At 52.0% G+C, this 104,570-nt stretch overlaps 2 protein-coding genes across 6 annotated transcripts; both read left to right on the top strand.

Annotated features, from left to right (window-relative positions):
• Positions 1-5,227: 5,227 nt before the first annotated feature.
• Positions 5,228-66,883, top strand: KIAA0100 (KIAA0100 ortholog). 5 transcript variants are annotated; one of them, XM_038759038.1, is made up of 40 exons: positions 5,228-5,295; positions 7,266-7,395; positions 10,435-10,484; positions 12,454-12,601; positions 12,803-12,921; positions 14,334-14,394; positions 14,594-14,777; positions 15,966-16,089; positions 16,893-17,017; positions 17,297-17,364; positions 17,484-17,629; positions 17,763-17,881; positions 20,091-20,254; positions 24,103-24,364; positions 27,424-27,629; positions 31,252-31,428; positions 31,528-32,299; positions 36,033-36,224; positions 36,322-36,524; positions 36,640-36,758; positions 36,865-37,085; positions 37,169-37,359; positions 37,530-37,629; positions 37,725-37,927; positions 40,538-40,832; positions 42,539-42,696; positions 44,385-44,591; positions 45,763-45,862; positions 48,410-48,592; positions 52,081-52,202; positions 54,570-54,725; positions 54,822-54,943; positions 56,735-56,915; positions 57,075-57,161; positions 59,443-59,553; positions 61,422-61,557; positions 61,650-61,780; positions 63,237-63,338; positions 65,984-66,118; positions 66,360-66,883. In XM_038759038.1, the coding sequence occupies exons 1-40, from the start codon at positions 5,228-5,230 to the stop codon at positions 66,546-66,548; spliced, it is 6,567 nt and encodes a 2,188-aa protein (XP_038614966.1). In that variant the 3' UTR covers positions 66,549-66,883. The 5 variants fall into 5 exon arrangements, with proteins under 5 accessions (XP_038614966.1, XP_038614965.1, XP_038614967.1 ...); XM_038759037.1 differs by having other exon boundaries at positions 31,252-32,299; XM_038759039.1 differs by lacking the exons at positions 65,984-66,118; positions 66,360-66,883 and having other exon boundaries at positions 31,252-32,299; positions 61,472-61,557; positions 63,237-63,333.
• A 295-nt stretch (positions 66,884-67,178) lies between these two features.
• Positions 67,179-100,737, top strand: SPAG5 (sperm associated antigen 5). Its single transcript, XM_038758845.1, has 27 exons — positions 67,179-67,334; positions 67,577-67,660; positions 68,947-69,037; positions 69,523-69,677; positions 76,023-76,148; positions 77,980-78,977; positions 79,086-79,272; positions 81,037-81,144; positions 81,535-81,627; positions 81,710-81,844; positions 83,053-83,172; positions 83,289-83,381; positions 83,939-84,073; positions 85,204-85,297; positions 86,242-86,389; positions 86,547-86,649; positions 87,677-87,810; positions 90,087-90,240; positions 91,110-91,221; positions 93,042-93,140; positions 95,641-95,776; positions 95,886-95,997; positions 97,417-97,497; positions 98,269-98,424; positions 99,804-99,878; positions 100,128-100,208; positions 100,621-100,737. The coding sequence occupies exons 1-27, from the start codon at positions 67,179-67,181 to the stop codon at positions 100,690-100,692; spliced, it is 4,038 nt and encodes a 1,345-aa protein (XP_038614773.1). The 3' UTR covers positions 100,693-100,737.
• Positions 100,738-104,570: the final 3,833 nt, after the last annotated feature.

The raw sequence follows: 104,570 nt of genomic DNA, 5'->3' as shown, positions 1-104,570 counted from the left end.
GAGATTAGGTTGTCCCACGGGGGCTCACAGTCTTCATCCCCATTTTCCAGATAAGGTAACTGAGGCACAGAGAAGTTAAGTGACTTGCCCAAAGTCACAAGGCTGACAAGCGGCAGAGCTGGGATTTGAACCCATGACCTCTGACTCCCAAGCCCGGGCTCTTTCCACTGAGCCACGCTGCTTCTCCTGAGGATTATAATGGGTGACTCCCTGAGATTGAGATAAGAGGTTGTCAGTTCCGGTTTGCTTAATCCTGAGAAACACAGCAAAGGAACCCATACATACATGTTGCCAACTTGTATTTCCCAAGCGCTTAGTACAGTGCTCTGCACACAGTAAGCGCTCAACAAATACGATTGAATGAATACATACCCCTGCCCTCCAGGAGCCTACAATAAAACATTTAACCCTATTCTCAGCCTTCCTCCTCACATTCTGGTCTAATTTAGGAGGGGGCCGAGCAGTGCTGAAGAAGAGGAGTCTGGGGGTAGAGTCATTCATTCATTCATTCAGTCGTATTTATTGAGCGCTTACTGTGTGCAGAGCACTGTACTAAGCGCTGGGGAAGTACAAGTTGGCAACATATAGAGACGGTCTCTCCCCAACAGTGGGCTCACAGTCTAGAAGTCCCGCACAGGGATGTCTACGTCAGTACTCCCGAGTCCTCAGCCCCTTTCAGTCATTCAGTCGTATTTACTGAGCGCTTACTGTGTGCAGAGCACTGTACTATGCCCCTTATCTTGTATCTTCTGCTCCCCCATTGAGGGGTAACACTGCTTTCTCCCTTCATTGTGATGCCCCCATGCCGGCCCTTGGCTACTCTTTCTCCTAAGTGTCCCCCGTCCTGCTGTCCTCCGGGATCAGTTGTGGAAAAGGGTGTGGACACTGGGGAGGAAGTGTCCCTTTCCTTTTAACTCCCCCCAGCCTTCCTCTGCAGCCTCTATTTTTATGGTTTTCTGTTTTTTCCTTCCTAAGTCTACCTGGATTGGGGAAACGGTTTTCCGGAGGCCTCCGCCTCCTCTCTACAGGGTGGCTCCTGCCTTTCCTGGCTCTGGGGCCTTCCGGCTTCTTGGCAATTTTCCTCAAGGAATGTCAGTCTAGCTAACGAGATACTGGAAGAGCTGTCTGGTTCTGCCTAATCATTCCCACCCCTCCTTTCATTCATTCATCCATTCATTCATGCATTCAATCGTATTTATTGAGCGCTTACTGTGTGCAAAGCACTATACTAAGCGCTTGGGAAGTACAAGTTGGCAACATCTAGAGACGGTCCTACCCAACAGCGGGCTCATAGTCTAGAAGGGGGAGACGGACAACAAAACATATTAACAAAATAAAATAAATAGAATAAATAGAATTAAGCGCTATGTGCAAAGCACTGTTCTAAGCACTGATAATAATAATAGCATTTATTTATTCAATCATATTTATTGAGTGCTTACTGTGTGCAGAGCACTGTACTAAGCGCTTGGGAAGTACAAGTTGGCAACATCTAGAGACGGTCCTCCCCAACAGCGGGCTCACAGTCTAGAAGGGGGAGACAGACAACAAAACATATCAACAAAATAAAATAAATAGAATAAATAGAATTAAGCGCTATGTGCAAAGCACTTTTCTAAGCACTGATAATAATAATAGCATTTATTCATTCAATCGTATTTATTGAGCGCTTACTGTGTGCAGAGCACTGTACTAAGCGCCTGGGAAGTACAAGTTGGCAACATCTAGAGACGGTCCCTACCCAACAGCGGGCTCACAGTCTAGAAGGGGGAGACGGACAACAAAACATATCAACAAAATAAAATAAATAGAATAAATAGAATTAAGCGCTATGTGCAAAGCACTTTTCTAAGCACTGATAATAATAATAGCATTTATTCATTCAATCGTATTTATTGAGCGCTTACTGTGTGCAGAGCACTGTACTAAGCGCCTGGGAAGTACAAGTTGGCAACATCTAGAGACGGTCCCTACCCAACAGCGGGCTCACAGTCTAGAAGGGGGAGACGGACAACAAAACACATCAACAAAATAAAATAGAATAAATAGAATTAAGCGCTTACTATGTGCAAAGCACTGTTCTAAGCACTGATAATAATAACAGCATTTAGTCATTCAATCGTATTTATTGAGCGCTTACTGTGTGCACAGCACTGTACTAAGCGCTTGGGAAGTCCAAGTTGGCAACATATAGAGACGGTCCCTACCCAACAGCGGGCTCACAATCTAGAAGGGGGAGACGGACAACAAAACATATTAACAAAATAAAATAAATAGAATTAAGCGCTTACTATGTGCAAAGCGCTGTTCTACGCACTGATAATAATAACAGCATTTAGTCATTCAATCGTATTTATTGAGCGCTTACTGTGTGCAGAGCACTGGACTAAGCGCTTGGGAAGTCCAAGTTGGCAACATATAGAGACGGTCCCTACCCAACAGCGGGCTCCCAGTCTAGAAGATATAAGCTAACCGGGTTGGACGCAATCCGCGTCCCACATGGGGCTCCCAGTTTTAATCCCCATTTTACAGATGAGGTCTCTGAGGCTCAGTGAAGTGACTTACCCAAGGTCACACAGCAGACAAGTGGCGGAGCCGGGATTAGAATCCATGTCCTTCTCACTCCCAGCCCATGCTAGAAATGGACTAGGGGATGTCCAGCCCCGGGTTCTGGAAGCAGGCTGGAGGGTGGTGGACCCAATCCTTGTGGAAGGGGAGGAATTGCTGAGGAGGAGGAGGAGGACTGAGGAAGAGGGGTGGGAAGGAGGGCTGAGGAGGAAGAGGGCTGAAGGGGAGGAGGAGGAAGGGCTGAGGAGGAGGAGGGCTGAGGGCGAGGATGGGGGTTGAGAGGGAGGAGGGCTGAGGAGGAGAAAGGGCTGAGGGGGAGGAGGAGGAGGAGGACTGAGGAGAAGAAAGGGCTGAGGTGGAGAGGGAGGAGGAGAATAAAAATAATAATGATGGCATTTATTAAGCGCTTACTATGTGCAGAGCACTGTTCTAAGCGCTGGGGAGGTTACAAGGCAATCAGGTTGCCCCACAGGGGGCTCACAGTCTTCATCCCCATTTCACAGATGAGGTAACTGAGGCCCAGAGAAGTTAAGTGACTTGCCCAAGGTCACACAGCTGACAATTGGCAGAGCTGGGATTTGAACCCATGACCTCTGACTCCAAAGCCCGGGCTCTTTCCACTGCGCCACGCTGCTTCTCTAAGAAGAAAGGGCTGAGGTGTAGGGGGAGGAGGAGAAGAAAGGGGGAGGAGGGCTGAGGAGGAGGAGGGCTGAGGAGGAGGAAGGGTGAGGAGGAGGGCTGAGGAGGAGGAAGGGGGAGGAGGAGAAAAGGCTGAAGAGGAAGGCTGAGGAGAAGAAAGGGTGGAGGGGGAGGAGGAGGAAGGGGGAGGAGAAGAAGGGCTGAGGTGGAGGAGGAGGGCTGAGAGGGAGGAAGGATGAGGAGGAGGAGGGCTGAGGAGAAGTAAGGGCTGAGGTGGAGGGGGAGGAAGGCTGAGGAGGAGGATGGGGGTTGAGAGGGAGGAGGGCTGAGGAGGAAGAAATGAAGTGGAGGAGGAAGAGGGCTGAGGGGGAGGAGGAGGAAGGGTGGGGAGGAGGAGGGCTGAGGAGGAGGAAGGATGAAAGGATGAGGAGGAGGAGGAAGGGTGGGGAGGAAGAGGGCTGAGGAGAAGTAAGGGCTGAGGTGGAGGGGGAGGAAGGCTGAGGAGGAGGATGGGGGTTGAGAGGGAGGAGGGCTGAGGAGGAAGAAATGAAGTGGAGGAGGAAGAGGGCTGAGGGGGAGGAGGAGGAAGGGTGGGGAGGAGGAGGGCTGAGAAGGAGGAAGGATGAAAGGATGAGGAGGAGGAGGAAGGGTGGGGAGGAGGAGGGCTGAGAAGGAGGAAGGATGAAAGGATGAGGAGGAGGGCTGAGGAGATGAAAGGGCTGAGGTGGATGGGGAGGAGGAGGGCTGAGGAGAAGGAGGAAGGCAGGCTCCGGCTCAGTGGAAAGAGCCCGGGCTTTGGAGTCAGAGGTCATGGGTTCAAATCCCTGCTCTGCCAATTGTCAGCTGGGTGACTTTGGGCAAGTCACTTCACTTCCCTGTGCCTCAGTTCCCTCATCTGGAAAATGGGGATGAAGACTGTGAGCCCCCCGTGGGACAACCTGATCACCTTGTAACCTCCCCAGCGCTTAGAACAGGGCTTTGCACATAGTAAGCGCCTAATAAATGCCATTATTATTATTATTATTATTAAGGCTGAGGAGGAGGATGGGGGTTGAGAGGGAGGAGGGCTGAGGAGGGAGAAGGGCTGAGGAGGACGGGGAAGGGTGAGGAGGAGGAGGAGGAGGGATGAGGAGGAGGACGGCTGAGGGGGGCTGAGTGGGAGGAGGAAGAGGGAGGAGGGCAACTGAGGAGGTTGCGGGATGCAGGGGAGGAGGGAGGGCTGAGGGGGAGGAGGAGGAGGGCTGGGCGGGAGGAGAACTGAGGAGAAGGGCTGAGGAGGAAGTGGCGGGCTGAAGGGGAGGAGGAAGAGGGCTGAGGGAGAGAAGGAGGAGGTGGGCTGAGGGGGAGGAGGAAGAGGGCTGAGGAGGAAGAAAACTGAGGAGGCGAGGGAGGGCTGAGGAGGAGGACCGCTGAGGAGGAGGACCGCGGAGGAGAAAAACTGAGGAGGAAGAGGCGGGCTGAGGGGGAGGAGGCGGGCTGAGGGAGGGCTTAGGGGGAGGAGGAAGAGGGGGAGGAGGGGGGCTGAGGGGGAGGATGGAGGGCTGAGGAGGAAGCGGTCTGAAGGGGAGGGAGGAGGAGGAGGCGGGGCGAGGGAGGGCTGAGGCGGGGCGAGGGAGGGCTGAGGGGGAGAAAACCTGAGGGGGAGGAGGAAGGGCTGAGGAGGAGGCGGGCTGAGGGAGGGCTGACGGCGAGGAGGAGGAGGCGGGCTGAGGGAGGGCTGAGGGGGAGGAGGAGGAGGCGGGCTGAGGGAGGGCTGACGGGGAGGAGGAGGAGGCGGGCTGAGGGAGGGCTGACGGGGAGGAGGAGGAGGAGGAGGCGGGCTGATGGCGGGCTGAGGGGGCGGAGCGAGGAGAACCGTCTTCACTCCGCGCAAGCGACTGTTCGGCCCGGGCGGGGCGGGGCGGGGCGCGCGCTGTCTTCCGCGCCCACGGCTGGTCGGCCCCCGGAGGCGGCGCACCGGGCCTGGGGAGGGGCCGGGCCTGGCCGGGAGAAGGGCCGGGGGCCGGTCCGGGGGCCCGCGATGCCGCTGCTGGTGGGCGCGCTGGGGGCCCTGTTGCTGGCCGCCCTCGGCGCTCTCTTCCTGGGCCGGTGAGAGGCCGGGCGGGCGGGCGGGCCGCGGGCCAAGGGCGGGGGGGGGGGGGGGGGGGGGGGCTGAGGAGGGGGAGGACGGGGAGCGGAGGGGGAGGGGCCGAGGGGCGGGCGCGCGCGGGGGGCTGAGGGGGAGGAGGAGGGGGCGCGCGCGGAAGGGAGGGGGAGGACGGGGAGCTGAGGGGAAGGGGAGGGGCTGAGGGGGAGGAGGAGGGGGCGCGCGGAAGGGGGAGGAGGAGGAGCTGAGGAGAAGGGGGAGCTGAGGAGAAGGGGCTGAGGAGGAGGGGGAGCTGAGGAGAAGAGGGGCTGAGGAGAAGGGGGAGCTGAGGAGAAGGGGGAGCTGAGGAGAAGGGGCTGAGGAGGAGGGGCTGTGAGGGGCTGAGGAGGAGGGGGAGCTGAGGAGAGAAGGGGGAGGGAGGAGAAGGGGCTAAGGAGGAGGGGGAGCTGAGGAGAAGGGGCTGAGGAGAAGGGGGAGCTGAGGAGAAGGGGCTGAGGGGCTGAGGAGGAGGGGGAGCTGAGGAGAAGGGGGAGCTGAGGAGAAGGGGCTGAGGCGGGGGCGCGCGGCGGAAGGGGGGAGGTGGTGGAGGAGGGGGCGGCCCCCCCCCATCCCCATCCCCATCCCCCGTTCCCCCCCCGGGCCCCGCGGGCTAACGGCCCCCAGCGCCTCCCTGGGCCGGGGCCTGCCCAGCCCAGCCCAGCCCAGCCCAGCCGGGGCCTGACAGGCAGGCACCGAGACCTGCGCCCGCCCACCGGGGACGGACACACACACCCGGGCTGGGGGGGCGGGGGGGGGGCAGGCGGGACCCCCAGCGGGCCCGGGGAGGCCGCTGCGCCCCGAATCCCTCCCTCCTCTCTTTTTTTTGTCTTTTTCAATGGCATCTGTGAAGCGCTTGCTCTGTGCCAAGCGCCGTTCTAAGCGCTGCGGGGGCCACAGGGTGATGGGGTTGTCCCGCTTGGGGCTCACGGTCTTCATCCCCATTTGACGGATGAGGGAACCGAGGCCCGGAGAAGCGAAGTGGCTCGCCCAAGGTCACCCGGCTGACAAGTGGCGGGGCCGGGATTCGAACCCGTGACCTCTGACCCCCAAGCCCGCGCTCTTTCCACTTGAGCCACGCTGATGGCCATTTGTTAAGCGCTTACTATGTGCAAAGCACTGTACTGAGCGCTGGGGGGGGGGATACAACGTGATCAGGTCCCACGTGGGGCCCACAGTCAATCCCCATTTTACAGATGAGGGAACCGAGGCTCAGAGAAGTGAAGTGGCTTGCCCAAGGTCACACAGCAGACGTGTGGCGGAGCCGGGATTCGAACCCGTGACCTCTGCCTCCAAAGCCCGCACTCTTTCCACTGAGCCACGCTGATTGATGTGTACACTGATTGATAAATACGATTGATGGTGATGACTGATGGCATTTAAGCGCTTACTATGTGCAAAGCACTGTACTGAGCGCTGGGGGGGGAATACAGCATGATCGGGTTGTCCCACATGGGGCTCACAGTCAATCCCCAGTTTACAGATGAGGGAACCGAGGCCCAGAGAAGTGAAGTGGCTTGCCCGAGTTCACCCGGCTGACAAGTGGCAGAGCCGGGATTCGAACCCGTGACCCCTGACTCCCAAGCCCGGGCTCTTTCCACTGAGCCACGCTGGCCCGGAGGTCATCTAGACTGTGAGCCCACTGTTGGGTAGGGACCGTCTCTATATGTTGCCGACTTGGACTTCCCAAGCGCTTAGTACAGTGCTCTGCACACAGTAGGCGCTCAATAAATCCGATTGATCTTTGCCACAGAGTGGTTTTGATGTCGGTGACCGGGGGCGAGAGTTGAGGCCGGTCGTTGAGGAAAGAGCGGGGTGAGGGTTCTCCCAAAGAGCGCTCGGCCCCGGCCCCCACCCCGCCCTGCCCTCCGGTGCCCTTCGGGGACCGTTGTGGGCGTCCGCCGGGCAGTGCCCGCTCACCGGGATCTCTCGGCAGGTGGCTGGTGGTCCGCTTGGCTACCAGGTGGTGCCAGCGGAGGCTGCGGGCCGAACTGAAGATCGGCTCCTTCGGCTTTTTCTGGATCCAGAACGTCAGCCTCAAGTTCCAGCAGCACCCGCAGACGGTGGTGGGTCCTAGGGTCACCCCCCCCATCCTCGAAAAACTGGGCACCCTCGCCCCTGATCCCTCCAAGGAGGCCCTGGAGCCATTCCGGTAGCCCTTGGCTAGGGGAAGTCTCCTTATTGCTGAATCGTGCTTTCCAAGCACTTAGTACAGTGCTCTGCGTGCAGTACGTGCTCAGTAAATACGGTTGAATGACTAATAATAATAATGATGGCATTTATTAAGCACTTACTATGTACAAAGCAATGAATTTCCCACAGCTGGATCCTGCTCCAAGGAGGCCCTTGAGCCATTCCGGTAGCCCTTGGCTAGGGGAAGTCTCCTTATTGCTGAATCGTGCTTTCCAAGCATTTAGTACAGTGCCCTGCGTGCAGTACATGCTCAGTAAATACGATCGAATGAATAATAATAATGGCACTTATTAAAGCGCTTACTATGTACAAGGAGGCCCTTGAGCCATTCCGGTAGCCCTTGGCTAGGGGACGTCTCCTTATTGCTGAATCGTACTTTCCAAGCACTTAGTACAGTGCCCTGCGTGCAGTACGTGCTCAGTAAATACGGTTGAATGACTAATAATAATAATGATGGCATTTATTAAGCACTTACTATGTACAGAGCAATGAATTTCCCACAGCTGGATCCTGCTCCAAGGAGGCCCTTGAGCCATTCCGGTAGCCCTTGGTTAGGGGAAGTCTCCTTATTGCTGAATCGTACTTTCCAAGCACTTAGTACAGTGCCCTGCGTGCAGTACGCGCTCAGTAAATACGATCGAATGAATAATAATAATGGCATTTATTAAAGCGCTTACTATGTACAAGGAGGTCCTTGAGCCATTCCGGTAGCCCTTGGCTAGGGGAAGTCTCCTTATTGCTGAATCGTACTTTCCAAGCACTTAGTACAGTGCCCTGCGTGCAGTACGCGCTCAGTAAATACGATCGAATGAATAATAATAATGGCATTTATTAAAGCGCTTACTATGTACAAGGAGGTCCTTGAGCCATTCCGGTAGCCCTTGGCTGGGGGAAGTCTCCTTATTGCTGAATCGTGCTTTCCAAGCATTTAGTACAGTGCCCTGCGTGCAGTACATGCTCAGTAAATACGATCGAATGAATAATAATAATGGCATTTATTAAAGCGCTTACTATGTACAAGGAGGTCCTTGAGCCATTCCGGTAGCCCTTGGCTGGGGGAAGTCTCCTTATTGCTGAATCGTACTTTCCAAGCACTTAGTACAGTGCCCTGCGTGCAGTACGCGCTCAGTAAATACGGTTGAATGACTAATAATAATAATGATGGCATTTATTAAGCACTTACTATGTACAGAGCAATGAATTTCCCTCAGCTGGATCCTGCTCCAAGGAGGCCCTTGAGCCATTCCGGTAGCCCTTGGCTAGGGGAAGTCTCCTTATTGCTGAATCGTACTTTCCAAGCACTTAGTACAGTGCCCTGCATGCAGTACGCGCTCAGTAAATACGGTTGAATGACTAATAATAATAATGATGGCATTTATTAAGCGCTTACTATGTACAAAGCAATGAATTTCCCACAGCTGGATCCTGCTCCAAGGAGGCCCTTGAGCCATTCCGGTAGCCCTTGGCTAGGGGAAGTCTCCTTATTGCTGAATCGTACTTTCCAAGCACTTAGTACAGTGCCCTGCGTGCAGTACGCGCTCAGTAAATATGATCGAATGAATAATAATAATGGCACTTATTAAAGCGCTTACTATGTACAAGGAGGCCCTTGAGCCATTCCGGTAGCCCTTGGCTAGGGAAAGTCTCCTTATTGCTGAATCGTACTTTCCAAGCACTTAGGACAGTGCCCTGCGTGCAGTACGCGCTCAGTAAATGCAATTGAATGAATAATAATAATAATGATGGCATGTGCTTACTATGTACAAAGCAATGAATTTCCCACAGCTGGATCCTGCTCCAAGGAGGCCCTTGAGCCATTCCGGTAGCCCTTGGCTAGGGGAAGTCTCCTTATTGCTGAATCGTACTTTCCAAGCACTTAGTACAGTGCCCTGCGTGCAGTACGCGCTCAGTAAATATGATCGAATGAATAATAATAATGGCACTTATTAAAGCGCTTACTATGTACAAGGAGGCCCTTGAGCCATTCCGGTAGCCCTTGGCTAGGGGAAGTCTCCTTATTGCTGAATCGTACTTTCCAAGCACTTAGTACAGTGCCCTGCGTGCAGTACGTGCTCAGTAAATACGGTTGAATGACTAATAATAATAATGATGGCATTTATTAAGCGCTTACTATGTACAAAGCAATGAATTTCCCACAGCTGGATCCTGCTCCAAGGAGGCCCTTGAGCCATTCCGGTAGCCCTTGGCTAGGGGAAGTCTCCTTATTGCTGAATCGTACTTTCCAAGCACTTAGTACAGTGCCCTGCGTGCAGTACGCGCTCAGTAAATATGATTGAATGAATAATAATAATGGCACTTATTAAAGCGCTTACTATGTACAAGGAGGCCCTTGAGCCATTCCGGTAGCCCTTGGCTAGGGGAAGTCTCCTTATTGCTGAATCGTACTTTCCAAGCACTTAGTACAGTGCCCTGCATGCAGTAAGTGCTCAGTAAATACGATTGAATGAATAGTAATAATGATAATGATGGCATTTATTAAGTGCTTACTATGTACAAAGGAGTCAATTTCCCACAGCTGGATCCTGCTCCAAGGAGGCCCTTGAGCCATTCCAGTGGCCCCTAGCCAAGAGGCCTAGGGGAAGTCTCCTTATTGCTGAGTTGTACTTTCCAAGCACTTAGTACAGTGCTCTGCCTGCAGTAAGTGCTCAGTAAATACGATTGAATGAAAATAATAATGATGGCATTTATTAAGCGCTTATTATGTGCAAAGCAATGAATTTCCCATCCTGTCTCCCACCCTGAGGTGCCCACGTAACCCTGTCGTGCACCTGGCAGATCTGGGCCCCCCCTGAAAGTCACTTGAGCACTTAGAACAGTGCTTGGCACGTAGTAAGCGCTTAACAAATACCATTATTCTTCTTCTTCACAAAGCCCCTCTTGTGCCCTTCTAGGAGGTTGACAGCGTGTGGATTTCCAGCAAGCTCTTAAGCCATGAGTTGCCGTGAGTACCTCACTCCCACCCCTTTTCTCTGCTTTTACTCTATTTATTATTACTCTATTTGTTACTCTATTACTTTATTTATTCATTTTATTTGTACACATTTATTCTAATTATTTTATTTTGTTAATATGTTTTGTTGTCTGTCTCCCCCTTCTAGACTGTGAGCCTGCTGTTGGGTAGGGACCACTATTTATTTATTTTATTTGTACATATTCTATTTTATTTTGTTAATATGTTTTGTTTTGTTGTCTGTCTCCCCCTTCTAGACTGTGAGCCCACTGTTGAGTAGGGACCGTCTCTATATGTTGCCAACTTGTACTTCCCAAGTGCTTAGTACGGTGCTCTGCACACAGCGCTCAATAAATACGATCGAATGAATGAATGAATGAATGCTTAAGAGGGTCTGGAGGTGGGAGGGTGTGAAGCAGACTCTCTTCACTCTTTGCTTCACACCCCTCCCCATCCCCCTGCCTTACCTCCTTCCCCTCCCCACAGCACCTGTATATATGTATATATGTTTGTACGCATTTATTACTCTATTTTATTTGTACACATTTATTCTAATTATTTTATTTTGTTAATATGCTTTGTTTTGTTCTCTGTCTCCCCCCTTCTAGACTGTGAGCCCACTGTTGGGTAGGGACCGTCTCTATATGTTGCCAACTTGGATTTCCCAAGTGATTAGTCCGGTGCTCTGCACACAGTAAGCGCTCAATAAATACGGTTGAATGAATGAGTGAATGTTTGTACGTATTTATTACTCTATTGATCTTCTAGACTGTGAGCCCACTGTTGGGTAGGGACCATCTCTATAAGTTGCCAACTTGGACTTCCCAAGCGCTTAGTCCGGTGCTGTGCACTCAGTAAGCGCTCAATAAATACGGTTGAATGAATGAATGAATGTTTGTATGTATTTATTACTCTATTGATTTTCTAGACTGTGAGCCCACTGTTGGGTAGGGACCATCTCTATATGTTGCCAACTTGGGCTTCCCAAGCGCTTAGTCCGGTGCTCTGCACTCAGTAAGTGCTCAATAAATGCGGTTGAATGAATGAATGAATGTTTGTACGTATTTATTACTCTATTGATCTTCTAGACTGTGAGCTCCCTGTTGGGTAGGGACCGTCTCTATAAGTTGCCGACTTGGGCTTCCCAAGCGCTTAGTCCGGTGCTCTGCACTCAGTAAGCGCTCAATAAATACGATTGAATGAATGAATGAATGCTTCAAGTTGCCAACTTGGACTTCCCAAGCGCTTAGTCCGGTGCTCTGCACACAGTAAGCGCTCAATCAATCAATCAATCAATCAATTGTATTTATTGAGCGCTTACTATGTGCAGAGCACTGTACTAAGCGCTTGGGAAGTACAAATTGGCAACACATAGAGACAGTCCCTACCCAACAGTGCGCTCACAGTCTAAAAGGGGGAGACAGAGAACAGAACCAAACATACCAACAAAATAAGATAAATAGGATAGAAATGTACAAGTAAAATAAATAAATAAATAAATAGAGTAATAAATATGTACAACCATATATACATATATACAGGTGCTGTGGGGAAGGGAAGGAGGTAAGATGGGGGGATGGAGAGGGGGACGAGGGGGAGAGGAAGGAAGGGGCTCAGTCTGGGAAGGCCTAAATAAATATGATTGAATGAATGAATGAATGCTTCAAGTTGCCAACTTGGACTTCCCAAGCGCTTAGTCCGGTGCTCTGCACTCAGTAAGCGCTCAATAAATATGATTGAGTGAATGAATGAATGCTTCTCTCCCCTCTGGCGGGAGCTGGGGCTGGCGCTTGGCCGTTTGGCCGCCCTGGGTGAGACCAAAGGTGGCAGCCGTCGGCAGACCCAACTTGGCGGGCTCAGCCTTGCCCCCAGGGGTGAAGAGGGCACGGGTGGGGGGGGTTCATCGTCCAGGATAGGGGAGCGGAACCAGTGACGGCGGTCTCTGTCCCTCTGTGGGCAGGCACTACGTGGCCCTGTGCTTCGGAGAAGTGCGAATCCGAACCGACCTACGCAACGTCCCCCGTCTGCCCGCCCCCTTCGCCCGGGGCAGCGGCCGGGCTCCCCAGGACCTACCTCTCAGCCCGACCCTGCTGAGGATCGCCTGCCAGGTGAGGATACCCCCGCCCGCGTTCGCCGTCCGTTTCCCTTCCCCGACGACCCCCCCGACGTTTCCGTTGCTGGCCGTGCCCCCCTCCGCGTGCTAGGTGAGGGGTGCCTGGCATCTCCCTATCCTCTCCCACCCAGTCCGAAAGGAAGAAAGGAATTGCGTCCTGCCATTGGCGGCCGCTCATGTTCGCTCCTCCCTCCAGCTGTTCTCCGTCCACGTGGACTCTGTCAACATCATGGTCCTCAACGTGGCCACTTCAGAGTCCCTGTGGCACATCCAAATCAGCCGGAGCCGCTTTCTGCTGGATAGCGATGGGAAGAGGTGAGCGTCGGGCGGGGGGGTGGTGGTGGTGTGCGGATCCCCGTTGAATCGGGGCGCAGAGACCACCTCCGGCTGCCCGGCAGAAAGTCCCCAAGCCCTCCGCTCTGCGGAGGGACGGGAGAGCTTGAGTTCAGTACCGTTTACCGGGCTGTAATCAATCAATCGTATTTATTGAGCGCTTACTGTGTGCAGAGCACTGGACTAAGCGCTTGGGAAGTCCAAGTTGGCAACGTATAGCGACGGTCCCTACCCACTGGTGGGCTCACGGTCTAGAAGGCGCTATAAATTATTATATTATTATCATGTAGTATGTTATTATTTAAGAAGATGGCATTAGAAGCAGCGTGGCTCAGTGGAAAGAGCCCGGGTTTGGGAGTCAGAGGTCGTGGGTTCTAATGCCGGCTCCGCCACTTGTCAGCTGGGTGACTTTGGGCCAGTCACTTCACTTCTCTGGGCCTCAGTTCCCTCATCTGGAAAATGGGGATTAAGACCGTGAGCCTCACGTGGGACAACCTGATCACCTTGTATCCCCCCCAGCGCTTAGAACGGTGCTCTGCACATAGTAAGCGTTTAATAAATGCCATTATTATTATTATTATTATCATTATTATTCTCTGGGCCTCAGTTCCCTCATCTGTAAAATGGGGATTAAGACTGTGAGCCCCACGTGGGACAACCTCATCACCTTGTATCCCCCCCCAGCGCTTAGAACAGTGCTTTGCACATAGTAAGCGCTTAATAAATGCCGTTATTATTATTATTATTAATCAATTGTATTTAAGCTTTGCTTAAATCATATTTTTGCTTTGTACTAAGCAAGTGCTTAGTACAGTGCTCTGCACACAGTAAGCGCTCAATAAATACGATTGATTATTATTATTCTCTGGGCCTCAGTTCCCTCATCTGTAAAATGGGGATTAAGACCGTGAGCCCCACGTGGGACAACCTGATCACCTTGTATCCCCCCCCAGCGCTTAGAACAGCGCTAGGCACATAGTAAGCGCTTAACAAATACAAACATTATTATTATTTAAATGTATTATAAATTATTATTTACTTGTATTAAATAATAAAATCTCCCCCTCTGAGTAGTAAACCCGCCGTGGGCTGGGACGGTGTCTACCACCTCTGTTGTCACGTTGTCTCCCAAGCGCTTAGTACGGAGCTTAGCGCCCGGCAAGCGGTCCGTAAATACCTTCGATGACAATATGTACGGAGCTCAGGGCCCGGTAAGCGCTCCGTAAATCCCGTCGACGACGATACGTCAGACCTCGGTGCGGCCTGATCCCAGTTCGGGGGGGGGGATCTGTGTCCGGAGCGTGCTTGCTCCAAGGCATTCTGTTCTGCCTCTCTGGAAAGCGGGGATTGGGGCGGGGGGCAGCAAGTGGTCTGACCCCCCCGCCCCTCCTCAGGCTGGACTGCGAGGTGAGCCTAAGCCAGGTCAACAGCAAAGTGCTGAAGAGCGGCCAGTCGGTAAGTGGCCGGACCCCTCCGCGGCGGCCGCCTCTGTGTCCTTCGGGGGCTCGGACCGGACCCCTTCCGAGCGAGTCGCCGAAACGGTCCCCGGACGTCTGGCTTACTGGCTCGTGATGCCATGCCAACCGGGCCTTTGGGGCGGGCCCGGGTGTTTCCGCTCCTCCCTGCCCGGGTTACCACCCGCCCTGTCTGGCAGGAGGACACCTGCCTGGCGGAGCTGTCGCTGGCCCTGGACCTCTGCGTGGAGCTGGGCTTCAGCTCCCGGCGGTTGAAAGCCATCACCCTGGGTGTGTGGGCCCTCCACGCCGAACTGCACGAAGGCCTCTTCCACAGCCAGCTGTTGCGCCAGCAGCTGGCCCTGGCCGCCTCCCCGAGACGCGGTAAGGTCCCTTCGAGAAAATGAAGTTTACCCGCCATATCCCCGGGCGTTTTCTAACCTTACCGTTTCCCCAGAACCACCAGAACCACTGCGTCAGGCAGTGGGATTTATTGAGTGCTTCCTGCGTGCGGAGCACTCGCGCTAAGCGAGCGTGTACAGTGAATGTAAGCTCACTGTGGGCAGGGAACCTCACTACCAACAGCGTGGCTCGGCGGAAAGAGCCCGGGCTTGGGAGTCAGAGGTCATGGGTTCCAATCCAGGCTCCGCCAGTTGTCAGCTGTGTGACCTTGGGCAAGTCACTTCACTTCTCTGTGCCTCAGTTACCTCATCTGTAAAATGGGGATTAAAACTGTGAGCCCCCCGTGGGACAACCTGATCACCTTGTAACCTCTCCAGCGCTTAGAACAGTGCTTTGCACATAGTAAGCGCATAATAAATGCTATCATTATTATTAGTATTATTACTAACTCTGTTAATTTGTTCAGTCGTATTTGTTGACTGAGCCCCCTCCTTCCTCTCCCCCTCCCCCCATCCCCCATCTTACCTCCTTCCCCTCCCCACAGCACCTGTATATACGTATATATCTTTGTACGTATTTATTACTCTATTTTATTTGTACATATTTATTCTATTCATTTTATTTTGTTAATATGTTTTGTTTTGTTCTCTGTCTCCCCCTTCTAGACTGTGAGCCCGCTGTTGGGTAGGGACCGTCTCTATATGTTGCCGACTTGGACTTCCCAAGCGCTTAGCACAGTGCTCCGCCCACAGTAAGCGCTCAGTAAATACAATTGAATGAATGAATGTTGAGCGCTTACTTTCATTCATTCATTCAGTCGTGTTTATTGAGCGCTTACAGTGTGCAGAGCACCGTACTAAACTCTTGGGAACGTGCAGGACAATAATAAACGGTGACATTCCTTGCCCACAGCGAGCTCCTGTTGTATTGCCCCAAGTGCTTGCTCGATAAATACGGTTGAGTGATCGCTAATAGCGTTGGCAGATACAACGCCCACCCTCAAGGAGCTTCCAGTTTAGCGGAAGAATTGGGGTCTAGTGGGAACTCGGCCGCCCTCCCCATTCATCCGAAAGAAACATCCCGGGGTTTGAGGGGAGGCAGAACACGGACGGGCCGGGGTGGCTGGGGTTGCCCGGCGGGGAGGGCCACCGGCCGTCCTTTCTGTTCCAGAGGTGGCCGAGGACCGGGCCGAACCGACTCTGCCCGGCCTGGACCTCCTGACTCAGCTGCCGGGGCGGGTGAAGGTGGAGATGGAGAACACAAGCGTGGTGCTGTCCATGAACAGCCAGAAAAGGTGAGGGGGCCGGAGCCGGGTTGCTTCCCGGGGCCTCTGTGGTTGCCAAGCAGCTGGGATGCAGCCAGCATACATACGGACCTTTAACTTACATATTTACCCTATTTATATTAACTTCTAACGCCAGTCTCCCCCTCTAGACCGCAGGATGAACAAGACCAAACATACTAACAAAATAAATAGAATAGATATGTACAAGTAAAATAAATAAATAAGAGTAATAAATATGTACAAACACATTTGACTTTGAGCCCCACATGGGACAACCTGATTACCTTGTAACCTCCCCAGCGCTTGGAACAGCGCTTTGCACACAGGAAGCGCTTAATAAATGCCATCATCCTGATTATTATCGGGGAGCCCAGAAGGGAAGGAGGGAGGGTCGTCCTGACCCCTGCCTCCTGCAGTTCTAGACTGTGAGCCCGCTGTTGGGTAGGGACCGTCTCTATATGTTGCGAACTTGTACTTCCCAAGCGCTTAGTACAGTGCTCCGCACACAGTAAGCACTCAATAAATGCGATTGAATGAATGGGGACTGTATATGTCTCTAGCCAAGCGCTTAGTCCGGTGCTCTGTACGCGGTGAGCGCTCAATAAATACGAACGAGTGTACAACTTGTACTTCCCAAGCGCTTAGTACAAGCGCTCAGATAATACCCAGACTGAGTGTATCTGCCAGCTGGGTTGTACTGTCCCCGCCCGAGCGCTCGGTACGGTGTTCGCTGGCTCAGTGAATAGCGCCGATTAGCAGGATCAGCCGTGCGGTCGCTGGCTCCTCTGAGCCCAGCTCTGTCTCCGGCCCAGGCATCTCAACTGGTCCCTGAGAACGCTGCAGTTCGTGTTCCAGCGGGACGAGGAGCAGCTGCCCCTCCGCAGCTTCACGCCGAACACCGACATGGCGCAGATGAGCACTGAGCTGCTCCTGGAAGGTCGGGGCCCCGGGGAGAGCCCGGGTGCGGAGGCGGGCCTACCTGGGGAGCGGAGCCTGTGTTCGTTAGGCGAGCAGCTAAGGGGAAGGGCCTCTACCCTCACCCTCGGGGGAAGCCCGCTTAGTACAGTGCTCTGCACACAGTAAGCGCTCAATAAATCCGATTGAATGAAGCCTGCAGTGGAGTCGGGGAGGATTGTTAGCCCTCTTGCCTCAGCTGCCCCCGCCCTAGCTCCCCATCCTGTTCCTTTTCGCCAACCGGTCCCGCTGTCTCCCTCAGAGGGGCTTCTGCTGTCTCAGAGCCGTCAGCGCATCGTCTGCCTCAGCTCCCTGAAGGCCAGCGTGCAGGTGAGTTCATTCAGTCGTACTTATCAAGCGCCTCCCGGGTGCTCAGTCGTTTCGGTCCGGGCCCCGGGATCGCCTCCGTTCTCCTCCCCCGTCCCCTTCCCTCCTCTTCCCTCCTCCAGGTGACCACCATTGACCTCTCAGCTGCCGTGGTTCTCAATACGTGCATCGTCCACTACCGGCACCAGGAATTCTCCCACTGGCTGAACATGCTGGCGGTGGAGAGCCGGCGGCCCGGCCCGCCGTCCCCTCGCCGGGCCGGGGCCAGGTGAGACCGTCGGGGTTTCACACCTCCTTCTTGAGGCGTCCCACACCCCCTTCTTGAGGGTTGCAGCAGAACGTAGCCTTTTGGGGGGCGGGAGTCGGTCCCTAGGATACAAGTTGGTCTTCTCCCTCGGCAGGAGCTTCCCCCAGATCCTGGCTCCCGTCATCCTCAGCACCTCCATCTCCAACGTGAACATATCTGTGCAGCTTGGGGACACGCCGCCCTTCGCCTTAGGTTTCAATTCCATCTCCCTGGGTAAGACCCTGCAGGGAGAAGGGGGTGGGGGCCCCGCTCTTCCCACCTTCTGAGTGAGCCCGCTTGGCAGCTTGCGGGGGCGGAGGATGGGACGAAGGAAGTCGAAGCCCACTGCCCTGAGACCCCCCCACCTTTCCCCTCTTCCATTCGCTGAATTGTATTTATCAAGCATTTACTGTGTGCGGAACCCTGTACCGAGTGTTCTGGGAGAGTACAGGATAATAATAATGATAGCATTTATTAAGCGCTTACTATGTGCAAAGCACTGTTCTAAGCCCTGGAGAGGTTACAAGGTGATCAGGATGACAATAAGCCGACACATTCCCCGCCCACAACGAGCTTACGGTCTAGAGGGGGAGACGGACGTTAAAGAAATAAATTACAGATGTGGACGTAAAGGCTGTGGGGCTGGGGGAGGGCGGTGAATAAAGACAGCAAGGCAGGGCGACGCAGAAGGGAGTGGGAGAAGAAATAAATAAATTACAGATGTGGACGTAAGGGCTGTGGGGCTGGGGGAGGGCGGGGAATAAAGAGCGAGGCAGGGTGACGCAGAAGGGAGTGGGAGAAGAAATAAATTACAGATGTGGACGTAAGGACTGTGGGGCTGGGGGAGGGTGGGGAATAAAGAGAGCAAGGCAGGGTGACGCAGAAGGGAGTGGGAGAAGAGGAAACGGGGGCTTAATCGGGGAAGGCCTCTTGGAGGAGATGGGCCTTCAATAAGGCTTCGAAGGCGGGGAGAGTCATTGTCGGATTTAAGGAGGGAGGGCATTCTGGGCTAGAACCGGGATGTGCGCGAGGGTAGGGGGTGAGATAGATTCATTCGTTCGTTCATTCAGTCATATTTATTGAGCGCTTACTGTGTGCAGAGCACTGGACTAAGCGCTTGGGAAGTCCAAGTTGGCAACATCTAGAGACGGTCCGTACCCGACAGCGGGCTCACAGTCTAGAAGGGGGAGACAGATGGCAAAATAAAACATATTAACAAAATAAAATAAATAGAATAAATGTGTACAAGTAGAGTAATAAATACGTACAAACATGTTCATTCAGTCGTATTTATTGAGTGCTTACTGTGTGCAGAGCACTGGACTAAGCGTTTGGGAAGCACAAGTTGGCAACATCTAGAGACGGTCCCTACCCAACAGCGGGCTCACTGTCTAGAAGGGGAAGACAGACGACAAAACAAAACACATTAACAAAATAAAATAAATAGAATAAATATGTACAAGTAAAATAGAGTAATATACATATATACAGAGTGACTTGAATATAAATAGCCCCCTCCTTCCTCTCCCCCTTCTCTCTCCATCTCCCCGCCTTACCTCCTTCGCCTCCCTACAGCACCTGTATATATGTTTGTGCATATTTATTATGCTATCTATTTATTTTACTTGTACATATTTATTCTATTTTGTTTTGTTAATATGTTTTGTTTTGTTGTCTGTCTCCCCCTTCTACACTGTGAGCCCGCTGTTGGGTAGGGACTGTCTCTATATGTTGCCAACTTGTACTTCTCAAGTGCTTAGTCCAGTGCTCTGCACACAGTAAGCGCTCAATAAATACAATTGATTGATTGTCCTTCCCAAGCGCTTAGTCCAGTGCTCTGCACACAGTAAGCGCTCAATAAATGCAATTGATTGATTGATTGGTTGTCCTTCCCAAGCGCTTAGTCCAGTTCTCTGCACACAGTAAGTGCTCAATAAATACGATTGAATGAATGAATAAATAGCACACCCCGTAAATGTTTAGCACAACCAAAAATTTGGTAACCCAGTTTTCGGGTATCTAAGCGTGGAAGACTGTGAGCCCCCCTTGGGACAACCTTGTATCCTCCCCAGCGCTTAGAACAGTGCTTTGCACAGAGTAAGCGCTTAATAAATGCCATTATTATTATTATTATCTAGCTTTATTTCTGTTTGTTCTGACGACGTGACGCCTGTCCGCATGTTTTGTTTTACTGTCTGAGATGAAACAGTGAGAAGACTGGCGTTAGAGGAGCCAAGTAGTAGATTAGTAGCAGTAGGAACGATGAAGGGTTGTAGTAGAAGATTAGCGAGTCGAGGTCGGAGGGGGCGAGGTGATTGAGCGCCTTGAAGCCAACGGTGAGGACTTTCGGTTCGATGGGCGACGGCGGGCGGCCCTTGAGGAGTAGGGCGACGTGGCCCGAACGTTTCTGTTGAAAGATTCTCCCTGTTCCTCTGCCCCGCAGATTACCAGCATCTGCGGCCCCAGAGCATCCATCAGCGGGGCGTGCTGGCCGTGGATCACCTGTGCTGGCGTGTGGGCAACGACTCTCACATCCAGCGGGCACCGCACCCCCCCAACATGCACGTCTGGGGCGAGGCCCTCATCCTGGACTCCTTCACCCTGCAGGTAGGCGAGCGGGCCCCGCTGGGAACTGGCCTCGCGGGACCGCGCCTCGGGCCACCTGGCATCAGTCATTCATTCATTCAATCGTATTTATTCATTCAGTCGTATTTATTGAGCGCTTACTGTGTGCAGAGCACTGGACTAAGCGCTTGGGAAGTACAATTTGGCAACATAGAGAGACGGTCCCTACCCAACCGCGGGCTCACAGTCTAGAAGGGGGAGACAGACAACAAAACAAAACGTATTAACAGAATCAAATAGATCGAATAGATACGTACAAGTAAAATAAATAGAGTAATAAATATCATCATCAATCGTATTTATTGAGCGCTTACTATGTGCAGAGCACTGTACTAAGCGCTTGGGAAGTACAAATTGGCAACATATAGAGACAGTCCCTACCCAACAGTGGGCTCACAGTCTAAAAGGGGGAGACAGAGAACAAAACCAAACATACTAACAAAATAAAATCAATAGAATAGATATGTACAAGTAAAATAAATAAATAAATAGAGTAAAAAAATATGTACAAACATATATACATATATATAGGTGGTGTGGGGAAGGGAAGGAGGTAAGATGGGGGGGATGGAGAGGGGGACGAGGGGGAGAGGAAGGAAGGGGCTCAGTCTGGGAAGGCCTCCTGGAGGAGGTGAGCTCTCAGTAGGGCTTTGAAGGGAGGAAGAGAGCCAGCTTGGCGGAAAGTACGGAAAGCTGTATATATGTTTGTATATATGTACAAACATATATACAGATGGAGGGGGGAGGAGGGGGAGAGGAACGAGGGGGCTCAGTGTGGGAAGGCCTCCTGAAGGAGGTGAGCTCTCAGTAGGGCTTTGAAGGGAGGAAGAGAGCCAGCTTGGCGGGAAATACGGAACGCTCCACGAATTTGCGTGTCATCCTTGCGCATCTTCTTTCGCGAGCGGCTGGTCGATGGGGAGGAGGAGAGGAAAAAGGGGGCTCTTACTGTGTGCAGAGCACTGGACTAAGCGCTTGGGAAGTACTGGTTGGTGACATATAGAGACGGTCCCTACCCAACAGCGGGCTCACAGTCTAGAAGGGGGAGACAGACAACAAAACAAACCGTATCAACCAAATAAAATAATTAGAATAAATATGTGCAAATAAAATAAATAAAGAGTGGTCCCTACCCAACAGCGGGCTCACAGTCTAGAAGGGGGAGACAGACAACAAAGCAAAACATATTAACAGAATAAAATAATTGGAATAAATATGTACAAATAAAATGAATAAATAAATAGAGTAATAAATAGAGTAATAATAAGTAAATAGAGTAAAAGCAGAGAAAAGGGGTGGGAGTGAGGTACTCATGGCAACTCATGGCTCAGGAGCTTGCTGGAAATCCACACACTGTCAACCTCCTAGAACGGCACAAGATCGCCTGGGAGGTTGCCGCGCGGGTCTGACGGTTATCCAGCTTGCACATAGTAAGCGCTTAACAAATAAAGTTAAATAAATATCCCACTCCGCCAACTGTCAGCTGTGTGACTCTGGGCAAGTCACTTCACTTCTCTGGGCCTCAGTTGCCTCGTCTGTAAAATGGGGATTAAGACTGTGAGCCCCCTTTGGGACAACCCGATCACCTTGGAACCTCCCCAGCGCTTAGAACAATCAATCAATCAATCAATCAGTTGTATTTATTGAGCGCTTACTGTGTGCAGAGCACTGTACTAAGCGCTTGGGAAGTACAAGTTGGCAACATATAGAGATGGTCCCTACCCAACAGTGGGCTCACAGTCTAGAAGGGGGAGAACAGTGCTTTGCACATAGTAAGCACCTAATAAATGCCATTATTATTATTATTATAACGTGATTATTATTGAGCACTTTCGGGGTATTGCCGGGCGTATCTGACGGTTATCCCGCTGAGCCGGCTTGCACATAGTAAGCGCTTAACAAATAACGCTAAATAAATACCCCACTCCGCCAACTGTCAGCTGTGTAACTCTGGGCAAGTCACTTCACTTCTCTGGGCCTCAGTTGCCTCGTCTGTAAAATGGGGATTAAGACTGTGAGCCCCCTTTGGGACAACCTAATCACCCTGGAACTTCCCCAGCACTTAGAAGAGTGCTTTGCACATAGTAAGCACCTAATAAATGCCATTATTATTATTATTACGTGATTATTATTGAGCACTCTCTGGGTACAGAGCACTGGACTAAACACTTGGATGTGGCCTAATGGAACGAGCCTGGGGCTGGGAGTCTGAAGAAGTGGGTTCTAATCCCAGCCCCGCTACCTACTTGTCTTGCCACGTGACCTTGGGTCAGTCGCTTAACTTCCCCGTGCCTCAGTTTCCTTTTCTATAAAATGGAGATTAAGACTGTGAGTCCCACGTGGGACAGGGACTGCGTCCAACGCAATTATCTGGCGTCTACCCCAGCGCTTAGGATGCTGCTTGGCACATAGTAAGCGCTTAACTTCTAGACTGTGAGCCCACTGTTGCGTAGGGACCGTCTCTATATGTTGCCAACTTGTACTTCCCAAGCGCTTAGTCCAGTGCTCTGCACACAGTAAGCGCTCAATAAATATGATTGATTGATTGATTAATGAATACCACAATTCTTAACAAATCAGTCAGACGTATTTGAGCGCTTGGGAGGGTACAGCGTAACAACATTCCTGGCCACAGTGAGTTCGCAATCTAAAGAGGGCGACAGACGTTAATATAAATAAGTAGATAAATAAATTGCATGTGTATTCAGATAGTAATAACGATAGTATTTATTAAGCGCTTACTGTGTGCCAAGCACTGTTCTAAGCGCTGGGGGGATACAAGGTAATCAGTTTGCCCCACGTGAGTCTCACAGTCTTAATCCCCATTTTCCAGATGAGGGAACTGAGGCCCAGAGAATAATAATAATAATGATGGCGTTTATTAAGCGCTTACTATGTGCAAAGCACTGTTCTAAGCGCTGGGGAGGTTACAAGGTGATCAGGTTGTCCAACGTGGGGCTCACAGTCTTAATCCCCATTTTCCAGATGAGGGCATTGAGGCCCAGAGAAGAATAATAATAATAATAATGATGGCATTTATTGAGTGCTTACTATGTGCAAAGCACTGTTCTAAGCGCTGGGGAGGTTACAAGGTGATCAGGTTGTCCCACGGGGGGCTCACAGTCTTAATCCCCATTTTCCAGGTGAGGGAACTGAGGCCCAGAGAATAATAATAATAATAATAATAATGATGGCATTTCTTAAGCGCTTATTATGTGCAAAGCACTGTTCTAAGCACTGGGGAGGTTACAAGGTGATCAGGTTGTCCCACGGGGGGCTCACAGTCTTAATCCCCATTTTCCAGATGAGGGAACTGAGGCCCAGAGAATAATAATAATAATAACGATAGCGCTTATTAAGCGCTTACTATGTGCCAAGCACTGTTCTAAGCACTGGGGAGGTTACAGGGTGATCAGATTGTTCCCTGGGGGGCTCCCAGTCATAATCCCCATTTTCCAGATGAGGGAACTGAGGCCCAGAGAAGTGAAGTGACTTGCCCAAAGTCACACAGCGGACAATCGGCAGAGCCGGGATTTGAACCTATGACCTTTGACTCATTCATTCAATCGTATTTATTGAGCGCTGACTGTGTGCAGAGCACCGGACTAAGCGCTTGGGAAGTCCAAGTCGGCGACATCTAGAGACGGTCCCTACCCGACAGCGGGCTAAGCCCGGGCCCTTTCCACTGAGCCACGCCGCTTCTCAGATTGTATTTGTTTGAGATAGAAAACAAACGTCCCAGTCGTCAGTCCCGGCCGGCGGGACTCGTTCGCGGGACCGTGGCTGTGCGCCGGGGTCTGAGCGATTCGCCACGGGGTCCTCTCCCTCCGCAGGGCAGCTACAACCAACCCCTGGGCTTGTCCAGCACGCAGGCGGACACCCTCTTCCTGGACTGCACCATCCGCGGGTTGCAGGTGGAGGCCTCGGACACTTGCGCCGAGTGTCTGTCCCGCATCCTGGCGGTCGCGGGCCCGCGGCCTGGGGAGCCGCCGCCTCTCCCCGCGGGACCCTCGCCCGCGGAAGGCCAGGCCCTGCTCTGGAAGGTGGACCTCAAGGTGGAGGACGTGAATCTGTTCACCCTCTCGAGCCTGGTGGGTAAGTGGGCGCCGGGGGCCCCGTGCCGGGCGTGACGCCGGTCGGGGAGCGGCCGCGTCCAGGCCGCGTAAGCGTAGCTCTCATTCATTCAATTGTATTGAGTGCTTAGTGTGTGCAGAGCACTGTACTAAGCGCTGGGGATGTCCCTCTGGAAGGTGGACCCGAAGGCGGAGGACGTGAATCTGTTCACCCTCTCGAGCCTGGTGGGTAAGTGGGCACCGGGGGCCCCGTGCGGGGCGTGACGCCAGTCGGGGAGCGGCCGCGTCCAGGCCGCGTAAGCGTAGCTCTCATTCGTTCAATCGTATTTATTGAGCGCTGACTGTGTGCAGAACACTGTACTAAGCGCTGAGGAAGTCCTTCTGGAAGATGGACCTGAAGGCGGAGGATGTGAATCTGTTCACGGTCTCGAGCCCGGTGGGTAAGTGGGCGCCGGGGGCCCCGTGCGGGGCGTGACGCCAGTCGGGGAGCAGCTGCGACCAGACCATGTAAGCTGTTGGGTGGGGACCGTCTCTATCTGTTGCCAACTTGTACTTCCCAACCTGCACGCAGTAAGTGCTCAATAAATACGATTGATTGAATGAATGAATGAGGCAACACTGACCGAGGGGGCCTGGGTGCTAATCCTGACCCCTTCGCTTGTCTGCTGAGTGACCTTGGGTAAGTCACTTCAGTCCTCTGTAATGATAATACAGTAATAGCGATGATGATGATAAATACCGTAAAAAAAGGTAGGCGGTCGTCTAATGGAAGAAAGCCCCTCTTGTCAAGGGGGAGTAATATTCCCTCTCCGTCTGTGGAACTGGACCCACCCACTGCCATGACCCCTCCATTCATTCATTCATTCATTCAGTCGTATTTATTGAGCGCTGACTGTGTGCAGAGCACTGTACTAAGAGCTTGGGAAGTCCCTCTGGAAGGTGGATGTGAATCTGTTCACCCTCTTGAGCCTGGTGGGTAAGTGGGCGCCGGGGGCCCCGTGCGGGGCGTGACGCCAGTTGGGGAGCAGCAGACGGCTTCCAGGCCGCGTAAGCGTAGCTCTCATTCAGTCAATCGTATTTGTTGAGTGCTGACTGTGTGCAGAGCACTGTACTAAGCGCTGGGCACGTCCCTCTGGAAGGTGGACCTGAAGGCGGAGGACGTGAATCTGTTCACTCTCTTGAGCCTGGTGGGTAAGTGGGCACCGGGGGCCCCGTGCGGGGCGTGATGCCAGTCGGGGAGTGGCCGTGTCCAGGCCGCGTAAGCGTAGCTCTCATTCAGTCAATCGTATTGAGCGCTGACTGTGTGCAGAGCACTGTACTAAGCGCTGGGGACGTCCCTCTGGAAGGTGGACCTGAAGGCGGAGGATGTGAATCTGTTCACGGTCTCGAGCCCGGTGGGTAAGTGGGCGCCGGGGGCCCCGTGTGGGGCGTGACGCCAGTCGGGGAGCGGCCGCGACCAGGCCATGTAAGCTGTTGGGTGGGGACCGTCTCTATCTGTTGCCAACTTGTACGGTCCCAAGCTGCACACAGTAAGTGCTCAATAAATGCAATTGATTGAGTGAATGAATGAGGCAACACTGACCGAGGGGGCCTGGGTGCTAATCCTGACCCCTCCGCTTGTCTGCTGAGTGACCTTGGGTAAGTCACTTCAGTCTTCTGTAATGATAATACAGTAATAGCGATGATGATGATAAATACCGTAAAAAAAGGTAGGCGGTCGTCTAATGGAAGAAAGCCCCTCTTGTCAAGGGGGAGTAATATTCCCTCTCCGTCTGTGGAACGGGACCCACCCACCGCCATGACCCCTCCATTCATTCATTCATTCAATCGTATTTATTGAGCGCTGACTGTGTGCAGAGCACTGTACTAAGCGCTGGGGAAGTCCCTCTGGAAGGTGGACCTGAAGGTGGAGGACGTGAATCTGTTCACCCTCTTGAGCCTGGTGGGTGAGTGGGTGCCAGGGGCTCCATGTGGGGCGTGACGCCAGTCAGGGAGCGGCCGCGTCTAGGCCGCGTAAGCGTAGCTCTCATTCATTCAATCGTATTTATTGAGCGCTTAGTGTGTGCAGAGCACCGGACTAAGCGCTTAGGAAGTCCAAGTCGGCAACATATAGAGACGGTCCCTACCCGACGAGGGGCTCACAGTTTAGAAGGGGGAGACAGACAACGAAACAAAACACATGGACAGGTGTCAAGTCATTAGAATAAATAGAAATAAAGCTAGATGCGCATCACCACTTAGCTGTGTGACTTTGGGCAAGTCACTTCACCTCTCTGGGCCTCGGTCCCCTCATCTGCAAATGGGGATCGGCAAAACGTGAGCCCCACGTGGGACAGGGACTGGAGCAGCGCGGCTCAGTGGGAAGAGCCCGGGCTTGAGACTGAGTCTTTTAGACTGTGAGCCCACTGTTGGGTAGGGACTGTTTCTATATGTTGCCAACTTGTACTTCCCAAGCGCTTAGTACAGTGCTCTGCACACAGTAAGTGCTCAATAAATACGATTGATTGATTGATTGATTGAGCTCTCCCTCCCTCAGCTGGCCGGCTCCAAATGGGCTGCCAGAGGCGGGGTTGGAAGTCATGCCCGTAAAGCGGCCATTTGGTATGGGTCGAACGCTCGTCAGGCCCTAATAATAATAATAATAATAATGATGATGGCATTGGTTAAGCGCTTACTATGTGTAAAGCACTGTTCTAAGCGCTGGGGAGGTTACAAGGTGATCAGGTTGTCCCTCGTGGGGCTCACAGTCTTAATCCCCATTATACATTCATTCATTCATTCATTCAATCATATTTATTGAGCGCTTTCTGTGTGTGGATAGGAAGATCGGGAAGTGCCGGACCAGCCCAGCCATCAGGAGAGGAGTTAGGGGGAGGAACTGAGGGACGGGAACTTGAGAGAAGGGGACGCGAAGGGATGGGATGGGGAAGACCACAGTGTCCGCCGGGACTGAGAGGGGATGTGGGCCACCAATCAATCAATCGATCGCATTTATTGAGCGCTTACGGTGTGCAGAGCGCTGCACTAAGCGCTTGGGAAGTCCAAGTTGGCGACATAGAGAGACGGCCCCTACCCTACCAGGTGCCTCGGAGGTGAGACTGGACACGCTGACGGTCCTGGGCAGCGCCGAGAGCTCCACGGTGGGCGTCCAGGGCCTGGTCCTGGCCCTGGTCAAGTCAGTCACCGAGAAGATGCAGCCCTGCTGCAAGGCTCCCGACATCCCGACGCCGGTGCTCAGCCTCTCCATGCTCTCCGTCACCTACCACAGCAGCATCCGCTCCCTGGAGGTGAGGACCGGGGGCCGGGGGAGCCGGGGGCCGGTCGAGATCTCCCCCTCTTCAGCCTGGCACGTCAGCGCGGTTGGGGGGCCGCGCGCCAACCGAGCGAAGGTCACGTGGGTCATCCCTCCCTCCCTCCAGCTCCCTGCGCCATCTTTGTGCGGGGCAAGAAACGATAATAATAATAATAAAATGGTATTTGTTAAGCGCTTACTATGTGCCAAGCACTGCTCTAAGCTCTGGGGTGGATACACATCATCCTCCTGGCCTGTAATGCCCTCCCTCCCTACATCCGCCAAGCTAGCCCTCCTTCCTCTCCCTCTCGTCCCCCTCTCCATCCCCCCGTCTTACCTCCTTCCCTTCCCCACAGCACCTGTATATATGTTTGTACATATTTATTACTCTATTTATTTATTTTACTTATACATATCTGTTCTATTTATTTTATTTTGTTAATATGTTTGGTTTTGTTCTCTGTCTCCCCCTTCTAGACTGTGAGCCCACTGTTGGGTAGGGCCTGTGACTTTGGGCAAGTCATTTCACTTGTATATATGTATACATATACATATATATGTTTGTACATATTTATTACTCTACTTGTACATATCTGTTCTATTTATTTTATTTTGTTAATCTGTTTGGTTTGGTTCTCTGTCTCCCCCTTCTAGACTGTGAGCCCACTGTTGGGTAGGGACCGTCTCTCTATGTTGCCAACTTGGACTTCCCAAGCGCTTAGTACAGTGCTCTGCACACAGTAAGCGCTCAATAAATACGACTGATTGATTGATTGGCAGAGGCTGGCGAGGAGAGCCGCCACCCCCAGGCCCTCGGGTTTGGCTGGCAGGGCGGGGAAGTCGTGTGAGTCGTCTGCGAAACAGGATTTTCATCTCCCTTCCAAGGGCGTTGTTCTGAACGAGGCCTGCACTCATTCATCCATCCATTCAGTCGTATTTACTGAGCGCTTACTGCGTGCGGAGCACTGGACTAAGCGCTTGGGAAGTACAGTACAGCAATTGAGAGTGTGCTCTGTACACAGTAAGCGCTCAATAAATACGATTGAATGACTGAATGCACTTGGGAACCAAAGGGCTTGGCCTAGTGCCGACTTGTACTTCCCAAGCGCTTAGTACAGTGCTCTGCACACGGTGAGTGCTCAATAAATACGATTGATTGAGTGGTATCTCCTCAGCGGACTTTGCCTTCCCGCGGGAAAACCCTGGCAGGATTTCCTCTCCAGCCTTCAAATCAATCAGTCGATCAATCAATCGTATCTATTGAGCGCTTACTGTGTGCAGAGCACTGTACTAAGCGCTTGGGAAGTCCAAGTTGGCAACATATAGAGACAGTCCCTACCCAACAGTGGGCTCACAGTCTAAAAGGGGTAGACAGAGAACAAAACCAAACATACTAACAAAATAAAATAAATAGAATAGATATGTACAAGTAAAATAAATAAATAAGCTCGTTATGGCCAGGGAACGTGTCCACCGGCTCTGTTGTACTCTCCCAAGTGCTTAGTACAGTGAGAAGCAGCGTGGCTCAGTGGAAAAGAGCCCGGGCTTTGGAGTCAGAGGTCATGGGTTCCAATCCCGGCTCCTACTAAGCGCTTGGGAAGTACAATACAGCAGTTGAGAGTGTGTTCTACACACAGTAAGCGCTCAATAAATACAATTGAATGACTGCATGCACTCGGGAACCAAAGAGCTTGGCCGAGTGCCGACTTGTACTTCCCAAGCGCTTAGTACAGTGCTCTGCACACAGTAAGCGCTCAATAAATACGATTGATTGATTGCGTGGTATCTCTCGGCAGACTTTGCCTTCCCGCGGGAAAACCCTGACAGGATTTCCTCTCCAGCCTCAAAGGTGAACGTGTCCACCGGCTCTGTTGTCTTGTACTCTCCCAGGTGCTTAGTACAGTGAGAAGCAGCGTGGCTCAGTGGAAAAGAGCCCGGGCTTTGGAGTCAGAGGTCATGGGTTCCAATCCCGGCTCCGCCACATGTCTGCCGTGTGACTTTGCAAGTCACTTCACTTCTCTAGGCCTCAGTTCCCTCATCTGGAAAATGGGGATGAAGACCGTGAGCCCCCCGTGGGACAACCTGATTACCTTGTAACCTCCCCAGGGATTAGAACAGTGCTTTGCACTTAGTAAGCGCTTGATAAATGCCGTTATTATTATTATTATTATTCATTCATTCATTCAATCGTATTTATTGAGCGCTTACTGTGTGCAGAGCACTGTACTAAGCACTTGGGAAGTCCAAGTTGGCAACATATAGAGATGGTTCCGACCCAACAACGGGCTCACAGTCTAGAAGGGGGAGACAGACAGACAACAAAACAAAACATATTAACCTGATCACCTTGTAACCCCTCCAGGGCTTAGAACAGTGCTTTGCACATAATAAGTGCTTAATAAATGTCATTATTATTATTCATTCATTTATTCATTCAATCGTATTTATTGAGCGCTTCCTGTGTGCAAAGCACTGGACTAAGCGCTTGGGAAGTCCAAGTTGGCAACATCTAGAGCCGGTCCCTACCCAACGACGGGCTCACAGTCTAGAAGGGGGAGACAGACGACAAAACAAAACATATTAACCTGATCACCTTGTAACCCCCCCAGGGATTAGAACAGTGCTTTGCACATAATAAGTGCTTAATAAATGTCATTATTATTATTATTCATTCATTCATTTATTCAATCGTACTTATTGAGCGCTTCCTGTGTGCAGAGCACTGGACTAAGCGCTTGGGAAGTCCAAGTTGGCAACGTCTGGAGCCGGTCCCTACCCTACAGCGGGCTCACAGTCTAAAAGGGGGAGACAGAACAAAACAAATATTAACAAAATAAAATAAATACAGTAATAAACTCATTCATTCAATCATATTTATTGAGCGCTTCCTGTGTGCAGAGCACTGTACTAAGCGCTTGGGAAGTCCAACTCGACAACACCTAGAGCCGGTCCCTACCCACCAGCGGGCTCACGGTCTAGAAGGGGGAGGCGGACAACAAAACAAAACATGTTAACCTGATCGCCTTGTAACCTCCCCAGGGCTTAGAACAGTGCTTTGCACATAATAAGTGCTTAATAAATGCCATTATTCATTCATTCAGTCGTATTTATTGAGCGCTACCCGTGTGCGGACTAAGCGCTTGGGAAGTCCAAGTCGGCAACATCTAGAGCCGGTCCCTACCCAACGGCGGGCTCACAGTCTAGAAGGGGGAGGCAGACAACAAAACATATTAACCTGATCGCCTTGTAACCTCCCCAGGGCTTAGAACAGTGCTTTGCACATAATAAGTGCTTAATAAATGCCATTATTCATTCATTCAATCGTATTTATTGAGCGCTTCCCGTGTGCGGACTAAGCGCTTGGGAAGTCCAAGTCGGCAACATCTCGAGCCGGTCCCTACCCAACAGCGGGCTCCCGGTCTCGAAGGGGGAGACAGAGAACGAAAGGAGACGTATTGACCAAGTCAGATCGGTGGAATAAATGTGCACCGGTAAAATAGAGTAGTAAATTCGTACTCTGTCCACTCCTACTCTATCCACCGCGCCCGCGGTCGCGGGGCCGGAGGTCGCCGGGCGGGAAGGAGCCCGTCATCCTTTCGGCTCTGTCCGTCCCGCAGGTGCAGTGCGGGGCCGGGCTGACCCTGCTCTGGAGCCCCCCGGACCACATGTATCTGTACCAGCACGCGCTGGCCACCCTGCAGTGCCGCGACCTGCTGAGAGGCTCCTGCCCGTCGGGGCCCGAGACCCCCGCCGGGGCGCCCGCCCCGAAGCGGCTGCTGAGCCTGACCCTGGAGGTGAGCGCGGCCAAGCTGACGGCCTTCGTGGCGGAGGAGCGGTTCGTCACCCTGGCGGCGGAGAGCGTGTCCCTGAGCCGGCACGGGGGCTCGCTGCAGGCCTACTGCCCCGAGGTGGCCGCCGGCTTCGACGGCCACGCCATCTTCAGCTTCAAGGAGGTGGAGGTGCAGCTGCTGAGCGAGCTGGAGGAGATGATCCTGCACCGGACCCCCTTCCCCTCCCTGGAGACGCTCCGCAACCGCGTCTGGCTCCTGGCCCTGGGCGCCGTGTCGGTGGAGTTCCCCTACCAGTACGACTTCTCCCGCACCCTGGACGAGGCGGTCGGGGTGCAGAAGTGGCTCCGGGGGCTCCACCGGGCGGGGGCCGCCCCCGGGGGCCCGGCCGCCCCCGCCCCGCTCCCGCCCGACCTCCTGGTCAAGGTGCAGCACTTCTCCTGGGTCTTCCTGGACGACGTCTTCGAGGTGAAGCTGCGGGACAACTACGAGCTCATGAAGGACGAGAGCAAGGAGAGCGCCAAGCGGCTGCAGCTCCTGGACGCCAAGGTGGCGGCCCTGCGCAAGCAGCACGGGGAGCTGCTGCCGGCCCGCAAGATCGAGGAGCTGTACGCCTCCCTGGAGCGCAAGAACATCGAGATCTACATCCAGCGCTCCCGGCGCCTCTACGGCACCACCCCCATGCGCCGGGCCCTGCTCACCTGGAGCCTGGCCGGCCTGGAGCTGGTGGCCCTGGCGGACGCCTCCTTCCACGGCCCCGACCGGGTGGTCCGCCAGCTGCGGGAGCTGGACCCCGGGAGCCCCTTCCCCGCCGACGGGCTGGACCTGGTCGTCCACTGGTGCCGCGTCATCAGGGCCAACGTCAAGACCTTCCTGGGTGAGTCCGGCCCGCGGGGCCCGTCGCCGGGCGGAGGAACGGCGGGCGGGCGGGCGGGCGGTCGCCGGCGCGCGGCGGACGCCTCCCCGGGGGCCGAGCGCCCGGCGGGGACGTGACAGAAGCCGGAGCCGCCATCCCTGCCCTCACGGGAGCTCCCGCTCTGCCGATCCATTCGTTCGTTCATTCGGTCGTATTTATTAAGCGCTTGCTGTGTGCTGGACGTCCAAGTTGGCAACGTATAGAGACGGTCCTGGCCCAACGGCGGGCTCACAGTCTAGAAGGGGGAGACAATCAATCCATCAATCGTATTTATTGAGCGCTTACTGTGTGCAGAGCGCCGGACTGAGCGCCTGGGAAGTCCAAGTTGGCAACGTATAGAGACGGTCCCTGCCAAACAGTGGGCTCACATCTAGAAGGGGGAGACAATCAATCCATCAATCGTATTTATTGAGCGCTTCCTGTGTGCAGAGCGCCGGACTGAGCGCCTGGGAAGTCCAAGTTGGCAACGTATAGAGACAGTCCCTGCCAAACAGTGGGCTCACATCTAGAAGGGGGAGACAATCAATCAGTCGTATTTATTGAGCACTTACTGTGTGCAGAGCGCCGGACTAATCGCTTGGGAAGTCCACGTTGGCAACGTATAGAGACGGTCCCTACCCAACAGCGGGCTCACAGTCTAGAAGGGGGAGACAATCAATCAATCAATCAATCAATCGTATTTATTGAGCGCTTACTGTGTGCAGAGCGCCGGACTGAGCGCCTGGGAAGTCCAAGTTGGCAATGTATAGGGACGGTTCCTACCCAACAGCGGGCTCACAGTCTAGAAGGGGGAGACAATCAATCAATCAATCGTATTTATTGAGTGCTTACTGTGTGCAGAGCACTGTATTAAGCGCTTGGGAAGTACAAGTTGGCAACGTATAGAGACGGTCCCTACCCAATAGTGGGCTCACAGTCTAGACAATCAATTAATCAGTCAATCAGTCGTATTTATTTTGCACTTACTGTGTGCAGAGCACCGGACTGAGCGCTTAGGAAGTCCAAGTTGGCAACATCTAGAGACAGTCCCTACCCAACAGTGGGCTCACAGTCTAGAAGGGGGAGACAATCAATCAATCAATCATATTTATTGAACGCTTTCTGTGTACAGAGCGCCGGACTGAGCGCTTGGGAAGTCCAAGTTGGCAACGTATAGAGACGGTCCCTACCCAACAGCGGGCTCACAGTCTAGAAGGGGGAGACAGAGAACAAAACAAAACATATTAACAAAATCAAATAAATAGAATATAGACAAGTAAAATAGAGTAATAAATACGTACAAACATATATACATCTATACAGTGTCAGATCGATTCTGACACTGCTGCTGCCGGTCCGCTCGTTCAGTTCTGTGGGCTGGCTCCCCCTCCTAGACTGTCGTTGGGGAGGGATTGTCTCTATCTGTTGCCGAGTTGTACTTTCCGGGCGCTTAGTACAGTGCTCTGCACACAGGAAGCGCTCAGTAAACACCACGGGAACTTTGTCCCACCTGATTAACTTGTACCTATCCCAGTGCTTAAAAGAGTGCTTAATAGTAATAATAATAATTATGGTACTTGTTAAGGGCTTACTGTGTGCCAAGCACTGTACTAAGCACTGGAGTGGATACTCCAGCAAATTGGGTTGGACACAGTCCCTGTCCCTTGTGGGGCTCACAGTCTCGATCGCCGTAGAGAAACAGCGTGGCTCAGTGGAAAGAGCCCGGGCTTTGGAGTCAGAGGTCATGGGTTCGAATTCCGGCTCCACCGCTTGTCAGCTGTGTGACTTTGGGCAAGTCACTTCTCTGGGCCTCAGTGACCTCATCTGTCAAATGGGGATGAAGACTGTGAGCCCCCCGAGGGACAACCTGATCACCTTGTAACCTCCCCAGCGCTTAGAACAGTGCTTTGCACATAGTAAGCACTTAATAAATGCCATTATTATTATTATTATTATCTGTTGCCAAGTGGTACTTTCCGAGTGCACACAGGAAGTGCTCAGTAAACACCACCGAAGGAATAATCGAGGAGACAAACCCAGACTTAAATTTAGAAAGGAGGGCGGGTCCTGGGATGGGCTCTCTACGTGACTGTAGAATACTAGTCATCCAGTAATCCATCATACTTCTTGAGCGCTTACTATAATAATAATAATACTAATGATGGTATTTGTTAAGCGCTTACTATGTGCAAAGCAGTGTTCTAAGTGCTGGACGGGATACAAGGCGATCAGGTTGCCCCTTGTGGGGCTCATGGTCTTCATCCCCATTTTACGGATGAGGTAACTGAGGCAAAGAGACTTGCCCAAGGTCACCCAGCAGACGTGGCGGAGTCGGGATTAGAACCCACAACCTCTGACTCCCAAGCCCAGGCTCTTTCCACTGAGCCATGCTGCAGAGCACTGTACTAAGTGCTTGAGAGAGGACAGTCCAGCAGAATTAGCGAGCCCGTTGTTGGGTAGGGACCGTCTCCATATGTTGCCGACTTGTACTTCCCAAGCGCTTAGTCCAGTGCTCCGCACACAGTAAGCGCTCAATACGATTGAATGAATGACTGTGAGCCCGCTGTTGGGTAGGGACCGTCTCCATATGTTGCCGACTTGTACTTCCCAAGCGCTTAGTCCAGTGCTCCGCACACAGTAAGCGCTCAATAAATACGAATGAATGAATGAATGAATTAGCAGACGTGTTCCCTGAACACACAGTAAGCGCTCAATAAATTCGAATGAATGAATGAATGAATTAGCAGACTGGGCTAGATTCCAACTAATCGTTCATTCATTCGATTGTATTTATTGAGTGCTTAGCACTGTACTAAGCGCTTGGGAAGTACAAGTCGGCAACATAGAGGGACGGACGGTCCCTACCCAACAAATCAGGCTGGGCCGAGTGCTGCTCAGCCCAGTATGGGAAGCAGCGTGGCTCCGTGGAAGGAGCCCGGGCTTTGGAGTCAGAGGTCATGAGTTTGAATCCTGGCTCTGCCAGCTGTCAGCTGTGTGACTTTGGGCGAGTCACTTCACTTCTCTGGGCCTCGGTTCCCTCATCTGTCAAATGGGGATGAAGACTGGGAGCCCCCCGTGGGACAACCTGGTCACCTTGTAATTTCCCCGGCGCTTAGAACGGTGCTTTGCACGTAGTAAGCGCTTAATAAGTGCCATCGTTATTATTATTTACCGAGGGGGCCCAGTTTGAAGGGGGGCCTGGGGGCTCCCGGGAGCCCCGTCTTCTCCCTCCTACGGGTGAAGCCAGGCAGCCGGGCCTCCTCGCACCCCTCAACTCCGCCCTCGCCCCTTGGTTCCAGGGATGGCCCTCCGGTCCCGTCCCCCGCCGCGGCCGGCCGGCCCCGACAATCCCAGGTGGCCGGATCCTAGTCGGAGCGCGGGGGGGACGACGGGAAGGACGGGGCAAGTCCCCCGAGCAGCCGCGCTCGCCTCGCCTCACCTGCAGCGTGGCTCGGTGGAAAGAGCCCGGGCTTTGGAGTCAGAGGTCGTGGGTTCGAATCCGGGCTCCACCCCAAGTCTGCTGTGTGACCTTGGGCAAGTCACTTAACTTCTCTGAGCCTCAGTTCCCTCATCTGTAAAAATGGGGATGAAGACTGGGAGCCCCACGCGGGACAACTTGATCACCTTGTATCCCCCCCAGCGCTGTGCTTTGCACAGAGTAAGCGCTTAACAAATGCCATCGTTATTATTCTTGTTCCCCCCTCCCGGCCCCCAGTGCGGATCCGTGACTACCCCCGCTACCTGTTCGAGATCTGGGACTGGCGCCTCGTGGGCCGGCTGGTGGGCACCGAGCAGGGCGGGCAGCCCTGCTCCCGCCGGCGTCAGACCCTGCGCCTGGGGCCGCCTTGGGGCGACGTGGCCGTGGAGAGGAACATGCCGCCGCTCAAGTTCTACCACGACTTCCGCTGTGAGTGGGGCGGGCCCGGGGGGGTGGGTGGCGGCAGACGGGTGCCCGCGGGGACGGGCTCCGTCGGACCGACCGGGCTCCTGCCCGCCGCTCCCAGCGGAGGTGTTTCAGTACACCGTGGTGTGGGGCCCGTGCTGGGACCCGGCCTGGACGCTCGTCGGCCAGTCGGTGGACCTGCTGACCAAGGCCTCGGCCGACCCCAGCCCGCCCCTGCCCTGGTGGGACAAGAGCCGCCTCCTGCTCCACGGGGACTGGCGCATGGATATCGAGCAGGCCAACCTGCACCAGCTGGCCACCGAGGTGAGGCCCCGGGGGCGCCCCTCGGCCCCGTCCCCGGCGGGGTGTCCGAAGCCGGGGCGGCCGGGGCGGCGGGGGCGGCCGGACCCCCGTCCCTGAGGCGCCGGGCTGGTTGCAGGACCCGTACAATACCACCGAGAATATGCACTGGGAGTGGAGTCACCTGGCGTTTCACTGGAAGCCTGGCCAGTTTGTCTTTAAGGGCGACCTGGATGTCAACGTGAGGACGGCCTCCAAGTGAGTGCCGTCGGGGCGGGCGAGGAGGAGAGCGGGGAGGGGGCTGGGGGCGGCGGGGGCTGCCCGGCGGCGGGCTCTGAGGCCCGGGGTCTCCCCGGCGAGGCAGGTACGACGACTGCTGTTTCCTGCACCTGCCTGATTTGTGCATGACCCTGGACCTCCAGTGGCTGTGCCACGGGAACCCCCACGACCACCACGGCGTCACCCTGCGGGCCCCCGGCTTCCTGCCCGAGGTGCCCCTGGGCCAGCTCCACGACTCCTACCGGGCCTTCCGCTCGGAGAACCTCAACCTCTCCATCAAGATGGACCTGACGCGGCACAGCGGGAGTGAGGCCGGGGATCGGCGGGGCGGTTGCGGGGGTCTCGGGGCGGGGGCCCGGGCCCGGCGCTGAGCCGCTCTCCGCCCGCAGCCGCGTCCCAGCCGCGGGTCCTGCTGTACAGCAGCACGCTTCGCTGGATGCAGAACTTCTGGGCCACCTGGACCGGCGTCACCCGGCCCATCTGCCGAGGGAAGCTGTTCAGCAACATGAAGCCGAGCAAGAAGAAACTGGGCCAGCACTACAAACAGCTCTCGTACACCGCCCTCTTCCCTCAGCTGCAGGTCCGTGGCTCAGCCCTCGCCCTCCGCCTCCGTCCTCTCTCCTCCCTCCCCACGTCCCGGGCCCGCGGCTCCCCGGCGCTTCCGCCCGCCCCCTTTCCGTCACCGTCCGATGCCCCTCTGCCTCCGGACCCTCCCGTCGCAGTCTCCCGGGTTGCCTGTCTCCCCTCCAGGTTCATTACTGGGCCTCCTTTGCCCAGCAGCGGGGCATCCAGGTGGAATGCAGCCAGGGCCACGTCTTCACCCGGGGAACCCAGCGGCTCATCCCTCAAGGTGAGGGCCTCCCCCCCGGGCCGCGAGTCGCCCTCCCGCTGCCCGCCTCTTCCCGCCCATCCCCAATCCTTCCCCCCGTCCTCCCCCCCCCTCAGCGGGCACGGTGATGCGGCGCCTGATCTCGGAGTGGAGCGTGACCCAGATGGTGAGTGACCTGAGCCAGGTGACGGTGCACCTGATGGCCTCGCCAAGTGACGAGAGCAGTGACCACCGCCTCGACCTCCTGGTGACCAAGACCCACCTCCTGAGCCTGTCCTCGCTCACCTACAAGCGGCACAGCAACCGGACGACGGAGGAGGTACTCTCGCCCTGATCCTCCCCGCCACCACCCCCCCAGCCCGGGCACCCGATGCCCGATGCCCGCTCCTGACGGCACGGTGCGGGGCGGACCCCGCCGCTGAAACCCAGGCCCCCCCAAACCTGGTGGAGAAGGGCAGTTCCTCCTGCACCAGAACCCAAATCAGGTGCCCTCCAAGGAATGGTTTGAGACTCTTTCTTTCCATTCATTCATTCATTCATTCATTCAATCGTATTCATTCATTCAGTCATATTCATTGAGCGCCTACTGTGTGCAGAGCACTGGACTAAGCGCTTGGGAGGTACAACTCGGCAACATCTAGAGCCGGTCCCTACCCAACAGCGGGCTCACGGTCTAGAAGGGGGAGACGGACAACAAAACATTAAAATAAAATAAACAGAATAAATAGAATTAAGCGCTTACTATGTGCAAAGCACTGATAATAATAACAGCATTTAGTCATTCAATCGTATTTATTGAGCGCTTACTGTGTGCAGAGCACTGGACTAAGTGCTTGGGAAGTCAAAGTTGGCAACACATAGAGATGGTCCCTACCCAACAGCGGGCTCACAGTCTAGGAGGGGGAGACAGACAACAAAACATATTAAAATAAAATAAATAGAATAAATAGAATTAAGTGCTTATTATGTGCAAAGCACTGTTCTAAGCACTGACAGTAATAACAACATTTAGTCATTCAGTCGTATTTATTGAGCACTTACTGTGTGCAGAGCACTGGACTAAGCACCTGGGAAGTACAAGTTGGCAACACATAGAGACGGTCCCTACCCAACAGCAGGCTCACAGTCTAGAAGGGGGAGACGGACCACAAAACATATTAGCAAAATAAAATAAATAGAATTAAGCGCTTACTATGTGCAAAGCACTGTTCTAACCACTGATAATAATAACAGCATTTAGTCATTCAATCGTATTTATTGAGCGCTTACTGTGTGCAGAGCACTGGACTAAGCGCCCCTTTTAGACTGTGAGCCCACTGTTGGGTAGGGACTGTCTCTATATGTTGCCAATTTGTACTTCCCAAGCGCTTAGTACAGTGCTCTGCACACAGTAAGTGCTCAATAAATACGATTGATGATGATCATGATGATGATGAAGTACAAGTTGGCAACACATAGAGACGGTCCCTACCCAACAGCGGGCTCACAGTCTAGAAGGGTGGGTCGGGTTGAGGTTTCGCTTTTGTGAAAATCCCTCCTCGTCGGCCAAAGTTTCCCCGGATCCGTTAATCGGAAGCGTTTATTAAGCACCTCCGGGTTGCAGAGACTGCTCTGAGCGCCCGGGTGAGTAGGGGAGGATCAGAGAGGCCTAAAAGCCTAGGACGTGATCCCATATTTCATAATAATAATAATGGCATTTATTAAGTGCTTACTATGTGCAAAGCACTGTTCTAAGCGCTGGGGAGGTTACAAGGTGATATTTGATCTCGATGCGGTTCCTCCGGCTGCTCCTTGGTCACTGTTCACCATCCGTGGTCCTTGGGGTCGTGAGGGGGCCTGGCTGGGCCCGACTTTCCGGGTGACGGCTACAAGAAGCCTGCCATTCTCTGCCCATCCCACCCCTCTCCGTCTCATTCAGTCGTATTTATTGAGCGCTTACTGTGTGCAGAGCACTGTACTAAGCGCTTGGGACGTACAGGTCGGCAACATAGAGAGACGGTCCCTCCCCCCAAAACGGCCTCACGGTCTAGAAGGGGGAGATGATGCCGTGATGAGACAGTCACACTGAAGCTTATGATGGCGTCTATTAAACGCTTACTATGTGCAAAGCACCGTTCTAATCAATCAATCAATCAATCGTATTTATTGAGCGCTTACTATGTGCAGAGCACCGTACTAAGCGCTTGGGAAGTACAAATTGGCAACATATAGAGACAGTCCCTACCCAACAGTGGGCTCACAGTCTAAAAGGGGGAGACAGAGAACAAAACCAAACATACCAACAAAATAAAATAAATAGAATTGATATGTAGAAGTAAAATAAATAAATAAATAGAGTAATAAATACGTTCTAAGCGCTTGGGGAGGTACAAGGCCATCAGGAGTTGTTGAGAAGCAGCGTGGCTCAGTGGAAAGAGCCTGGTCTTTGGAGTCAGCTGTCACGGGTTCAGATCCCGGCTCCGCCCCTTGTCAGCTGTGTGACTCCGGGCAAGTCACTTCACTTCTCTGGGCCTCAGTTCCCTCATCTGGAAAATGGGGACTGAGACTGTGAGCCCCCTGTGGGGCAACCCGATCAGCTTGTAAACTCCCCAGCGCTTAGAACAGTGCTTTGCACAGAGTAAGCGCTTCATAAATGCCATCATTATTATTATCAGGTGGGCCCACGTGGGGCCTTAATCCCTTAATCCCCACTTGATGGAGGAGGGAACGAGGCCCAGAGAAGTCAGGTGACTAGCCCAAGGTCACACAGCTGGCAAGCGGCGGAGCTGGGATTCGAGCCCGGGCTCTCGCCACCGAGCCACGCTGCTTCTCTACTACGTGGCAGGGGCTGTACTGAGTGCCGGGGGTTAAGCGGGTGGACAGAGTGTGGGGGTCTTACTCTAAAGAGGGGGGAGAACGGCCATTTTACTCGCCCCCCCCCCCTCCTTAGGAGCTCTCCAGCCGAGCCGGGGACCCCGCCGTCCACACCCACCAGCTGCATCTGGTGGACCTCCGGGCCTCCTGGACCACGACGAACCGGGACATCGCCTTTGGCCTGTACGACGGCTACAAGAAGGCGGCGGTGCTCAAACGCAACCTCTCCACGGAGGCCCTGAAGGGGCTGAAGATCGACCCCCAGCTGCCCGCCAAGAAGCCCAAGAGAGGCACCGTGGCTAGCGTCCCCGCCCCGCCCTGCGCCCACACCCCGAGCCTCGGCGGTCGGCCAGAAAAGGGGTCCTCAGGAGGTGAGCCGGGGGCGGGCGGGGGGGAGACGGCGGCGCGGGCGCTCGCCTTCCCCGCGGCCCCACTTTCCGTCTGCGCTCCCCGAGCTCCGCGTACGGGCGGCCCACGGATCGCCATCGAGGACGGTGGGAAGGATCGGGCTGACGAGTCCAACTTGGACTTCCCAAGCGCTTAGTACAGCGCTCTGCACCCAGTAGGCGCTCAGGAAATACGACGGAATGAATGAATGAATGAGACCGGCATCGGATCGGACTGTTTGGGGGTCAGCAGCAATCGGTCAGTCGTATTTATCGAGCGCTTCCTGTGTGCAGAGCGCTGTACTAAGTGTTCAGAAGAGTACAAGATGACAGTAAGCAGATACATTCCCTGCCCACAGTGAGCTTACGGGCCTAGAGGAGGAGGTGGATGTTAATAGAAATAGATGATAATAATAATAATAATGACAGCATTTATTAAGCGCTTACTACATGCAAAGCGCCGTTCTAAGCGCCGGGGAGGTTACAGGGGGATCGGGTGGTCCCACGGGGGGCTCACGGTCTTCATCCCCATTTTACAGATGAGGTAACTGAGGCTCAGAGAATAATAATAATAATGGCATTTATTAAGCGCTTACTATGTGCAAAGCACTGTTCTAACCGTTGGGGAGGTTACAAGGTGATCAGGTTGTCCCACGGGGGGCTCACAGTCTTTATCCCCATTTTACAGATGAGGTAACAGGCTCAGAGAATAATAATAATAATGGCATTTATTAAGTGCTTACTATGTGCAAAGCACTGTTCTAACCGTTGGGGAGGTTACAAGGTGATGAGGTTGTCCCACGGGGGGCTCACAGTCTTTATCCCCATTTTACAGATGAGGTAACAGGCTCAGAGAATAATAATAATAATGGCATTTATTAAGCGCTTACTATGTGCAAAGCACTGTTCTAACCATTGGGGAGGTTACAAGGTGATCAGGTTGTCCCACGGGGGGCTCACAGTCTTAATCCCCATTTTACAGATGAGGTAACCGAGGCCCAGAAAAGTGAAGTAATAATAATGATGGCATTTATTAAGCGCTTACTATGTGCAAAGCACTGTTCTAACCGTTGGGGAGGTTACAAGGTGATCAGGTTGTCCCACGGGGGGCTCACAGTCTTAATCCCCATTTTACAGATGAGGTAGCCAAGGCCCAGAAAAGTGAAGTAATAATAATAATAATAATGGCATTTATTAAGCGCTTATTATGTGCAAAGCACTGTTCAAAGCGCTGGGGTGGTTACAAGGTGATCAGGTTGACCCAAGGGGGGCTCACAGTCTTCATCCCCATTTTACAGATGAGGTAACTGAGGTCCAGAAAAGTGAAGTAATAATAATAATGATGGAATTTATTAAGTGCTTACTATGTTGCAAAGCTTACTATGTTAAGTGCCGGGGAGGTTACGAGGTAATCAGGTTGTCCCAAGGGGGGCTCTCAGTCTCCATCCCCATTTTACAGATGAGGCAACTGAGGCCCAGAGAAGTGAAGTGACTTGCCCAGAGTCACCCAGCCGACAGTCGGCGGAGCCGGGGCTTGAACCCGTGCCCTCGGACTCCAAAGCCCGGGCTCTTTCCCACTGAGCCCCGCTGCTTGTCTTTCCGGAGGAGGGCAGGCCGGCTGTTGCCGGAGGGCGTGCGCCTCGCTCTGTCCTCCCCGCCTCCGTAACGGCCGCCCGCCTCTCCCGGGCCAGGGGCCTATATGTTGCAGAAGCTGATCGAGGAGACCGACAAGTTTGTCGTGTTCACGGAAGAGGAGTCCGGGGTGAGCGAGCAGCTGTGTGGCATCGCCGCCTGCCAGACTGACGACATCTTCAACCGCAACTGCCTCATCGAGCTGGTGAATTGCCAGGTACCCACCTCCCGGCCTGCTGGGCCGCCCCGGAAGTGGGACGGGCAGGGCCCACCTTTAATAATAATAATAATAATAATAATAATATATTATTATTATTATTATTATTATTCGTCTTCTCCCAACACCCACCCTCTCCCCCCGGCCCCTGACGGAGCGAAGCCCCGGCCGACTCCAGAGGCGAGAGGCGCGGCCCGACAGCCACGGCCCAGTGGATGTAATAATAATGATAATGCTGGCATTTGTTAAGCGCTTACTATGTGCAGAGCACTGTTCTAAGCGCTGGGGGGGGGACACAAGGTGATCAAGTTGTCCCACGTGGGGCTCACAGTCTTCATCCCCATTTTACAGATGAGGGAACTGAGGCTCAGAGAAGTTAAGCGACTTGCCCAAGGTCACCCAGCAGACGTGTGGCGGAGTCGGAATTCGAACCCGTAACCTCTGACTCCAAAGCCTGGGCTCTTTCCACTGAGCCACGTTGCTTCTCTTGTATATGTATATCATCATCATCAATAGTATTTATTGAGTGCTTCCTGTGTGCAGAGCACTGTACTAAGCGCTTGGGAAGTACAAGTTGGAAACATATAGAGACGGTCCCTACCCAACAGTGGGCTCACAGTCTAGAAGGGGGATGAAGACTGTGAGCCCCCCGTGGGACAACCTGATCACCCTGTGTCCTCCCCAGCGCTTAGAACAGTGCTTTGCACATAGTAAGCGCTTAACAAATGCCGTTATTATTATTATTATCATTATTCCCGGGGCCCCAGTTACCTCATCTGGAAAACGGGGATTGAGACGGTGAGCCCCACGTGGGACAGGGACTGTGTGCAACCTGATTGGCCTGTATCTACCCCAGCGCTTAGCCCAGTGCCTGGCACATAGTAAGCGCTTAACAAATGCCATTATTATTATCATTATTATTCCCGGGGCCCCAGTTACCTCATCTGGAAAACGGGGATTGAGACGGTGAGCCCCACGTGGGACAGGGACTGTGTCCAACCTGATTGGCCTGTATCTACCCCAGCGCTTAGCCCAGTGCCTGGCACATAGTAAGCGCTTAACAAATGCCGTTATTATTATTATTATCATTATTCCCGGGGCCCCAGTTACCTCATCTGTAAAACGGGGATTGAGACGTTGAGCCCCACGTGGGACAGGGACTGTGTCCAACCTGATTGGCCTGTATCTACCCCAGCGCTTCGCCCAGTGCTTAACAAATGCCATTATTATTATCATTATTCCCGGGGCCCCAGTTACCTCACCTGGAAAACGGGGATTGAGACGGTGAGCCCCACGTGGGACAGGGACTGTGTCCAACCTGATTTGCCTGTATCTTCCCCAGCGCTTAGCCCAGTGCTTAACAAATGCCATTATTATTATCATTATTCCCGGGGCCCCAGTTACCTCATCTGTAAAACGGGGATTGAGACAGTGAACCCCACGTGGGACGGGGACTGGGTCCAACCTGATTGGCCTGTATCTACCCCAGGGCTTCTCCCAGTGCTTAACAAATGCCATTATTGTGAATAATTATGATTTTTATCCACCCCAGCGCTCAGAACAGTGCTGGCACATAGTAAGCACATAGCGAATACCTTTTTTTTTAAAGAAAAAGTCACCCCCGCCGCCCCCGGGCGCAGATAGTTGGGGTGAGCCGCCCGCCCCGCGTGTCCTCCGCCCCGGCCCAGATGGTGTTGCGCGGAGCGGAGACGGAGGGCTGCGTCATCGTCTCGGCCGCCAAGGCCCAGCTGCTGCAGTGCCAGCACCACCCGGCCTGGTACGGCGACACCCTGAAGCAGAAGACCTCGTGGACCTGCCTGTTGGACGGCATGCAGTACTTTGCCACCACGGAAAGCAGCCCCAGCGAGCGCGACGCCCGGCAGCTCTGGCTGGAGGTCAGTTCCGCCCCGGCGGGGAGGCGGCCGCACGTTTCCCACCCTTCCTCTCTCCGAGGAATCACCCCTCGAACGTACACAGCTCCCTTTCCCGGCCCTCGGCGTACCTCCAGGACCCCCCTCTTCCCGCCAGCCGGGGAAGGGGAGGGATAATAATAATAATAATAATAATGGCATCCCGGCCCTCAGCGTGCCTCCAGGACCCCCCCCTTCCCGCCAGCCAGGGAAGGGGAGGGATAATAATGATAATAATGGTGTTTATTAAACGCTTACTAAGTGCAAAGCACTGTTCTGAGCGCTGGGGAGGTAACAAGGGTGATCGGGTTGTCCCACGGGGGGCTCACAGTCTTAATCCCCATTTTCCAGAGGAGGGAACTGAGGCCCAGAGAAGTGAAGTGACTTGCCCAAAGTCACACAGCTGACAGTTAGCAGGGATAATAATAATGGCGTTTATTAAGCGCTTACTATGTGCAAAGCACTGTTCTAAGCGCCGGGGAGGTAACAAGGGGGATCGGGTTGTCCCACGGGGGGCTCACAGTCTTCATCCCCATTTTCCAGAGGAGGGAACTGAGGCCCAGAGAAGTGAAGTGACTTGCCCAAAGTCACACAGCTGACAGTTGGTGGGGATAATAATAATAATAATAATGGCGTTTATTAAGCGCTTACTATGTGCAAAGCACTGTTCTAAGCGCCGGGGAGGTAACAAGGGTGATCGGGTTGTCCCACGGGGGGCTCACAGTCTTCATCCCCATTTTCCAGAGGAGGGAACTGAGGCCCAGAGAAGTGAAGTGATTTGCCCAAAGTCACACAGCTGACAGTTGGTGGGGATAATAATAATAATGGCGTTTATTAAGCGCTTACTATGTGCAAAGCACTGTTCTAAGCACCGGGGAGGTTACAAGGGTGATCGGGTTGTCCCACAGGGGGCTCACAGTCTTAATCCCCATTTTCCAGAGGAGGGAACTGAGGCCCAGAGAAGTGAAGTGACTTGCCCAAAGTCACCCAGCAGACAGGTGGCAGAGCCGGGATTAGAAACGATGACCCGACTCCCAAGCCCGTGCTCTTTCCGCGATGCTTCTCGTGCCTTGCTTGGCAGTTAGTAAACGCTTAACAAAAACCATTTATTATTATTATTATTGTTGTTATTATTATTACTATTCATCCCCCACAGGTGAAGAACATCGAGGAGCACCGACAGCGTAGCCTGGACTCGGTGCAGGAGCTGATGGAGAGCGGGCAGGCCGTGGGTGGAATGGTCAGCACCACCACAGGTCAGCACCAGGCGCCGGGGAGGAGGGGGGTCCCAGCCGACCTCCCCGGGAGACCCCGATGTCCGACTGGATGCGTAAGAGTCGCGAAGCAGGGGCTGGTGTTCATTCATTCAATCAATCGTATTTATTGAGCGCTTACTGTGTGCAGAGCACTGGACTGAGCGCTTGGGAAGTCCAAGTCGGCAACATCTAGAGACGGTCCCTACCCAGCCGCGGGCTCGCAGTCTAGAAGGGGGAGACGGACAACAAAACGTGTGGATGGGTGTCAAGTCATCAGGATAAATAGAAGTAAAGCTAGATGCACATCATTAACAAAATAAATAGACTAGTAGATGTGTACAAGTAAAATAAATAGAGGAATAAATCTTTACGAACACATAGGTGCTGTGGGGAGGGGAAGGAGGTAGGGCAGGGGGGATGGGGATGAGGAGAGGAAAAGGCCGCCCGGCTGGAGGGCTGCAAAGTAGCGGGGGCTCTAGGGCTGCAGGACTGGAGGGCTGTAGGAGAATAATAATGATGGTATTTGCTAAGCGCTCACTATGTGCCAAGCACTGTTCTAAGCGCTTCAAAGCCCTACTCTCTTCAAAGCCCTCAAAAATCTCCAGTCAACCTACGCATCAGGCAAAAACTCCTCACCCTGGGCTTCAAGGCTGTCCATCCATCCATCCCCTCGCCCCCTCCTACCTCACCTCCCTTCTCTCCTTCTCCATCCCAGCCCGCACCCTCCGCTCCTCTGCCACCATTCATCTCCTCACCGTTAGGCCTCGTTCTTGCCTGTCCCGCCGTCAACCCCCGGCCCCCGTCCTCCCCCTGGCCCGGAATGCCCTCCTCCCTCTGCCCATCCGCCAAGCTGGCTCTCTTCCTCCCTTCAAAGCCCTATTGAGAGCTCACCTCCTCCAGGAGGCCTTCCCACACTCAGCCCCCTCCTTCCTCTCCCCGTCTCCATCCCCCCTGCCCTACCTCCTTCCCTTCCCCACAGCACCTGTATATAGGTATATATGTTTGTATGTATTTATTACTCTATTTATTTTATTTGTACATATTTATTCTACTTATTTTGTTAATATGTTTTGTTCTCTGTCTCCCCCTTCTAAACTGTGAGCCCACTGTTGGGTAGGCTTCCTTCCTCTCCCCCTCGTCCCCCTCTCCACCCCCCCATCTTACCTCCTTCCCTTCCCTACAGCACCTGTATATATGTATATATGTTTGTACAGATTTATTACTCTATTTATTTATCTTGTACATATCTATTCTATTTATTTTATTTTGTTAGTATGGTTGGTTTTGTTCTCTGTCTCCCCCTTCTAGACTGTGAGCCCACTGTTGGGTAGGGACCGTCTCTATATGTTGCCAACTTGTACTTCCCAAGCGCTTAGTACAGTGCTCTGCACACAGTAAGCACTCAATAAGTACGATTGATTGATTGACCGTCTCTATATGTTGCCAACTTGTACTTCCCAAGCGCTTAGGACAGTGCTCTGCACACAGTAAGTGCTCAATAAGAAGTACGATTGATTGATTGACCGTCTCTGTATGTTGCCAACTTGTACTTCCCAAGCGCTTAGGGCAGTGCTCTGCACACAGTAAGCGCTCAATAAGTACGATTGATTGATTGACCGTCTCTATATGTTGCCAACTTGTACTTCCCAAGCGCTTAGGACAGTGCTCTGCACTCAGTAAGCGCTTAATAAGTACAATTGATTGATTGACCGTCTCTATATGTTGCCAACTTGTACTTCCCAAGCGCTTAGGACAGTGCTCTGCACACAGTAAGCGCTCAATAAGTACGATTGATTGATTGACCGTCTCTATATGTTGCCAACTTGTACTTCCCAAGCACTTAGGACAGTGCTCTGCACACAGTAAGCGCTCAATAAGTACGATTGATTGATTGACCGTCTCTATATGTTGCCAACTTGTACTTCCCAAGCGCTTAGGGCAGTGCTCTGCACACAGTAAGCGCTCAATAAGTACGATTGATTGATTGACCGTCTCTATATGTTGCCAACTTGTACTTCCCAAGCGCTTAGGGCAGTGCTCTGCACACAGTAAGCGCTCAGTAAGTACGATTGATTGATTGACCGTCTCTGTATGTTGCCAACTTGTACTTCCCAAGCACTTAGGACAGTGCTCTGCACACAGTAAGCGCTGAATAAATACGATTGAATGAATGGATGAAAAAGGGGGCTCAGTGTGGGAAGGCCTCCTGGAGGAGGTGAGCTCTCAGTAGGGCTTTGAAGGAAGGAGGAGAGCTGGTTTGGCGGATGTGCGGAGGGAGGGCGTTCCGGGTCAGGGGGAGGACGTGGGCTAGGCTGGAGAAGGAGAGAAATCAATCAATCAATTAATCAATCGTATTTATTGAGCGCTTACTGTGTGCAGAGCACTGTACTAAGCGCTTGGGAAGTACAAGTACAAGAGAAGGGAGGTGAGGTAGGAGGGGGCGAGGGGATGGAGACTACCAGGGCCGGGTTCGGACGGCGGCCCGGAGGTGAGCCAACGCCAACAACGGGGCCCCCCGGGCCTTCCTTGCCCCCCGCCCCCGTCCAGACTGGAACCAGCCAGCGGAAGTCCAGCAAGCCCAGCAGGTCCAGCGCATCATCTCCCGCTGCAGCTGTCGCATGTACTACATCAGCTACAGCCACGACATCGACCCCGAGCTGGCCACCCAGATAAAGCCCCCCGAGCTCCCGGACCACCAGGAGAAGGAGGACCTCCTGAAGAAGCAGGAGGGTGCGTCCCCCCGCCGCGGGCTCCGCCGGCCCTCGCGGTCTGGGCTTCCGAGCGGGCCTCGCCGTAGGCGGGCTGAGGGGAGGGGGTCTTCTGGGGTCGGCAGGGTGGGAGGGAAGGGGTAGCCGGTCGGGGTCTTCAGGAAGAGGGGCCTCGGACCCGGGGGGAGCCGCAACTTGGGCGGACAAGGCCCACCGCCCTGCCCTGTTATCTGCCACTGACCCCCTGTGTGACCTTGGGCAAGTCACCTAACTTCTCTGGGTCTCAGTCCCCTCATCTGTCTCCCCCCTTCTAGACTGTGAGCCCGCTGTTGGGCAGGGACCGTCTCTCTGTGTTGCCAACTTGGACTTCCCAAGCGCTTAGTACACAGGAAGCGCTCAGTAAATTACGATTGATTGAGTGATTGATCGGCAGAACGGGGAGCAGCGTGGCTCAGTGGAAAAGAGCCCGGGCTTTGGAGTCAGGGGTCGTGGGTTCCAATCCCGGCTCCGCCACTTGTCTGCTATGTGACCTTGGGCAAGTCACTTGGCTTCTTTGTGCCTCAGGTCCCTCATCTGGAAAATGGGGATTAAGACCGTGAGCCCCCCGTGGGACAACCTGATCACCTTGTAACCTCCCCGGCGCTTAGAACAGTGCTTTGCACGTAGTAGGCGCTCAATAAATGCCATTATTATTAGTAGTAGTAGTAGTAGTAGTAGTAATTCCCATTCCCCCTCCTATTTAGACCGTGAGCCGTATGTGAGACCTGATTACCCTGTATCTTCCCCAGTGCTTACTACAATGTTTGCCCCATAGTGAGTGCTTAACAAATACCACGAGTATTATAATTATTGTTATTAGAGAAGCATCCTCGCATAGTGGCTAATTCATGGGACGGTCGTGGGTTCTAATCCCAGCTCCGCCAGTTGTCTGCTATGTGACCTTGGGCAAGTCACTTGGCTTCTTTGTGCCTCAGGTCCCTCATTGGTAAAATGGGGATTAAGACCGTGAGCCCCCCATGGGACAACCTGATCACCTTGTAACCTCCCCAGCGCTTAGAACAGTGCTTTGTACGTAGTAAGCGCTTAATAAATGCCATTATTATTATTAGTAGTAGTAATTCCCATTCCCCCTCCTACTTAGACCGTGAGCCACATGTGAGACCTGATTACCCTGTATCTTCCCCAGTGCTTACTACAATGTTTGCCCCATAGTGAGTGCTTAACAAATACCACGAGTATTATAATTATTGTTATTAGAGAAGCATCCTGGCATAGTGGATAACGCATGGGACGGTCGTGGGTTCTAATCCCAGCTCCGCCAATTGTCTGCTATATGACCTTGGGCAAGTCACTTGGCTTCTTTGTGCCTCAGGTCCCTCATCTGTAAAATGGGGATTAAGACCGTGACCCCCCCATGGGACAACCTGATCACCTTGTAACCTCCCCGGCGCTTAGAACAGTGCTTTGCACGTAGTAAGCGCTTAATAAATGCCATTATTACTATTATTGATTCCCATTCCCCCTCCTACTTAGACCATGAGCCACATGTGAGACCTGATTACCCTGTATCTTCCCCAGTGCTTACTACAATCAATCAATCAATCAATCGTATTTATTGAGCGCTTACTGTGTGCAGAGCACTGTACTAAGCGCTTGGGAAGTACAAGTTGGCAACATACAGAGACAGTCCCTACCCAACAGTGGGCTCACAGTCTAAAATGTTTGCCCCATAGTGCATGCTTAACAAATACCACGAGTATTATAATTATTGTTATTAGAGAAGCATCCTGGCATAGTGGATAACACATGGGACGGTCGTGGATTCTAATCCCAGCTCCGCCAGTTGTCTGCTATGTGACCTTGGGCAAGTCACTTGGCTTCTTTGTGCCTCAAGCCCCTCATCTGTAAAATGGGGATTAAGACCGTGAGCCCCCCGTGGGGTGACCTGATCACCTTGTAACCTCCCCGGCGCTTAGAACAGTGCTTTGCACATAGTAAGCGCTTAATAAATGCCATTATTACTATTATTAATTCCCATTCCCCCTCCTACTTAGACCGTGAGCCACATGTGAGACCTGATTACCCTGTATCTTCCCCAGTGCTTACTACAATCAATCAATCAATCAATCGTATTTATTGAGCGCTTACTGTGTGCAGAGCACTGTACTAAGCGCTTGGGAAGTACAAGTTGGCAACATACAGAGACAGTCCCTACCCAACAGTGGGCTCACAGTCTAAAATATTTGCCCCATAGTGCATGCTTAACAAATACCACGAGTATTATAATTATTGTTATTAGAGAAGCATCCTGGCATAGTGGCTAATTCATGGGACGGTCGTGGGTTCTAATCCCAGCTCCGCCAGTTGTCTGCTATGTGACCTTGGGCAAGTCACTTGGCTTCTTTGTGCCTCAGGTCCCTCATTGGTAAAATGGGGATTAAGACCGTGAGCCCCCCATGGGACAACCTGATCACCTTGTAACCTCCCCAGCGCTTAGAACAGTGCTTTGTACGTAGTAAGCGCTTAATAAATGCCATTATTATTATTAGTAGTAGTAATTCCCATTCCCCCTCCTACTTAGACCGTGAGCCACATGTGAGACCTGATTACCCTGTATCTTCCCCAGTGCTTACTACAATGTTTGCCCCATAGTGAGTGCTTAACAGATACCACGAGTATTATAATTATTGTTATTAGAGATGCATCCTGGCATAGTGGATAACGCATGGGACAGTCGTGGGTTCCAGTCCCAGCTCCACCAGTTGTCTGCTATGTGACCTTGGGCAAGTCACTTGACTTGTTTGTGCCTCAAGTCCCTCATCTGTAAAATGGGGATTAAGACCGTGAGCCCCCCGTGGGACAACCTGATCACCTTGTAACCTACCCGGCGCTTAGAACAGTGCTTTGCACGTAGTAAGCGCTTAATAAATGCCATTATTACTATTAGTAATTCCCATTCCCCCTCCTACTTAGACCGTGAGCCACATGCGAGACCTGATTACCCTGTATCTTCCCCAGTGCTTACTACAATCAATCAATCAATTGTATTCATTGAGCGCTTACTGTGTGCAGAGCACTGTACTAAGCGCTTGGGAAGTACAAGTTGGCAACATATAGAGACAGTCCCTACCCAACAGTGGGCTCACAGTCTAAAAGTCACAGTCTGCAATGTTTGCCCATAGTGAGTGCTTAACAAATACCACGAGCATTATAATTATTCTTATTAGAGAAGCATCCTGGCATAGTGGGTAACGCATGGGATGGTCCTGGGTTCCAATCCCAGCTCCGCCAGTTGTCTGCTATGTGACCTTGGGCAAGTCACTTGGCTTCTTTGTGCCTCAAGCCCCCCATCTGTAAAACGGGGACCGAGACGGCGAGCCCCGTGTGGGACGGGGACCGTGTCCACCTCAACTCGCTCGGATCCACCCCAGCGCTCAGTACAGTGGCCGGCACGCGGTGGTGGGCGCTTAACGAATACGGTAATGGTGACGATGGCGATGATGATCCCAGGGGCCGTGGACACGTTCACCCTCATCCACCACGAACTGGAAATCTCCACCAACCCTGCCCAGTATGCCATGATCCTGGACATTGTCAACAACTTGCTGCTGCACGTGGAGCCCAAGCGCAAGGTGAGGGCAAGCTGGGGGGAGCGAGTCGTCCATCCCACTGTCCGGCGCCCGGGCCCTAAGCCCGCGCTTTCCCTCTTTCTGTCAGGAAGCCCCTCGGAAAAGCGCGAGACCTCCAGTGCTTTGCACATAGTAAGCGCTTAACAAATGCCATCATCATTATTATTATTATTATTAATGTGGGAGGCTGGAATGAATGAACGAATGAATGACGGCATTTGTTAAGCGCTTACTATGTGCCCAGCGCTGTTCCAAGCGCTGGGGAGGATACAAGGTGATGGAGAAGCAGCGTGGCTCGGTGGAAAGAGCCCGGGCTCTGGAGTCAGAGCTCATGGGTTCGAATCCCGGCTCCGGCAACGTGTCTGCTGTGTGACCTTGGGCAAGTCACTTCGATTCTCGGAGCCTCAGTTCCCTCATCTGTCAAATGGGGACGATGGCTGTGAGCCCCACGCGGGACAGCCTGATCACCTTGTATCCCCCCAGCGCTTAGAAGAGTGCTTTGCACGTAGTAAGCGCTTAACAAATGCCATTATTATGAGAAGCAGCGTGGCTCAGTGGAAAGAGCCTGGGCTTTGGAGTCGGAGGTCGTGGGTTCGAATCCCGGCTCTGCCACGTGACTGCTGTGTGACCTTAGGCAAGTCACTTAACTTCTCTGAGCCTCAGTTCCCTCATCTGTAAGATGGGGATTAAAACTGTGAGCCCCACGTGGGACAACTTGATCACCTTGTAGCCCCTCCCTGCGCTTAGAACAGTGCTTTGCCCATAGTAAGCACTTAACAAATGCCATTATTATTATTATTATTATAGTTATTATTATCGGGTTGTCCCAAGTGGAATGTTGGTTAGCGTTAGAGGGCAGGGAACATGTCTACCAACTCCGTGGCACTGGACTCAGTGCAGAAAAGCAGCGTGGCTCAATGGAAAGAGCCTGGGCTTTGGAGTCATTCATTCATTCATTCAATCGTATTTATTGAGCACTTACTGTGTGCAGAGCCCTGGACTAAGCGCTTGGGAAGTACAAGTTGGCGACATATAGAGGCGGTCCCTACCCCACAGTGGGCTCACAGTCTAGAAGGGGGAGACAGAGAACAAAACAAAACATATTAACAGAATAAAATAAATAGAATAAATATGTACAAGTAAAATAAATCAATAGAGTAATAAATCCGTACAAACATATATCCATATATACAGGTGCTGTGGGGAGGGGAAGGAGGTAAGGCGGGGGGGATGGAGAGGGGGAGAGGAAGGAGGGGGCTCAGTCTGGGAAGGCCTCCAGAGACCAGCTCAGCCTCACTCATTCATTCATTCAATCGTATTTATCGAGCGCCTACTGTGCGCAGAGCACTGGACTAAGCGCTTGGGAAGTCCAAGTCGGCGACATATAGAGGCGGTCCCTACCCCACAGTGGGCTCACAGTCTAGAAGGGGGAGACAGAGAACAAAACAAAACATATTAACAGAATAAAATAAATAGAATAAATATGTACAAGTAAAATCAATAAATAGAGTAATAAATCCATACAAACTTATATCCATATATACAGGTGCTGTGGGGAGGGGAAGGAGGGGCTCAGTCTGGGAAGGCCTCCAGAGACCAGCTCAGCCTCACTCATTCATTCATTCATTCATTCAATTGTATTTATCGAGCGCCTACTGTGCGCAGAGCACTGGACTAATCGATCAATCAATTGTTTTTATTGAGCGCTTACTGTGTGCAGAGCACTGTACTAAGTGCTTGGGAAGTCCAAGTTGGCAACATCTAGAGACAGTCCCTACCCAACAGTGGGCTCACAGTCTGAAAAGGGGGAGACAGAGAACAAAGCCAAAACATACAGACAAAATAAAATAAATAGAATAGATATGTACAAGTTAAATAAATAGAGTAATAAATCTGTACAAACATATATACAGGTGCTGTGGGGAAAGGAAGGAGGTAAGATGGGATGGAGAGGGGGATGAGGGGGAGAGGAAGGAAGGGGCTTAGTGGCGCTTGGGAAGTCCAAGTTGGCGACATATAGAGGCGGTCCCTACCCAACAGTGGGCTCACAGTCTAAAAAGGGGGAGACAGAGAACAAAACCAAAATATACAGACAAAATAAAATAAATAGAATAGATATGTACAAGTAAAATAAATAAATAGAGTAATAAATATGTACAAAAATATATAAAGGTGCTGTGGGGAAGGGAAGGAGGTAAGACGGGATGGAGAGGGGGATGAGGGGGAGAGGAAGGAAGGGGCTTAGTGGCGCTTGGGAAGTCCAAGTTGGCGACATATAGAGGCGGTCCCTACCCCACAGTGGGCTCACGGTCTAGAAACTAGATGTGGCCGGGCTCACTGCCGCCGATCTCCCCCCGACCGTCCCCGCAGGAGCACAGCGAGAAGAAGCAGCGGGTGCGTTTCCAGCTGGAGATCTCCAGCAACCCCGAGGAGCAACGCAGCAGCATCCTGCACTTGCAGGAAGCCGTGAGGCAGCACGTGGCTCAGATCCGGCAGCTGGAGAAGCAGATGTACTCCATCATGAAGGTGAGCGCCCCGAGGGAGGGGAGGCCCTGGAGGCGGGGGCGGGGGGGACCCCGGCGTCCCCGGGGGCGCTCAGCCTCTTCCCCCCCCTTCTCCCAGTCTCTGCAGGACGACAGCAAGAACGAGAACCTGCTCGACCTGAACCAGAAACTGCAGATGCAGCTGAGCCGGGAGAAGGCCGACCTGCAGCTGGAGAGCGAGGAGCTCAACATCCTCATCAGGTCCTCTTGGCGCTTTCCCCCTGCCCACTTTCCTAGAACAGTGCTTTGCACATAGTAAGCGCTCAATAAATACGATTGATTGATTGATTGATTCAAAGCCCTACTGAGCGCTCACCTCCTCCAAGAGGCCTTCCCACACTGAGCCCCCTTTTTCCCCTCCTCCTCCCCATCGACCAGCCGCTCACGAAAGATCACTCAATCAATCAATCGTATTTATTGAGCGCTTACTGCGAGCAGAGCACTATACTAAGCGCTTGGGAAGTACAAGTTGGCAACATATAGAGACGGTCCCTACCCAACAGTGGGCTCACAGTCTAGAAGGGGGAGACAGAGAACAAAACCAAACATATTAACAAAATAACCAGAGGTGATCGGGTACTCTCCCAAGTGCTGCGCAAGGATGACACACAAATTTTTGAAGCGTTCCATATTTTCCGCCAAGCTGGCTCTCTTCCTCCCTTCAAAGCCCTACTGAGAGCTCACCTCCTCCAGGAGGCCTTCCCACGCTGAGCCCCCTCCTTCCTCTCCCCCTCCCCCCCCTCTCCATCCGTATATATGTTTGTACGTATTTATTACTCTATTTATTGATTTATTTTACTTGTACATATCTATTTGATCTATTTGATTCTGTTAATATGTTTTGTTTTGTTGTCCGTCTCCCCCTTCTAGACTGTGAGCCCACTGTTGGGTAGGGACCGTCTCTATGTGCTGCCAAATTGTACTTCCCAAGCGCTTAGTACAGTGCTCTGCACACAGTAAGCGCTCAATAAATACGATTGAATGAATGAATGAATTTATTACTCTATTTTACTTGTACATATTTATGCGATCTATTTTATTCTGTTAATATGTTTTGTTTTGTTCTCTGCCCCCGCTTCTAGACTGTGAGCCCGCTGTTGGGTAGAGACCATCTCTAGATGTTGCCAACTTGTACTTCCCAAGCGCTTAGTACAGTGCTCTGCACACAGTAAGCGCTCAATAAATACGATTGAATGAATGAATGAATCCCCCCCGCCCTACCTCCTTCCCCTCCCCACAGCACCTGGATATATATTTGTCCAGATTTATTGCTCTGTTTATTTTACTTGTCCATATTTACTATTCCATTTATTTCGCTAATGATGTGCATTTAGCTTTCATTCCGTTTGTTCTGATGACTTGACACCTGTCCACATGTTTCGTTGTCCGTCTCCCCCTTCTAATCAATCAATCAATTGTATTTATTGAGCGCTTACTGTGTGCAGAGCACTGGACTAAGCGCTTGGGAAGTCCAAGTTGGCAACATAGAGAGACAGTCCCTACCCAACAGTGGGCTCACAGTCTAAAAGGGGGAGACAGAGAACAAAACCAAACATACTAACAAAATAAAATAAATAGAATAGATATGTGCAAGCAAAATAAATAGAGTAATAAATATGTACAAACATATATACAGGTGCTGTGGGGAAGGGAAGGAGGTAAGATGAGGGGGATGGAGAGGGGGATGAGAGGGAGAGGAAGGAAGGGGCTCAGTCTGGGAAGGCCTCCTTCTAGACTGCGAGCCCGCTGTTGGGTGTGAGCCCACTGTTGGGTAGGGACCGTCTCTAGATGTTGCCAACTTGTACTTCCCAAGCGCTTAGTACAGTGCTCTGCACACAGTAAGCGCCCAATAAATACGATTGATGATGATGATGATGATGACGACCGTCCCTAGACGTTGCCGACTTGGACTTGCCAAGCGCTTAGTCCAGTGCCCTGCACCCAGTAAGCGCTCAGTAAATACAGTTGAGTGAACGAACTCCCTCCCCGCAGGTGTTTTAAGGACTTCCAGTTGCAGAGAGCCAACAAGATGGAGCTGAGGAAGCAGCAGGAGGACGTGAGCGTGGCCCGCCGCACCGAGTTCTACTTCGCCCAGGCCCGCTGGCGCCTCACCGAAGAGGACGGGCAGCTGGGCATTGCCGAGCTGGAGCTCCAACGCTTCCTCTACAGCAAGGTGCCCGGTTCCAATCAAGCGATCAATCAATCAGTTGTATTTATTGAGCGCTTACTGTGTGCAGAGCACTGTACTAAGGGGAAGGAAGGAGGGAGGAGAGCCCGGGGGGCACCTGGTGGGCCCCGAGAACGGGCTGAACCCGACTTCCCGTCGTTGCAGGTGAATAAATCCGACGATACGGCAGAGCACCTCCTCGAGCTGGGCTGGTTCACCATGAATAACCTCCTGCCCAACGCCGTCTACAAGGCAAGTGGCTCCTCCTTGCTCTCCCGCCCCCCACCTTCCCCGAGTGGGCCCCTCCTCATAATAATAATGGCGTTTGTTAAGCGCTCACTATGTGCTTCTAGACTGTGAGCCCACTGTTGGATAGGGACTGTCTCTATATGTTGCCAACTTGTACTTTCCAAGCGTTTAGTCCAGTGCTCTGCACACAGCGCTCGGTAAATATGATTGATTCAATAAATCAATCAATCAATCCTATTTATTGAGCGCTTACTGTGTGCAGAGCACTGGACTAAGCGCTTGGAAAGTACAAGTTGGCAACATCTAGAGACGGTCCCTACCCAACAGTGGGCTCACAGTCTAAAAGGGGGAGACAGAGAACAAAACCAAACATACTAACAAAATAAAATAAATAGAATAGATATGTACAATTAAAATAAATAAATAAATAAATAGAGTAATAAATCTGTACAAACATATATACATATATACAGGTGCTGTGGGGAAGGAAAGGAGGTAAGATGGAGGGGATGGAGAGGGGGACGAGGGGGAGAGGAAGGAAGGGGCTCAGTGTGGGAAGGCCTCCTGGAGGAGGTGAGCTCTCAGTAGGGCCTTGAAGGGAGGAAGAGAGCGAGCTTGGCAGATGGGCAGAGGGAGGGCATTCCAGGCCCCGGGGATGATGTGGGCCGGGGGTCGATGGCGGGACAGGCGAGAACAAGGCCCGGTGAGGAGATTAGAGGCGGAGGAGCAGAGGGTGCGGGCTGGGCTGGAGAAGGAGAGAAGGGAGGTGAGGTAGGAGGGGTCGAGGTGATGGATGGACAGCCTTGAAGCCCAGGGTGAGGAGTTTTTGCCTGATGCGCAGATTGATTGGTAGCCACTGGAGATTTTTGAGGAGGGGAGTAACACGCCCAGAGCGTTTCTGGACAAAGACAATCCGGGCAGCAGCATGAAGTATGGACTGAAGTGGAGAGAGACACGAGGATGGGAGATCAGAGAGAAGGCTGATGCAGTAGTCCAGACGGGATAGGATGAGAGCTTGAATGAGCAGGGTAGCGGTAGCATTCAATAAATATGAATGAATTTCATTCATTCAGTCGTATTTATTGAGTGCTTACCGTGTGCAGAGCACCGGATGAAGCGTTTGGGAAGTCCAAGTTGGCAACATCGAGAGGCCAACAGCGGGCTCACGGTCTAGAAGGGGGAGACAGGCAACAAAACAAAACACATTTAACAAAATAAAATAAATAGAAGAAATATGTACAAGTAAAATAAATATAGAGTAATAAATATTCATTCATTTATTCAATCGTATTTATTGAGCGCTTACTGCGTGCGGAGCACCGGACTAAGCACTTGGGAAGTCCAAGTTGGCAACATAGACGGTCCCTACCCAACAGCGGGCTCACGGTCTAGAAGGGGGAGACAGGCAACAAAACAAAACACATTTAACAAAATAAAATAAATAGAAGAAATATGTACAAGTAAAATAAATATAGAGTAATATTCATTCATTCATTCAGTTGTATTTATTGAGCGCTTACTGCGTGCGGAGCACCGGACTTAGCGCTTGGGAAGTACAAGTTGGCAGCATAGAGAGGCCAACAGCGGGCTCACGGTCTAGAAGGGGGAGACAGACAACAAAACCAAACACATTAACAAAATAAAATAAATAGAAGAAATATGTACAAGTAAAATAAATATAGAGTAATAAACAGTCAGTCATTCATTCATTCAATCGTATTTATTGAGTGCTTACTGCGTGCAGAGCACCGGACTAGGCGCTTGGGAAGTCCAAGTTGGCAACATCGAGAGGCCAACAGCGGGCTTACGGTCTAGAAGGGGGAGACAGACAACAAAACCAAAAACATTAACAAAATACAATAAATAGAAGAAATATGTACAAGTAAAATAAATATAGAGTAATAAACAGTCATTCATTCATTCAGTCGTATTTATTAAGTGCTTACTGTGTGCAGAGCACCGGGAAGTCCAAGTTGGCAACGTCGAGAGGCCAACAGCGGGCTCACGGCCTAGAAGGGGGAGACAGACAACAAAACCAAACATGTTAACTAAATAAATAGAATAAATATGTACAAATAAAATAAATAGAGTAATAAATACGTACATGCTCCTGGATGATTCAGGAGCAGAGAAGCGCGGGGGGCGGTTTTGAGCCAGGTTCAGAGGTGGCCGGGCCCGGGCTTGGGGAGATGAGGGCGTCTCCTCCGGCCAACGGTTGGGTGATGGCTGGACTGGCCCCGGGGGCCCAGTGGGCCCGTGACCTCTGACCCCTGCACTCTGCCAGGTCGTGCTGCGGCCACAGAGCGCCTGCCAGTCCGGACGCCAGCTGGCCCTGCGCATCTTCAGCAAAGTCCGGCCCCCCGTTGGGGGCATCTCCGTCAAGGAGCATTTCGAGGTGAGCCTAGTTGTAATAATAATAATAATAATGGCATTTATTAAGCGCTTACTACGTACAAAGCACTGTTCTCAGTGCTGAGGTTGATAATAACAATAATGATGGCATTTGTTAAGCGCTTACTATGTGCAAAGCACTGTTCTAAGCGCTGGGGAGGTTACAAGGTGATCAGGTTGTCCCACGGGGGGCTCACAGTCTTAATCCCCATTTTAAAGATGAGGAAACTCAGACACAATAACAATAATAATGATGGTATTTGTTAAGCGCTTACTATGTGCAAAGCACTGTTCTAAGCACTGGGGAGGTTACAAGGTGATCGGGTTGTCCCACGAGGGGCTCACAGTCTTAATCCCCATTTTACAGATGAGGGAACTTAGACACAGTAATAATAATAATAATAATAATAATGGCATTTATTAAGTGCTTATTATGTGCCAAGCACTGTTCTCAGTGCTGAGGTAGATAATAACAATAATGATGGCATTTGTTAAGCGCTTACTATGTGCAAAGCACTGTTCTAAGCGCTGGGGAGGTTACAAGGTGATCAGGTTGTCCCACGGGGGGCTCACAGTCTTCATCCCCATTTTACAGATGAGGTAACTCGGACACAATAATAATAATAATAATGGCATTTATTAAGCGCTTACTATGTACAAAGCACTGTTCTCAGCGCTGAGGTAGATAATAATAATGATGGCATTTCTTAAGCGCTTACTATGTGCAAAGCACTGTTCTAAGCGCTGGGGAGGTTACAAGGTGATCAGGTTGTCCCACGGGGGGCTCACAGTCTTCATCCCCGTTCTACAGATGAGGTAACTCGGACACAATAATAATAATAATAATGGCATTTATTAAGCGCTTACTACGTACAAAGCACTGTTCTCAGTGCTGAGGTAGATAATAATAATAATGATGGCATTTATTAAGCGCTTACTATGTGCAAAGCGCTGTTCTAAGCACTGGGAGGTTACAAGGTGATCAGGTTGTCCCACGGGGGGCTCACAGCCTTAATCCCCATTTTACAGATGAGGGAACTCAGACACTATAATAATAATAATGGCATTTATTAAGCACTTACTATGTGCCAAGCACTGTTCTAAGCGCTGAGGTAGATAATAATAATAATGATGGCATTTATTAAGCGATCACTATGTGCAGAGCACTGTTCTAAGCACTGGGGCAGATACAAGGTGATCAGGTTGTCCCACGGGGGGCTCACAGTCTTCATCCCCATTTTACAGATGAGGTCACTGAGGCCCAGAGAAGTGAAGTGACTTGCCCAAAGTCACACAGCAGACAGCTGGCAGAGCCGGGATTTGAACCTGTGCCCTCTGACTCCAAAGCACGCTGCTGTATGTGTTAAGCACTTACTATGTGCAAAGCACTGTTCTGAGCGCTGGGGAGGTTACAAGGGAAGCAGCGTGGCTCAGTGGAAAGAGCCCGGGCTTTCGAGTCAGAGGTCATGGGTTCAAACCCCAGCTCCGCCACTTGTCTGCCGTGTGACCTTGGGCAGGTCACTTAACTTCTCTGTGCCTCAGTTCCCTCATCTGTAAAATGGAGATTAAGACTGTGAGCCCCGTGTGGGACAACCTGATTCCTTTGTATCTCCCCCAGCGCTTAGAACAGTGCTTGGCACAGAGTAAGCGCTTAACAAATACCGCCATTATTATTACTATTATTACAAGGTGATCAGGTTGTCCCATGGTGGGGGGCTCACAGTTTCAATCCCCATTTTCCAGATGAGGGAACTGAGGCCCAGAGAGGTGAAGTGACCTGCCCAAAGTCACCCAGCTGACGGTCGGGCGGGGAAGTCGGGGGGCCGCCCGGGGCCCGCCTGAAAGCCGGTTCGGCCGCTGTCCCCCTTGCAGGTGAACGTGGTGCCCCTCACCATCCAGCTGACGCACCAGTTCTTCCACAGGATGATGGGCTTCTTCTTCCCCGGCCGCAGCGTGGAGGACGACGAAGTCGGCGACGAAGAGGACAAGTCCAAGTTGGTGACCACGGGTGAGGGCCCCCGGGGGCCGGGCGGGAGGGCGGCCCGGCCCGGGACGGGGGGCGGCGGGTGCGAATCACCGGCCGGTCGGCTGTCTTTGCAGGGATGCCGGTGGTGAAGCCGCGGCAGCCGACGGCGGCGGAAGATGCGGTGTCGCTGGGGCCCGGGAAGGGAGCGGCCCAGGGCCTGAACCGCGCCTCTGGGGTCAGGAGGTCGTTCCGGAAAGCGCCCGAGGTAAGCCGCCGTTGGCCGCATTCAGTCATTCAGTCGTATTTATTGAGCGCTTCCTGTGTGCAGAGCACCGGACTAAGCGCTTGGGAAGTCCAAGTTGGCAACATCTAGAGACGGTCCCTACCCTACAGCGGGCTCATTCATTCATTCATTCAATCGTATTTGTTGAGCGCTTCCTGTGTGCAGAGCACTGCACTAAGCGCTTGGGAAGTCCAAGTTGGCAACGTAGAGAGACGGTCCCTACCCAACAGCGGGCTCATTCATTCATTCATTCATTCAATCGTATTTGCTGAGCGCTTCCTGTGTGCAGAGCACTGTACTAAGCGCTTGGGAAGTCCAAGTTGGCAACATCGAGAGACGGTCCCTACCCAACAGCGGGCTCATTCATTCATTAATAAATGCCATCATCATCATCATCATCATCATTCATTCAATCATATTTGCTGAGTGCTTCCTGTGTGCAGAGCACTGGACTAAGTGCTTGGGAAGTCCAAGTTGGCAACGTAGAGAGACGGTCCCTACCCAACAGCGGGCTCATTCATTCATTCATTCATTCATTCAATCATATGTATTGAGCGCTTCCTGTGTGCAGAGCACCGGACTAAGCGCTTGGGAAGTCCAAGTTGGCAACATCTAGAGACGGTCCCTACCCAACAGCGGGCTCATTCATTCAATTGTATTTGTTGAGCGCTTCCTTTGTGCAGAGCACTGGACTAAGCGCTTGGGAAGTCCAAGTTAGCAACGGAGAGAGACGGTCCCTACCCAACATGGACTCATTCATTCATTCATTCAATCGTATGTATTGAGCGCTTCCTGTGTGCAGAGCACTGGACTAAGCGCTTGGGAAGTCCAAGTTGGCAACATCTGGAGACAGTCCCTACCCAACAGCGGGCTCATTCATTCATTCATTCAATCGTATTTATTGAGCGCCTCCTGTGTGCAGAGCACTGTACTAAGCGCTTGGGAAGTCCAAGTTGGCAACATCTAGAGACGGTCCCTACCCAACAGCGGGCTCCCAGTCTAGAAGGGAGCCTGATCGGTGCTGACCGCAACGAGCTTACGGTCTAGAGGATGCTGGATTTTTATTTTTTTATGGTATTCGTTCAGTGCCCACTGCGCGCCGTGCCACGGTACCGAGCGCTGGGGTAGGCGCAAGCTGATCGGGGTGGACGCAGTCCCCGTCCCACGGGGGGCCCACGTTCTCAATCGCCATTTTACAGAGGAGGGAACTGAGGCACAGAGAAGGGAAGCGATCCTCCCGAGGCCACACAACGGACAAGTGGCCGAGGCGGAATTAGAACCCAGGTCCTTCCGAATCCCAGGCCCCCCTATGCATCAGGCCACGCTGCTTCCCCACGGACTGCTCTTCCCGGGAAGGAGGGCGGGAAGCCCCTGGCTCCTCTTAACTGATCCCGGGCCCCCCTTTTCTCTCCCCCGCTCCCGTTCTGCACGCCGCCAGCATCCCGTCGACGACATTGACAAAATGAAAGAGCGCGCCGCCATGAACAACTCTTTCATCTACATCAAGATCCCCCAGGTGCCACTGTGTGTCAGCTACAAGGTCTGAACCGGCCCCGAACGGCCCCGAACGGGGCGGGAGGGAGGGAGGGAGGGAGATCCGGGCCTTGATTTCCCCAGGGCGGGAGGTGGCTGCGACTGATGAAGCGACTGATGATGACTGACTGATAAATATTACTCTATTTATTTATTTATTTATTTATTTTGCTTGTACCTATCTATTCTCTTTATTTTCTTTTGTTAGTATGTTTGGTTTTGTTCTCCGTCTCCCCCTTTTAATAACGGCATTTACTAAGCGCTTACTATGTGCCAAGCACTGTTCTAAGCGCTGGGGAGGTTACAAGGTGATCAGGTTGTCCCACGGGGGGCTCGCAGTCTTAACCCCCATTTTACAGATGAGGTAACTGAGGCCCAGAGAAGTGAGGTGACTTGCCCAAAGTCACCCAGCTGACAATTGGCGAAGCTGGGTTTTGAACCCATGACCTCTGACTCCAAAGCCCGGGCTCTTTTGCACTGAGCCACGCTGCTCCTCTCTTTTAGACTGTGAGCCCACTGTTGGGTAGGGACTGTCTCTAGATGTTGCCAATTTGTACTTCCCAAGCGCTTAGTCCAGTGCTCTGCACACAGTAAGTGCTCAATAAATACGATTGATGATGATGATGATGAAGTTGGCTCACTGTTGACGGTTGCTTCTTATTGAGCCTGGTCTTCCTCGGGGAGGTGGAGTCCACTAATAATAATAATAATAACGATGGCATTTGTTAAGCGCTTACTATGTGCGGAGCACTGTGCTAAGCGCTGGGGAGGGGAGACAAGGTGATCAGGCGGCCCCATGTGGGGCTCCCCGTCTTAATCCCCGTTTGGCAGATGAGGTCACTGAGGCCCAGAGAAGTGAAGTGACTTTTCATTCATTCACTCAGTCGTATTTATTGATCGCTGACTGTGTGCAGAGCACCGGACTAAGCACTTGGGAAGTTCAATCAATCAATCAATCGTATTTATTGAGCACTGTGTGCAGAGCACTGTACTAAGCGCTTGGGAAGTTCAGATTGGCAACGTCTAGAGACGGTCCCTACCCAACAGCGGGCTCACAGTCTAGAAGGGGGAGACAGACAACATAACGAATATTAACAAAGTAACATAAATAGAATAAATCTGTACAAAAAATAGAGTAATAAACTCATTCATTCATTCAATCGTATTTATTGATCGCTGACCGTGTGCAGAGCACTGTACTAGGCGCTTGGGAAGTTCAGATTGGCAACATCTAGAGACGGTCCCTACCCAACAGCAGGCTCACAGTCTAGAAGGGGGAGACAGACAACATAACGAATATTAACAAAGTAAAATAAATAGAATAAATATGTACAAAAAATAGAGTAATAAACTCATTCATTCATTCAATCGTATTTATTGAGTGCTTACTGTGTGCAGAGCACCGTACTAATCAATCAATCAATCGTATTTATTGAGCGCTTACTGTGTGCAGAGCACCGTACTAAGCACTTGGGAAGTACAAGTTGGCAATATATAGAGACAGTCCCTACCCAGCAGTGGGCTCACAGTCTAAAAGGGGGAGACAGAGAACAAAACCAAACATACTAACAAAATAAAATAAATAGAATAGAAATGTACAAGTAAAATAAATAAATAAATAGAGTAATAAATATGTACAAACATATATACATATATACAGGTGCTGTGGGGAAGGGAAGGAGGTAAGACGGTAGAGTACAAAAAATAGAGTAATAAACTCATTCATTCATTCAATCGTATTTATTGATCGCTGACCGTGTGCAGAGCACTGGACTAAGCGCTTGGGAAGTTCAGACTGGCAACATCTAGAGGCGGTCCCTACCCAACAGCGGGCTCACAGTTCAGAAGGGGGAGACAGACGACAAAACGAAACATTTTAACAAAATAAAATAAATAGAATAGTAAATACGTACAAGTAAAATAAATAGAGTAATAAATCTGTACAAACATTTATACAGGTGCTGTGGGGAGGGGAAGGAGGTAAGGCTGGGAGGAAGGAGGGGGCTCAGTCTGGGAAGGCTTGATCGGCAACATCTAGAGACGGTCCCTACCCGACAGCGGGCTCACAGTCTAGAAGGGGGAGACAGACAACAAAACAGAACATGTTAACAAAATAAAATAAATAGAATAGTAAATACGTACAAGTAAAATAGAGTAATAAATCTGTACAAACGTGTATATAGGTGCTGTGGGGAGGGGAAGGAGGTAAGGCTGGGAGGAAGGAGGAGGCTCAGTCTGGGAAGACTTGCCCAAAGTCACGCAGCCGACAAGTGACGGAGCCGGGATTAGAACCCGCGACCTCTGGCTCCCGAGCCCGGGCTCTTTCCACTGAGCCACGCCGCTTCTCGCTAGCGGGCAAGGGGAGGACGGCCCCCGACGGTCCCCTCAGAACACGATCCCCCGTCCCGCAAGTCGTGTTTTCGATGAGAAGACAGCGGAAGAATTAGAAAACGTTCTTCCGGCACTGAGAAGCGGGGGCCTCTATAACGCCAATTTTCCTCAGCGTGAGGACTCCAAGAACTGAACTCCCGCGTTCCGGGATAACTGACTTCCCCGGTGGACTCTCCATCCTTCCAGCTTCCCGCTTTTGTCCCCGTGGGGGGTAACTAGCGCGGGCCCCCGGGGCGGCTGATCCGGTCCCTGCCTTTCTAGGGCGAGAAAAACAGCGTGGACTGGGGGGATCTCAACCTGGTGCTGCCTTGCCTGGAATATCACAACAACACCTGGACGTGGCTGGACTTCGCCATGGCCGTCAAGAGGGACAGCCGCAAAGCTCTGGTCGCCCAGGTGTCCGGCCGCCGTCGGGGCGCGTGTGTCGGGGCGGCTCGGGCCCGGGAGGGGCGGCGAAGGGGGTGACGGGGCGGCCACTGCAGGGTGTAGTTCCCACGCGCTCAGTCCAGTGCTCTGCACACCGTAAGCGCCCAGTAAATGCGATTGAATGAATGCGAAGATGGCAGAGGGCTCGGGCTGGGTTCCTCTTCCCCTCGCCATGACGGCGGGCTGGGCCGCGGCCCCGTCTCCCCGCCAGGTGATCAAGGAGAAGCTGCGGCTGAAGCCGGCCGCGGGCACCGAGGCCCGGGGCAAGCTGGAGACCAAATCGGATCCGCACGTGCAGCAGCAGCAGCAGGAGGAGGACGAGAAGGCCCGGCTCCTCATCGGCCTCAGCGTGGGCGACAAGAACCCCGGCAAGAAGTCCATCTTCGGCCGGCGCAAATGAGCGAGGCGACTCGCCGGCCTGAGTCGGACTCGGGGGCCCGTTGGAATCGGGGGACTCGGCGGGAGGGAGGGGACGGGCGGAAGCCACGGGGACAGCAAGGCGGCGAGGGTGGGTGGCACCCCGTCCCCCACCGACCACCCACCCTGGAAGCGGTCCCCTTACCCCCAGGCCTTAGCAGGTGAGCCCGTCGGGCCGGATCTTACTCTGAGCCGCGGGGCCGGGCCCGGGCGGGAAACGGGGACTGGATCCCTCCCCCAGGGCTGGAGGAGAACGGGCCGGGGAGGGGGAGGATGGCGGGGCGGTTTAATTTTTATAAATAGACATATTGATCAATATTTCGACGTGTACCCATCCTCCCCTGGTGCCAGGGGTAGCTTTGGGGCGGGAGCCCCTCCCTCAGCTCTCTCCCCCACCGAGGTTGCTGAGGAGGGCGCCTCCCCTTCCCCATCTGTGTGCCAAGCTCTTCCCGGGGGCGGCAGTGGGGGCCGGGGCTGGCCGTGGGCCCCCCCACCCCATCACGTAGTGGACGCCGGGGTGCTGGTGATAAAAAGTGAATTTAAGAAGAGGAAAAAAAACAAAGATTTTAAATTTGACACCGCCGCGTCCCGCCTGTGTTGCTTGTGCCTCGGGATGCCCGGCTTCTCCCTCTCCCCGACCCGTCCCTTCCGTGCCGTTTGCCCGGTGGTTTCCAGACCCCCGGTCACGCCTCCACCCCGTCCTGTCCCCTCCGTCTCCCCCAGCCCCCCTGACGTTGGCCTGCCCCCGATAGGCCCGACGTCGCCCACGGTGCCCTGTTGTTTCCTTCCCCGGCGGCCACCCAACTCGTCTTCCCGTAGTTCGGGGCGCTCGGCGCCGTCGCGCCAAAGTGGGAAAGGGGGGCGGGCGGGATTTGGGACTCCCGCCTGAAAATGGGGTTGCCAAATGGGGGGTTCGGGGCCACTTATGTGGGATTCGGGTGCGGGGGGCAGGTCGTGCCCATGAATAAAGGGGCAGGCCGGGGGCCGGGCCTGTTATTGTAACTGGGACAGAGCCGGATTAGCCGGGAGGAGAGAGGAGGCGAGCGCCGGGAATGGGAGCAGTGGGCCGGTGTGCGGCCCTGGGGTGGCCTGCAGGTAGGTCACCGTGTAGCATCATCAATCGTATTTATTGAGCGCTTACTGTGTGCAGAGCACTGGACTAAGCGCTTAGCACTGTACTAAGCGCTTGCAGAGTCTCTCCCGCCCGCCCGCTCCCCGGGGATGGGGACACCAGAGGAACGGGAGAGGAGCCTGTTGGGTGGCAAGTTTCTAGACCGTGAGCCCGCTGTTGGGTAGGGTTGAGTTGAGTTGGGAAGCTGTTGGGTTGAGAAGCGGCGGGGCTCGGTGGAAAGAGCCCGGGCTTTGGAGTCCGAGGTCAGGGGTTCGAATCCCACTCTGCCACACGTCTGCTGTGTGACCTTGGGCAAGTCACTTCACTTCTCTGAGCCTCAGTTCCCTCATCTGTAAAATGAGGATGAAGACTGTGAGCCCCACGTGGGACAACTTGATCACCTTGTATCCCCCCAGCGCTTAGAACAGTGCTTTGCACATAGTAAGCGCTTAACAAATGCCATTATTATTATTATTAGGGACCGTCTCTGTATGTTGCCAACTTGTACCTCCCAAGGGCTTAGTCCAGTGCTCTGCACACAGTAAGCGCTCAATAAATACGATTGAATGAATGAATGAATGAAAGTTTCCAGACTGTGAGCCCACTGTTGGGTAGGGACTGTCTCTATATGTTGCCAACTTGGACTTCCCAAGCGCTTAGTACAGTGCTCTGCACGCAGTCAGCGCTCAATAAATACGATTGAATGAATGAAAGTTGGGATAGGATCCGGGGAGGGTGTTGGACCGATGCGGGAGGGCCGGGCCACGGTTGTCCCTGGGGGAGGGCGTTTGGAAATCAATCAATCAATCAATCGTATTTATTGAGCGCACACTCTGTGCAGAGCACTGGACTAAGCGCTTGGGAAATACAATGGGGTGCGTGAGGTGGGTGGTCTAGGTCTTCGAAGGGAGTCCCAGGGGGTGAGGAAACTTGTGTGAAGAAGTAAGTGCCCGTTTTGCCCAGTTGCCATCAGGAGCAGCTCTCCTGGCTTCGGAGGACGGTGCGCGCTGTATCCGACGGAGAACCGGTGGGTGACGTCACCGGCATCAGGCCAATCAGAGCGCGTATCCCGACTCTGCCCCCGCCCCTTTCTGGGGCTCCGGCTGGGTGACGCCATCAGAATTAGGCCAATCAGAGCGCGCATCCCGAGTCTGGCCCCGCCCCTTTCTGGGGGCTCCGGTTGGGTGACGTCATCGGAATCAGGCTAATCAGAGAGCGGCACCGGGAGGGGCGTGCCCCGACTCTGCCCCCGCCCCTTTCTGGGGGCCAGGTGGATGACGTCACCAGAATCAGGCCAATCAGAGAGCGGCACCAGGAGGGGCTTGTCCCGACTCTGGCACCGCCCCTTTCTGGGGACCCAGGTGGGTGACGCCAACGATATTCGTCCAATCAGAGCGCGGCGCCCAAAGGGAGCATCCCGACTCTGGCCACGCCCCTCTCTGGGGATCCGTTTGGGTGACGTCATCTGAATTTGGCCAATCAGAGTGGGCATCCCGATTCTGGCCCCGCCCCTTTTGGGGCTCCAGCGGGGTGAAGTCGCCGGGGTCCGGCCAATCAGAGCGCTCATCCCGATTCTGGCCCCGCCCTTTCCGGGGCTCCAGCTGGGTGACGTCTCCGGCATCAGGCCAATCAGAGCGCTCGGCCCGATTCTGGCCCCGCCCCTTTGAGGGGCTCCAGGTGGGTGACATCACCAGAATTAGACCAATCAGAGAGCGGCACCAGGAGGGGCGTGTCCCAACTCTGGCCCCCGCCCCTTTCCGGGGCTCCGGTTAAGGGGACGTCACCGGTGTCAGGCCAATCAGAGCGCGCACCCCGATTACGGCCCCGCCCCTTTCCGGGGCTCCAGGTGGGCGACGTCACCGGCATCCGACCAATCAGGGCGCGAGGCGCGAGTTCAAACGGCGGCGGGTAAAGTGGGTGGCGGGCCCGGCCCGGGCGGCCGACGACGGACGGACCATGTGGCGGGACGGAAACTGGAGACCCCCGCACACGCCCAACACCGTGAGTCATTAACAAATGCCATTAACACATGCCATCATTCTCATTTTTCAGCATTATTAATCATATGTGTTGTCAACTTGGACTTCCCAAGCGCTTAGCACAGTGCTCTGCACACAGTAAGCGCTCAATAAATACGATTGAATGAATTATCATCATGGGGACCAAATGGGGCGGCAGCCTGGGACACAGTTCATTCATAATGGGATTTGTTAAGCAATTACAACAGGGCTTGGCACATAGGAAGCGCTTAACAAATGCCATTATTATTATTATTAATTGTTGCTTAACAAATACCATTATTATTATTATTATCATTATCATCATCTTCCTCCCTTTCCCCTTCGCCCCGCACTCAGGTTGGGGAGCAAATGGGGCGGCAGCCTGGGACACAGTTCATTCATAATGGGATTTGTTAAGCACTTACGACAGGGCTTGGCACATAGGAAGCGCTTAACAAATACCATTATCATTATTATTATTATTATTATCTTTATCATTATCATCATCTTCCTTCCTTTCCCCTTCGCCCCGCACTCAGGTTGGGGAGCAAATGGGGCTGCAGCCTGGGACACAGTTCATTCATAATGGTATTTGTTAAGCACTTACAACTGGGCTTGGCAGATAGGAAGCGCTTAACAAATACCATCATTATTATTATTATTAATTATTGCTTAACAAATACCATTATTATTATTATCATTATCTTCCTCCCTTTCCCCTTTCCCCCTCACTAAGGTTGGGGAGCAAATGGGGCGGCAGCCTGGGACACAGTTCATTCATAATGGTATTTGTTAAGCGCTTAGAACAGGGCTTGGGACATAGGACGTGCTTAACAAATACCATTATTATGATTGATTATTGCTTAACAAATGCCATTATCATTATTATTATCTTTATCATTATCATCATCTTCCTTCCTTTCCCCTTCGCCCCGCACTCAGGTTGGGGAGCAAATGGGGCGGCAACCTGGGACACAGTTCATTCATAATGGTATTTGTTAAGCGCTTACAACAGGGCTTGGCACATAGGAAGCGCTTAACAAATACCGTTATTATTACTATTAATTATTGCTTAACAAATACCATTATTATTATTATCATTATCTTCCTCCCTTTCCCCTTTCCCCCTCACTCAGGTTGGGGAGCAAATGGGGCGGCAGCCTGGGACACAGTTCATTCATAATGGTATATGTTAAGCGCTTAGAACAGGGCTTGGGACATAGGACGCGCTTAACAAATACCATTATTATGATTAATTATTGCTTAACAAATGCCATTATCATTATTATTATCTTTATCATTATCATCATCTTCCTTCCTTTCCCCTTCGCCCCACACTCAGGTTGGGGAGCAAATGGGGCGGCAGCCTGGGACACAGTGCATTCATAATGGTATTTGTTAAGCGCTTAGAACAGGGCTTGGCACATAGGAAGCGCTTAACAAATACCATTATTATTACTATTAATTATTGCTTAACAAATACCATTATTATTATTATCATTATCTTCCTCCCTTTCCCCTTTCCCCCTCACTCAGGTTGGGGAGCAAATGGGGCGGCAGCCTGGGACACAGTTCATTCATAATGGTATTTGTTAAGCGCTTAGAACAGGGCTTGGGACATAGGACGCGCTTAACTAATACCATTATTATGATTAATTATTGCTTAACAAATGCCATTATCATTATTATTATCTTTATCATTATCATCATCTTCCTTCCTTTCCCCTTCGCCCCGCACTCAGGTTGGGAAGCAAATGGGGCGGCAGCCTGGGACACAGTGCATTCATAATGGGATTTGTTAAGCGCTTACAACAGGGCTTGGCACATAGGAAGCGCTTAACAAATACCATTATTATTACTATTAATTATTGCTTAACAAATACCATTATTATTATTATCATTATCTTCCTCCCTTTCCCCTTTCCCCCTCACTCAGGTTGGGGAGCAAATGGGGCGGCAGCCTGGGACACAGTTCATTCATAATGGTATATGTTAAGCGCTTAGAACAGGGCTTGGGACATAGGACGCACTTAACAAATACCATTATTATGATTAATTATTGCTTAACAAATGCCATTATCATTATTATTATCTTTATCATTATCATCATCTTCCTCCCTTTCCCCTTCCCCCCGCACTCAGGTTGGGGAGCAAATGGGGCGGCAGCCTGGGACGCAGTTCATTCATAATGGTATTTGTTAAGCGCTTAGAACAGGGCTTGGCACATAGGAAGCGCTTAACAAATACCATTATTATTATTATTTTTATTAATTATTGCTTAACAGATACCATTATTATTACTATTATTATTGTTATTATCATCTTCCTCCCTTTCCCCCGCACTCAGGTTGGGGAGCAAATGGGGCGGCAGCCTGGGACACAGTTCATTCATAATGGGATTTGTTAAGCGCTTAGAACAGGGCTTGGCACATAGGAAGCGTTTAACAAATACCATTATTATTATTAATTATTGCTTAACAAATAAATACCATTATTATTATTATCACTATCATTATCATCATCTTCCTCCCTTTCCCCTTCCCCCCGCACTAGGGTTGGGGAGCAAGTGGGGCGGCAGCCTGGGACACAGTGCATTCATAATGGTATTTGTTAAGTGCTGAGCACTGCTTAGCACATAGGAAGTGCTTAACAGCTACCATTATCATTATTATTATTATTAATTGTTGCTTAACGAATACCATTATTATTATTATCTTTATCATCATCTTCCTCCCTTTCCCCTTCCCCCCACACTCAGGTTGGGGAGCAAATGCGGCGGCAGCCTGGGACACAGTTCATTCATAAATGGTATTTGTTAAGCGCTTAGAACAGGGCTGGGCACATAGGAAGCGCTTAACAAATACCATTATTATTATTAATTATTGCTTAACAAATACCATTATTGTTATTATTATCTTTATCATTATCATCATCTTCCTCCCTTTCCCCTTCCCACCGCACTCAGGTTGGGGAGCAAATGGGGCGGCACAATTCATTTATAATGGTATTTGTTAAGCGCTTAGAAGAGTGCTTGGCACATAGGAAGCACTTAACAGATACCATTATTATTACTATTATTATTGTTATTATCATCTTCCTGCCCCCCTTCCCACCGCACTCAGGTTGGGGAGCAAATGGGGCAGCAGCCTGGGAACACAGTGCATTCATAATGGTATTTGTTAAGCGCTTAGATACGATTGAACGAATGCTTGGCACATAGGAAGCGCTTAACAGCTACCATTATTATTATTAATTGTTGCTTAACAAATACCATTATTATTATTATTCTCTTTATCATTATCATCATCTTCCTCCCTTTCCCCCGCACTCAGGTTGGGGAGCAAATGGGGTGGCAGCCTGGGACACAGTTCATTCATAATGGTATTTGTTAAGCGCTTAGGACAGTGCTTGGCACATAGGAAGCGCTTAACAAATACCATTATTATTATATTATTATTGTTATCATCTTCCTCCCTTTCCCCTTCCGCCTGCACTCAGGTTGGGAGCAAATGGGGCGGCAGCCTGGGACACAGTTCGTTTATAATGGTATTTGTTAAGCGCTTAGAACAGGCTTGGCACATAGGAAGCACTTAACAAATACCATTATTATCATTATTATTATTAATTATTGCTTAACAAATACCATTATTATTATTATTATCTTCATCATTATCATCATCTTCCTTCCTTTCCTCTTCCCCCCCGCACTCAGGTTGGGGAGCAAAGGGGGTGGCAGCCTGGGACACAGTTCATTCATAATGGTATTTGTTAAGCGCTTAGAACAGGGCTTGGCACATAGGAAGTGCTTAACAAATACCATTATTATTATTAATTATTGCTTAACAAATACCATTATTATTATTATCTTTATCATTATCATCATCTTCCCCCCTTTCCCCTTCCCACCGCACTCAGGTTGGGGAGCAAATGGGGCGGCAGTCTGGGACACAGTTCATTCATAATGGTATTTGTTAAGCGCTTAGAACAGGGCTTGGCACATAGGAAGCGCTTAACAAATACCATTATTATTAATTAATACTTAACAAATACCATTATTATTGCCATTATTATTATTATCATTGTCATCATCTTCCTCCATTTCCTTTTCCCCCCGCACTCAGGTTGGGGAGCAAATGGGGTGGCAGCCTGGGACACAGTTCATTTATAATGGTATTTGTTAAGCGCTTAGAACAGTGCTTGGCACATAGGAAGCGCTTAACAGATGCCATTATTATTACTATTATTATTGTTATTATCATCTTCTTCCCTTTCCCCTTCCCACCGCACTCAGGTTGGGGAGAAAATGGGGCGGCAGCCTGGGACACAATTCATTTATAATGGTATTTGTTAAGCGCTTAACAGCTACCATTATTATTATTATTATTATTATTAATTATTGCTTAACAAATACCATTGTTATTATTGTTATCATTATCATCATCTTCCTCCCTTTCCCCTTCCCACCGCACTCAGGTTAGGGAGCAAATGGGGCGGCAGCCTGGGACACAATTCATTCATAATGGGATTTTTTAAGCACTTAGAACAGTGCTTGGCACATAGGAAGTGCTTAACAGATACCATTATTATTATTATTATCATTATTATAATCTTTCTCTCTTTCCCCTTCCCCCCCGCACACAGGTTAGGGAGTAAATGGGGCTGCAGGCTGGGACACAGTGCATTCATAATGGTATTTGTTAAGCGCTTAGAGCAGTGCTTGGCACATAGGAAGTGCTTAACAGCTACCATTAGCATTATTATTAATTATTGCTCAACAAATACCATTATCATTATTATCTTTATCGTTATCATCATCTTCCTCCCTTTCCCCTTCCCACCGCATTCAGACTGGGGAGCAAATGGGGTGGCAGCCTGGTACACAATTCATTTATAATGGTATTTGTTAAGCGCTTAGAACAGTGCTTGGCACATAGGAAGCGCTTAACAGCTGCCATTATTATTATTATTATTAATTATTGCTTAACAAATACCATTATCATTATTATCTTTATCATTATCATCATCTTCCTCCCTTTCCCCTTCCCACCGCATTCAGGTTGGGGAGCAAATGGGGTGGCAGCCTGGTACACAATTCATTTATAATGGTATTTGTTAAGCGCTTAGAACAGTGCTTGGCACATAGGAAGCGCTAAACAGCTACCATTATTATTATTATTATTAATTATTGCTTAACAAATACCATTATTATTATTATCTTTATCATTATCATCATCTTCCTCCCTTTCCCCTTCCCCCCGCACTCAGGTTGGGGAGCAAATGGGGCGGCAGCCTGGGACACAGTTCATTCATAATGGTATTTGTTAAGTGCTTAGAGCAGTGCTTGGCACATAGGAAGCGCTTAACAGCTACCATTATTATTATTAATTATTGCTTAACAAATACCATTATCATTATCATCATCTTCCTCCCTTTCCCGTTCCCACCGCATTCAGGTTGGGGAGCAAATGGGGCAGCAGCCTGGGACACAATTCATTTATAATGGTATTTGTTAAGCACTTAGAACAGGGCTTGGCACATAAGAAGCACTTAACAGATACTATTGTTATTATTATTATTATTATTATTATTATCATTATTATCATCTTCATCATCATCTGTAAAATGGGGTTTGAAACTGTGAGCCCCACATGCGACTGGGATTGTGTCCAACTTGATTTGCTTGCATCCACCCGGGCGGAAGCAGCGTGGCTCAGTGGAAAGAGCCCGGGCTTTGGAGTCAGTGGTCAGGGGTTCAAATCCCGGCTCCGCCGATTGTCCGCTGGGTGATTTTGGGCAAGTCACTTCATTCATTCATTCAATCGTATTTATTGCGTGCTTACTGTGTGCGGAGCACTGTACTAAGCGCTTGGGAAGTCCAACTTGGCAACGGATAGAGACGGTCCCTACCCAACAGCGGGCTCACGGTCTAGAAGGGGGAGACAGACAAGAAGACAGAACATATTAACCAAATAAAATAAATAGAATAAATATGTAAAAATAAAATAGAATAATAAATGCGTAAAAAAATATATACATATCTACAGGTGCTGTGGGGAGGGGAAGGAAGTAAGGCGGGGGGATGGGGAGGGGGAGAAACTTACCTACTCTGTGCCTCAGTTACCGCATCTGTAAAATGGGGATGAAGACTGTGAGCCCCTCGGGGGACAACCTGATCACCTCGTAACCTCCCCAGCGCTTAGAACAGTGCTTTGCACATAGTAAGCGCTTAATAAATGCCATCATTATTATTACAGTTCTTGGCACATATCGAATATCCTCATTATTATTATTACCCAGGTCCCTAATTCTCTTTTTCCTCTAATTCTCTTTTTTTCTCTCGACTCAGAGGAAATCCTCCAGCCGGAACCCCCTCCAGGAGCTGCTCCTGCAACCGTGTGCCCTCCAGGACCCCAACAAAAATGCTCTCGCGTGCTCCTCCTTGACCCCAATGCTGGACAGGCTACGGCTCCGGGTGAGACCAACCGGCCCTGGACTGGATTCTTTTGGGACCGGGAGAGTAAGGGATAGAGGGAAAGAGCTGCAAAATAATCAACGATTATTTAATCAACAATCAATGCGTACGGTCCCCTGCCTGTTATCTGTGCCGGTGGAAGAGAGCCCGGCCTGGGCACGGGGAAATAATTCGGAGACTCCCAATCCTCTCAAGCCGTGGGCTTCGGTCTCCTCCCCCTGCCAACTTTCTGCTGAGCTGGGGGAGTCACAGAGACGCGCGTGAATTGGGAGTTTCCGTCCCTTGCCCTTTTCCTGCTTGCTTTTTAGTCCCGGAGGCTGGTATAGAAGGGGCCACGAGATGAGTTGTGGAAGGAAAGGCAAGAGCAGCAAGATTCATTCATTCATTCAGTTGTATTTATGGAGCGCTCACTGTGTGCAGAGCACTGGACTCAGCGCTTGGGAAGTCCAAGTTGGCAACATCTAGAGACGGACGATCAATCAATCAATCAATCGTATTTATTGAGCGCTGACTGTGTGCAGAGCACTGGACTAAGCGCTTGGGAAGTCCAAGTTGGCAACATCTAGAGACGGTCGATCAATCAATCAATCAATCGTATTTATTGAGCGCTGATTGTGTGCAGAGCACTGGACTAAGCGCTTGGGAAGTCCAAGTTGGCAACATCTAGAGACGGTCAATCAATCGTATTTATTGAGCGCTCACTATGTGCAGAGCACTGGATTCAGCGCTTGGGAAGTCCAAGTTGGCAACATCTAGAGACGGTCAATCAATCAATTGTATTTATTGAGCGCTGACTGTGTTCAGAGCACTGGGCTAAGCGCTTGGGAAGTCCAAGTTGGCAACATCTAGAGATGGTCAATCAATCAATCGTGTTTATTGAGTACTTCCTGTGTTCAGAGCACTGGACTAAGCGCTTGGGAAGTCCAAGTTTGGCAACATACGGAGATGGTCCCTACCCAACAGTGGGCTCACAGTCTAGAAGTGGATACAAGTAAATTGGGTTGAACACAGTCCCCGCCCCACGAGGAGCTCACAGTCTTAATCCCCATTTTACAGATGAGGTAACTGAGGCACCGTGAAGTGACTCACCCAAGGACACACAGCAGACAAGTGGCGAAGCTAGGATCAGAATCCGTGACCTTCCATCTCTCAGGCCCGTCCTCTGTCCACTACTCCGGGCTACTCCTTCATTCATTCAATCATATTTATTGAGCACTTACTGTGTGCAGAGCACTGTACTAAGCGCTTGTACAGATCGGCAACACATAGAGACGGTCCCTACCCAACAACGGGCTCAAAGTCACTATCCCCCTGTTGCCCTGGATGAAAACTAACTGGGCAGCTGTGCTCTCTGCTTCAGTTTCTCCGTGGGTGGCAATGGGTGTCCTCTAGACTGTAAGCTTCTTGAGGGCAGGGAATGAATCTACTAACTCTGTAGTAGTGTACTCTCCCTAGCGCTTAATACAGTGCTCTTCACCAAGCAAGGGCTCAGTGAATACCAGCGATCGATCGGTTGATGTTTTGGCGGATCTCCCAAAGCAGAGAAGCGGCGTGGCACAGTGGAAAGAGTCGGGGCTCAGAGGTCGTGGGTTCTAATCCCGCCTCCGCCACTTGTCAGCTGTGTGACTTTGGGCAAGTCACTTCACTTCTCTGGGCCTCAGTTCCCTCATCTGTAAAATGGGGGTGAAGACTGTGAGCCCCATGTGGGACAACCTGATGACCTTGTATCCCCCCCGGCGCTTAGAACGGCGCTCGGCACATAGTAAGCGCTTAACAAATACCAAGATTATTATTATCTCCCACCTCCTGACTCCTTTGCTTCCCTCGGCAGGAGGCCTGCAGTCCTCTGAGTCCTGTGAAGCCTCCCGTGTCCGTCTGGCCCGATTTTGCCCCAGAGCTGCCCGGCAGCCTGGAGCGGAGGACAGAGGCCGATCCATCCGATGCGAAGGAGCAGCTGATCCCCAGAAACAGTTCGACTCCCCGAGTCTCTGCCGAGGTTCTAGACCCCAGTCCTAAGTCCCCGGCCTCGGCCCCCTCTCCTCTCCAGGATAAATCCGGAGGGGAGTGGGAGTGTTTGACCCGCTGGGAGCCGGACGTTCCTGACGGGGGCCAGGCAGAAGCTGGGAAAGAAGCCGGGAACATCTCTCTGGACCCTGAGGCCCGCTCGCCCAGCTCTCGGGACACGAGGGAATGTGAGCCTACCGAAGACGCGGAGGTCGGCTCTTTGGATGATGCTGTGGCCGCTCCTGAGGACGCCGGCCCGCCCCGCCGCCTCACCGCGATCCCTTCCCTTCCTGGCTCGGAGCATCAGGAGCGGGACTCCCAGGAGAGCCCCGAAAGGGCCAGGAGCCCGGCTGCCTCTGGGCCCCTTTCTGGCAGCTCCGTCCCGGGTCCTCCGGGTTTGCCGGTGCCTGCTACCGATGCCCCTGCCGGCCCCGGGACGGGTGATACGGAGCCGGCCGCTCCAGGCGGAGGAGGCCCGGACCCTCCTGGGGCGGAAGAGACTACGCCTGGCGCCGAGGCAGCCCGGGTGGCCCCCGGCCCCATGGCGGCGGGTGGCCGCCGGACTCTGGTGACCAGCACGGGGACCCAGGTGTCCCCTTTCTCTTGGCTGGAGAAGGGCGTGAACACCTCGGCCTTGTGGGAAAGCCTGTGTCAGAGCTTCTCCCTCCCCGCCGGGCTGCGGGAGGCCGGGGCCGGCACCACGCCCATCCCCAAGTGCTCCGTGGGGACTTGGCTCACCCCGCCGGCCTTCCCGGAGAAGAGCGTGAACGCGGGTCGGGCCCGCACCCAGGACAACGCCGCCGAGACGGACTCTCTCCTGTGGTGGTAGGGAAGCCCGGGCCCACCTCCCTCCCCACCCTTCCCCCTGCCCCCCGGCTGTCTCTCAGCCTCTCCAACTCTCTCTCTCTCTCCCGCCCCGTGTCTGGCTCGCAGCGTGCCCCCCGATCTGAACGCCCTGTCCCGCCGGGAGTTGGAAGATCGCCTGCTGAGCTCCCTCATCATCCTGGAGGCCCTGTCGGGCCAGCTGCGGGCCCGGCAGGCGCAAGGCACAGCCCCTCCCCCCGACCCCCCCAGCCGGCGCGACGGCAGCACGCAGACAGACGTCACCTCCCTCACCGAGGTAAGAGGGCCGGAGACCCTCCCGGGAGACCCCAGGGGTGGTCCCTCCCTTCCTCTCTAGGGTGTCAAGGTCCAGCCGGTTTGCAGAATTTGACTGAATGAAAGGGGGATAGAGACTGGAGGGGCCGGGGTAACGTGAGGGGACTCTTTGGGTGAGGGCAGGGCGGAGGATTGGGTTGGGAGGAAGACCCTCTCCTGTGTCCGTTCTGCGGGCCTTGCTCTCTTCTCCGCTTCTTTCTTTGGACCTTCCCCTACCAAGCTCGGGTGCTGTTCTGGAAGACAAGGCCCGGCGATGGGACAGGGGGTTTTCTCCCCTTATTATGGGTTGGGGAGAAGAGAAACTGATGCTGGGGGGCCACCAGAACAGAACTAAAGAGGGAAATGACCGCTCCTCCCTGTCCAAAGCCCCTGCCGCTCGGTTGCCTGCATTATACTAATCTCATCACTCGCCTGGCCGCTCTACTCCATGGCATCCCGGGTCCCGCCCGGAATACGCAGAGCGCCCGACCTTCCTTACACACGGGGAAGAGGGGCCGCCCCCCTACCTCTCCCCAGAAGGAAGCAAAGTCTTCGGGGGCTCTGGGGAAAAATCAGCAGCTTTGCCAGTGAAGCTTAAGGGTGGAGGAGTTCAAGTTGCTTTCCAGAGGCAAGCTGCTGACCCAGCGTGAATCAGCATGGCTGCGGCCCATCCGACCCCCACGTGTCCGACCCTCCCGCGGAATTCTCCCCCGGGCCCGTTCCCCACCCCCGGCCGTGCCCATCCTGGAGCCCGTTCATTCGTTCATTTAGTCGTATTTATTGAGCGCTTACTGTGTGCAGAGCACTGGACTAAGCGCTTGGAAAGTCCAAGTTGGCAACATCTAGAGACGGTCCCTACCCAACAGCGGGCTCACAGTCTAGAAGGGGGAGACAGACAACAAAACAAAACATTTTAACAAAACAGAATAAATATGTACAAGTAAAATAGAGTAATAAGTATGTACAAACATATACAATCAATCAATCGTATTTATTGAGCACTTACTGTGTGCAGAGCACTGTACTAAGTGCTTGGGAAGTACAAGTTGGCAACATATAGAGACAGTCCCTACCCAACAGTGGGCTCACAGTCTACAAGGGGGAAACATAACAAAACCAAACATACTAACAAAATAAAATAAATAAAATAGATATGTACAAGTAAAATAAATAAATAGAGTAATAAATATGTACAAACATTTATACATATATACAGGCGCTGTGGGGAAGGGAAGGAGGTAAAATGGGGGGGATGGAGATGGGGACGAGGGGGAGAGGAAGGAAGGGGCTATATACAGGTGCTGTGGGGAGGGGAAGAAGGTAAGGCGGGGGATGAGGAGGGGGAGAGGGGGGAGTCCCACCGGTGCCTCTTGATGAGGGAAAAAATAATAATAATTAATAATGGTCGTATTTGTTAAGCACTTACTACGTGCCGAGCACGGTTCCAAGCGCTGGGGTAGATATCAAGGCGATCAGGTTGTCCCTCGTGGGGCTCACAGTCTCAATCCCCTGGGGCAGCAGTATGATTTGACCGGCCGGTGTACCCCCGGGGCCCTTTGCCAGACCGGAGGGGCAGAGTCAGGGTGGCAGTTGGCACCCTCTGGCAGTGACGTCCTGGACCGAGCCCCTGGGTGCGGCCAAACGGGCAAGTGACACCATAGCACAGTGCTCTGCATAGAGTAAGCGCCCAATAAACGCAACTGATTGACTGACAAGGAACTTCCACCGCTGTGGGTTCCGTCCTCAGAAGGAGCATCTCTATCAGACGCTGTATATCCGGGCGGCGGAGAAGCTCCAGGACCTGAAGCGGAACCGGGAATGTGAGCGGGAGCTGGAGCAGGCCAGGAGCGCTATGGTGAGTGAGGAGCCGGCCGTTCTGCTTCCCTGGCCCCATTCTAGCCATGGATACCTTGGGAGGGATAAGTAGAGGCCTGCAGGGTGGTTGGGGCCTCCCCTTTGGACTGGAAGCTCCTTGAGGGTAGGGTCTATAAAGTCTGAACCCTTCCCGGGGGCTCAGTACAGTGCTGGGCTTTATAAATCCTGTTGGCGGACTGACAGATAAGTGGTGGTTGGCCGCATTGATTTGAGGCCCACGCTTCGCTCTCCTCCTTTCCAAAAACAAGCGTCCTGCAGGATGCGTTTTTTGGGTGAGCAGTGACCTCTCCTACCCCCCAACTCCCTGCGGTTGTCTGGGAACTCGCTCTATCAGCTTTCCGGCGCCTGACTTTCTCCTTGCCTCCCACAGCAATCCTGGACGCTGGAATCCCAGGAGCTTCTGTCCCTGCTCGGCACGTCCCTGCGGACCTCGAAGGAGGACCTGGCAGCGGTGCACCGGGAGGTGGGTGGCGGGCGGGCCGGGGGGCAGGGAGAGCCGTGGATCCCCCAGGGAACCAGGGGAACCGTTGGGTTTGGTCCCGCAGGGCGACCGGGCGGAGTCCGCGGTCTCTCGGTGCCAACTTGTGCTGGAGCAAGCCAAGGCCGCCCTCCAGCATTTCCGAGAAGAGCGGGATCAAGCGAGGTGCCGGGAGGAGGAGGCCCTTCGGGGGAAGGAGGCGGTAAGGCGGTGGACGGTTGGCATTTATCCCTGGGATGACTCCTGTTTCTTGGGCTTTTGAAGAGCCTCCAGCCCACCGGGCTGCCGGTGGGATGGGCGAGACGTCAGGGGGTGGGATGGCCGCTCTCTAGTCGGCGGGTTGGGAGGTGGGAGGGTCCCAGCCACTCCTTTGGGCTGGGGTGCCAATAAGAATCGGGAAGCAGAGTGGCTCGGTGGAAAGAGCACGGGCTTGGGAGTCATGGGTTCTAATCCCGGCTCCCCCGCGTGTCTGCTGGGTGACCTTGGGCAAGTCACTTCAATTCTCTGAGCCTCAGTGTATATATGTTTGTACATATTTATTAATCTATTTTACTTGTACATATTCTATTTATTTTATTCTGTTAAGATGTTTGGTTTTGTTCTCTGTCTCCTCCCTTCTACACTGTGAGCCCACTGTTGGGTAGGGACTGTCTTTATATGTTGCCAACTTGGACTTCCCAAGCGCTTAGTACAGTGCTCTGCACACAGTAAGCGCTCAATAAATACGATTGATGATGATTGATGATATTACTCTATTTTACTTGTACATACTCTATTTTATTCTGTTAATATGTTTGGTTTTGTTCTCTGTCTTCCCCTTCTAGACTGTGAGCCCACTGTTGGGTAGGGACTGTCTCTAGATGTTGCCAACTTGGACTTCCCAAGCGCTTAGTACAGTGCTCTGCACTCAGTAAGCGCTCAATAAATATGATTGATGATGACTGATGATGATATTCATTACTCTATTTTACTTGTACGTATTCTATTTATTTTATTCTGTTAATATGTTTGGTTTTGTTCTCTGTCTCCCCCTTCTAGACTGTGAGCCCACTGTTGGGTAGGGACCGTCTCTAGATGTTGCCAACTTGGACTTCCCAAGCACTCAGTACAGTGCTCTGCACACAGTAAGCGCCCAATAAATCCGATTGATTGATTGATTAAGACTGTGAGCCCTACGTGGGACAACGTGATCACCTTGTATCCTCCCCAGCGCTTAGAACAGTGCTTCGCACATAGTAAGCGCTTAACAAAGGCCATCAAAAAAAAAAAAACAGGCTCTCCTAGCTCAATGCGGACAGGGAATTTGCCTGTTTCGTGTTATATTCTCCCAAGCGCCTAGTACAGTACTTTCCACACAGGAAGTGCTCAATAAACGCGATTGAATGAATGAATGTCTCTTTCCGCATCCAGGCCAAGACGGTGCTGGAGGTCTTCTGTGCTCATTCCAGTCAACGCATCAGCCAACTCCAGCAGGATCTGGCTTCCCAGCGGGAACTCTGTGGCCTTCTGAGAGAGGCCCAGGCCCAGCAGGTGAGGCGGGAGGGCCGGGAGGGCCCCTGCCCGCTGCCTCACGACTTCCCGGACGGTTTACTCAGGCCTTCCCGCCCGTTGGGCCCGTTGGTGACCTCCCCCCGGCCCCCCGGCAGGAATCCGCTCATCAGGAGCGAGGCGAGGTGGTCCGGCAGGCCGAGGGTCTCGCTTCCACCATGCAGGAGGACTGGCTGGCGATGCAGTTAAACGTAAGTGCCGATGTTCCCCTCTTAGGTTGCCAACTTGTACTTAGTCCAGCGCTCTGCACCCAGTAAGCGCTCAATAAACACGATTGAATGAATGAATAATAATGGCATTTATTAGGCTCTTACTACCATCATCATCATCAATCGTATTTATTGAGCGCTTACTGGGTGCAGAGCACTGTACTAAGCGCTTGGGAAGTACAAACTGGCAACATATAGAGACAGTCCCTACCCAACAGCGGGCTCTTACTATGTGCAAAGCACTGTTCTAAGTGCTGGGAAGGTTACAGGACGATCAGGTTGTCCCACGGGGGGCTCACAGGCTTCATCCCCGTTTTCCAGATGAGGGAACTGAAGCCCAGAGAAGTGAAATGACTTGCCCAGAGTCACCCAGCTGACAGTTGGCGGAGCCGGGATTTGAACCCCGACCCCTGACTCCAAAGCCCGGGCTCTTTCCGCTGAGCCACGCTGCTTCTCTGGTCCCTTACCAGGCGGGCCTTAACCGTGTATCCCCCCCCCAACCCCTTCCTTCCTGTCCCGTCCTCCCCCGGCCTCAGCAGTATGCGACGTGGGCAGCTCTGTTGAAGCGGAGTCACTCCCTGATGGAGCGGCTGGCAGCCGACAGCCACCGAGCCCTGCGGGAACACGGCGCCCTGCGGCAGGAGCGGGACGAGGCGGTCGAAGAGAGGGAGCAGGTAAAGAAGCGGGGGACAACCCAGTCCCCCCTCTCCGTGTTGGATTCCCCCGCCCCACAGCGCTGGAAAGCTTCTCCCCCTTCTTGCAGTGGACCGTACGCTCGTTGTGGGCAGGGAATGTGTCTGTTTGATTGTTAAACTGTAGTCTCCCGAGTGCTTAGTACAGTGCTCTGCACACGATAAGCACTCAATAAATACCTTGGACTGACGAACTGAATGACTCGCTCGATGAAACCAGCTCGGTTTTTGTCCCACCCATGGCGTCGGGCTCCCTCTGCCCCCCAAAGTCAGCTTTTATCCCGGACAGTAGCCCCCCACCTTTTTGGTTTTGTTTTTTTGTTTTTCTATTCAATGGTATTAAGTACTTACAATCAATCAATGGTATTTATCAGGCGCCTACTACGTGCGGGGCACTGTATTAAGCTCTTGAGAGAGCGCAATGCAACAGAATTGTGCTAAGTGCTGTGGGAGATACAGTGAGCCCACTGTTGGGTAGGGACCGTCTCTAAATGTTGCCAACTTGGACTTCCCAAGCGCTTAGTACAGTGCTCTGCACACAGTAAGCGCTCAATAAATACGATTGAATGAATGAAAAGCTAATCAGGTTGGGGCACGGCCCCTGTCCCCCGTGGGGCTCACGGTCTTAATCCCCCTTTGACGGATGAGGGAACCGAGGCCCAGAGAAGTCAAGTGACTCGCCCAAGGTCACACAGCAGCAGACAAGCGGCGGAGCCGGGGTTAGAACCCAGGTCCTTCCAGGCCTGTGGTGTTTCTAGTAGGCCACTCTGCTTCTACAGTTTCTCCTCCCCCTCTCCATCCCCCCCAGCCTTACCTCCTTTCCTTCCCCACAGCACCTGTATATATGTTTGTACATATTTATTACTCTATTTTACTTGTACATATCTATTCTATTTATTTTATTTTGTTAATATGTTTGGTTTTGTTGCCCGTCTCCCCCTTCTAGACTGTGAGCCCGCTGTTGGGTAGGGACCGTCTCTCTATGTTGCCAACTTGGACTTCCCAAGCGCTTAGTCCAGTGCTCTGCGCACAGTAAGCGCTCAATACGATTGATTGATTGTGTGGGTCTGGCCCAGGAAGAGCAGTGTATTCACTCCACCGCTTCTCTCCAGGTTTCCAAGCAGCTGGCTGAGGTCTCTGCTCAGTGGGAGGACAGCAAGAGTCAAATGGAGCGGTTGGCTTTGGAAAATGGCCGGCTGGAGCAAGGTTGGTATCCAGGGAGGGGCTAGCTAGGCTGTGGAGCTGAAGGGCCTTCGCCTCCGCAGCGGCACCCGGGGCGCTGCCCCTCCAGTGCCCGCTGCAACCTGGCATGGGACCTCCTTCCTGCTCGAGCTGGCTGCAGAAGTCTGGGCTCACGCCAGTTGGCATCTCTCCTTCTCCAGCCCAGCCCGCACCCTCCGCTCCTCCGCCGCTAATCTCCTCACCGTTAGGCCTCGTTCCCTCCTGTCCCGCCGTCGACCCCCGGCCCACGTCCTCCCCTGGGCCTGGAATGCCCTCCCTCTGCCCATCCGCCAAGCTAGCTCTCTTCCTCCCTTCAAGGCCCTGCTGAGAGCTCACCTCCTCCAGGAGGCCTTCCCAGACTGAGCCCCTTCCTTCCTCTCCCCCTCGTCCTTCTCTATCCACCCCCATCTTACCTCCTTCCCTTCCCCACAGCACCTGTATATACGTATAGATGTTTGTACATATTTATTACTCTATTTATTTATCTTACTTGTACATATCTATTCTATTTATTTAATTTTGTTAGTATGTTTGGTTTCGTTGTCTGTCTCCCCCTTCTAGACTGTGAGCCCACTGTTGGGTAGGGATTGAGCCCACTGTTGGGTAGGGACTGTCTCTATATGTTGCCAGCTTGTACTTCCCAAGCGCTTAGTACAGTGCTCTGCACACAGTAAGCGATCAATAAATACGATTGATTGATTGATTGTCTCTATACGTTGCCAACTTGTACTTCCCAAGTGCTTAGTACAGTGCTCTGCACACAGTAAGCGCTCAATAAATACGATTGATTGATTGATTGATCCAGTCACACCCTGGCTCTCCGTCCGTGACCCTGTAGGCGCCCCAGGAGTCCGGGCTGCCTTGGGAGGGAGGGAGGCTTGTGTCCTGCAGAGTCTCCCGAGGGATCGCTGAGACGCTCTCGCCCCCAGATCTGCACGCCCGGCTCCAGAGCCTGGCCAGGACAGAGGGCCGGCTAGAGGAGCTGCAAGGCCAGCACGCCGGCTGCGCCCCGGACCTGGCCGCCAAGGATGAAGCCCTGGCCCGGCTGGCCGTGGACCGGGAGGAGCGGGAGGCCCGGTGAGTAGCGCCTGCTGCTCCCGGGAGGCGGGGAGAGGGCTCAGAGCCCAGCGGGGATCGAGCGGCGTGTCCCTTGGGCGGTCGGGGGTGGACCCGGGGCCGTTGGTGCCGACGAGCACCGGCCCGCGCCGCCGGGCTGAAGCTTGGGCTCTGGCAGATGGCAACGGGAAGAAGCGGCACTGCGGCGGGCTAATGAGGAGCTGCGCGAACAGCAGGCAGCTCTGGCCAGGGAGGTCCGGGATCTGCGGGAGAGCCTCGAGGTAAAGCCTGGCTGACCACCGTACCTGCCGACCGGGAATGGATTTGCTCTGTTAACGTCTGTCTCCTCTTCTAGACTGTCAGCTCGGTGTGGGCGGGGAATATGTCTGCCAACCCTGTTATATTCTTAGTTCTCTCTGTGCAGTAAACGCTCAGTAGATCCCCACTTCAATTCATACTTCATGCTGCTGCCCGGATTGTCTTTGTCCAGAAACGCTCTGGGCATGTTACTCCCCTCCTCAAAAATCTCCAGTGGCTACCAATCAATCTGCGCATCAGGCGGAAACGCCTCACCCTGGGCTTCAAGGCTGTCCATCCATCCCCTCGCCGCCTCCTACCTCCCCTCCCTTCTCTCCTTCTCCAGCCCAGCCTGCACCCTCCGCTCCTCTGCCGCTAATCTCCTCTCCGTGCCTTGTTCTCGCCTGTCCCGCCGTCGATCCCTGGCCCACATCCTCCCCATGGCCCGGAATGCCCTCCCTCCGCCCATCCGCCAAGCTCACTCTCTTCCTCCCTTCAAGGCCCTACTGAGAGCTCACCTCCTCCAGGAGGCCTTCCCAAACTGAGGCCCTTCCTTCCTCTCCCCCTCGTCCCCCTCTCCATCCCCCCCATCTTACCTCCTTCCCTTTCCCACAGCACCTGTATATATGTATATATGTTTGTACATATTTATTACTCTATTTTATTTGTACGTATCTATTCTATTTATTTTATTTTGTTAGTATGTTTGGTTTTGTTCTCTGTCTCCCCCTTTTAGACTGTGAGCCCACTGTTGGGTAGGGACTGTCTCTATATGTTGCCAACTTGGTCTTCCCAAGCGCTTAGTACAGTGCTCTGCACACAGTAAGCGCTCAATAAATACGATTGATTGATTGATTGATTGACTGACTGATGACCCCGGGAGGGAGCGCTTTGCCCCGAGCTGGAGGTTGGGACGGAGGCCCGGGAGGAGGGACCGGGCCCCTTCTTGTCTCTTCGCTTCCCTTCCTAGCCTGCTCACTCTCTCTCTTTCTCCCCGACTTCTCCTCTCAGTTCATGGATCAGGAGAGCCAGGTGACCCACAGCGAGCTGGCCACGGTCGAGTCCCAGCTGAAGGCCACGCTATCAGTGCACCGCGAGCAGAAGCTGCAGTGTGAGGAGCTAAAGGATACGGTGGAGCATCTGCTGTAAGCCTGCACCACATCTCTCCCACCCAGGCCAGACCCCCACAAACCATCCCCGCCTCTGCTTTTTCTGTCGCCCCTGGACGCTGTCCCCCACCCCCTCACAGCACCCCACCATCACCGCCTTTGTTAAAAAAATGGCAATTATTGAGCACTTACTCTGTGCCCAGTACTGTTCTAAGCACTGGGGTTAGATCCAAGCTAATTAGGTTGGACACCGTCCATTCATTCACTCATTCAATCGTATTTATTGAGCACTTACTGTGTGCAGAGCACTGGACTAAGCGCTTGCTTGGGAAGTCCAAGTTGGCAACATCTAGAGACGGTCCCTACCCAACAGCGGGCTCACAGTCTAGAAGGGGGAGGCAGAGAACAAAGCAAAACATATTAACAAAATAATATAAATAGAATAAATATGTACAAATAAAATAAATAGTCATTCATTCACTCAATCGTATTTATTGAGCACTTACTGTGTGCCTAGCACTGTACTTAAGTGTTTGGGAAGTACAATTTGGCAACATATAGAGACGGTCCCTACCCCACAGCGGTCTCACAGTCTAGAAGGGGGAGGCAGGGAACAAAACAAAACATATTAACAAAATAAAATAAATAGAATAAATATGTACAAATAAAATAGAGTAATTCATTCATTCAATCGTATTTATTGAGCGCTTACTGTGTGCAGAGCACTGTACTAAGTGCTTGGGAAGTACAAGTTGGCAACAGATAGAGACGGTCCTTACCCAACAGCGGGCTCACAGTCTAGAAGGGGGAGACAGAGAACAAAACATATTAACAAAATAAAATAAATAGAATAAATATGTACAAATAAATAAATAGTCATTTATTCATTCAATCGTATTTATTGAGTGCTTACTGTGTGCAGAGCACTGTACTAAGCGCTTGGGAAGTCCAAGTTGGCAACATATATAGATGGTCCCTTCCCAACAGCGGACTCACAGTCTAGAAGGGGGAGACAGAGAACAAAACATATTAACAAAATAAAATAAATAGAATAAATATGTACAAATAAAATAGTCATTCATTCATTCATTCAATCGTATTTATTGAGCGCTTACTGTGTGCAGAGCACTGGACTAAGTGCTTGGGAAGTACAAGTTGGCAACACATAGAGACGGTCCCTACCCAACAACGGGCTCACCATGTCCCACGAGGAGCTTGCAGTCTTAATCCCCATTTTGCAGACGAGGGAAATGAGGCCCGGAGAAGCGACTTACCCCAGGTCACACAGCAGAAAAGAGGCAGAGCCAGCGCTTAGTACAGTGCTCTGCACACAGTAAGCGCTCAATAAATACGATTGAATGAATGAATTAGAACCTTCCGACTCCCAAGTCTGGGCTCTCTCCGCCAGGCCACGCTGAAGCAGCATGGTGGAGTGGATATAGCATGGGCGTCTGAGACAGAAGGTCATGGGTTCTAATCCCGGCTCCGCCACTGGTCTGCTGGGTGGCCTTGGGCAAGTCGCTTAACCTCTCTGTGCCTCGGTTACCTCATTTTTAAAATGGGATAATAATAATAATAATAATGATGGCATTTATTAAGCGCTTACTATGTGCAAAGCACTGTTCTAAGCGCTGGGGAGGTTACAAGGTGATCAGGTTGTCCCATGTGGGGCTCACAGTCTCAATCCCCATTTTACAGATGAGGTAACTGAGGCCCAGAGAAGTGAAGTGACTTGCCCAAAGTCACCCAGCTGACAATTGGCGGAGCCGGGGTTTGAACCCATGACCTCTGACTCCAAAGCCCGGGCTCTTCTCCACTGAGCCACGCTGCTTCTCCAATAAATAGAGTAATAAATATGTACAAACATATATACATATATACAGGCTCAGTGGAAAGAGCCTGGGCTTTGGAGTCAGAGGTCAATCAACCAATCGTATTTATTGAGCGCTTACCGTGTGCGGAGCACTGTACTAAGCACTTGGGAAGTACAAGTCGGCAACACATAGAGTCACACCGATGACAAGTGGCGGAGCCGGGATTCGAACCCACGACCTCCGACCCCAAAGCCCGGGCTCTTTCCACTGTGCCACGCTGGTTAGAGATAGAGACTGACCCCCGTGTGGGACAGGGACCGCGTCCAACCCGATTTGCGTGTATTCACCCCAGCTCTTAGTACAGCGCCTGGTACATAGTAAGCGCTTGACAAACACCGCAGTTGTTATTATTGGCATTATTGTCACCATCGGGGCTGTTTTCTGGCCGAGGTGAGTCGGCGGGCAGGGGCGCCGACTTGACTTCTCCCGGGTCTCCAGGGCCGAGCAGGTGACTACCAAAGCGGAGGCTGAGGAGCTGCGGGCACAGTTGGAGAAGATGCATCGGGGCGCCCTGGGGCTGGGCCCGCTTACGGCAAGCTTGCACGGCCTCGCGCTGTCGCTCCGAGCGGCCCTGCGGGAAGACGAGAAGGAGGTAGGAGCCTGGCCCGAGGGGTGGCGGCGGCTTTCCCGCCGGATAGTCCGTCCCCGTGCTCATATCCCATCTGGAGTCTGCCCCAGGCGCCCCGGCCCAACTCCTGAGAAGACCGGGAGCCCCATGGGGGACAGCCAGAGCCCCCTCCTTCCTCTCCTTCCCCTCCCCACAGCACCTGGATATATGGATATATGTTTGTACGCATTTATTACTCTATTTTATTCGTACATATTTATTTTATTTTGTTAATATGTTTTGTTTTGTTCTCTGTCTCCCCCTACTAGACCGTGAGCCCGCTGTTGGGTAGGGACCGTCTCTAGATGTTGCCAACTTGGACTTCCCAAGCGCTTAGCACGGTGCTCTGCACACAGTAAGCGCTCAATAAATACGATTGAATGAATGAATGAATCTCTCCTAGCGCTTAGGACGGTGCTTGACACCTAGTAAGTGCTTAACAAAAACCTTAATAATAATAATGATGGCATTCATTCATTAGATAGTATTTATTGAGCGCTTACTCTGTGCAGAGCACTGTACTAAGCGCTTGGGAAGTCCAAGTTGGCAACATATAGAGACGGTCCCTACCCAACAGCGGGCTCATTTAAAGCGCTTACTATGTGCAAAGCACTGTTCTAAGCGCTGGGGATGTTATAAGGTGATCAGGTTGTCCCACGGGGGGGCTCACACTCTTAATCCCCATTTTCCAGATGAGGGAACTGAGGCCCAGAGAAGTGAAGTGACTTGCCCAAAGCCACACAGCTGACAGTTGGCGGAGCCGGGATTTGAACCCTTGACCTCGGACTCCAAAGCCCGGGCTCTTTCCACTGAGCCACGCTGCTGATGCTCCGAATCCCTTCTTCCCTGTTTAGGGAGAGCGAGGGATCCCCGATTTGAGTACGGCCTGCACTCCCGCTCGGCGGCCACCCCCACCCGATGACAGCACCTTTCTGGGCAGCGTCCTGCGAGCAGTGGCGGGAGAAAGTAAGCGACCCCGTGGCGGGCGGGGAGGACCGTCAGCCCCTTCGGATTCCTCGGGCCGATCATCTTGCCCCCCGTCTGCGGGTTTAGACCCCCGCAAATGGACCAACACCAAAAAACCGGGCCCGAGCCCAGCCCTGTCTGACTTGCACGGTGGCTGGGGTCATCAGTTGTATTTATGGGCTCACAGTCTAAAAGGATTTAGTACAGATTTATTACTCTATTTATTTTACTTGTCCATATTTACTATTCCATTTATTTTCATTTATTCATTCATTCAATCGTATTTATTGAGCGCTTACCGTGTGCAGAGCACTGTACTAAGCGCTTGGGAAGTCCAAGTTGAAAACATCTAGAGACGGTCCCTACCCAACAACGGACTCGCGGTCTAGAAGGGGGAGACAGACAGCAAAACATGCGGACAGGTGTTATTGAGTGCCTACTGTGTGCACAGCACTGTCCTAAGCACTTGGGAGATTATAATATAACAATATAACAGACGCATTCCCTGCCCACAACGAGCCTACAGGCTAGAGGGAGACACAGACGTTAAATAAATTACAGATTTATGTACGTAAGTGCTGTGGGGCTAGGAGGCTGGGATGAATAAAGGGAGCAGGTCAGGGGGATGCAGAAGGGAGTGGAAGAAAAGGAAAAGTCTTTTAGACTGTCTTTTAGACTGTGAGCCCACTGTTGGGTAGGGACTGTCTCTATATATTGCCAACCTGTACTTTCCAAGCGCTTAGTACAGTGCTCTGCACACAGTAAGCGCTCAATAAATACGATTGATTGATTGATTGCCAACTTGGACTCCCCAAGCGCTTAGTCCAGTTCTCTGCACACAGTAAGCGCTCAATAAATGATTGAATGAATGAATGAAAATAAATGGAATAGTATATGGACAAGTAAAATAAAGAGAGTAATAAATCTGTACTAAATCCTTTTAGACTGTGTGCCCACTGTTGGGTAGGGACTGTCTCTATATGTTGCCAAATTGTACTTCCCAAGCACTTAGTACAGTGCTCTGCACGCAGTAAGCGCTCAATACGATTGATTGATTGATTGAAAATTTTAGACTGTGAGCCCACTGTTGGGTAGGGACTGTCTCTATGTGTTGCCAATTTGTACTTCCCAAGCGCTTAGTACAGTGCTCTGCACATAGTAAGCGCTCAATAAATACGATTGATTGATTGAAAAGCAGGCTTAGGGAAGGCCTCTTGGAGAAGTTATGCCTTTCATAAGGTTTTGAAGGGGAGAAGAGTAATGGTCGGCTATGAGGGAAGAGGGTTTTTCAGGGTTAGGGGTCAGAGTTAGGGTTTTTTCCCAGCATATGGCTGGGATTTGTGGTTCTTGGGCATTCCAGGCTCTCACACGCAGATGGAACAGGGACCATCAAGCTGTGGGGCTTGGCGTCTCCTGGCCCGAGGAGGCTGGATCCAGGAGGGTGCCAACGAACGGGCCCAGGCGGGGGTCCGTGCAGGGCTGGACCGTGGGATGGTGCCCCTTCAAGATTGTGCACGTGTCTAGATCGAGATCATCATCATCATCATCATCAATCGTATTTATTGAGCGCTTACTATGTGTAGAGCACTGTATTAAGCGCTTGGGAAGTACAAATTGGCAACATATAGAGACAGTCCCTACCCAACATTGGGCTCACAGTCTAAAAGGGGGAGACAGAGAACAAAATCAAACATACTAACAAAATAAGATCCCCAAATGTGGGTTCTCTCACCGTTTTCCATCCCCCACCTCACCCCAGGGGAGTCTGCTGGGTTGAACTCGCCTCGGGAGAAGAGGCCTGACTTGCGTTTCTCTTCCAGAGCCCGTTCCCGGCCCCGTTCCCGGCCCCGGCCCCTCTCTCGGGAGCCATAGCAGCGCCTTCACGAGAGTAGAGCCAGCAATGCCCCCCAAACTGGCAGGTGAGGCCTGGGATTCCTCCTTCTTCCAGCCGTCACTGCCCCTCTATGGAAGGCAAGGCACACCAGTCCCCAGGGCCACCCTGATCTCATGTAGAGACACTTGGGTTGGGGATCTTTAATAATAATACTAATAATAATAATGGTATTTGTTAAGCGCTTACTATGTGCCAAGCACTGTTCTAAGCGCTGGGGTAGATACAAGGTAATCATGTAGTCCCACTTGGGGCTCACAGTCTTAATCCCCATTTTCCAGATGAGGTAATGGAGGCCCAGAGAAGTGAAGTGATTTGCCCAAAGTCACCCAGCTGACATGTGGCGGAGCCAGGATTCGAACCCGTGACCTCTGACTCCCGAGCCCGGGCTCTTTCCACTGAGTCACGCTGCTTCTCTTTGGAGAATGAAAAGATTTACCAGTTTCCACTATGGGCGCTTTGTCCTAACTGAGCCCACTGTTGGGTAGGGACCGTCTCTATATGTTGCCAACTTGTACTTCCCAAGCGCTTAGTACCGTGCTCTGCACACAGGAAGCGCTCAATAAATATGACTGAATGAATGAATGAATGAATGAATGAACTAGGCTTCTGGCTGCTTTTTTTTTTCTTTTAATGGTATTTATTAGGCTCTTACTATGTGCCAGGTACTGTACTAAGCACTATGTAGGTATAAGCTAATCAGATTGGACACAGTCCCTGTCCCACATAGGGCTCACAGTCTTACCCACTGTTGGGTAGGAACTGTCTCTATATGTTGCCAAGCGCTTAGTACAGTGCTCTGCACACAGTAAGCGCTCAATAAATGCGATTGATTGATTGATTAATCCCCATTTTACAGATGGGGATCCCCATTTTACTCTATTATATTGTTCTCCCCCAAGCACTTAGTACACAGTAAGCGCTCAATAAATACGATTGATTGTTTGATTGATTAATCCCCATTTTACTCTATTATATTGTTCTCTCCCAAGCACTTAGTACAGTAGTCTGCACACAGTAAACATGTAACAAATACCATTGATTGACTGATAGATCGTCAGAAATTGCTTCAGGTTGGACACAGTCCCTGTCCCACATAGGGCTCACAGTCTTAATCCCCATTTTACAGATGAGCGAATTGAGGCATAGAGAAGTGAAATGACTTGCCCAGGGTCACACACAGCAGACAAGTGGCAGAGCCAGGATTAGAACCCAGGTCCTTCTGACTCCCAAGCTCGTGCTCTATCCATTAAGCCGTGCCCCTTCTCGCTGCTTTCTTGCTCCAAACTCTGTTACCCAGGCCCGTCTGCTCTAGCTTCTTCCATTCATTCATTCATTCATTCAGTTGTATTTACTGAGCGCTTCCTGTGTGCAGAGCACTGTACTAAGCGCTTGGGGAGTACAAGTCGGCAACATATAGAGACGGTCCCTACCCAACGACGGGCTTACGGTCTAGAAGGGTTACAGTACAGTGGGGTTGGAAAGGAGGCTAGGTAAGGCCTGGTGGGGGGTGTTGATTAAGTGACCCCAAAACACACTCATATCAATCAATGGAATTTCTTATTATTATTGCTATTATTAATTATAATAGTAGTTATTAAGCACATGCTATGTGCCGGGCACTGTTTTAAGCACTGGAGTAGATACAAGGTAAGATTTAACAAGAGCTTACTGTGTGCGGAGCACTGTACTAAGTGCTTGGGAAAGTTCCATACGACAAGAGTCGGTAGACGGTTTCCCTGTCCAGAAGCAGAGTGGCTCAGTGGAAAGAACCCGGGCTTTGGAGTCAGAGGTCATGGGTTCAAATCCCGGCTCCGCCAACTGTCAGCTGTGTGACATTGGGCAAGTCACTTCACTTCTCTGGCCCTCAGTTCCCTCATCTGGAAAATGGGATGAAGACCGTGAGCCCCCCGTGGGACAACCCGATCACGTTGTAACCTCCCCGGCGCTTAGAACGGTGCTTTGCGCATAGTAAGTGCTTAATAAATGCCATTTAAAAAAAAAAGTCACTTCACTTCTCTGGGCCTCAGTTCCCTCATCTGGAAAATGGGGATGAGGACTGTGAGCCCCCCACGGGACAACTTGATCGCCTTGTAACCTCCCCAGCGCTTAGAACAGTGCTTTGCACATAGTAAGTGCTTAATAAATGCCATTTAAAAAAAAAGAGTCACTTCACTTCTCTGGGCCTCAGTTCCCTCATCTGTAAAATGGGGATGAAGGCTGTGAGCCCCCTGTGGGACAACACGATCACCTTGTAACCTTCCCAGCGCTTAGTGCTTTGCACATAGTAAGTGCTTAATAAATGCCATTTTAAAAAAAAAGTCACATCACTTCTCTGGGCCTCAGTTCCCTCATCTGGAAAATGGGGATGAAGACTGTGAGCCCCCTGTGGGACAACCCGATCACCTTGTAACCTCCCCGGCGCTTAGAACAGTGCCTTGCACATAGTAAGCGCTTAATAAATGCCATTCTTATTATTATTAACGAGACCCCTAGGGCTGACCCTCTTTCCTCCCACCTCCCCACAGGTCACGGGTCCCCGGAGAGTCCAGACATCGAGAGGAGCCTGGCTGAGCTGGAGTCCCTGGTTTCGGAGCTCCAGAGCCTGGGCTCCCTGTTGAGGGAGTCCAAAGAGGAGGCCGTGGCTGTGCTCCAGCGGGAACTGTAAGTGCCCGGCCTGTGAGCGGACCAGGGGTGTCCTGGCCCTCTCCCCCGGCACAGAGCAGGGCGGAGGAAGGCTGTGTCGTCGCCTGATCTGTGACTTCTCCCTGAGGGATGGCCTCCGGGCCCGGCTAGAGGCTGAGCAGAAGCAGCAGCGGGAGGCCCTGGCTGCCCAGGAGGCGAAGGTGGAGCAGATGAGCCAGGCCCTGTGTACGCGCTACAAAGTGAGCCGAAACCGGGGCAGCGCACGCATCGGGGGCGGCTCGGCCACCCGGGAATCTGGGGGCCGAAAAAGGTCTCCCCTCTTCTCCTCAACCACAACCGGCCCGCTGGCTTAACCCAGCGCTGAGCTACCCCGCCAACAACCCCCCCGGCTCACCGCTCCCTCCTTCCCCAGCCCAAGCGAGGACAGAGAGCTCCCCACTGGCTGAACCTCAAGGCCCCCCACCTCCCCAGCGCTGAACCGGCCCGCCAAGAACCGCCCCCAACTCCCTGCTCCCCCGGCCCCCCGTCAGCCCAAGCAAGGACAGAGTGGTACCCGCCGGCTGAGCATCAATCCCCCGCTATCCCAGCCAGCTACGGGGTGGGGTGTGGCAGCATTCATTCATTCAATCGTATTTATTGAGCGCTTACCGTGTGCAGAGCACTGGACAGCAGCATGGCCTAGTGACGGAGCCTGGGCCTAGGAATCAGAGGACCTGGGTTATAATCCTAAAATGGGGATTCAATTCATTCATTCATTCATTCAATCGTATTTATTGAGCGCTTACTGTGTGCTTTCCTGCTTTCCCTCCTATTTAGACTGTGACCCCCACGTGGCTGGGGGCTGGGTGTGACCCGATTAACCTTAGAACGGTGTTTGACACGTTGTAGCGCTTAATTACCTCCTTCCTCTCCCCCTCCTCCCCATCTCCATCCCCCCCACCTTCCCCTTCCCCACAGCACCTGTATATATGTTTGTACGGATTTATTACTCTATTTATTTTACTTGTATATATCTATTCTATTTTATTTTGTTAATATGTTTTGTTTTGTTCTCTGTCTCCCCCTTCTAGACTGTGAGTCCACTGTTGGTTAGGGACCATCTCTATATGTTGCCAACTTGTACTTCCCAAGCGCTTAGTACAGTGCTCTGCACACAGTAAGCGCTAAATAAATACGATTGATTGATTGACACATTGTAGCGCTTAACTACCTCCTTCCTCTCCCCCTCCTTCCCCTCTCCATCCCCCCTGCCTTACCTCCTTCCCTTCCCCACAGCACCTATATATATGTTTGTACGTATTTATTACTCTATTTTACTTGTACATATCTATTCTATTTATTTTATTTTGTTAACATGTTTTGTTTTGTTCTCCGTCTCCCCCTTCTAGACTGTGAGCCCACTGTTGGGTAGGGACCGTCTCTATATATTGCCAACTTGGACTTCCCAAGCGCTTAGTCCAGTGCTCTGCACACAGTAAGCGCTCAATAAATACGACTGATTGATTAACTGCCATTTAAAAAACCCCACAAACCTCTAACTCCCAGCTTGAGTTTGATAGCCCGGGCCGCCACTCTGTCCCATGAAGAGGTTGCCCTGCGATTCGGCCTTCCTGTCCTGAGCTCCCCTCATTCTCCCGCTCCTCGCCTCCCCTCCCCAGAACGAGAAGGAGCTCCAGGAAGTGATCCGGCAGCAGGACAAGAAGATCCTCCAGCAGATTGATAAGAGCGGAGAAGTGACGGTGTGTGTCTGTCTCCCCGTGTCCCGTTGTCCGTCCGTCCTCCCTCCCAGGAACCGCGTGATACCCCCAACGGGGGGTGAAGGGGGGTCCCCCATCCTCGCTGTCATCTTTAGGACAGCAGCGTGGTTCACTGGAAAGAGCCTGGGCTTGGGATTCAGAGGTCATGGTTCTAATCAATCAATCAATCAATCAATTGTATTTATTGAGCGCTTACTTTGTGCAGAGCTCTGCACTAAGTGCTTGGGAAGTACAAGTTGGCAACATATAGAGACAGTCCCTACCCAACAGTGGGCTCACAGTCTAATCCCGACTCTACCCCTTGCCCGCTGTGTGACTTTGGCCAAGTCACTTCACTTCTCGGTGCCTCAGTTTCCTCATCTGGAAAATGGGGATGAAGACCGTGAGCCCCAGGTGGGACAACCTGATTACCCTGTTTCATCATCATCAATCGTATTTATTGAGCGCTTACTGTGTGCAGAGCACTGGACTAAGCGCTTGGGAAGTCCAAGTTGGCAACATATAGAGACAGTCCCTACCCAACAGTGGGCTCACAGTCTAATCCCGACTCTACCCCTTGCCAGCTGTGTGACTTTGGCCAAGTCACTTCACTTCTCGGTGCCTCAGTTTCCTCATCTGGAAAATGGGGATGGAGACTGTGAGCCCCAGGTGGGACAACCCGATTGCCTTGTATCTACCCCTGCGCTTAGAACAGTGCTTGGCACATAGTAAGTGCTTAACAAATACTATTATTATTATTATTATTATCTTTAGGTCCTGCAGGAGGAAGTGGCCCAACTGAGGCACCTGCTCCAGCGGGCAGAGACCAAGGCCAAAGTCCTCCAGGAAGAGCTTGCGTGCCAGCAGGGGCCTGGCCACCAGTCTGCCGGCCCGGACTGGATGCAGGAGAAAGTGTGGCTGCGCCAGGAGGTAAGGGCTCGGAGCGAAGTAACACGCCCTGATTCCAAGGGGCCCGCAGTGGAAAGAGCCCAGGCTTGGGAGCCAGAGGTCATGGGTTCCAATCCCGGCTCCGCCGCTTGTCAGCTGGGTGACTTTGGGCAAGCCACTTCACTTCTCCGGGCCTCAGTGGCCTCATCTGGAAAACGGGGATGAAGACTGTGAGCCCCACGAGGGACCACCTGATCACCTTGTACCCCCCCCCCAGCGCTTAGAACAGGGCTTTGCACATAGTAAGCGCTTAACAAACGCCATCATCATCATCATCTGGGAAGCAGGTACCTCTGAGGAGCAGCGTGGCCTAGTGGAAAGAGCACGGGCCTGGGAATCGGAGGACCTGGGTTCTAATCCCAGCTCGGCCACTTGTGTGCTGTTGTGTGGCCCTGGGCAAGTCATTTCACTTCTCTGTGCCTCAGTTCCCTCATTCATTCATTCATTCAATCGTATTTATTGAGCGCTTACTGTGTGCAGAGCACTGGACTAAGTGCTTGGGAAGTACAAGTTGGCAACACATAGAGACGGTCCCTACCCAACAGCGGGCTCACAGTCTAGAAGGGGGAGACAGACAACAAGACATATTAACAAAATAAAATAAATAGAATAAATATGTACAAATAAAATAGAGTAATAAATCCGTAAAACATATATACAGGGGCTGTGGGGAGGGGAAGGAGGTAAGTGGGGGGATGGGGAGGAGGGGGAGAGGAAGGAGGGAGCTCAGTCATCTACAAAAGCAGCGTGGCTCAGTGGAAAGAGCCCGGGCTTTGGAGTCAGAGGTCATGGGTACAAATCCCAGCTCCGCCAACTGTCAGCTGTGTGACTTTGGGCATGTCCCTTCACGTCTCTGTGCCTCGGTTACCTCATCTGTAAAAATGGGGATTAAAATCGTGAGCCCCCCGTGGGACAACCTGTAACCTCACCTTGTAACAGATGAGCAAATTGAGACCTAGAGAAGTGAAATGACTTTCCCATGACTTGTATCACCTTGGAACCTCCCCAGCGCTTAGAACAGTGCTTTGCACATAGTAAGCACTTAACAAATACCAACATTATTTATTTACAAAATGGGTGTTCAGTCCTTGTTCCCCCTCCTGCTTGGTCTATGTGGGACTTCCCCAGTGCTTGGCACACAGCAAGTGCTTAACAAATACGAGAATTGTTGGTAATTATTATTAGTTCTGGTCTGCAGCAGGCTGGGAGGCCGGGGAGCTGGGGAGGCACAGACAGTCTTTCAAACCATGTAGAGCTGTAGCGTGATGCCCCCCACGCCCTCCCACCACCACCACCGCCAAGTTCTCTCTGCCAAGCCCAGGCCCTGGGCCACGCTGACCGTCTCCCGGGCACTTTGGCAGGTGGACCAACTGAGGCTGCGGCTCCTGGAGGTGGAGGATGAGAAGACTTTGCTCCTGGTCAAATCCAAGAGCCACGTGAGTGACCGGCAGGCCTGGCTCCCCCCGCTTCCCTTCAATCTCCTGAGGCCTTGGCCCCCGAGGGCTTCTCCGTGCCCCACCACCCAGTGGGTGTGCGTGCTGCGATGAGCTCTCCGGCCCAGGCATCACGCGGCGGCTTCGACTCTAACCTCACTGTGGTCGGGAAGTGTGCCTACCACTTGGCTGAGTATAACAGATGCCCTGCGCCCAGTAGGCGCTCAATAAATATGATTGATTTCCTTGCAGAGAAACGTCCTTGAGGAGAATCTGCGGCGGTCGGAGAAAGAGCTGGGGAAACTGGACACCATCATCGAGCAGATTCGGGAGGTGAGTGCTAGTTTGGGGGGGGAGGGATGGGGCAGTTGCTGGCGCGGAGGGTGGCGGGAAGGGAGGGAGTCCAGTCTCCTGGAGACGGGGGAGCTTAATGGCCTTTCAGACTAAGTTGCAAGATGTGGGGGTCCTCAGGCTGCATCCTACCTTGCCCCAGAGGGGAGAAATGGGGTGTTTTTTGGGCAGGGTCGACCTGAGGAGTTGCGGGGTTGGGATGCAGCTGTGCTCTCAGGTGGGCCACCAGTCCCCGCTTCTGAAAGTTTTCAGCCGGGTCTCTGCACCCCCTGGACTCTGAGGGCCCACCCCTGGGGTGACCCTCTATGAGAGGACAAGGTGGGGACTTAGGTGGCCCAAACTAACCGCGCTTCTTCCCTCTCTCCCTCTCTTCCCTCCCCCGCCGCCCCCCAAGACCCTGCTGAACATCCCCAAGGTGGTGGGCGGCTGCCGGGAGCTGCAGGGACTGCTTGAGTTATTAGGCTAAGGGGCAGCCTTTCACCCCTTCTCCCTCCACCCCCCACTTCACTTTCTGCATATATTTGTCTGAATAAAGTTATTTCTTTAGTCTCCTTTTCTCCTGCATGTGTTTATGAAGGGGATGGACCTTGGGGGGAGAGGGAAAGGGGGGGGGGAGGGTGTGTGTGTGTGTGTGTGTGTGTGTGTGTGTGTGTGTGTGTATTGGGGGTCTGGGGAGGAGGTGGGGCAGGGGGTCTCATCATCAGAGAAGCAGCGTGGCTCAGTGGAAAGAGCCCGGGCTTCCGAGTCAGAGGTCATGGGTTCCAATCCCGGCTCCGCCAACTGTCAGCTGGGTGACTTTGGGCAAGTCAATTCACTTCTCTGGGCCTCATTCATTCATTCATTCAATCATATTTGTTGAGCGCTTACTGTGTGCAGAGCACTGGACTAAGCACTTGGAAAGTACAAGTTGGCAACATCTAGAGACGGTCCCTACCCAACAGTGGGCTCACAGTCTAGAAGGGGGAGACGGACAACAAAGCAAAACATATTAACAAAAGAAAAAAAATGGGGATGAAGACTGTAAGTACCCACCGTGGGACAACCTGATCACCTTGTAACCTCCCCAGCGCTTAGAACAGTGCTTCGCACATAGTAAGCGCTTAATAAATACCATTATTATTATTATTATCATTGGTGGTATTTTTTGAACACTTAGCCTACAAAGTGCTCAGGAGTGTACAATACAACAAGAGTTGGTAGACACATTCCCTGCCCACAGTGAATTTACAATCCAGAGGGGGATACACCCATTAATATAAATAATTTGTTATATATAATTTATAGATATATACACAAGTGTCGTAGGGTGAAGGGCAAATGCCCAAAGGTCACAGATCCCAGGGTAACTTAAGGTAACTTAGGATCTCTCTTTTAGGGAGTAGGGAGGATGTGGGCATTGGTACCCCACTTGGACCCTTCCCCACAGCACTTCCTTCCTCTCCCACTCCCCATCCCCCCTGCCCTACCTCCTTCCCCTCCCCACAGCACCTGTATATATGTTTGTACAGATTTATCACTCTATTTTACCTGTACATATTTATTATTCTAAATTAGCTGTGTGACTTTGGGCAAGTCACTTCACTTCTCTGGGCCTCAGTTCCCTCATCTGTAAAATGGGGATTAAGACGGTGAGCCCCCCCGTGGGACAACCTGATCACCTTGTAACCTCCCCAGTGCTTAGAACAGTGCTTTGCACATAGTAAGCGCTTAATAAATGCCATTATTATTATTATTATATATTTTATTTTGTTAGTATGTTTTGTTTTGTTGTCTGTCTCCCCCTTCTAGACTGTGAGCCCGTTCTTGGGTAGGGACCGTCTCTATATGTTGCCGACTTGTACTTCCCAAGCGCTTAGTCCAGTGTTCTGCACACAGTAAGCACTCAATAAATGCGATTGAATGAATGAATTTACAATCCAGAGGGGGATACACCCATTAATATAATTTGTTATATATAATTTATAGATATGTACATATATATATATATATTTATAGATATAGTCCAGTGCTCTGCACACAGTAAGTGCTCAATAACAGCGTGGCTCACTGGAAAGAGCCCGGGCTTTGGAGTCAGAGTTCATGGGTTCAAATCCTGGCTCTGCCAATTGTCAGCTTGGTGACTTTGGGCAAGTCACTTCACTTCTCTGTGCCTCAGTTACCTCATCTGTAAAATGGGGGTTAAGACTGTGAGCCCCCCGTGGGACAACCTGATCACCTTGTAACCTCCCCAGAGCTTAGAACAGTGCTTGGCACATAGTAAGCGCTTAATAAATGCCATTATTGTTATTATTATTATTATAAATACGATCAAATGAATGAATATGTACATGTGTTGTGGACTGAAGGGCAAATGCCCAAAGGTCACAGATCCTAGGGTAACTCGTTAAGGTAACAACGAGGAGTGACCCCTTCCAGGACCAAATGGGCTTTGGAGTCAGAGGTCATGGGTTCAAATCCCGGCTCCGCCAATTGTCAGCTGGGTGACTTTGGGCAAGTCACTTAACTTCTCTGTGCCTCCGTTACCTCATCTGTAAAATGGGGGTTAAGACTGTGAGCCTCCCGTGGGACAACCTGATCACCTTGCAACTTCCCCAGAGCTTAGAACAGTGCTTGGCACATAGTAAGCGCTTAATAAATGCCATTATTGTTATTATTATTATTATAAATACGATAGAATGGATGAATATGTACATGTGTCGTAGACTGAAGGGCAAATGCCCAAAGGTCACAGATCCTAGGGTAACTCGTTAAGGTAACTTAACGAGGAGTGGACCCCTTCCAGGACCAAACGGGCTTTGGAGTCAGAGGTCATGGGTTCAAATCCTGGCTCCGCCAATTGTCAGCTGGGTGACTTTGGGCAAGTCACTTAACTTCTCTGTGCCTCCGTTACCTCATCTGTAAAACGGGGGTTAAGACTGTGAGCCCCCCGTGGGACAACCTGATCACCTTGTAACCTCCCCAGAGCTTAGAACAGTGCTTGGCACATAGTAAGCGCTTAATAAATGCCATGATTATTATTATTATAATAAATGCGATCGAATGAATGAATATGTACATAAGTGTCGTGGACTGAAGGGCAAATGCCCAAAGGTCCCAGGTCCCAGGGTAACTCGTTAAAGTAACTTAATTGGATTTGGATTAAACTTGGATTTCCAGAGGCAACAATCAATCAATCAATTGTATTTATTGAGCGCTTACTGTGTGCAGAGCACTGTACTAAGCGCTTGGGAAGTACAAGCTGGCAACATATAGAGGCAGTCCCTACCCAACCGTGGGCTCACAGTCTAGATTGCAGGGCTCTCCCTGCAATCCCCCTGGCAGGGGGCTGCCTGAGGGTCTCTGCCCAGCTGCCCAGAGGAGAGTGGTCTTGAATCCCTCCAAGGTGGCACAGTGGTTCCTAGAGATTGTGCGGGGCAACTTCCTCCGGGCACCCGGGCACTGGTACCCCACTTGGACCCCTCCCCACGGCCCCAGGTTCTGGGAAGGCTGGGCTCAGCGTAAGGAGGATCAGAGTGACCCAGGCTCTCATCGCCTGGTCTCGGGACATTCATTCATCCATTCAGTCGTATTTATTGAGCGCTTACTGTGTGCAGAGCACTGTACTAAGCGCTTGGGAAGTCCAAGTTGGCAACATCTAGAGCCTGTCCCTACCCAACAGCAGGCTCACAGTCATCATCATCATCAATCGTATTTATTGAGCGCTTACTGTGTGCCGAGCACTGTACTAAGCGCTTGGGAAGTACAAGTTGGCAACATATAGAGACAGTCCCTACCCAACATCATCATCATCAATCGTATTTATTGAGCGCTTACTGTGTGCAGAGCACTGGACTAAGCACTTGGGAAGTCCAAGTTGGCAACATCTAGAGACAGTCCCTACCCAACAGTGGGCTCACAGTCTAAAAGGAGGAGACAGAGAACAAAACCAAACATACTAACCAAATAAAATAAATAGAATAGATATGTACAAGTAAAATAGAGTAATAAATATGTACAAACATATCATCATCATCATCAATCGTATTTATTGAGCGCTTACTGTGTGCAGAGCACTGTACTAAGCGCTTGGGAAGTACAAGTTGGCAACATATACAGTCCTTACCCAACATCATCATCATCAATCGTATTTATTGAGCGCTTACTGTGTGCAGAGCACTGTATTAAGCGCTTGGGAAGTACAAGTTGGCAACATCTAGAGACAGTCCCTACCCAACAGTGGGCTCACAGTCTAAAAGGGGGAGACAGAGAACAAAACCAAACATACTAACAAAATAAAATAAATAGAATAGATATGTACAAGTAAAATAGAGTAATAAATATGTACAAACATATCATCATCATCAT

Source organism: Tachyglossus aculeatus, chromosome 17 (genome assembly GCF_015852505.1).
Source record: "Tachyglossus aculeatus isolate mTacAcu1 chromosome 17, mTacAcu1.pri, whole genome shotgun sequence".
NCBI lineage: Eukaryota > Metazoa > Chordata > Mammalia > Monotremata > Tachyglossidae > Tachyglossus > Tachyglossus aculeatus.
This window is presented reverse-complemented; position numbering and strand designations above follow the sequence as displayed.

What these genes read in the sequence shown, in the direction of transcription:
- KIAA0100 (XM_038759037.1), top strand. Translation starts at nt 5,228, where the DNA reads ATGCCGCTGCTGGTGGGCGCGCTGGGGGCCCTGTTGCTGGCCGCCCTC. An exon ending in TGCACCAGCTGGCCACCGAG is followed by an intron (nt 36,525 to 36,639) that starts GTGAGGCCCCGG and finishes GGCTGGTTGCAG; the next exon opens with GACCCGTACAATACCACCGA. An exon ending in AGAAAAGGGGTCCTCAGGAG is followed by an intron (nt 40,833 to 42,538) that starts GTGAGCCGGGGG and finishes CTCCCGGGCCAG; the next exon opens with GGGCCTATATGTTGCAGAAG.
- SPAG5 (XM_038758845.1), top strand. Translation starts at nt 67,179, where the DNA reads ATGCCCGGCTTCTCCCTCTCCCCGACCCGTCCCTTCCGTGCCGTTTGC. An exon ending in TGGCAGCGGTGCACCGGGAG is followed by an intron (nt 81,628 to 81,709) that starts GTGGGTGGCGGG and finishes TTGGTCCCGCAG; the next exon opens with GGCGACCGGGCGGAGTCCGC. An exon ending in AAGTGTGGCTGCGCCAGGAG is followed by an intron (nt 98,425 to 99,803) that starts GTAAGGGCTCGG and finishes GCACTTTGGCAG; the next exon opens with GTGGACCAACTGAGGCTGCG.